Source organism: Oncorhynchus mykiss, chromosome 5, assembly GCF_013265735.2.
Source record: "Oncorhynchus mykiss isolate Arlee chromosome 5, USDA_OmykA_1.1, whole genome shotgun sequence".
In the NCBI taxonomy this organism is placed as follows: domain Eukaryota; kingdom Metazoa; phylum Chordata; class Actinopteri; order Salmoniformes; family Salmonidae; genus Oncorhynchus; species Oncorhynchus mykiss.
Window position 1 is genome coordinate 42,352,257 of NC_048569.1, and position 133,011 is coordinate 42,485,267.

General features: G+C 43.0%; 1 protein-coding gene and 1 long non-coding RNA gene across 3 annotated transcripts; both read right to left on the bottom strand.

Moving 5' to 3' along the window:
• Positions 1–68,029: 68,029 nt before the first annotated feature.
• Positions 68,030–70,370, bottom strand: LOC110523871. The gene is made up of 3 exons (XR_002473503.2): positions 70,248–70,370; positions 70,030–70,120; positions 68,030–68,612 (listed from the first exon to the last, which is right to left on the bottom strand). It is a non-coding gene; the product is annotated as an uncharacterized LOC110523871 (long non-coding RNA).
• A 9,442-nt stretch (positions 70,371–79,812) lies between these two features.
• On the bottom strand, positions 79,813–110,494 carry LOC110523872 (soluble lamin-associated protein of 75 kDa). 2 transcript variants are annotated; one of them, XM_021602973.2, is made up of 14 exons: positions 110,207–110,494; positions 95,332–95,468; positions 95,114–95,213; positions 94,746–94,831; positions 90,413–90,584; positions 89,065–89,244; positions 86,015–86,137; positions 85,539–85,636; positions 85,269–85,311; positions 85,011–85,119; positions 84,550–84,697; positions 84,092–84,265; positions 83,654–83,860; positions 79,813–83,556 (listed from the first exon to the last, which is right to left on the bottom strand). In XM_021602973.2, exons 2-14 carry the CDS (start codon positions 95,464–95,466, stop codon positions 82,822–82,824), a joined length of 2,310 nt encoding a protein of 769 aa, XP_021458648.2. In that variant the 5' UTR covers positions 95,467–95,468; positions 110,207–110,494; the 3' UTR covers positions 79,813–82,821. The 2 variants fall into 2 exon arrangements, with proteins under 2 accessions (XP_021458648.2, XP_036833479.1); XM_036977584.1 differs by having other exon boundaries at positions 84,092–84,244; positions 110,207–110,492.
• Positions 110,495–133,011: the final 22,517 nt, after the last annotated feature.

Genomic DNA, 133,011 nt, shown 5'->3' on the forward strand with positions numbered 1-133,011 from the left:
AAGAATGGAAGAAACTCCCAAATACAGGTGTGCCAAGCTTGTAGCATCATACCCAAGAAGACTTGAGGCTGTAATCGCTGCCAAAGGTGCTTCAACAATGTACGGAGTAAAGGGTCTGAAAACTGTGATATTTCCATGTAAAAAAAATATATATAGTAATTCTAGGGTATTGTGTGTACAGTAGATTGATGAGGATTTTAAAAAAAATCTATTTTAGAATAAGGCTGTAAAGTAAAAAAATTCAGGCATCCTTCCTAACTCAGTTGTTGGAGAGGAAGGAAACCGCTCAGGGATTTCACAATGAGGCCAATGGTGATTTTAAAACAGTTACAACAGTTAAAACAGTTAAACAGTTAAAACAGTTTAAAACAGAGTTTAATGGCTGTGATAGGAGATAACTGAGGATGAATCATCAACATTGTAATAACTCCATAATACTAACTTATATTACAGAGTGAGAAGAAGAAAGCCTGTACAGTTAAAAAATATTCCAAACATGCATCCTGTTTGCAATTAGACAATAAAGTAATACTGCATAAAATGTGGCAAAGAATACGAAGCGTTATGTTTGGGGCAAATCCAACACAACACGTCATTGAGTACCACTCTTTATATTTTCAAGCGTGGTGTCTGCATCATGTTATGGGCATGCTTGTCATCGGCAAGGACTAGGGAGTTTTTTAGGATAAAAAGAAATGGAATAGAGCTAAGCACAGGCAAAATCCTAGAGGAAACCTTGGTTCAGTCTGCTTTCCAACAGACACTAGGTGTCACGCCCGTTGAAAGAACTGGACCAATAATCCTTTATTATTTACGACACCGAAAAAAAAAACAATAAACAATACCAAACAACCGTGAAGCTTAAGGCTAAGTGCCACAAACAAAGTTAACTTCCCACAAAGACAGGTGGGAAAAATGGCTACCTAAATATGGTTCTCAATCAGAGACAACGATAGACAGCTGTCCCTGATTGAGAACCCTACCCGGCCAAAACATAGAAATACAAATAATAGAACATAGAATACCCACCCCAACTCACACCCTGACCAAACCAAAATAGAGACATAAAAAGGATCTCTAAGGTCAGGGCGTGACACTAGGAGACAAATTCAGCTTTCAGCAGGAAAATAACCTAATACACAAGGCCAAATATACACTGGAGTTGCTTATCAAAACGATATTGAATGTTCCTGAGTGGCCTAGTTACAGTTTTGACTTAAATCGGCTTGAACACCTATGGCAAGACTTGAAAATGGCTGTCTAGCTATGATCAACAACCAACTAGAGCTTGAATAATTGTTTTAAGAATAATGGGCAAATATTATCCAGGTGTGCAAAGCTCTTATAGACTTACCCAGAAAGCCTCACAGCTGTAATCACTGACAAACGTTTTGTTTGAATTTTTCTTGCACATTGACAGTGTACATAGTTAAAAAATATATATAATTAAATACATTTTAATCCCACTTTGTAACACAACAAAATGTGAAAAAAGTCAGAGGGTGTGAATACTTTCTGAAGGCACGGTATGTCGATTTTCGTTTTGTATAGACTTCTGACAAAATAACCTGCAGGAAAAACTGCATTCTTTCTTCCATTTTCTGCAATGTTGCAAAACTACCATACAGAACAACTCTCTGAAAAATGTGTCGAACATAACACGTAGCACCAACGGGCATGTGGGGGGGGGGGGGGGGGAGGGTTCTTGAAATGTAACATCCAATCAAAATCTTGCCGCAGGGAGCTAGCAATACAAAATTATCCAGGCCTCCAAGGGAGGTGTGACAGCGACTTGATTTTGGAGGTATGGCAACAACAGCCTGGATTAGAACCAACATTATTTTCCAATTCTTTCGATCTGAACAGAACACATTTTTTGTTGTTCCATCCACTGTTTTGGCCAGCAAAAGAAAGTTGGGAACCAGTTCAAACCAAAACAAAGTACCAGTTTATTTCGTTCCTTTCTGTTCCTTTTTAAATCCCTGAAATATATATATATATATATATATATATATATATATATATATATATATATATATAAAAATAATATAAAAACGCAACACGCAAAAAAGTTACAGTTTATATAAGGAAATCAGTCAATTTAAATAAATACATCTATGGATTTCTCATGACCGGGAATACAGATATGCATCTGTTAATCCCAATTATCTTAAAAAATACCAGTCAGTATCTGGTGTGACCACCATTTGCCTCATGTAGCTTGAGACATCTCCTTTGGATAGAGTTGTTCCGGCTGTTGATCAGGGCCTGTTGATCAGGCTGTTGATTGGGGCCTGTTGATCAGGCTGTTGATTGGGGCCTGTTGATCCGGCTGATCCGGCTGATGTTGTCCTACTCCTCTGTGCAAAGTAACTTATGCCTGCCCATTGTCACGTTCTGACCATAGTTCTTGTGTGTTTTCCTTGTTTTAGTGTTGGTCAGGACGTGAGCTGGGTGGGCATTCTATGTTGTGTGTCTAGTTTGTCTGTTTCTGTGTTTGGCCTGATATGGTTCTCAATCAGAGGCAGGTGTTAGTCATTGTCTCTGATTGGGAACCATATTTAGGTAGCTTGTTTTGTGTTGGGGTTTGTGGGTGATTGTTTCCTGTCTTTGTGTCTATGCACCAGATAGGACTGGTTTCACATTTGTTGTTTTGTAATTTGAAGTGTTCAGTTGGGATTTATTATTAAAGAAGATGAACACTCACCACGCTGCGCTTTGGTCCTCTCTTTCCCAGGAAGAAAGCCGTTACACCCACACCATAACCCCCACGCCACCATGGGGCACTCTGTTCACAACGTTGACATCAGCAAACCGCTCGCCATCTGGCCGGTACAGTTGAAACCCGAGATTCATCTCTGAATAGTACACTTCTCCAGCGTGGCAGTGGCCATCGAAAGGTGAGCATTTTACCACTGAAGTCTGTGACAACGCCGACCTGCAGTCAGGTCAAGACCCTAGTGAGGATGACGAGCACACATATGACCTTCCCTGAGACGGTTTCTGACAGTTTGTACAGAAGTTCTTCCATTGTGCAAAACCCACAGTTTCAGCAGCTGTTCGGGTGGCTGGTCTCAGATGATCCCTCAGGTGAAGAAGCCGGATGTGGAGGTCCTGGGCTGGTGGGGTTACACGTGGTCTGTGGTTGTGAGGCCAGTTGGACGTACTGTCAAATTCTCTAAAACGACATTGAATGCAGTTTATGGTAGAGAAATGAACATTCAATTCTCTGGCAACAGCTCTGGTGGACATTCCTGCAGTCAGCATGCCAATTGCACGCTCCCTCAAAACTTTTGAGATCTGTGGCATTGTGTTCTGTGACAAAACTGCACATTTTAGAGTGGCCTTTTATTGTCCCCAGCACAAGGTATGTAATGATCATGCTGTTTAATCAGCTTCTGCCACACCTGTCAGGTTGATGGATTATCTTGGCAAAGAAGAAATTAACAGGGATGTAAACAAATTTGCGCTTTTTGTGGGAATGGAAAGTGTCTGGGATCATTTATTTCAGCTCATGAAACATGGCACCAATACTTTAAACTTTCTATTTATATTTTTGTTCAGCTGTAAAAAATATATATATATATATATATATATATATATCATTTAAGTACATGAAAATGGCAGAAATTAGAATGCTAAACTTGTGTGGACATGGTTCATGCAAAAGGCCAAGACACTGGTAAAGTAACAAAATATTGACTGCAACATTAAACAAATCTTTATTGAAATGACATGCCATCCTCAGAGTAAAGTGACAACCAGGTGACTACCACCCAATCAGTAATCAGTTTATTTGATTGATTACTTTGAATACGCAGCATTTAGCCCAAAGGATATAAACATTAATTATCCACAGATAACTACATGCATATAAACACACACCCACACTCTCTGCAGATATTTGCATAAGTCTAAATAAATGTATGCATCCAAAATATGAAACCACTGGGACAAATTAATGATGTCTCGCCAGGAGGGAGCATCAGTGTAAACACATACACCTCATCACACATACACCTGGGGGAATCTCATCACACCCACGCCTGGGGGAATCTCATCACACATATACCTGGGGGAATCTCATCACACATATACCTGGGGGAATCTCATCACACACACGCCTGGGGGAATCTCATCACACATATACCTGGGGGAATCTCATCACACACACGCCTGGGGGAATCTCATCACACACACGCCTGGGGGAATCTCATCACACACACGCCTGGAGGAATCTCATCACACACAAGCCTGGGGGAATCTGATCACATACACGCCTGGAGGAATCTGATCTCACACACACACCTGGGGAAATCTCATCACACACACACCTGGGGAAATCTCATCACACACACGCCTGGGGGAATCTGATCTCACACACACACCTGGGGAAATCTCATCACACACACACCTGGGGAAATCTCATCACACACACGCCTGGGGGAATCTCATCACACACACGCCTGGGGGAATCTCATCACACACACGCCTGGGGGAATCTCATCACACACACGCCTGGGGGAATCTCATCACACACACGCCTGGGGGAATCTCATCACACATACGCCTGGAGGAATCTCATCACACACAAGCCTGGGGGAATCTGATCACACACACGCCTGGGGGAATCTCATCACACACACGCCTGGGGGAATCTCATCACACACACGCCTGGGGGAATCTCATCACACATACGCCTGGAGGAATCTCATCACACACAAGCCTGGGGGAATCTGATCACATACACGCCTGGAGGAATCTGATCACACACACGCCTGGGGGAATCTGATCTCACACACACACCTGGGGAAATCTGGTCACACACACACCTGGGGAAATCTCATCACACACACACCTGGGGGAATCTCATCACACACACGCCTGGGGGAATCTCATCACACACACGCCTGGGGGAATCTCATCACACACACGCCTGGGGGAATCTCATCACACACACGCCTGGGGGAATCTCATCACACACACGCAGATACTCAAACATTCGGACACACACACAGACAGTATATACATGTCGATATACACGCACACACATTGACATGCATACAGGAGCACGCACACACACACACACATTGACTTGCATACAGGAGCACGCACAGAACAGGAGTTCAGTTGAGTCAGTTGTACTTGAGCCATGTGAGTCGTGATAGCTTTGCTTTACTGTTACAGGCGAAGGGAACAAGGCCGAACAACCTTGCCTATCACACATTTCGTACGTCATAGTTCACTAACAATCAGTAACCATGTTGTTATTGTGATAGATCACTTGTTCTCAACAACGTACCTGGCGGCCAAATAAAGATTTTGAAAAGAAATACAATCCTCGCCATTCCAACTCAGTAATACCTGGGAGGTGCAGAGGGATGAAATGAGAAGAAAAGAAAAAGAAAAGTGGCTGAGATGGAGATGTGAGGAAGAGTGGATGTCACCCTGCAAGGGCTCAGCGTTTCCGCCCCTGTTATTGACCCCTAATGAGGGATATCACCTCCCGCCACCGGCCCATACTAATGAGCTAATGAGCGGGGGTGCGCGCCGCACCTCTGCCCTCACCTACTCCATTAATCAGGCTGGGGTCACAGACAGCAGCCACCACACAACCTCCCCCGTCTGGTGGTGCTAATGGAATGACCGAGGGATGGAAGGTGCTTTTAGTTAAAGAGCTCTGTCGTGGTTAGTGTGGGGAGGTGAGGAGAAGAGAGGAGAGGGGTGAGTAAATGAAGAGAAGACAGACGAGTGTAGAGAGAGGAAAGCAGAGAAAAATAAAGAAGATGGGAAGAGACAACCATGTTGCTGAAAAACAGATGAGAGAATTAGGAAACGATGAGAAAAGTAAGCCTCCCTCCTTTATGATGGTGTGTGTTCTGAGTGTGTCCGGGTGACCTTTGACCTCACAGTGACCCTGTAGAGAGGGGTCAGGCTTCAGCTGGCTATCTATAGCTGCAGGTTGGGACCATGACAGGCATTTAAATAGGCAGGCAGAATGAAGGACAGTGGCACCACCATCCATCTCCCAGAGAGAGAGAGAGGGAGGGACAGGGAGAGAGCGAGAGAGAGAGGGAGGGACAGGGAGAGAGCGAGAGAGAGAACGGGGAGGGGGTTAAGAGAAAGAGAGGAGGGAGAGAGAGAAAAATGTGTAGGTGTGTGTGGGATTTGAAAGAGATTTTCTTTAGGTGAGAGAGGACGTGTGTGTGTCTGTGGTGTGTGTGTGTGTGTGTGTGTGTGTGTGTGGGAGGGAGGGAGGGTGGGTGGGTGAGGGCGGACAGGTGTGTGGGAGAGAGAAAGAAAGCGACAGAGAGGAGATGGAGAAATGAATAAGGATAGAGGTCGATTGTCTCTCTCACGATGTACATGTTTTCATCAGGTCTGTAACATGAATCTAGTTCATTATCGTCCTGCGGGAGGCTCCTCCAACAGAGCTGAAACTCCTCTAACCAGTGTTCACAAAATCATACTACAAGCCAAAATCTCATCACAACATTTTCTAATTCACCTCAGCAACACCAACCTCAGAGTATCAGACAAGCCTCACACTTCCAGAGAGAGAGAATTGGGGAGGAAAGTAGTCGGTCGGGGGGCAGGGTGTGTGTGTGTATGGGTGTGTGTGTGTGTGCATGGGTGTGTGTGCATGTGGGTGGGTGGTGGGTTGCCGAATCCCAAACCAGAGAGTGAATAATCTTGGTTGCGTATGTACTCCAGCGTCCCCTGCTCCCCTGGCTAACCGGTCCGGCAGCCACTTGAATTAGCAGCCGAGGATTATGGGAGAGAGGCTCATTAATCTGAGGGACAAACAGCAGCCAGTGTGAATATTTGCACCCAGAAATTGAAAAGATTAAGTCCTATTTGACAATGACTGGCAGGCTCGCCATGCAGACAGAGGCTACTGTTCAATATTCATATCCTGGCCGTGAGGCTGTGAGGTTGTTTGTGTGAAGTGTGTGTGTATGTGTGTGTGGAGTTTGTGTGGGGTGTGTGTGAGTGTGTGCTTGTGTGGGGTTTGTGTGTGTGTGTGTGTGTGTGTGTGTGTGTGTGTGTGTGTGTGTGTGTGTGTGTGTGTATCAGTAGGTGTGTGGTGGGTGTGGGAAAGGTGGTGTCTGGGAAATATGGGGGTGGACATTTGACGGATAAGATAACCCCATTTCCCATATAGGGCAGTCACATCTAATATACAGTATCTCTATCTTTCTCTCTCTCTCAAAATGTGGATATCTGTTCATTTTCTGAGAAAGCTACTAGTGATTGTCCAACTGAAAGGACTGAAGCAATTTGGCCTCCTGTTAAGATGAAATCCCACACACACAAACAAACAAACAAACAAACAAACAAACAAACTCACCGACTTCCCCACATACAACACACCCTACAGCAGTCCAAAATCTGTTACTTTGAGCACATATCACAGCCGAGTCGAATAGTGACAGGCTTCTGGGGTGGGCACACAGACACACACACAGACACAGACACAGACACAGACACAGACACAGACACACACACACACACACACACACACACACACACACACTCAGACTCAGACTCAGACTCAGACTCAGACTGGTGTGCTCTGATGTCCTGTCTGTCATGTGTCTGTCATGTCGGCCTTGCAGGAGATTCCCTCTTTCTGAACACTCAGCAAATACAACTGCTATTCCTCTGTTCCTCGGCAGAGGAGGCTCGTCTCGCCTCGCCCGACACACACACACATATACACTCTCTCTCTCTCTCTCTCTACTCTGCAGGAGAGGAAGTTTGCCTCGCCAGACTTGACAAAGCTATTTACCCACCTCAGGGCCGGCCGGCCTCCCCTCTCCCCTCATCCTAGTCGCGTCAGACGCCATTGCAAATGTTTTCCCTCCTGCAGGAGATCAATATGTTTGGAAGCGGACAAACAGCCCTCCTTCGCCAGCCAGACACTTCCCGTTTAGCAGGCGACCGCTGGGAGAGCTGACAGCAGATGTACACAGCAGAATCAACAGCTAGCAGCAGCTCGACATTCACCAGAGTCAACACTAAACACTGTACCAGACTCAACAGCACAGATACAGGGATCTGAGAAAGAACAAAAACAAAACCAGAATCCGCTAGCGCTGCATCCACAGTGAACACTAGAATACTAGAATCATCACAATACCAGAATCAAAGCAATGGCCAAGATCTCCAGGACAACAGGTCAGAATCTAGAGCAAACAATCATCACACAACAAAATCAACAGTACAGCTAGTGGAATATAATATATACAGGGGCAAGGAATCAACACACAACCCGGAATTATTAACATTACAGCTACAGTATGCACAACAGGCCACAATTAACACCAGTATCTAACAATAGACACAACACCAGAAACAAGACTATAATCAAAAGGCACAGGGATAAAGAATTACCATCAAGCCAGATCAAGTCATTATACAAGCCAGGATTGAATCAAAGATCAAACCAAAAACCCGTCACAATTCCCACCAGACCTAACAAGTGTCTGCATCCTCTGCACACAGCACCTCCAGAACCAGACTAAACACACAATCTCGGCTGCCGCAGACTAAACCAATAGAATTCTATATGTTCACACGCACGCATTTTAATGTGGTGGTCCTAAAGGGTCTATCCCTCAGTCTATTTGGTGTGTCTGCTATTCTGCCTGTTTCAATATTTTTGTCTGCTATTCTGCCTGTCTCAATATGTTTGTCTGCTATTCTGCCTGTCTCAATATGTTTGTCTGCTATTCTGCCTGTTTCAATATGTTTGTCTGCTATTCTGCCTGTTTCAATATGTTTGTCTGCTATTCTGCCTGTTTCAATATGTTTGTCTGCTATTCTGCCTGTTTCAATATGTTTGTCTGCTATTCTGCCTGTTTCAATATGTTTGTCTGCTATTCTGCCTGTTTCAATATGTTTGTCTGCTATTCTGCCTGTTTCAATATGTTTGTCTGCTATTCTGCCTGTCTCAATATGTTTGTCTGCTATTCTGCCTGTCTCAATATGTTTGTCTGCATTTCTGGGTGCCTGTTTGTGGGTGCATGTATGTGTCTGTATTTGTGTGTGAGTTTCTATGTGTGTGTGTGTGTGTGTGTGTGTGTGTCTGTGTCTGTGTCTGTGTGTGTGCGCTTCTGTGTGTTTCTGTGTGTGTGTGTGTTGGTGGTGGGTCAGTGTATTAAAGGCCTCTGTTCCATGGAGATAAGAGGGTGGGGGGGTGTTATCTGTGTATCGAAGGCCGGGGTCCTGGAGGGTGAGGGAGCAGAGAGGGAGAGAGGAATTAATTCTCCCGACTGCCCTCTCTGAATATTACAGGATTACACACTGCACCTTCAGACATGCCATAGCTCAGCCTGTCTGTCTCCTGCCTCACGGGTATATGCACCGCCGTAGATTAGTGAAATAGAATTGAGAATTTCACCTGGAATAAACTAAGTGGAAGTGCCGGTGCACGGGAGCCATTGTTAACCATCAGTTGCTTAGGGAAGTAACAAATTAGAAGAGATTTTTATTTTTATGTTTTTTTTTGTGTGTGCGCGTGGGTGTGTGCGCGTGGGTGTGTGCGCGTGTGCGTGCGTGTCTGCACGAGTGCACTCACACCCGCAAGGGGCATTTGGGCAAAATCAAACATGATCAATTTCAAGGAATTACAAATAAACTTGCAATGGAGATACTCTTCTAGATGCATAACGTGATATATTAGGCTGTGTTCAGTTCAGAGCCAGGCCTCTGGATCTGATGGGGGATAGCAATGCAGTGTGGGAGAAGCATCTGTCCTCCCTCCCTCCCTCCCTTGGTCCGTTCCTCCCCAGCATTCAGCAAATTATTCTTTTTTCAGATGCAAAGCAGCCTCAGAAAGTGAGATGATTATTTCTTTACGGCTGCTTAGGGGAGAGGAGGAGAGGAGGAGAGGGGAGAGGAGGAGAGGAGGAGAGGAGGAGAGGGGAGAGGAGGAGAGGAGGAGAGGGGAGAGGGGAGAGGAGGAGAGGAGGAGAGGGGAGAGGAGGAGAGGAGGAGAGGGGAGAGGGGAGAGGAGGAGAGGAGGAGAGAAAAAAAGCCTTGGTAAGAAAAAAGGAGTGAGCAAGAGCAGAGGGAATGAAAGAAAGAGGTGACTTTCTCTTTCGGCAGACGAGGGTCTTTGAAGTTTGGGGCGAGATGGGGTCTTGGAGTTGGGGAGGGGGTGATGAAAAAAAACAGCGAGGGAAGATCGTATTAACGAGATGGCCTCTAAAGACGAATTAAATGGTGGGAGAAAAGAAACACGATCAGAGCTAGCCCTACTTATAGACTCCTCACAGAATACCTCTTTACATCACCCTCCTTCCCTTCACCCGCGAGCGGCTCCAAAGAACAAATTCCTTGGCTAGGCTTTTTAAAGGGGACTTGGAGTGTGTGTGTGTTATTGTGTGTGTCTGATTATGTGTGTGTGTGTGTGTAAATGTGTGTGTGGGAGGTTCACCGGTCCTATAGATGCAAACCTCAGCCCTTCAATGAAGAGGTCAGGGACTTATAGGGTGTTGAGGGGTCAGAAGTGGCGAGGGATTACAACGTGACCCTAAGCCCCCCCGGATCGCCCTCTTTTCACTCCTTTATCCCTGTTTGTTGTTTTGTGGCGGCGCAGACGAGAGGGAAGAAAAGGCAACGGTGGGGGAATTAGTGTAAAGCTCAGGAGATGAATGGACGTCTCATTCGCACCTCTTGTTGGCTGTTTCTCAGCTCCCCCAAAACAGCTCTCCCATTCCTTGTCTCTGTGAAAGCGTGTTAGGCTTGTTCTGTGGGGACAAAAGGAGACTCCCCTCCTGGCTTTTCATGCTCCCACCAGAGCAACAAGAGGATTTGGCCCCGCGGAGCTACAGCCCTGAGCCACCACCACTTTTTTGATCGGGCTTTGAGAGAGAGAGAGAGAGAGAGAGAGAGAGAGAGAGAGAGAGAGAGAGAGAGAGAGAGAGAGAGAGAGAGAGAGAGAGAGAGACAGAGAGACAGAGAGAGGAGAGGAGAGAGAGAGAGAGAGAGAGAGAGAGACAGAGAGAGAGACAGAGAGAGGAGAGGAGAGAGAGAGAGAGAGAGAGAGACAGAGAGACAGAGAGAGGAGAGGAGAGAGAGAGAGAGAGAGACAGACAGAGAGAGGAGAGGAGAGAGAGAGAGAGAGAGACAGACAGAGAGACAGAGAGAGGAGAGGAGAGAGAGAGAGACAGACAGAGAGAGGAGAGAGAGGAGACCTGTTTCTCTTTGTTGATTAATCAAGTGATTCCAGTTCTCTCAATAACACACCGCTCTATCTTCGTGTCTCTGACACACTCTTTCGGTCCTTTGAAATCACAACCAGGTTTCTCCTTACGTTGGCCCGATTTAACAGTTACATTTATGCACCTGCACCTGGTGACAACTATGGTATAAGAGAGCCTATAGGATAAGGCGTTACATAGAAAAACATGAGTTTTAACTGACTACAGTAGTGTCATAAGTGCAATCTGTACACCTCCCACACTGTACATCATAGTCTCTCTAAAAGTCAGAGTAGGTGCATCTGCAGCAGGAAAATATCTTTGTCTTATCAGATGTTGAGTTTCATGTCTGTGAGCGTGGTTTCAGAGAGAAGGAGTGTGGCTGATAGATAGTAAAATACATATAGATGGTAAAACGCGAGAGAGAGAGAGAGAGAGAGAGAGAGAGAGAGAGAGAGAGAAATGAAGATGGAAGGACGAGAGAGACAGAGAGAGAGAATAGAGAGAGAGGCATAAGAGAAAGGGAAAGGGAGATTGAGAGGGGGAGATAAACAAAAGAAAGAAGGGGTGGCTTGCAACAATAAATCAAGTTCCAGACTAATCTATTTAGCATGCTCTCACCATTATCCTGTCAGTGAAACATCTAATTAATTAACTGATTCGACAATGAAGAGGTTTTGAATGAGCCCATTTAGGTAATTACTACAGAGGAGACAGTCATTTACCAGAGAGACGGAGAGGGCCACCATTGGCAGCTGCCCTTCACTATCACCCCAACGCTTTTAGACAGTCAATAGTGACAAATTATACTGACAAAATCATGAAGCCTCGCTAGCTGTCACTTTCTCTGGTCTGTGTTTGCGTAGGTGTGTATGTGTGTAGGCGAGTGTTTGTGAAGGTGTGTATGTTTGTACGTGTGTAGGTGTGGAGCAGTGGACGCTCCTCAGAGGGGGAAGGGAAGAACCATCCATCCACCTCAGTGAATTTCCCCCAAAAAATAAAAAATAGTGAAACATTTTTAAAAAGTTATCATTTTTAGATAAAACTATATTCACATCACACCAAAGAATTTATTAAAACACACTGTTTTGCTACCAAGGTCTACAGTAGCCTCAACAGCCTTCTGTAGCACCATGGTGTAGCCAGAGGACAGCTAGTTTCTGTCCTTCTCTGTGGACATTGACTTCAATACAAATCCTAGGAGGCTCATGGTTCTCACCCCCTTCCATAGACTTACAAAGTAATTATGTAAACTTGCGGAGGACGTTCTCCAACCTATCAGAGCTCTTGCAGCATGAACGGACATGTTGTCTACCCAATCAAGGATCAGATAATTAATATTGTACTGAAAGCATAAACTACAGCTAGCTAGCACTGCGCAGTGCATAAAATGTGGTTAGTAGTTGACACAAAGGCAGAGAAAAACAATAGTTTGAGAGAGAGAGAGCTAGCTATATTTCTTGCTGTAATTTTTTCCCTTTCACTTACTTAGCTATCAAATGCAGCTATCTAGTTTAGCCTACTCAAACAGCCATCTCAAACCGACAGGCATGCTATGTGTAACGGCATTCAGAGGTGGAAGAAGGATCGGACCAAAGCGCAGCGTGGTAAGTGTTCATGATGTAAATTTAATGAAACGAACTGAACACTGAAATACAAAACAATAAAGTGAACGAACGAAAACCGAAACAGTACCGTGTGATACTGTAACACTCACACGGAAAACAAACACCCACAACTCAAAAGTGAAACCCAGGCTACCTAAGTATGATTCTCAATCAGGGACAACGATTGACAGCTGCCTCTGATTGAGAACCATACTAGGCCGAACTCAAAACCCCAACATAGAAAAACACACATAGACTGCCCACCCAACTCACGCCCTGACCATACTCAAACAAAGACAAAACAAAGGAACTAAGAATGTGACACTATGTTAGCTAGCTGGCTATGGCTATCCAACACTAGAACTCTTCCAAGTCAAGGCAAGCTTTTAGTTTTATTAATTTATTGCCATCGGAGCTCGCCTGTGTAACTGCTAAACTGCTTGCTTACTGTACTGCATTATTGAAGCGGGTTTACTAATGCGTTAGTTCTAGTAGCTATGTTGACTAGCTATAACGTTAGCTAATATGGAGACAATAAGGTAGGCTGTATGTAGCGGTTTGCGGTTATGATATGAAGGTTTGGTTTGGAAAGGTTCTCACCTGGTCACAGACAGCTGATGTGTTGTGCACTAAAGTCCACAAGCGAAGGGAAAAGGTGAAAGGAGGAGAGCTCTTAGATGCAAAAATGAATAAAATGAGCAAAGGGATCATGCTTTTTTTATGTGGCTGCTATGAAAGTGAACTGTGTTTGCGAGTGATCAGGGGTGTGTGTATTAATTCCGCCGATTCTGTTGAATTTTTTTTATTAAATGGAAGCAAACTTGATAAACATAGCTGAATGTAGAAACTTTTTTACAACTGTTCAACTAATTATTACACCCTAGATCAGCGAGATGCAGGCAAGAGTGTGCAAGGCGGTATTTAATGTGTCACTGTCTGTCATCTTGACTCATATTTCTCTCTTGGCCTGTTTCAAACATTCATTCATAGGCTAGGGTATAGCAACCTCATGATGGGTACAGGGAAAATTTGATTATCATGTAGTAGCCTAAACCTGCCGATGTTACATTGAGTTGGGGTAATGGAATATGAATGACAGTCATCCAATATCCTGTAATAGAAATAAGACCATGCTCATGAAAAATATTGTCCTCCCTCATCTTAAATGGCACCGACCGCCACTGGTGTGGCTATCCTACTGTTGGCCCACTTGACAGTCCTCTAGCTGCCTGGCATGGTAAACATTTTAATTACGTGGTAATAACCTAATAATCACTCTTTTGTTTCTTGGGGATTAAAACAAACACCATTAAGATGCCAGGTTGGAGTCGATTGTGTTCAGTTCTTTGAAATAAGGACTAAGAACACTCCATTTTAGCTCTATGGTTTGCAGAGCCTGTTCTAGCCTTTTGGGGGTCCTAAGCGAGATTTGAATGTGGGGCACCCCATCTTGTGGGGGGAAAAAATTGTGGCCACCCTCTTGAGAGTATAGAGAATTTAAGTTTTAAAGCTAATTTCCTGAAATTCGACACATTTTTGCCAAGTGCTCCATTTTTGCAATTTTAAAGCTAATTTCCTGAAATTCTACACATTTTGTATTGATTCATGCCATGCTAATATGATGTGAGTGAGAATGACTGACAAAATCAATGGGAGCCCCCTGGAGGTCTGGGCCCCTGGGCACGTGCCCTGCGTGTCCAGTCAGCATTCGGCCATGATTACTGCAAGTTTAGATAGCTGGCTAGACTAATTTACCAATCTAAAAATTGTAACTGACATGGCTAATTGAGTGATTGTCAGTGAGTGACATAACAAGAAAATAATTGCTGATGCACAACCAAATTTAGAAATAGGCACCTGGCGTATTCTACTATTCTTACTCTCAATAGTCGGGGCCCTCTAGCGGCCGGGGGCCCTAAACGACTGCTCATGTCGCCTATGCCTGATAGTTTGTGTTATTTTGTAACCTCAAAACAGGTTCAATATAACATTACAGAATATGTAATGAATATGTACAAAATAGCCAAGTCAAGCCAACGTTAAAGCTACCCACTAGTTCAAGACAGCATTCTTCAACTGGTCAACATTCAATAGTTTGCCTGTTTCAAAGACTGTCAAAGACTATGCTATTACTAAGACATGCTATTACCAACATGTCCATTCCAAAGAGTGTATGTTTCTGAAAACTAATTGCAATGTAAAGAGTAAAGACAGTTTCAGTAGACTGTTTTAGATGTTTTTTAAATAGCAACGTGCGGACTACTGTAGATGTTTGACAGGTTTAGAATGCTATACATCTGAAATATATTGGATGTAACCTACAGTACATACAAAGGCAATTCATTGATAAATCACAGACCAAGTTGTCACATTTGTGGAATACACAAATCTAATCAGAAAGAAGAGTACATCATTCCTTGCGTATCACTTTTTTAAAAATTCAATGCTTCATTCTTGTTACATTCTATATCTCCTTATACATATGTGCAAACAAATAGTTATTTGTTGAGTTAACCCATCAGCACTGTTCACCCTGTGATGTGAGAGTTCTATGTTGTTTGGCTGCAGGTCACCTTGGTGATAGCACCTATTGGTTATTGGCCGGTCCTCCACAGTCCTCAGTGTGGGAAAGTCCAGTCCAAAGTCCAGCCAGAGGTCTGAACACATCAATGTGAGGAACCACTACTCAGACAACAAAAGATCCTGTTGGTAATCTCATGTTCTCTCTGAGACTCACTGATCTGATGGGGGGGGTTTGGTACCTTATTGCTTGAGCAGTGCTGGACAGACAGCACATCGCATCAGATCACACCTCTTCTCTCTGTTCTCGCTCTCGCTCTCACTCCATCTCTTTCTCTCCCTCTCTGTGTTTCTCTCAATAACCAGTCAATCCCACATCAATAAGTAGTAGGGCTCCTTTCACCATGTCCATTCCCAGGGGCATCTTCATTACCCCTGGCAGCTCTGTTGGTTTGTTCCCCTGTGAAAAGGAACTGAATGGGGCAGGAGGCAGGGGTGGGCTGGGGTCGACTGAAAAGGGGTAGACTGGGGGCGGAAGGGATGGGCTGGGGGGTGACTGGGGTGGACTGGGGTAGACTGGGTTAGGCTGGGGTGGGGTGGACTGGGGTGGACTGGGGTGGGGTGGGCTGAGATGGGGTAGACTGGGTGCGGCAGGGATGGGCTGGGGGGTGGGTGGAGGGCTTCAAATCAAACCAAGCTTTATTTGTCACATGTGCCGAATACAACACGTGTAGACTTTACCGTGAAATGCTTACTTACAAGCCCTTAACAAGCAGTGCAGTTCAAGAAGAAGTATTTGGGTGGAGGGCTGGGGTGGGCTGAGCTGGGTGCAGGGTGGGGTGAACTGGGCTGGGGGAGGGCTGGGGAGCATGTGGGTGGGCTTGAGGCAGGGCTGGGCTGGTGTTGTGGATGGGGAAGGCTGGGCTGGGGTGGGCTGGTTTAGGGTGGGCTGGTATAGGTGGGCTGGTTTAGGCTGGGCTGGTTTAGGGCGGGCTGGTTTAGGGTGGGATGCTTTAGGGTGGGCTGGTTTAGGGTGTGCTGGTTTAGGGTGGGCTGGTTTAGGGTGGGATGCTTTAGGCTGGGCTAGTTTAGGCTGGGCTGGTTTAGGGTGGGCTGGTTTAGGGTGGGCTGGTTTAGGCTGGGCTGGTTTAGGCTGGGCTGGTTTAGGCTGGGATGCTTTAGGGTGGGCTGGTTTAGGGTGGGCTGGTTTAGGGCGGGCTGGTTTAGGGTGGGCTGGGGGCAGTTGGAGGAATGAGGGGCAGGGCGTGAAGGAGGGTAAGGGCCCAGGGTTTTTTGGTCCTGAAAAGGTAGTTGAGTGGATGGGGCAGCAATCAAAGGGCAGAGGGTCTCAGAGGGTTGATGAAGAGTGTGGGAGAGTGATTGTGTGTGTGTGTGTTTATGTCTGTGTGTGTGTGGCGACAGAGCGAGCAACCCCGGGTCTATTAGGTTGGTTGATGTCAGCCCTGCCGTTTGCCCATTCACCTCCTGCCTTTGTCTCTGGATTCACAATGAGGCCTGCGCTCAATACCTGCCCAGACCAGTGTCATTGAGAACATCAGAGCTCTGGCTCAATAGGGGCCCGGGCAAGCCCTTTAGCCTGGAGGTTAGTAGGCTGCCAGGGCCGTGGACCATTCACATGGGGGTTTGAGGAGCTCTGATGGTGACAGAGGAACATTGGGGAGATGGACAGAGAGAGAGAGAGAGAGAGAGAGAGAGACAGAGAAAGAGAGACAGAGGAAGAGAAAGAGAGACAGAGGAAGAGAGACAGAGGAAGAGATAGAGAACGAGAGAGAGAAAGAGAAAGAGAGAAAGAGAGAGAACAGAGAGAGAGAGAGAGAGAGAGAGAGAGAATGAGGGAGAGAGAGAGAGAATGAGGGAGAGAGAGAGAGAGAATGAGAGAGAGAGAGAGAGAATGAGAGAGAGAGAGAGAGAGAGAGAGAGAGAGAAAGAAAGAGAGAACGAGAGAAAGAGAAAGAGAGAACGAAAGAGAGAAAGAAAGAGAGAGAGAGAGAAAGAGAAAGATAGAGAGAGAGAACAAGAGAGAGAGAATGAGAGAGAATGAGAGAGAGAGAGAGAGAGTGAGAAATAGGGAGACAGAGGGAGAGAGACTTTTTGAAGGACGTGTCCTATTTATTACAGTTGTGGGCTGTATTGAATAATACTAATAATAATATTCATATTAATAATACTAACTTTACTTATATAACGCTTTCAATCCAGGCAACAAAGTGCTTCACACCATAAAATAAGTACTAACTCAAAAAAACAAAGAGAGGAGGAAGGAGAATGAGAACAGATAGTTAATTAAAATCATACATTGAAATCATACTGTACATTGGAAGCATCTTTGTAAGTGTGTTATCAGCAGGGATTTTAAAAAGTAGTGAGTTTCCAAGCCTGATCGCCTCTGGCAGACCATTCCAGAGTCGAATGGCTCTAATGGCAAATGCCTGGTCTCCTGTCGTTATCATCCTAGACTTTGGAATATTCAACAGTGCCCTTCCAGAGGATCTCAGGCTGCGGCCCAGCTCGTAGGGAGATACAATATCCGACATATAGGAATGGACTAAACCAAGGCTAGCCTTACACGTGATTAAGTGACTGGTGTCTAGTGTAGAGAAGCTAAAATAGGTGTGATGTGGTTACCTGTCCTGGTGCCTGTTAAAAGCCGAGATGCAGCATTTTGAACTAACTATAGACGATGGAGTGATTTCTGACTGAGACGTGGACAAAGAGTTACAGTAATCTAGGCGTGAGGAATAAATAAAATCACGGAGAATTTTCTCCGGATCAGTGACTGAAAGAAGACACTTGAATGTAGCTATATTTCTGTTTTTACTGTTGTTTTACTATTCTTGTGGGGACCAAACAATTGATTCAGCCAGCAGCCTACCACCCTGCATCCCAATGCTGCATTGCCTCTGAAGCTAAGCAGGGTTGGTCCTGGTCAGTTATTGCACGGGAGACCAGATGCTGCTGGAAGTGGTGTTGGAGGGCTATGCCCCAGGACAGTGAATGGCCTGTGTAGGGTGCTGTCTTTCGGAAGGGATGTTAAACGGGTGCCCTGACTCTCTGTGGTCACTAAAGATCCCATGGCACTTATTGTAAGAGTAGGGCTGTTAACCCTGATGTCCTGGCTAAATTCCCCATTTGGCCCTCATGCCATCATGGCCACCTAATCATCCCCAGCTTCTAATTGGCTCATTCATCCCCCTCCTCTCCCCTGTAACTATTCCCCAGGTTGTTGCTGTACATGAGAATGTGTTCTCAGTGAATTTACCTGGTAAAATAAGGGTTCAATTAAAAAGATTCCTGATCAAAATCCTAACTCGTATGCCTAAAATAGCCTTTTTCCTTGTGGGGACCAGCAAAATGTCCCCACTTGTCCGAATTTTCCTTGCTTTACAAACCTTGTGAGGACTTCTGGTCCCCACAAGAATAGCAAAACCAAACACACACACACACAGAAGGGAGAAAATGACAAATGTTGCATTGATGAATTTGAGCACGCTCCTTTCCCCAGACAGTGTGAATTGATTTTATATTACCCCTCTTCAACACTGGGATTTATTGACACACTGCAAAGAGTGTCTACTCCAGTACGCTGTTAAAAAAATATACACCTCCCCCATACCCCCCCCACACTTATTTTCTTCCTGGTCCTCTCCCGCCTCGCTCCCTCCCTCCCTCCCTCGCTCTCTGTCTGACTGGTTTCACCCCTCCGTTCTCTTTTATGCCTCTATCCCTCTCCTTCTCTCGCTGTCTCTGCTATCGCTCCATAAAACACCCAGTTTCCCTGCCGCTATCCCAACGTGCCTCTCCCTCTCTCGCTCCATTTTTTCCCACACATGAGATTTGCCTAACAATAAGTTGTTCTGGCCAAGGTCAGATAAGAGCTGCACAGCCCAGGAAGCCTCCACCACTCTTTATTTCATCCCTCTCTTTTCTCCCCTCTTTCTCCTCACAGCTTTCGAATTATCTCTGCCGCACGTAATAATAATTACTGAGAAAGGCGGTGCTGCGATAAGAAGGCAGGAGCTGAGATGGAGAGTAGGGGGGGGGGGGGGGCAGGGGGAGGAAGGGAAGAGGTAATGGGGGAAGGAGAGGAGGAATGTGGGATAAAAAGGGGAGACGAGTGGGGAGGAAGAAGGTAGGGGGAAAAGGAATGAGAGAGGTGGAAGAGGATAAGACAAGGAGGGAGGGAGAGAGAGAGAGGAGAGAAGGAGGCAGGAGGAGAGGATGGGAGAGTGATGGAGAGATTGGTGAGGGGAGGGACCAGGAGAGTTAAGTGAAAATGAAATAAAGGGTTTCTGTCATGGTAAGAAGGCGCCGGCAGAAAGAGAGTAAAAAACGTGATTCTCGAAGGCGAGTTGGTTTGAGGAAGAGCTCACACACACTCGCTCACACACCGCGTTTCTCTCTAAACACAGTGATACCTTCACACACACACACACGCTCCACATTACCTAACAGCAGGAGTGTAAATTGAGATTGGGTTGAGGATGAAAGTGTCTCCATAATTGGTTGATTTTCTATTATGGTTACTTAAAAACAGAAATCGTATCAATGGCCCAAACCTCAATTTCAATTAGAATTTCACCTCCGCACACAAATCACTTTTCATTTATTGTAATGTCCATCTGCAATTAAAACTACAACCGCCCTCACCGTAACACCCCAAAACACCCCATACCAAGAAAAAAAACACACCCAGACCAAATCAAATCAAATGTTATTGGTCAATACACATGGTTAGCAGATGCTATTGCGAGTGTAGCGAAATGCTTCTTCTCTAGATCTGACAGTGCAGCAGTATCTAACAGCTAATATCTAACAATTCCACAACAAAACCCAATACACACAATCTAGTAAAGGAATGTGATAAGAATATATAAGTATAACATATATGGATGAGCAGTGACAGAGCGGCTACGATGCACTAGATAGTGAAGAATAGATAGTGAAGGATAGAGTATACAGTTTATACATATTAGATGAGTAATGTAAACATTCTTAAAGTGGCATTATTAAAGTGACTAGTGTTCCATTTATTAAAGTGGTCAATGATATCATGTTTGCAGGTAGGCAGGGTCACATCTGCTTCTGCAACACCCTCTACTGCTCATCCTTCTCTCTCTCTCTCTCTCTCTCTCTCTCTCTCTCTCTCTCTCTCTCGCTCTCGCTCTCTCTCATTGTGTGGGCGAGGACAGGTGTGCTGGAGTCAGAGCAGATCCCCACCAGCTACAACCTGTTCCATAATCAAGACCTCTACAAATACTCAGCCCTGCCACTTCCACGCTGCCACATCGTAATCTCTGCTCAGTCAGTCCACGCTTCTAGCCGTTTGTTACTGTTGGAACCTTTTATCCTGTTGTTCCTGTTTTCCTTGTCTGACACGGTTTTTCTATCCGCTGCAGTTCCGCCTGCTCCGACTCTGGTCCCAGGCTGCAGTTCTACGTCTCGGCATCCTGCTACTCTGCCCTGGATTCCCCACTCTACTACTCCCTTGGATTCCCCTCCGGACCTGCTTACCCTGTCCCAACCCCTCTCGCCACAGCCTCAGCCGCCGCACCTGGTTCCCTGCAACCCACCCGAGTTTCCCTGGCCTGCACTCCATCTTCCCCCTGTGTTTCAATAAATACCTTGGTTACTTTATCCCAGTTTCCTCGTCTGAGTCTGCTCTTGGGTTCCCCTGTTCCACTGCCCGTAACAGGCCTCTCTGTGCTAGTGGTGGCTGTTTAACAATCTGATGGCCTTGAGATAGAAGCTGTTTTTCACTCTCTTAGTCCCAGCTTTGATGCACCTGTACTGACCGCGCCTTCTGGATGGAAGTGGGGTGAACGGGCAGTGGCTTGGGTGATTGCTCCCGGGGATGCGTTGTGCAGACCGCACCACCCTCTGGAGAGCCCCGTGGTTGTGGGCGGTGCAGTTGCCATACAGGCAGTGATACAGCCCGACAGGATGCTCTCAATTGTGCTCCTGTAATAGTTAGTGAGGGATTTTGGTGACAAGCCAAATTTGGGAAACAGGGGATTAAAGAGGCACTGTTGCGCCTTCTTCACCACACTGTCTATGTGCGTGGACCATTTCAGTTTGTCAGTGATATGTGCACCGTGGAACTTAAAAATGTCCACCTTCTCCACTGCTGTCCCATTAATGTGGATAGGGGGTGCTCCCTTTGCTGTTTCCTGAAGTACACGGTCATCTCTTTTGTTTTGCTGACATTGAGTAAGAGGTTATTTTCCTGACACCACACTCCGAGAGCCCTCACCTCCTCACGCCCTCACCACGCCCTCACCTCTTGATGATTGAGTTGGAGGCGTGCATGGCCACGCAGTTGTGGGTGAACAGGGAGTACAGGTGGGGGGTGAGAACGCGCCATTGTGGGACCCCAGTGTTGAGGATTAGCGGAGTGGAGATGTTGTTTCCTGCCGTCACTACCTGGGGCGGCCCATCAGGAAGTCCAGGACCCAGTTGCACAGGGTGGGGTCAAGACCAAGGGTCTCAAGCTTAATGATGAGTTTGGAGGGTATTATGGTGTTGAATGCTGAGCTGTAGTCAATGAACAGCATTCTTACATAGGTATTCCTCTTGTCCAGGTGGGTTAGGGCAGTGTGATGGCGATTGCATCGTCTGTGGACCTATTGGGGCGGTAAGCAAATTGAAGTGGGTTTAGGCTGACAGGTAGGGTGGTGGTGATATGATCCTAGTCTCTTAAAGCACTTTATGATGACAGTGAGTGCTACGGGGCGATAGTAATTTAGTTCAGCTACCTTAGCTTTCTTGGGAACATGAACAATGGTGGCCATCTTGAAGCATGTGGGGACAGCAGACTGGGAAGGGGATTGATTGAATATGTCCATAAACAAACCAGCCAGCTGGTCTGCGCATACTCTGAGGATGCGGCTAGGGATGTCGTCTGGCTTGCGAGGGTTAACATGTTTAAATGTTTTACTCACATCAGCCACGGAGAAGGAGAGCCCACAGCCTTTGATAGTGTGCCGCGTTGGTGGCACTGCATTGTCCTCAAAGCATGCAAAGAAGTTGTTTAATTTGTCTGGAAGCAAGACGTCGATGTCCGCGACAGGGCTGGTTTTCTTTTTGTAGTCCATGATTGTCTGTAGACCCTGCCATATACGTGTCGTGTTTGAGCCGTTGAATTGCGACTCCACTTTGTCACTATACTGACGCTTTGCTTGTTTGATTGCCTTACAGAGGGAATAACTGCACTGTTTGTATTCAGCCATGTTTCCAGTCACCTTGCCATTATTAAATGCGGTGCTACATGCTTTCAGTTTTGCACTAATGCTGCCGTCAACCCACAATTTCTGGTTAGGGAAGGTTTTAATAGTCACAGTGGGTACAACATCTCCTACACACTTCCTTATAAACTCTCTCACTGAGTCAGTATATACGTCAATGTTATTCTCTGAGGCTACCCGGAACTTATCCCAGTCCACGTGATCGAAGCATTCTTGAAGCGTGGAATCTGATTGGTCAGACCAGCTTTGGATAGACCTAAGCACGGGCGCTTCCTGTTTAAGTTCCTGCCTATAGGAGGGGAGCAACAAGATGACGTCATGGTCGGATTTGCTTAAAGGAGGGCGGGAGATAATACGGTCAGCATTTGATTGTGAGGAATTCTAGGTCAGGTGAACAAAAGGACTTCAGTTCTTGTATGTTGTTACAATTACAGCATGTCGTTAATCATGAAACATACACCCCCGCCCTTCTTCTTACTGGAGAGATGTTTATTCCTGTCTGTGCGATGCACTGAAAATCCCATTGGCTGTATGGACTCCGACAGCATGTCCCCAACCCCTTCAGTACCCAGCCAGTAACCCTTTTCAAATCTCCCCCAGTCCCCAGTCCCCCTTACCCCCTGCCCAATCCCCCAGCGACCCCCCCCCCCCCCCCCCCCCCGCCCTGTGTAACCCCTGCCCTCTGTATCAGGGTGGACAGGCAGGGTAAGCTTCTCTCCATGTCTGCCTCTCCCAGGGCTCTCCTCACCACCCCTAGCCCCCAGAGGAGCTGCTATCAGCGGGCTGAGCCTCTCTGCACTGGCCTGATATCCACATGGGGGTGGAGGGGAGGAGGAGGCTGTATGTATGTGTGTGTGTGGTGTGTGTGTAGGGGGCAATGTCCTGTGTGGGTGTGTGTGTGAGCGTGTAAAGATGATTATCGATGCTGTATTATGAGTTTCAAACGAAGGCAGATTAGTACCTCCTCCAGCCCCCTTTTCCTCCATCCCTCCAGCCCCCATCCAGCCTCCTGTCTGTCCGTCATCCCAGTGTCAAACCACTGAGGGCTGGGTGTAGTAATGCTATTCTGTCCCCTCTTATCTCCCCGCTCAGGCCCTGTCGCCTGCTGACCCATGAACCAGCCACAGAAAGATAGGGAGGGAAGGAGAGGGGGCAGGGGAGAGGGAGAGAGAGAGAGAGAGAGAGAGGGAGGGAGGGAGGGAGAGAGGGAGAAAGAGAGAGGGGTAGAGGAGGAATAGAAAGGATGAGGAAGAGGTGGTCTGTCTCACCTCTGGTTCATTGGGTCTGTGCTTTGGACTTGACCTTGCCAAATCAGAAATGTTCAGAAATGAGAAGCATCCATCATGGACCTCAGCTTAATGCGAAACAGCATAAAATATGTTCCAAAAAATGTCAAATAAGAAAACGATGAATGAAGTGTTCATACATGGTGTTAGTGTGTGAGGGTGAATCATTATGGAAGTCCAGTCAAACCCATTGAACACTATGTCTGCACTAGGTCTGCACTAATGCTGCAGGTTTTTTTTCTGTCTGGTAGTTAATTGCCACTAATTGGCCATAGAGTCCACTCATCTGCTGTCCCAGATCTGAATCAGTCCCAGGAACGGGGGAATGTGAAAATCAGCTTGAGGTCTAGATTTTAGAGAAGGAGAGCAATAGAATAATGTAATAAGCATTATGCATACTGTTATGCAGTAAATAGGTAAGTAAGGTAGGCCACAGTTAGTCAGAGGTTCTGTGGTTTGCACAGGTGGGAGTGATTACCGAGCTAATCAGCTACAGGAGTATGATCTCCTGAAAAGGGAGCTCATGATTTTGTATCTTTCATTTGTCCTGCCCTTTTGGAGTTTTGCTTTTGTGTTTTTATTTATTGTTTTTCACCAACTAAACAATCAACGACCCGCTTCTACTGACCCGAACATAAAGTCACACCAGAGCTGTCCCCCTAGATCCCTGGTAAGCGAACCCACTGTCCCCAGGCACACACACCCAACACGGACCCCAGGCACACACACCCAACATGGACCCCCCCCACACACACACCCAACATGGACCCCCCCCCCCACACACACACACACACACACACACACACACCCAACATGGACACACACACCCAACATGGACCACACACACACACACACCCAACATGGACCCCACACACACACCCAACACGGACCCCAGGCACACAACATGGACACCAGGCACACGCACCCCCAACATGGACCCCCCACACACACACACCCAACATGGACCCCCCACACACACACCCAACATGGACCCCACATACACACACCCCCAACATGGACCCCCCACACACACACACACCCAACATGGACCCCACACACACACACCCCCAACATGGACACCAGGCACACGCACCCCCAACATGGACCCCCCACACACACACACCCAACATGGACCCCCCACACACACACCCAACATGGACCCCACATACACACACCCCCAACATGGACCCCCCCCACACACACACACCCAACATGGACCCCACACACCCAACATGGACCCCACACACACACACACCCAACATGGACCCCACACACACACACCCCCAACATGGACACCAGGCACACACACCCAACACGGACCCACACACACCCAACATGGACCCCACACATACACACCTAACATGGACTCCAGGTACACATACTTTCAAGTACACATACTTTCAACCATACTTACAGAGTAAGAGTAGGTTGTTTAATCAGTTCCGTAACCATAGTTACAGTGTAACAGTAGGTTGTTTAATCAGTTCCATAACCATAGTTACAGTGTAACAGTAGGTTGTTTAATCAGTCTGCAAACAAGCACACACCAGCCGTGAACGATGTGTTTACAATACCACCTTGGTAATAAGGCATTATTTGCTCGACAGCAACTTCTGGGGCAGCTAGTTAGCTTTAGCTTGATACCTAGCTAGCACCAATACAATCAGCCTGAAAACAATGACCAGTAGAAACTGCAGTCATTTTCATTATTCTTAGCAATGATTTAGGAATCCTTGTGAGTAAGTATTAGCTAGGAATCCAGTTGTTGTTCGCCTATTGGAATTGAACTTCAGTTTATGAAAATAAATAGCTAGCCAGTTACTTAATTAACCCTGTTGCCCAAAGCTAACGTTATAAGCAGCCAGCTAGCTTCAACTGGCTAGTGATGCTCGACAGGACCAGGTTATGTGTTGTGAAGCTAGCCACAATAAGGATTAGGCACAATAGTGGAATTTGCAGTTTGCCTTCAAAATAAAAGTACATATTTGAAAGTGATACAGAAGGTTAGAATTGGTGGAATCATGCCATATTTAGACTAGATAATGTTAAACAAGGTTGGAATGTGAAGCAATGAAATGGGGTATCAGTCTACTCGGTGACACCCACAGAACACAACTGTGAAGAGTTTACGCAAATATTAGCGTTGTAGCTCTTATCGTGGGACTGTGACAGTATGAAATCACCTTCCCAGTCAGCCTATTGTGTGTATTAATATATTGTGCTGTACAGCTTTACCTAATGATTGGGAATCAATGAAATGGGGTATCACTCAATATTCTTTTACAAACGTCCTCCTCAGAGTTATCAGACTCCAAAACATGCACACAGTATTGCCGGGGTGGCAGGTAGCCTAGTGGTTAGATCGTTGGACCAGTAACAGGATCGAATCCCCGAGCTGACAAGGTAAAATCTGTCATTCTGCCTCTGAACAAGGCAGTTAACCGACTGTTCCCCGGTAGGCTGTCATTGTCAATAAGAATTTGTTCTTAACTTGACTTGCCTGTTTAAATAAAATTCCTAAAATGTAAAAGTATTGTTTATCCTCGGGAATAGTGTTCAATACACAGGTTGACAATAAATGTGTCTCAATTCACAGTTGTTTCAGAGTTCCGCAATAAGAGCTACGACGCTAATGTTCTCTGAGTGTCACTGAGTCGACTGATCCCTCATGTCATTGATCCACAATCCATAGGTAATCGATGCGTTTGCTATGATGCTGGTAAAGCTAGCTTTGTTTTATGACCAGCACTGTAGGTGCGCAAGACCATTTTACCAGCATCATAGCATACGTATCGATGAATCGTTGTGACATATGAAATACAAGAGATAGTGTAATCAATGTGTAATAACTAATACATTCTTATGTGACGTGCAGTCATATTCAGGTCCTGATCGGTCAACAAGCTTATTTGACAAGTCAAATAGTGTTATTTGACGTGTATCTTTTTTGACACGATAAGACTCAAACAGCGTTCCATATAAACCTACAATTTTGTGAGAAACACCAGAAAAAAAAAACTACTGTACAAATCTGACAACTACACTGTCTTCAGAAAGTATTCACACCCCTTGACTTTTTCCACATTTTGTCGACCACATTAATTAAAAATGGATTAAATAGAGATTTTGTGTCACTGGCAATACCCCACACACAATACCCCATAATGTCAAAGTGGAAAAGGTTTTTTGACATTTTTACAAATGAATAAAAAATTAAAAGCTGAAATGTCTTGAGTCAATAAATGTTCAAGCCCTTCGTCATGGCAAGCCTAGATACATTCATGATTACAAATCTGAAGAAGTCACATAAGTTGAATGAACTTCTTATGCAACAATAGTGTTTAACATGATTTTGTAATGACTACCTCATCTCTGTACCCCACACATACAATTATCTGTAAGGTCCCTCAGTTGAGAAGTGCATTTCAAACACATATTCAACCACAAAGACCACAGAGGTTTAGATGTGTAAAAATAAAAAAGCAGACATTCAATATTACTTTGAGCATGGTGAAGTTATTAATTACACTTTGGATGGCGTATCAATACACCCAGTCACTAAAAAGATACAGGCGTCCTTCCTAACTAAACTGCCAAAGAGGAAGGGAACCACTCAGGGTTTTCACCATGAAGCCAATGCGTGGTGGCGTGCGCCATGTTAGGGGTATGTTTGTCATCGGCAAGGACTAGGGAGTTTTTTTTTTATAAAAAGAAACGGAACAGAACAAAGCAGAGGCAAAATCCTAGTGGAAAACCGTGGTTGTGCTTTGTGCTGCCATGCCTGTGCCTTTGGGCCGGGGTGTATATTAAAGTTCTCCTGTTATCACCAATCTCTGCTCTCCTGCGCCTGACTTCTCGGCAACCAGTCACTCACTCCGTTACAGGTCAAGGGCATGCAGAGGTCAGTAATCCAGAGCAGAGTCCGAAAGTTACAGAACGGCAGGCAGGCTCAGGGCAGGCAGAGGTCAGTAATCCAGGGCAGTGTCACAAGGTACAGAACGGCAGGGGTCAGTGCAGGCAGAATGGTCAAAACTGGGAAAACTAGAAAACAGGGACTAGAGAAAAAACAGGAATACGGGAAACCGCAGGTAGACTTGACGAGACAAGGTGAACTGGCAACAGACAATCAGAGAAGACAGGTATAAATACACTGGGGATAATGGGGAAGATGGGCGACACCTGGAGGGGGAGACAAGCACAAAGACAGGGCAATTGTCCTTCAGCAGGACAATAACCTAAAACACAAATTTACACTGGAATTGCTTACCAAGACAACACTGAACATTGAGTGGCCTAGTTAGAGTTTAACTTGACAATCTATGGCAAGACTTAAATGGTTGTCTAGCAATGATCGAAAACCAGAGCTTGACAAATGAAAAAAATAACAATGTGTAAATATTGTACTATCCAGGTATGCAAAGCTCTTAGAGACTTACCCAGAAAAACTCACATCTATAATCACTGCCAAAGTGTTTAACGTGTATTGACTCAGGGGGTTTAATACTTATCTAATCAAGATGTATTTGTGTTTTGTTGTACACATTTCTTATTTAACAAATGTTAGAATTTTTATTCCACTTTGACATTACAGTATTTTGTGAGGATCCTTGACAATTTTTTTTTACAAATCCATTTGAATCCCACTTTGCAACACAACAAAATGTGGAACAAGTGAAGGGGTGCGAATACTTTTTGACGGCACTGTACATGTGATTTGCAGACCTGTCTTTTGGAAGAAGAAAATAATCTAAGCATCCACCTTTTGGTAGCAGATGTTCTGTGTGTTGTCAGTTTGAATCCAACCAATGACTGACTGTTAACCCCTCACCAAATTCTTAATTTGTGTGAATTGATGAGAAGATGAGTGACGTTAATATGCATTAGAGCGTGGTGTCAAAGCCCTGGCACACTGAGATAACAGCCTTATCTCTGCTCTGACTGATAACACCCAACATTGTAGAGAGATGGAGGGAGGAGGGATGAGAGGCAGGGAGAGAGGGGAGGTTGAGAGGAAGGAGAGGAGAGATGAGGGGGAGGAGGGAGAGAGGAAGAAAGGGGAAAGAGAGGGAGAAGAGAGGGGGGGGTGAGGGAGAGAGGAAAGAAATGGGGATAGAGGAGCAGGGACGATAGAGGGAGGCTATAGAGGAGACAGGAAGGTAAGAGACAAGGAAAGGAGAGAGACAGGAAGAAAAGAAGAGGAGAGGAGAGTGTATGTGGAGCTTGTCTGGCTCCTTTGTTATCTATCAATCTTTCTCTCCTCTCTTACCTCTCTCTTCCCTTAACCTCTATTTGCATTTTTCTATCTATTCTCCCTCAAACACCTTCGTCTGTCAGACAGTCAGTTTCTCTCTCTTCTTACCTTCTCTCTCCCACTCTCACCCCCCCCCCCCCCCCCCCCCCCCCCCCCCTCAACTTCTATCTCGCTCTCCCTCTCTCTCTTGGTCTTGAAAGCGAGACAAAGCAGAGGCAGTCTTTTCAAAGGAAATGGGAAGAGGACAGGTGTTTTAGATGACAGTGATGGCTGTTAAAACACAATCTGTCTCCTTACCCACCGGCCCATTCAGTCAGTGACACACACGCACGCATATGCACACTCTTTTCAATGAGGCCACAATGTCATGCGGTGGCACTCCCAACTGTCACCAGTAGCATTGAAGCACACACTCATGATCACGTGTCAACACACACATGTAAATGCATACACTCTACATAATGTGTGAAACCTAGCAGAAGGACAAATAAACACATACTGAAACGTTTCATTATCTGTGTGAAAGGCTGCATGTGAGTGGGAATTTGTGTGTTTGTGTCCCACCCTAATGTCCATTAGTCAGCTGTAGTGGTAATCAGCACATTTCACTAAGAGATTGAAGAGGGAGGAAGGGAGAGAGAGTCGGAGGGAGGGAGGGAGGGAGGGAGGGAGGGAGGGAGGGAGGGAGGGAGGGAGGGAGGGAAAGAGAGAATGAGAGAATGAGAAGATGGGGAAGGAAAAACAGTGTTAGGAATACTGAGGCATCTCTGGTACCAGGGACCAGTGTGTGTTTGAGCGGTATCTCAGCCCCTCACACTCCCCCGACAGAGGGAGATAAACACAGGCCTGAGACATTGACCACATGATTTATCAACATGGATTTCACCTCCCCGACATAAATTCACGCACACACATTGAAAGTGAAAAGATTTTTGTCGCTATGATAGAAGTGAGGGAGCAGAGAGAGCGAGAGAAAGAAAGAGAGCGGGTCAGAGAAAGAGCGAGATTATACTTAATAATGTAGCCTCAACAGCACTCTGTAGGGTAGCACCATGGTGTAGCCGGAGGACAGCTAATTTCCATCCTCCTCTGTGTACATTGACTTCAATACAAAACCTCCATAGACCTACACAGTAATTATGATGACTTCCAGAGGGCGTTCTCCAACCTATCAGAGCTGATGCAGCATGAACTGACATGTTGTTCATCCAATCAAAGGATCAGATAATGAATCTACAGCTAGACAGCTAGTATTGCATTGCATAAAATGTGGTGAGTAGTTGACTAAAAGAAAGACAATAGTTGAACAAATTAGTTTCTTCAAAAATTAAGGAGGAGCAGCAGAGAGAGTTATATTTTGCTGTATTTTTCACCCCACTTACTTACCGTAACTAGCTAATGCAACTATTTTTGCCTTCTCAACAACCTGACTCAAACAGAGAGGCCTGCTATTTATGTTAACTAGCATGCTAAAGTTATCCAACACTGCAAAACTTCCAAGTCAAGGTAAACTTTCTGTTTTATTAATTTTAGTATCACTGCTTTGCGTATCGGCTTGAGGCCTTATTAAAGAACAGTGATACTAGCAAGAGCAGTGTGCAGGTTCCTTCTTTTTTTCTCATCGTACCAGTTATCAAAAGAATGTTAACTGCAAATACCTCTCGTATCCAGAAAGCTAGCTAGCCAGCTAACAAGATGCAGTGCCTTAGACCGCAATTGAGCCTGTATTTGGGGAGTTTTCACATTATTCTCTGCAGATCTTCTCAAGCTCAGATCATGACTACAACTAAGTTACCAAGTCTTTGACCACACTGCTGTTACATTGGTGAGAAAAAAACTCATGCTTCCTACCCTTTAGGATATTGTCAATTTGTCATTCATGAATCTGTAATCAAGAGCCTTTTGATTGTACTTACCCGTATCTGTGGTTGTGTTTGCCGTGGGATCCTAGAACTATTCTTTCGACCCAGACACACATGTAACGTGGAGTATTTACACATAAATATCTATTCATGTAGCCAATTCTATTCCCCCTTTTTTATACGCGAGGTGAGGTCCTTGGGGCTAAATGAAAACACAACACAGCTTCTTTAAATCAAGGAGTGGAGCATTGGAATAAGACAACTATGTCAGCGATGCAACAGTACATGTTCAGCTTTTTGTCCTTCACCAATGCACGTACATGGAAGAAGGAGAGCAGGTCTAGACTAAGGGCACTAAGGGCACTAAGGACTAAGGGCACTATGCCTAGAACAATACATTCACAGTTACTACAGTTCCATACTTTGTTAAACCTTTTTGGGATAGGGGGCAGCATTTTCATTTTTGGATGAATAGCGTGCCCAGAGTGAACTGCCCCCTACTCTGTCCCAAATGCTAATATATGCATATTATTATTAGTATTGGATAGAAAACCCTCTGAAGTTTTTAAAACTGTTTGAATGATGTCTGTGAGTATAACAGAACTCATATGGCAGGCGAAAACCTGAGAAAAATCCAACCAGGAAGTGGGATATCTGAGGTTTTTCAAAGCTTGGCCTACCGAATACACAGTGTCTATGGAGTTAAGTTGCACTGCCTACGGCTTCCACTAGATGTCAACCGTCTTTAGAAACTGGTTTGAGGATTCTACTATAAAGGAGGGGCTCATGAGACCTGTTTGAGTCAGTGGTCTGGTAGAGTGTCTCAGGTTCGTGACGCGCGCTCCCGACAGAGTTAGCTCTCATTCCAGTGCTTTTCTTCAGACATAGGAATGTTCCGGTTGGAACATTATTGATGTTTTATGTTAAGAACATCCTAAAGATTGATTCCATACATCGTTTGACTTGTTTCTACGACCTGTAACGGAACTTTTTGAGTTTTTTGTCTTGACGAAGTGCTCGTGCCTCATGAAGATGGATTACTGGGTCGAACACTCTAACAACAAGTGGCTATTTGGACATATATGATGGACCTTATGGAACTTTATGGAACAAATCAGTCATTTATTGTCGAACTATGATTCCTGGGAGTGCCTTCTGATGAAGATCATCAAAGGTAAATTAATATTTATAGTGTTATTTCTAACTTCTGTTGACTCCAACATGGCGGAGATTTCTCTGGCTGGCTCTGAGCTCCGTTCTCAGATTATGCTTTTTCCGTAAAGTTTTTTTGAAATCTGACACAGCGGTTGCATTAAGTCTATCTTTAATTCTGTGAATAACACTTGCATCTTGTATCAATGTTTATTATGAGTATTTCTGCAAAATCACCGGATGTTTTGGAATTAAAACATTACTGCACGTAACGCGTCAATGTAAACTGAGATTTTTGGATATAAATAGCCACATTATCGAACAAAACATACATGTACTGTGTAACATGATGTCCTATAAGTGTCATCTGACGAAGATCATCAAAGGTTAGTAATTCATTTGATCTATATTTCTGCTTTTTGTGACTCCTATCTTTGGCTGAAAAAATGGCTGTGTTGTTTTGACTTGGCGGTGATCTAACATAATCATATGTTGTGCTTTCGCTGTAAAGCATTTTTGAAATTGGACATGATGGGTAGATGAACAAGAAGTTTATCGTTCATTTGTTGTATTGGACTTGTTAATGTGTGAAAGTTACATATTTCCCAAAAATATTTTTTTTTCAGCGGAATGTTGTCGAGGGGTTCCGCTAGCGGAACACCTGCCCTAGAAAGGTTAAAAACCAACATCACCGGTCTCGTCTTCAACCTCAACATGGCAAAGGGTATCCCCTGAATGACAGAAAACACACACACACACTCCCACACACATAACCACCCACACCACCTTCTCTCTAATTAGCGGGTTCCCTGTGTTAGGGCTGATTGAGGGCCTGCATGGTGTTGAGAAGAGTGTCATCACCCTTTACTACTTTTCACCGCACCTTCCTTCATCCCTTCTTCCCTCCCGCTCTACCTCTCATCACCCACTACCACTCTCCACACCCCTCCCTCCATTCTTTCCATCCTCCTTCCATCCCTCCTTCCCCCTCTATGCAAAGGCTTGGACAGAGGTGCCAGACATTGGAATGAGACTTGGGGGGGATGACTAGGTTTACAGAGAGAGAGAGAGAGAGAGAGAGAGAGAGAGAGAGAGTAAATGAATGTGAATGAAAGGCAAATCTATCAGAAACACGTCTCCTTTAAATACCCCCCCCCACACATGCATTTCATGTTGACTGTCCCCCTTTGACTCTGCTTTGGTGACAAGTTTGACTTCTGCAGAGTGCTAACCAAGACACAGATGTCTCTGTTGTCACACACACAGAGACAAACTCATGAGGTACTCACGTATGCACAGGCACACACTTTTTCTCTTTGTCCATCTCATCTCTCTATCCATCCATCTCTATATCCGTCTGTCTCTCTCTGCCTCTCTCTCCAATCGTCTCTCTATCTCCCTCTCTCTATCCTTCTATCATTATTTCTCTCTCCCTCCTGCCCTCTCTCTATTACTCCCACTCTCTTTCTCTGTCTATCCCTCTTTCCCTGTCTCTCTTTCTCTTTCTATCCCTCTTTCCCTGTCTCTCTCTCTCTCCACCCCTTCCCCTTTGTCTGTGTATTGATTAGTATTGTTTTCAAGACTGCAGTAAGGTTCATTTACTTTGTGATGATGACAAAGCGTTAACAGACTGATGATGTTCAGAGGGATTCTGGGATTGAGGAGGAGTGAGAACGACACCATAGAATCACCAGAAGAATGCAGTCGTGTTCTTATTCTACCACAGTACCATAAACAGGTGAATACATCCATAGGTACTGATATAGTTTCCTTTGGCATGGTTTCACAAAGTACAGGAGCTGAATTGCGCCAAATAAAAAAAGGTTTTCTTGAAAAAGCCAAAATACACCCGAGAACTGACATATTCAGAACGCCTATGTACTGTACCTCTACCTGATTTTCTCTATTCATTCTCTCCTCTGTTCCAGTAGGAGTAAAGCTCTGTCGGGCCTCTCTCCTTCCTTCCAGCAGATTCTCGTCCTCCGTAATTACCTCTTATTCATTTTAAATCAGGGCCTTAACGCCTTGAAATTATTTTAATACAGACTGTTAATATGGGAGCTAACGTATGGGTGGGGGATGGAAGGATGGATGGAGGAGGTGATGAAGGGAGGATGGAACGGGTGTCCTCCAACAAAAACATCACTAAGTCCTGGGAACTCACTCTCCTCATCACTCTATCACACGCAGACACACTCAGCGGTAGATGCACAGACAAAACAGTCACATTTAGGAACAGCAACAACAAAAAAGTGTGAATATGAAACCATGCAAAACCAACGTTGTAACGTAAAGGTGTAAATATGAAACCATGCAAAACCAACGTTGTAACGTAAAGGTGTACATATTAAACCATGCAAAACCAACGTTGTAACGTAAAGGTGTAAATATTAAACCATGCCAAACCAACGTTGTAACGTAAAGGTGTAAATATTAAACCATGCAAAACCAACGTTGTAACGTAAAGGTGTAAATATTAAACCATGCCAAACCAACGTTGTAACGTAAAGGTGTAAATATTAAACCATGCAAAACCAACGTTGTAACGTAAAGGTGTAAATATTAAACCATGCAAAACCAACGTTGTAACGTAAAGGTGTAAATATTAAACCATGCAAAACCAACATTGTAACGTAAAGGTGTAAATATTAAACCATGCAAAACCAACGTTGTAACGTAAAGGTGTAAATATGAAACCATGCAAAACCAACGTTGTAACGTAAAGGTGTAAATATTAAACCATGCAAAACCAACGTTGTAACGTAAAGGTGTAAATATTAAACCATGCAAAACCAACGTTGTAACGTAAAGGTGTAAATATTAAACCATGCAAAACCAACGTTGTAAAGTAAAGGTGTAAATATTAAACCATGCAAAACCAACGTTGTAACGTAAAGGTGTAAATATGAAACCATGCCAAACCAACGTTGTAACGTAAAGGTGTAAATATGAAACCATGCAAAACCAACGTTGTAACGTAAAGGTGTAAATATGAAACCATGCAAAACCAACGTTGTAACGTAAAGGTGTAAATATGAAACCATGCCAAACCAACGTTGTAACGTAAAGGTGTAAATATGAAACCATGCCAAACCAACGTTGTAACGTAAAGGTGTAAATATGAAACCATGCAAAACCAACGTTGTAACGTAAAGGTGTAAATATGAAACCATGCAAAACCAACGTAGTAGCGTAAAGGTGTATAGGGGGATGAAAAAAGGGTTCTTTCCTTTCTCCTTTACCTTTTCTCCATCCCTCTCTCCCTCCTCTCTTTGTGTGGTGTGTGCCTTTCAGGGGCTTTCAGGGGCTGAGTGGCGCTTGGAGAGTCTGAAGTGTCTCTGCCAATGTGCCACATCCCGCAATTCACCAACTGTGTGTGTGTGTGTTTGTGTGCACGTGTATGTGCCCGAGCCTGCAATTCACCAATTTCACCGCAAATTAGCTTACAAAGGCGACCAGTGGGGGGAGAAGGGGGGACAGGGGGAGAAGAGAGAGGTGGAGGAGGGAGAGGAGTGTAAGAGAGGAGAGGGGAAGAGGCGTACAGGGCTCTGGGCCTAGGGGTCCGGCAGGGCTGGCACAGCTGAGACACATGGCACAGAACCAGACTGGTGAGAGAGAGAGCGAGCGATAGAGAGAGATAGGTGTGCGTGTGTGCATGCATTTGTGTGTGTGTGTGTGTATGGGGTTGGTTGCAGCTGTATCTCACCCAGTCTTGCCCCAGAGACTGGTCACAGCCCGCCCAGCTGGCAGCTCACTACTGGTCCCATGCCATCGCAGCCCGCCTGTGTGTATGTGTGAGTGTGTGTGTGTTGTGTGGCACACACAGCTCGCCTGGCTTCCTATATGCCACCTATCACCAACAGTGCCTTCCACAGAGACAGGCTGGTTGGCATGCAGCCCAGGAGAGTGCTGGAGTGTGTGTTGCTGTGTGTGTGTGTGTGTGTGTGTGTGTGTGTGTGTGTGTGTGTGTGTGTGTGTGTGTGTGTGTGTGTGTGTGTGTGTGTGTTTCTTCCTTTGTCACTTAACCCCTGTAGGTCTAAGCCCTTAGATGGTGATGTCTACTAAGCTAACATATGGAATTGTTTTAAGATGGTCATACCATGGATCATTTAGCTATTTGATTTAGAATTGTAGGACCCCTGTAGGCATACATCTTTTTATTTGACAATTATTTAATGAAAATGTGCATTTGTTCTTTACTACTATAGCCCATAGAAACTCATTGAATAACACATTCATACATGGTAAAACAGATAGTCAAAAATATTTAGCAAAAGGAAGTATGTTTTGAAGTGTGTCCTCTATCTAAGAAACTCAGGATTGCACTTTTCAATTGACCGGTACTGGGTGACCTTCAGTAGACTCCCGAGAAGCTTGCGAACCAAACACCCACGTGGAGTCTTACCGTTTGATGCTGGTGTCATGTTAGTTTCTAGCTCAAACGGTTCAGACTTGACAGGACGTTTTGTGAGAAGACCTGTTGGGAATTGGGACGTCCGCGTCGGCGACATCAGACGATTGCCGTAAAGCTTATGGTTGTCGTAGAGCAAAACAACAGACACCCACGTCTTTGTGAGAGTCCCAGTTTTCGAGGCCGGTGTTTCGATGGTGATGTCATATTCGTTTCTAGCTCAAAGTTAGGAACTAATAGTCACATTTCAACGCCAAACCCACTACTGGTGTGCCTGGCCAAAGAGCTCAGTTTTCATGTCATTCAACAAAATGTAAATGTCTGGAGTTTGCTAAACAACATTGGCACTTGGATTGGAACCAGTGCTTTGATCAGAAAATAGAGCTCTTTGCTCACCACAACAGTGACGGGATTATCGCCAAATTTTCTGCATAAGCAGAAAAGAACCCCATACCTACTGTAAAATATGGTGGTAGATCTTTGATGTTACGGGGCTATTTTGCTTCCACTGGTCCTGGGGCCCTTGTTAAGGCCAACGTGATCATGAACTTTACCCAGTACCAGGAAATTTTAGCCAAAAACCTGGTTGTCTCTGAAAGGAGGCTGAAACTTGCAAGTGGCGAAAATCACCAGGAGCGAGGCTTGCAACACTAGGCGGGTTTCCATTGATCCAGGTTTGGCAAATCAAAGTCATTGTAATGGAAAACGCAGATATGTGATAACTTTTCTAAAGATCGCCAACAGTTTTATCCGCTCGAAAGGGGTGAATTTTTCTTTTGTCTAACTTTATCGTGACAAATGATGATGGAAACAGTGTTTTTATTTTTCAAATAATCGATAATTGCCCGATTTTTTTTATTTTGTCATGTAACTATAAAGTTCCACTCCACATTTAATGTTAAATGTCTACTGCTTGCAAAGTAATTTTTGGTCAACTATAAAAATAGTGTTTCTTTGCAGGACAAGTATTCTCTTGACTTGAATGCCGCGCCTTGCTTTTCTGGTTGACTGGCAATTTTCCCATTCAATTATTTAAGATCTACAGGAGTGTGAGTTTTACCATGGCACAGACCGTGGCGATACGTTGGCACATGAGAATGATTAGAATATGCCAAATATTAGTCAATGACTGAATTCTATCCATGCGGGCTACCTGAGACACGAAACAGATAGGCTGTCGCTAATGTATTACGCCTAATCCACAATTAGCCTAAATGGGTAATGAAAACACTTCAATCTCAACCACTTCTTTCTTATTCGACATTGTAGGTTTTTTTTTGCGGACAAGTACATTTTTTTTGGCGTGACATCATTACGCCCATCTGTTTTTAATCAACACAAGGTAGTTAAATGGAAACTTACCGTCACTTCTATTTTCTAGGCAAACTTTAGAATTGTCCAAAAATCACCAGACACGTTAATGGAAACATGGCTACTGTGAGTAAAACGTCTAGTAAAAAAAAAAGACTGTGTTTTATTAACTTTGATTAGCAGAGGGTGCCATTTGACTGCTGTAAAGGATGCACTCATGAAAAAGTGTTCTATCAAGCCAAACTTTCCTCAACGATTTTAATTGGCTAACATGTCATTTGAACCGGATATAATCACAGCCATCTGGTGAGGTTAGAACAGAACTAAATTTGCCAGAATATGTGAAGCTGACAGCTAACATGTAGCCTTTGATCACTGGGTCCATACTTGCGAATATTAGAAGAAGTCTAAGATTAAACTTTTTCCTCTGTCTCAAGATGCGCGTCAACCAATTAAAATTGTTGACATAGTTGCATGTGAAACACTGCTACATGTACAGCGAATCCCATAAGATAAGATTACACATTTATCCCTATGCAAACGTGACCAGCTGGCCGGTGATTATTTCCAGTAACAAATTCTCCATCAGCCAATCAATAGATTCTCCAACCAATGGCATTTCTTAAAATAGGTCAACTTGGCCACCAGAGGGATATTTTAAACCTCCAAAATCAAGGTTTACTTTTGTTCTACTTGGTCTGTCACAATTGTTGTGTTCCAATATTGCATGATGCATCCTTGACTAGGCTACTAGCTACTACTGTTAGAAAAAATTCAAGAGCACATTTTCACATACAGTTGAAATTTACATACACTTAGGTTAGAGTCATTAAAACTTGTTTTTCAACAACTCCACAAATTTCTTGTTAACAAACTATAGTTTTGGCAAGTCGGTTAGGACATCTAATTTGTGCATGGCACAAGTAATTTTTCCAACAATTGTTTACAGACAAATTATTTCACTTATAATTCACTGTATCACAATTCCAGTGGGTCAGAAGTTTACATACACTAAGCTGACTGTGCCTTTAAACAGCTTAGAAAATTCCAGAAAATGATGTCATGGCTTTAGAAGCTTCTGATAAGCTAATTGACATAATTTGAGTCAATTGGAGGTGTACCTGTGGATGTATTTCAAGGCCTACCTTCAAACTCAGTGCCTCTTTGCTTAACATCAATGGAAAATCAAAAGAAATCAGCCAAGACCTCAGAAAAACAATGGTAGACCTCCACAAGTCTGGTTCATCCTTGGGAGCAATTTCCAAACGCCTGAAGGTACCACGTTCATCTGTACAAACAATAGTACACAAGTATAAACGCCATGGGATCAGGCAGTCGTCATACCGCTCAGGAAGGAGACACGTTCTGTCTCCTAGAGATGAACGTACTTTGGTGCGAAAAGTGCAAATCAATTCCAGAACAACAGCAAAGGACCTTGAGAAGATGCTGGAGGAAACAGGTACAAAATAATCTATATCCACAGTAAAGCAAGTCCTATATGGACATAACCTGAAAGGCCGCTCAGCAAGGAAGAAGCCACTGCTCCAAAACTGCCATTAAAAAAGCCAGACTACGGTTTGCAACTGCACATGGGGACAAAGATCGTACTGTCCTCTGGTCTGATGAAACAAAAATAGAACTGTTTGGCCATCATGAACATCATTATGTTTGGAGGAAAAAGGGGGAGGTGTAATGGCCGTTAGTGGAAGAAGGGGAGGACCACCAAAGCGCAGCGTGGTACGTGTTCGTCATTTATTAAATAGAACTGAACAAAAATAACAACCGAAACAGCTCCGTGAGGCACAAAACCCATGTGGGCAAGAGCTACCTAAGTATGGTTCTCAATCAGAGACAATGATAGACAGCTGTCCCTGATTGAGAACCATACCCGACCAAAAACAAAGAAATACAAAAACATAGAAAAGGGAACATAGAATCTCCAACCCTAGTCACACCCTGGCCTAACCAACATAGAGAATAAAACCCTCTCTATGGCCAGGGCGTGACAGGAGGCTTGCAAGCCGAAGAACACCATCCCAACCGTGAAGCACCGGGGTGGCAGCATCATGTTGTGGGGGTGCTTTGCTGCTGGAGGGACTGGTGCACTTCACAAAATAGATGGCTTCATGAGGAAGGAAAATTATGGGGATACATTGAAGCAACATCTCAAGACATCAGTCAGGAGGTTAAAGCTTGGCCGCAAATGGGTCTTCCAAATGGACAATGACCCCAAGCATACTTCCAAAGTTGTGGCAAAATGGCTTAAGGACAAGGTATTGAAGTGGCCATCACAAAACCCTGACCTCAATCCTATAGAAAATTTGTGGGCAGAACTGAAAAAGCGTGTGCGAGCAAGGAGGCCTACAAACCTGACTCAGTTACACCAGGAGGAATGGGCCAAAATTCACCCAACTTATTGTGGGAAGCTTGTGGAAGGCTACCCGAAACATTTGACCCAAGTTAAACAATTTAAAGGCAATGCTACCAAATACTAATTGAGCTTATGTAAACTTCTGACCCACTGGGAATGTGATGAAAGAAATAAAAGCTGAAATAAATCCTTCTCTCTACTATTATTCTGACATTTCACATTCTTAAAATAAAGTGGTGATCCTAACTGACCCAAGACAGGGAATTTTTGCTAGGACTAAATGTCAGGAATTGTGAAAAACTGAGTTTAAATGTATTTGGCTACGGTGTATGTAAACTTCCGACTTCAACTTTATGACAAAATCCCAAGTTTTTGCTTATCTGTTTCACACACATCCATGTGCTTCTATGAGAAAAAGATAAAGGAGATCTATTGTACAACATTTAAGTTAGGCCTTATGATCTTGTCAAATAGCTGTCATGTACATCCATCACAATGGATGCCAGGTTGCATACCGCTAAACTTGTTAACTGGGACTTTGCGGGGTACAGAAAAAGTTGGTTTGAAGCCCCCTCGTGTCAAGCCATTTTGTTAAGTAAGACACTTTTTACTGCACCATTTTGAGAGGTGGAGGAACATCGCTACGGTTCCCGCAGCACTCACGGTACGCCTCTGTAGCAGTAGCCTATGTGTCGGTCTGCAAGAGGGGCTTCAAGAAGCTCCTGATTAAATATATTTGTAATCTTCATTTTCAAAATTTTGGCTGCACTTCCCTTTTTCAACACACTAATCACAAGACGTGTAATTATACATTTCGAAGAAGAAAAAAACTACAGTTTATCTCGCCTGGGATTTGAACTTGCCACAAACTGCAACAACTAACAGGCTCACAACACTAAGAGCTTTTCGTCAAGTTAAAATGTCTATTTTGACTTCTGTTAATTAAGAAAGTTTTAATGAACAAGTGTTAGGACATGTCCAACTATGTCAACATCTGTTAAGGAATTTGTTACCGGGAATAATCATGTCCAGCTGGTCAGGTTAGCATAGGGCTAAATCTGCCAGGTTATTAGCTGAGGAACACTCAACTCTGTCCTCTTACAGTGCCTTCAGAAAGTACTTATACCCCTTGACTTATTTCACATTTTGTTGTGTTACAGCCTGAATTCAAAATTGATTCAATCTTTTTTTCTTCTCTCACCCATCTACACACAATACCCCATAATGACAAAGTGAAAACATGTTTTTAGAAATGACTGCTAATGTATTGAAAATTAAATACAGAAATATGTGAAACACATGAGTATTCACACCCCTGAGTCCATACATGTTAGAATCACCTTTGGCAGCAATTAGTCTTTCTGGGTAAGTCTCTGAGAGCTTTGCACACCTGGATTGTACAATATTTGCCCATTATTCTTTTCAAAATTCTTCAAGCTCTGTTAAATTGGTTGTTGAGCATTGCTAGACAACCATTTTCAAGTCTTGCCATAGATTTTCAAGCAGTCAAAACTGTAACTTGGCCACTCAGGAACATTCACTGTCTTCTTGGTAAGCAACTACAGTGTAGATTTGGCCTTGTGTTTGAGGTTATTGTCCTGCTGAAAGGTGAATTCATCTCCCAGTGTCTAACTGAACCAGGTTTTCCTCTAGCATTTTGCCTGTGCTTAGCTCCACACCGTTTCTTTTTTATCCTGAAAAACTCCCCAGTCCTTAACGATTACGAGCATACCCATAACGTGATGCAGTCACCACTATGCTTGAAAGTATTCGGGAGTGGTACTCAGGAATGTGTTCTACTGGATTTACCCAAAATAGGACAAAAAGTTAACTGCTTTATCATATTTTTTGCAGTATTACTTCAGTGCCTTGTAGCAAACAGGATGCATGTTGTGGAATATTTGCATTATGTACAGGATTCCTTCTTTTCACTCTGCCAATTAGGTTAGTATTTCTGTGTTGCTCAGCTCGGTGGTTTTCAACAAATGTTTTTATTGAAAGTATGACCGCGGTTGTAAAGGACAAACATATGCACAGGTAAGTGTTTTCGGAATTGACATTTTTACAAGTATCAACGCGTCCAGTTATCAAAACTCAACTTTGCCTCGATATGACAACTGATGGGAACAGTTAACATGTAGCGTTATATTACGTGCAATTACGATTTTAAGTATGGACCTACACGGTATAGCCACCAAACATGGTTAAAACTCAAATGTTGATATCAAATATGTTCAGCCCTTGCATCCATAGCTCCGTCTATGAGTATGAGTGGTTACATTTCTCCAGGCCCATCCCTCAAACCTTTGACCAAAACAGAGGCGGGGTAGGCGCTTTGTTAATGTTTCAGTTTTAATGAATCAGAGATGCTCTCTTGCAGCACAAGAAGAATGTTGTTTGAGACTTTTTACTGGAAGGCTGGTTATTAGCTTTGATTGAATAGCGGCCTGGGGCTGTGTCTGAATAATGGTTTCCTCTACTACATTAGCGCTGATAGATGGATGCTCCGGACAGGTCTCAGCCCTATAGATCTCAGCTGACATAGTTTGACACATCAGCCACATGAGAGTTACAAATTATATATAGGTACACAGATTACAACTTGATATGGACCTTAACGTTTACAACTCCAGTGTTCTAATCAGTACATTTTTCACTTTTACAATTAAATACGTGGTGCATCATGATATTGTTTCCCTGCTGAAAATGTAACATAGCTAAATTAGATGGAGGTATAGCTGAGAGAGAGAGAGAGAGAGAGAGAGAATATGAATGAAAGGCAAATCTATCAGAAACACGCCTCCTTTAAATACCCCCCCCCCATTCGTTCCCTTTCTCCCCTCTGCTCTCACCCCTCCATCCTTCCCTCCCCCTCTGTTATATTTTATTCTCCAATGCGAATTTAATAAATATATGCAAATGTGTGCTGTGGAACATGACGACTCTAAATCAGCCGCGGATGTTCTTTGAGCGCCGCCGAGATTGAGGCTGAGAGCTGACCCTAGGTTAATCATTTTTCACTTCCCTATCGCATTCAATTCTGCTGCTGCTCCCTGTGTGTGTGTGTGTGTGTGTGTGTGTGTGTAACTGTGTAACTGTGTTTGTGACTATGTGTCTGCGAGGGGGGAGGGGGTATTTGTGTATGGGTGTGTGTGTGTGGGTGTGTATGAGTGAGGGAGAGTGTCTGTGTGTGGGAGTGCACATGAACTTGTGTGCATGAAAGTGTTTGCTTGTTTGTTTACCAAAATCAAATTATATTTGTGTGTTTGTGTGTCAGCATGTGCATGTATATTTGTGCATGTGTGTGTGTGTCTGTGAAAATGTGTGTGAGCTATATGTGAATGTTTGTGTGCGTGTGCGCGTGTGTGAATGCGTGTGTTTGTGTGTGTGTCTGTGTGCAAGCGCATGGTTTTGTGTGTGTGTGTGTGTGTGTGTTGGTAATCATGCAAAGGGCCAATGCATTTAAAAAGTATAATATATAATAAAGCAAAGCTATTCTTAAAGCCATGGTCATAATGTTATTGTCTACCTAGCTAACAACAAACGTTTCCACAACTTTAGAGAACGTTCCCTTGAGAGTCTCATTAGGTCATTATCTAAAGTTTTTACAGGAATGTTCCAGTGATGTGCATGGACTTTCTCCAAGAGTCCATTCCCTTAATGTCAAACAGAACTTACCCATAACGTGATTACGAGTGGAGACTCCTCATGGGAGGAAGGGGAGGACCATCCTCCTCAGTGAATTTCACAAAAAGTAACATTTTAAAACATTTAAAAAGTGATCCTTTTTAGATAAAACAATACCAAATATAATCACGTCACCAAATAATTGAGCCTCAACAGCACTCTGTAGGATAGCACCATTTTGTAGCCGGAGGATAGCTAGCTTCCGTCCTCCTCTGAGTACAGTGACTTCAATCGAAAATCTAGGAGGCACATGGTTCTCACCCCCTTCCATAAACTTGCACAGTAATTATGAGAACCTCCGGAGGACGTCCTCCAAGCTATCAGAGCTCTTGCAGCATGAACTGACGTTTTTTTCCACCCAATCAAAGGATCAGAGAATTAATATAGCTACAGCTAGCTAGCACTGCAGTGCATAAAATGTGGTGAGTAGTTGACTCAAAGAGAGAGAAAGAAAATAGTTGAACAGTTTTGAACAAATTCATTTCTTTCTAAATGAAGGAGAAGCAAGAGAGAGAGAGAGAGTCCTTTTTTTCAGTTTCACTTACTTAGCTAGCAAATGCAGCTAAATAAAGTTCTGAACCGGTTCGAACCCAAACATAGTATCAGTTTATATTGTTCATTTTATAACCAGTGAAATCGTTAAATTCCTTCACCAATCAGTGCGGATAGAGCAGGCAAGCTAGTTGTTTATAATATATATACAGGATAGGGGGCAGCATTTTAATGTTCGGATGAAAAGCGTGCCCAGAGTAAACTGCCTGCTACTCAGGCCCAGAAGCTAATACAGTGCCTTGCGAAAGTATTCGGCCCCCTTGAACTTTGCGACCTTTTGCCACATTTCAGGCTTCAAACATAAATATATAAAACTGTAGTTTTTTGTGAAGAATCAACAACAAGTGGGACACAATCATGAAGTGGAACGACATTTATTGGATATTTAAAACTTTTTTAACAAATCAAAAACTGAAAAATTGGGCGTGCAAAATTATTCAGCCCCCTTAAGTTAATACTTTGTAGCGCCACCTTTTGCTGCGATTACAGCTGTAAGTCGCTTGGGGTATGTCTCTATCAGTTTTGCACATCGAGAGACTGAAATTTTTTCCCATTCCTCCTTGCAAAACAGCTCGAGCTCAGTGAAGTTGGATGGAGAGCATTTGTGAACAGCAGTTTCCAGTTCTTTCCACAGATTCTCGATTGGATTCAGGTCTGGACTTTGACTTGGCCATTCTAACACCTGGATGTGTTTATTTTTGAACCATTCCATTGTAGATTTTGCTTTATGTTTTGGATCATTGTCTTGTTGGAAGACAAATCTCCATCAGGTTTTCTTCCAGAATGGTCCTGTATTTGGCTCCATCCATCTTCCCATCAATTTTAACCATCTTCCCTGTCCCTGCTGAAGAAAAGCAGGCCCAAACCATGATGCTGCCACCACCATGTTTGACAGTGGGGATGGTGTGTTCAGCTGTGTTGCTTTTACGCCAAACATAACGTTTTGCATTGTTGCCAAAAAGTTCCATTTTGGTTTCATCTGACCAGAGCACCTTCTTCCACATGTTTGGTGTGTCTCCCAGGTGGCTTGTGGCAAACTTTAAACGACACTTTTTATGGATATCTTTAAGAAATGGCTTTCTTCTTGCCACTCTTCCATAAAGGCCAGATTTGTGCAATATACGACTGATTGTTGTCCTATGGACAGAGTCTCCCACCTCAGCTGTAGATCTCTGCAGTTCATCCAGAGTGATCATGGGCCTCTTGGCTGCATCTCTGATCAGTCTTCTCCTTGTATGAGCTGAAAGTTTAGAGGGACGGCCAGGTCTTGGTAGATTTGCAGTGGTCTGATACTCCTTCCATTTCAATATTATCGCTTGCACAGTGCTCCTTGGGATGTTTAAAGCTTGGGAAATCTTTTTGTATCCAAATCCGGCTTTAAACTTCTTCACAACAGTATCTCGGACCTGCCTGGTGTGTTCCTTGTTCTTCATGATGCTCTCTGCGCTTTTAACGGACCTCTGAGACTATCACAGTGCAGGTGCATTTATACGGAGACTTGATTACACACAGGTGGATTGTATTTATCATCATTAGTCATTTAGGTCAACATTGGATCATTCAGAGATCCTCACTGAACTTCTGGAGAGAGTTTGCTGCACTGAAAGTAAAGGGGCTGAATAATTTTGCACGCCCAATTTTTCAGTTTTTGATTTGTTAAAAAAGTTTGAAATATCCAATAAATGTCGTTCCACTTCATGATTGTGTCCCACTTGTTGTTGATTCTTCACAAAAAAATACAGTTTTATATCTTTATGTTTGAAGCCTGAAATGTGGCAAAAGGTCACAAAGTTCAAGGGGGCCGAATACTTTCGCAAGGCACTGTATATGCATATTATTAGTAGATCTGGATAGAAAACACTCTGAAGTTTCTAAAACTGTTTGAATGATGTCTGTGAGTATAACAGAACTCATATGGCAGGCAAAAACCTGAGAAAAATCCAACCAGGAAGTGTGAAATCTAAGGTTTGTAGCTTTTCAACTCATTGCCTATCGAATATACAATATCTATGGGGTCATATTGCACTTCCTAAGGCTTCCACTAGATGTCAACAGTCTTTAGAACCTTGTTTGAGGCTTCTACTGTGAAGGAGGAGAAAATGAGAGCTGTTTGAGCCAGAGGTCTGGCAGAGTGCCATGAACTGATCACGCATTCGCCTGTGAGAGCGACCTGTGTTCCATTGCATTTCTAAAGACAAAATAATTCTCTGGTTGGAACATTATTGAAGATTTATGTTAAAAAACATCCTAAAGATTGATTCGATACATTGTTTGACATGTTTCTACAAACTGTAATATAACTTTTTGAACTTTCCGTCTGATCTTTCGGCTGGACTTGCACCGCCTCGTGAGTTTGGATTTGTGAACTAAACACGCTAACAAAAGGAGGTATTTGGACATAAATTATGGACTTTTTCGAACAAAACAAACATTTATTGTGGAACTGGGATTCCTGGGAGTGCATTCTGATGAAGATCATCAAAGGAAAGTAGCATTTATAATGCTATTTCTGACTTTTACTGACTCCACAACATGGCGGGTATCTGTATGGCTTGTTTTTGTGTATGGGCGCTGTACTTAGATTATTGCATGGTTTGCGTTTTCCGTAAAGCTTTTTGGAAATCTGACACAGCGGTTGCATTAAGGAGAAGTATATCTATAATTCTGTGCATAACACTTGTATCTTTTATCAAATTTTATGATGAGTATTTCTGTAAATTGATGTGGCTCTCTGCAAATTCGCCGGATGTTTTCGAGGCGCAACATTACTGAACATAACATGCCAATGTAAACTGAGAATTTTGGATATAAATATGAACTTTATCGAACAAAACATACATGTATTGTGTAACATGAAGTCCTATGAGTGCCATCTGATGAAGATCATCAAAGGTTAGTATTTATCGATTTCTGCTTTTTGTGACTCCTCTCTTTGGCTGGAAAATGGCTGTATGTGTTTTTGTGACCTAACATAATCATATGGTGTGCTTTCGCTGTAAAGCCTTTTTGAAATCAGACATGGTGGGTAGATTATCAAGAAGTTAAGCTTTAATTTGGTGTATTGCACTTGTGAATGTATGAAAGTTAAATATTTATAAAAAATATATTTACATTTCGGGCTTTGCCTTTTCAGCGGATGTTGTCGAGGGGTTCCGCTAGTGGAAAATCCAATGTCAAACATGATACAAAAAAATATGCCCAGTGCTTGACATTGGATGAAAGAAGTGCAGGAGCTGTCTTTTTAGACATTAGACTATGTTTACCGAAATTCACAAATGACATTAAGCTACAGACACCTCTGATTATTCCCTATTCACTATTATTACAGCCTATATGAAAAAGTAAGCATTATTAACACTGGAAGGCTGCTGTGCCTGATCCCATGTAGGCCGACCATCTTAACATCCCACAAATCCGAACTGTACTGTTAGTCACATGTTGTCAACATGTGGTCAAACCTCCATCTGGAGAGCTCCTGGGTGTTCAGACTCCTGGGTGTTCAACCCTGAAATACCCAAGTCTGCTTATCAAGATCCTGTCGAGCAGCTGATGTTTAGGCTACAATGTAGTTAGACTTGGGCTGGAACAAAAGCTGGAAGATGGTTGCCACACTTGATATAAAATATTGCAACATTACAACCAAATACTTTTTGTTTACCCTCACTTCTTGGACAGACCAGAGTCTTAGATACGCAATTTTATAAACGCTTCTTCATCCACAGAAATGCAGGAATTTCGACAGCGCTGTGAAAGCGCAGAAGGTTGTAGGTTCGCAGACCACCGTGGATAAGAGTAGTGGTGGAAAGATCTTCGTCATAGTAAAGGCATTGCATGAATGTATCATCGTACATGAAGGTCCGATATCAAATATTAGCAGAGTCTTTTTTAATACCACACAAATGACCGAAATTACAAGCTAAGAATGGATAGAGAGATAGGCCTATGTGTTCATCTTATCATATTGGTCCAACTCCAAATCAGTGTCTTGTTTGCAACGAAACTGTTTGCAAATAATTACATCTGAGACATCATTGGGAATTTGAGCATGGTACTTTCAAAAGTTAGGCCTGCCTATCCACCTCAGACAGAGTAGGCCTACTGACACAGAAAAATGTAGCTTTAACAGCTGCAGGCTTACTCTTCTTCCATGGCTTAACCCCAGGTCACAAGTGTTTTCCTTAAAAGCTGTCTGGGTTTAAACATCTTCTATTGTACAGAAAGTTAATACCTTAATCAATTGATAATGACAGAATTTGATTACTTTCCAAGCAAAGGCCTTTTTTTTGTCTCCTCGGCTATGGAAGGTTGTAGCTCAGCCTCTGAATGTCAAAGACATGAAACAATGATATTCCCATATGCTTCAGAGTCACGTCTTTCCCGGGTAATTTACAGCTTTTTTCTATTAAAATCTAATGCTAATAAGGGGGTAGGCCTGTTCTTTTTGCCATTTTCTTTAATAAAAAGGTCATTACCAGGTTATGCTGGTATGACAAGTAGGCTACATAATATAGTGGTCAGAATCATGGCAGTAAGAAAAATACGTTAAATTCTGTTCGGTGAAAAGAAAAAATACGTCCTTTTTCAACCAGTTTGCGACCAGAATAAGACAGAACTTTCAAGTTTTACCCACTGGTCATGTATTGGACAGAAATATATGTCATATTGTAGTCAGTAAAAATACAGTTTGCGACCAAAATAAGATGTCATAAAAAGATGTCATACTGACATCTTTTCGACCAGGTTTTGCCCACTGGGTACCCCTTCAATTTGAGTCTTGGTTTTAACTTAACAGCCCTTCACTGGCACAGAGGTAGGCTATTTAAAGAGTGCACGTTGGGTAGAGGAATTTACTGACAAATCTATGGATATAGTAGCCTATAGCTGTCAAACAGGTAGGACTACCTTTTATTTTTTAAATAGGAAGAAATAGTCTCCAACACAAAGCCCTCTTGTTGTTTAGTAAAGTCTAATTAACATAGAGGGTTAAAATTATGCCTACTTGATTTTGGCTACTTTCAGCACCACGAGCTGTCCATTTCTGATTGATTGTGCCTCGACAGCTGCATCAAGTTTTAGCACCACAATGTCAGTTACTCGAATCTGGCTTTTTGTGAGGTCAATGACTGATAAATATATCATGGTCAAGAAACATATTGTTTTTAATAAAATCAATTGTAGTAGTAGCAAGCTATCAAAGTTGACCTCCAATCCTCCTCATCTTCTTGCTCTCCTTCTCGACCAGAGCATAGTGCAAGAGAGTCCAAAAAAATGCATTAGGCCTAATCAAAAAAGATTTTCGGGGAAGTCTTTGCCTCTGCTCCTTAACTGCCACCATAGCCCTACACAGCACAGTCATTGGTTGCATCTATGCAGTCAGATCCACTTTAGCCGGCATCCGCAGAGCGGTTGTTTTGGGAGTGTGGGAAGTGGAACTGCGTTAGATCTGTCAAATCAAGGCATAATACCTAAAGTGGACATTGCCATTGGCTGCATGGAGTCGCATTAGGAGAAATCCCATGCAGCCTTGTTTGCAAGTTCGAACACTGGAATGTGAAATATAATTTACAGCTCGATTAGGTTGATTGTAAGGACCAACGCTGGAGTAGAGAAGCAGGTACAGGGAGTCAACATTTAATTGGAACAGACATGGAACAGAACAGGAACAGTGTCATAACCGAGTAATATACAGACAGAAGAAAATTAATGCAGAAGCAGGGAACGGAGCTGGGGAACAGACAGATATAGGGGAGGTAATAAAACAGGTGATTGAGTCCAGGTGAGTCCAATAATTCGCTGATGCGAGTGACGAGGGAAGGCAGGTGTGCGTAATGATGGTGGCAGGAGTGCGTAATGCAGGGCATCCTGGCGCCCTCGAGTGCCCTCGAGTGCCAAATTGGGAGAGCGGGAGCAGGCATGACAATGATAGGAATCCTTATGATTTTGTTTAATGATTGTCAATTTGAGCGTAAATTATTTCTATTTACAGTGCCTTCAGAAAGTATTGACTTATTCCACATTTTGTGTTACAGCCTGAATGTGTTACAGCCTGAATTCAAAATGGATTAAATATATGTTTGTTCTCACCCATCTAGACACAATACCCCATAATGACAGTGAAAACATGTTTAGATTTTGTATGTATTTATTGTAAATGAAATACAGAAATAGCTAATTGACATGTGAATTAACACCCCTGAATCAAAACATGTTAGAATCCCCTTTGGCAGTGAACACAGCTGTGAGTCTTTCTGAGTAAGTCTCTTAGAGCTCTGCACACCTGGATTGTACAATATTTGCACATTATTATTTTTTTTAAATTCTTCAAGCTCTGTCAAGTTGGTTGTTAATCATTGCTAGACAAGCGATTTTCAAGACTTACCATAGAATTTCAAAGTCAAAACCGAAGACAGAACTGCAACTAGGCCACTCAAGAATATTCAATGTCGCCTAGGATTTTGCTTGTGCTTTGCTTCTTTTTTATCCTTAAAGCACTCCCTAGCCCTTACCAATGACAAGCAAACCCATAACATGAAAATAGCCACCACCGTGCTTGAAAAAATGGTACTCAGTGGTACTCAGTGATGTGTCGTGCTGGATTTGCCCCAAACATGATGCATTGTATTCAGGACATAAAGTTAAGTTCATGACCACATTTTTTTGCAGTTTTACATTAGTTTCTTGTTGCAAACAGGATGCATCTTTTGGAATATTTGTATTATGTACAGGCTTTCTTCTTTTCACTCTGTCATCACAGTCATTAAAAACTCGAACTGTTTTAAAGTCACCATTCGCCTCATGGCCTGAGCAGTTTCCTTCCTCTCCGGCAACTGAGTTACGAAGGATGCTTGTATCTTTGTAGTGATTGGGTGTATTGATACACCATGCAAAGTGTAAATAGTAACCTCACCATGCTCAAACGGATATTCAATGCCTGCTTCTTTTTTTTTTTTTTACCCATCTACCAATAGATGCCCATCTTTGCGAGGCATTGGAAAACATCCCTGGTCTTTGTGGTTAAATCTGTGTTTGGAATTCACTGCTCTACTGATGAGGTAATCATTTAAAAAATTATGTTAAACACTATTATTGCACACAGAGTGAGTCCATGCATCTTCTATGACTTGTTAAAGCACATTTTACTCCTGAACTTATTTAGGCTAGCCATAACAAAGGGGTTGAATACTTAGTGACTTAAGACATTTCAGCTTTACATTTTTTATTCATTTGTAAACATTTCTAAAAACATAATTACACTTTGATACGATGGGATATTGTGTGTAGGCCAGTGACACAAAATCTCAATTGAATCCATTTTAAATTCAGGCTGTAAAACAACAATTGTGGGGAAAGTCAAGGGGTGTGAATACTTTCTGAAGGCATCCTTATCAATTTACACACAATAACCGATAATGACAAAGCATAAACAGGTTTTTGATGTTTTTTGCAAATGTATTAAAAACAAAAAACAGAAATTCAATATTTGCATAAGTTTTCAGACCCTTTTCTATGAGGCTCGAAATTGAGATCAGGTGAATCATGTTTCCATTGATCATCCTTGAGATGTTTCTACAACTTGATTGGAGTCCACCTGTGGTAAATTCAATTGACTGGACATGATTTGGAAAGGCACACACCTGTCTATATAATGTCCCAGAGTTGACAGTGCATGACAGAGCAAAAACCAAGCAAAAGGAATTGTCCGTAGAGCTCAGAGACAGGATTGTGTCGAGGCACAGATCTGGGGAAGGGTACCAAGAAATGTCTGCAGCATTGAAGGTCCACAAGAACACAGTGGCCTCCATCATTCCTAAATGGAAGAAGTTTGGAACCACCAAGACTCTTCCTAGAGCTGGCCAAACTGAGCAATCAGGGGAGAAGGGCCTTGGTCAGGGAGGTGACCAATAACCCAATGGTCACTCTGACAGAGCTCTAGAGTTCCTCTGTCGAGATGGGAGAACCTTCCAGAAGGACAACCATCTCTGCAGCACTCTATCAATCAGACCTTTTATGGTAGAATGGCCAGACGGAAGCTACTCCTCAGTAAAAGGCATACGGCAACTCGCTTGGTGTTTGCCAAAAGGCACCTAAAGGAATCTCAGACCATGACAAACAATATTCTCAGGTCTGATGAAACCAAGATTGAACTTTTTGGCCTGAACGCCAAGCATTACGTCAGAAGGAAACCTGGCGCCATCCCTACGGTGAAGCATGGTGGTGGCAGCATCATGCTGTGGGGATGTTTTTCAGTGGCAGGGACTGGAACACTAGTCAGGATCGAGGCAAAGAGGAATGGAGCAAAGTACAGAGAGATCCTTGATGAAAACCTGCTCCAGAGCGCTCAGTATCTCAGACTAGGGTGAAGGTTCACCTTCCAACAGGACAACGACCCTAAGCACACAGCCAAGACAGCGGAGGAGTGGCTTCAGGACAAGTCTCTGAATGTCCTTGAGTGGCCCAGCCAGAGCCCAGACTTGAACCCGATCGAACATCTCTGGAGAGACCTGAAAAAATCTGTGCAGCAGCTCTCCCCATCCAAACTGACATAGCTTGAGATGATCTCCAGAGAAGAATGGGAGAAACACCCCAAATACAGCTGTGCCAAGCTTGTAGCATCATACTCAAGAAGACTCGAGGCTGTAATGGCTGCCAAAGGTGCTTCAACAAAGTACTGAGTTAAGGGTCTGAATACTTATGTAAATGTGATATTTTTATTTTTTATAAATTAGCAAACATTTCTAAAAACCTGTTTTTGCTTTGTCATTGTGTGGTGTTGTGTGTAGATTGATGAGGGGGGAAAATCAATGTAATCAATTTTAGAAAAAGGCTGTAACCTAACCAAATGTGGAAAAGGTCAAGGGTCTGAATACTTTCTGTAGAACTTACGAAAGATGACGTTACCGTGTTCTCAGAACTTAACATATTTGTGTTCTAGACACGTTTAATGGGAACATTGCAAAAAATATTCTAGTGTCCAGTTTTCTGTTGGTTAGGAGAATATTCCATCAATGTCCCACCAAACATATACAGAGCATTCTTGCCATGTTCCCAGAACATAAGATATTAATGTTCAAGACATGTTTTATGGGAACATTGCAAAAACATTTGTGTAAAAATAAATAAATCAAGCCACTGATTTGACACAGTTACATTGTGCATGTTCATTTATACAGCAATTATTATTCAACATCTCCTCGTCTGGGATTTGAACTTACAACCTGTTGGTTCACAACACTCACATCTTTGTCCATGTCCTTTGTCTGGTGTTAGTTAAGCTGACTCTTCTCTCATCATTGATTTGATTTACTCATTTCAGCAATTGATGGTCTTTCTGCATAGTTGTTGGCGTGGTATAATAACCGGTTGTAAGGATACTGCTGAATCCCTTTGATCAATAAATCATTTTCATGAGTGTACTTTTAACAGAGTTGACATTTTACGTCCAAGTCCATTCACCCTATTCCTTACACCTATCAAGTTGTTTCAGATCTGTGCCTAGGGAGGAGGGGTTAGGGTGTCTTCAGCATAGGGCCCAAGAAGCACATGCTCCAGAGATACCCCTTATTGGGACATTGGTTAGTGGGTTTGACATTGTTGCTGGTGGCCTGGGTTTGAATATTCTCCGAACCCTCAGAACACGAGACACATGAATGTTTTTGCAACATCCCATGAAACGTGTATAGAACTTTAATATCGTATAGTTTGAGGACATGGCAACCATGTTTTAGCTAATTAATTAATTAAGCAACCTTATGGGTAACATTACAACAATGTTCTCTCTCCTTAGCATTGTTAGCTGGGTAGTTTTCTCTTTAATGGCAAACAGAATTTCCCTGCAGAAAGGATAGTGATATTGCTAAGGCCAGCCCAGCTAGTGTTTACTAGTACATTCAACCGCACCAGTATACAGTATATAATGTAATCCTACTATGTTCTGTAGAACTCTGAAATACACAGATTTAATTTCTAATCAAACATAATTTAGTCTGTATCTCGCTCCCCTCCTCACCCCCCCCTCACCCTTCTCCCATGGGATCTCCCTCCCCCTTCCAACCCAGGATTGTCGCCAAGGCAACAAGCAGTGCGTTTCTAAAGTGTCAGTTTACATTATTGTCTTCACGCTCTCTATTGATAACCTCCACGCCTCTCTCTCTGACTCTCTTTCCTTCTCTCTGTTCTATCTATCACTCCCTCTCGCCTCCTCTCTTTCTCGTGTTCTCTCGGTCACCGTCTCTCACATTCAAACACTGTTGTCTCTCGCTCTATCTCACTTCATTTCTCACTCTGCATCTCACTTCATTTCTCTCTCCGATTCTCTCTCTAACACACAGGACAAACTTGCGTGAAAATACACACACACAGGGTGTGTGTGCGCGCTTGCAATCGCATGTGTGTGTGTGTGTGTGTCTGAATGTTTTTAGAAAAAGAGGGAAAGTGAGTGATTGAGTGAGGACAAAATGTACATTCCCTAAAAGGCGCTGACAGGATCTCACAGTAAAAGAGAAAAGGTTTGCACAGATAGAAGTGTGAAAGACAGTCGTTCCCATGTTCTACCATGTGGCCTATCTACACATGTTTAATGCTCACTGTATGTATAATGTACACAACATGGCCAAAAGTATGTCGTCGAACATCTCCTTCCAAAATCATGGGCATTGTTATGGAGTTGGTCCCCCCCTTTTCTGCTATAACAGCCTCCACTCTTCTGGGAAGGCTTTAATATGGAGCTGGTCCCCCCCTTTTCTGCTATAACAGCCTCCACTCTTCTGGGAAGGCTTTACTATGGAGCTGGTCCCCCCCTTTTCTGCTATAGCAGCCTCCACTCTTCTGGAAAGGCTTTAATATGGAGCTGGTCCCCCCCTTTTCTGCTATAGCAGCCTCCACTCTTCTGGGAAGGCTTTAAAATGGAGCTGGTCCCCCCCTTTTCTGCTATAACAGCCTCCACTCTTCTGGGAAGGCTTTCCACTGGATATGGAACATTGCTGCGGAGACTTGCTTCCATTCAGCCACAAGAGCATTAGTGAGGTCAGGCGATTAGGCCTGGCTCGCAGTTGGAACTCTAATTCATCCCAAAGGTGTTCGATGAGGTTGAGGTCAGGGCTCTATGCAGTCCAGTCAAATTCTTCCACACCGATCTCAACAAACCATTTCTGTACGGACCTCACTTTGCCATGCTGAAACAGGAAGGGCCTTCCCCAAACTGTTGCCACAAAGTTGGAAGCATAGAATCGTCCAGGATGTCATTGTATGCTGGAGCGTTAACATTTCCTTTCACTGGAACTAAGGGGCCTAGCCTGAACCACGAACAACATCCCCAGACCATTATTTCTCCTCCAACATTTTTCCTCCTTTACAACACTCCAGCCAACGCTTAGCATTACGCATGGTGATCTTAGGCTTGTGTGCAACTGTTCGGCAATGGAAACCCATTTCATGACGCTACCGACGAACAGTTCTTGTGCCGACGTTGCTTCCAGAGGCAGTTTGGAACTTGGTAGTGAGTGGTGCAACCGAGGACAGACAATTTACATTTTTTATATTTTTGTATATTTTAAAATAATTTTTATTTTTCGTTATGCACTTCAGCGGTCCCGTTTTGTGTGCTTGTTTGTACTACCACTTTGCAGATGAGCCGTTGTTGCTCCTAAATGTTTCCACTTCATAATAACAGCACTTACAGTTGACCGGGGCAGCTCTAGCAGGGCAGAAATTTAATGAACTGACTTGTCGGAAAGGTGGTATTCTATGACGGTGCCACGTTGAAAGTCACTGAGCTCATCAGTAATGCCATTCTACTGCCAATGTTTGTCTATGGAGATTGCATGGCTGTGTGCTCGATTTTATACACCTGTCAGGTGTGTGGCTGAAATAGCCGAATCCATTAATTTGAAGGGGTTTTCCACATACGTTTGTGTATACAGTGGGGCAAAAAAGTATTTAGTCAGCCACCAATTGTGCAAGTTCTCCCACTTAAAAAGATGAGGCCTGTAATTTTCATCATAGGTACACTTCAACTATGACAGACAAAATGAGAAGAAAAAAAATCCAGAAAATCACATTGTAGGATTTTTTATGAATTTATTTGCAAATTATGGTGGAAAATAAGTATTTGGTCAATAACAAAAGTTTCTCAATACTTTGTTATATACCCTTTGTTGGCAATGACAGAGGTCAAACGTTTTCTGTAAGTCTTCACAAGGTTTTCGCACACTGTTACTGGTATTTTGGCCCATTCCTCCATGCAGATCTCCTCTAGAGCAGTGATGTTTTGGGGCTGTTGCTGGGCAGCACGGACTTTCAACTCCCTCCAAAGATTTTCTATGAGGTTGAGATCTGGAGACTGGCTAGGCCACTCCAGGACCTTGAAATGCTTCTTACGACGCCACTCCTTCGTTGCCCGGGCGGTGTGTTTGGGATCATTGTCATGCTGAAAGACCCAGCCACGTTTCATCTTCAATGCCCTTGTTGATGGAAGGAGGTTTTCACTCAAAATCTCACGATACACGGCACCATTCATTCTTTAATTTACACGGATCAGTCATCCTGGTCCCTTTGCAGAAAAACAGCCCCAAAGCATGATGTTTCCACCCCCATGCTTCACAGTAGGTATGGTGTTCTTTGGATGCAACTCAGCATTCTTTGTCCTCCAAACACGACGAGTTGAGTTTTTACCAAAAAGTTCTATTTTGGTTTCACCTGACATTCTCCCATTCTTCTTCTGGATCATCCAAATGCTCTCTAGCAAACTTCAGACGGGCCTGGACATGTACTGGCGTAAGCAGGTGGACACGTCTGGCACTGCAGGATTTCAGTCCCTGGCGGCGTAGTGTGTTACTGATGGTAGGCTTTGTTTCTTTGGTCCCAGCTCTCTGCAGGTCATTCACTAGGTCCCCCCGTGTGGTTCTGGGATTTTTGCTCATCGTTCTTGTGATAATTTTGACCCCACGGGGTGAGATCTTGCGTGGAGCCCCAGATCGAGGGAGATTATCAGTGGTCTTGTATGTCTTCCATTTCCTAATAATTGCTCCCACAGTTGATTTCTTCAAACCAAGCTGCTTACCTATTGCAGATTCAGTCTTCCCAGCCTGGTGCAGGTCTACAATTTTGTATCTGGTGTCCTTTGACAGCTCTTTGGTCTTGGCCATAGTGGAGTTTGGAGTGTGACTGTTTGAGGTTGTGGACAGGTGTCTTTTATACTGATAACAAGTTCAAACAGGTGCCATTAATACAGGTAACGAGTGGAGGACAGAGGAGCCTCTTAAAAAAGAAGTTACAGGTCTGTGAGAGCAAGAAATCTTGCTTGTTTGTAGGTGACCAAATACTTATTTTCCACCATAATTTGCAAATTCATTCATTAAAAATCCTACAATGTGATTTTCTGGATTGTTTTTTCTCATTTTGTCAGTCATAGTTGAAGTGTACCTACGATGAAAATTACAGGCCTCATCTTTTTAAGTGGGAGAAGTTAATGTATACTAGTTCATATACAGCACTAACTACATAAATATCTGATTAGGTTTGGAGACTACGGGAAAATTAATAGACTAAAGTTGAGGACGCAACAGTTCACCTGACACAAGACTGAATCCAAACATTATACTGTTGATTGTATGTGCATTTTACATTTCCTGTACTTTTTATCACATTTGTTGATAACAAAATCGGCAAATACTCTGTAAACATTCAGTAACATGATTAGTATATTGTTTTTATTTTTGGGCTAGGTACAACATACTTGTAAGACAAAAAAAATGACGAGGTGAGAGGTCAAACTGGTGTCTACAAGTGGCCACACACTTCTCCAAAGTGTACACAGTTCCTAAGTAAATGCAATGCACTTTCATAACTCAAAGAGTCTTCAACTATAAGGTGTTTTTTGAGCTCTCCTGGCTGTGCCGTTGAGGAACTACAGCAAGCACACTTGTGGTTATTTTGTTTGGAACACAGCCCTGCATCCCCATCATCACACAAGCACACAATACAATCTAGTGTTAGGCTTTCAGAAGGCAATTCAGAGAAGCAGATTGTACACGCACCAAAATTACAATGTCATGAGTGCATTCAGGTCCGCGGCAAACTGTCTTCACATTTAAACAAACAGGCTCATTCTGATGTCACAGGAAGGCCAAAAAGATCATCAAGAACATCAACCACCCAAGCCACGGTCTGTTCACCCCGCCACCATCGAGAAGGCGAGGTCAGCGTCACTTGAGTGGGTTGAGTCACCGACGTGGTCTTCCCGTCTGGGTTGTTTTTTTTCTCTCTCTCGGAGGACCTGAGCCCTAGGACCATGCCTCAGGACTACCTGGCATGATGACTCCTTGTTGTCTCCAGTCCACCTGGCCGTCCTGCTGTCCCAGTATCAACTGTTCTGCCTGCGGCTATGGAACCCTGACCTGTTCACTGTGATTAGTATTATTTCACCATGCCGGTCATTTATGAACATTTCAACATCTTGGCCATGTTCTGTTATAATCTCCACCCAGCACAACCAGATGAGGACTGGCCACCCCTCATAACCTGGTTCCTCTCTAGGTTTCTTCCTAGGTTTTGGCCTTTCTAGGGAGTTTTTCCTATCCACCGTGCTACTACACCTGCATTGCTTGCTGTTTGGGGTTTTAGGCTGGGTTTCTGTACAGCACTTTGATATATCAGCTGATGTAAGAAGGGCTATATAAATACATTTGATTTGATTTGAGTACAAGTGCAACCAAACTGGGAGCGAGAGACTGGAAAACAGCTTCTATCTCAAGGCCATCAGACTGTTAAATAGCCATCACTAGCCGTCTACCACCCGTTTACTCAACCCTGCACCTTAGAGTCTGCTATCCTACAGTTGAAGTCGGAAGTTTACATACACTTAGGTTGGAGTCATTAAAATTTGTTTTTCAACCACTCCACAAATTTCTTGTTCACAAACTATAGTTTTGACAAGTCGGTTAGGACATCTACAAGTAATTTTTCCAACAATTGTTTACAGACAGATTATTTCACTTATAATTCACTGTATCACAATTCCAGTGGCTCAGAAGTTTACATCACTAAGTTGACTGTGCCTTTAAACAGATTGGAAAATTCCAGAAAATTATGTCATGGCTTTATCTTCTGACAGGCTAATTGACATCATTTGAGTCAATTGGAGGTGTACCTGTGGATGTATTTCAAGGCCTACCTTCAAACTCAGTGCCTCTTTGCTTGACATCATAGGAAAATCAAAATAAATCCTCCAAGACCTCAGAAAAAAAATTGTAGACCTCAAGTCATCCTGGTTCATACAGTGAAATAATCTGTAAACAATTGTTGGAAAAATTACTTGTCATGCACAATGTAGATGTCCTAACCGCACTTGCCATAACTATGGCTTGTTAACAAGAAATTTGTAGAGAGGTTGAAAAACAAGTTTTAATGACTCCAACCTAAGTGTATGTCAACTTCTGACTTCAACTGCATATATATTCAAAGTAGCCACCCTTTGCCTTGATGACAGCTTTGCACACTCTTGGCATCCTCTCAACCAGCTTCACCTGGAATGCTTTTCCAACAGTCTTGAAGGAGTTCCCACATATGCTGAGCACTTGTTGGCTGCTTTTCCTTCACTCTGCGGTCCAACTCATCCCAAACCATTTTAATTGGGGTGAGGTCGGGTAATCATGGATCATCTGATGCAGGACTCCATCACTCTCCTTCTTGGTCAAATAGCCCTTACACAGCCTGGAGGTGTGTTGGGTCATTGTCCTGTTGAAAAACAAATGATAGTCCCACTAAGTGCATGGGATGGCGTGTCGCTGCAGAACGCTGGGGTAGCCATGCTGGTTAAGTGTGCCTTGAATTCCAAATAAATCACTGACCACACATGCAGAGATCATCCCTTCACCTACAGTACCATGCGTCTCACAAAGACATAGCGTTTGGAACCAGAAATCTCAGACCAAAAGACAGATTTCCACCGGTCTAATGTCCATTGCTTGTGTTTCTTGGCCCAAGCAAGTCTCTTCTTATTATTGGTGTCCTTTAGTAGTGGTTTCTTTGCAGCAATTCGACCACGAAGGCCTGATTCACTCAGCCTCCTCTGAACAGTGTATGTTGAGATGTGCCTGTTACTTGAACTCTGTGAAGCATTTATTTGGGCTGTAATTTCTGAGGCTGAACTTATCCTCTGTAGCAGAGGTAACCCTGGGTCTTCCTGTCCTGTGGCAGTCCTCATGAGAGCCAGTTTCTTCATAGCGCTTGATGGTTTTTTCAACTGCACTTGAAGACACGTTTATAGTTCTTGAAATATTGACCTTCATCTCTTAAAATAATAATGGACTGTCGTTTCTCTTTGCTTATTTGTGCTGTTCTTGACATAATATGGACTTGGTCTTTTACCAAATAGGGCTATCTTCTGTATACCACCCCTACCTTGTCACAACACAACTGATTGGCTCAAACGCAGACAGAAGGAAGGAAATTCCACAAAATGAACTACGCACACCTGTTCTTTGAAATGCATTCCAGGTGACTACCTCATGAAGCTGGTTGAGAGGCTACTTCTAAAATGTAGAAAATAGTACAAATAAAGAAAAACCTTGGAATGAGTAGGTGATCAAAATTCGACTTGTACTGTATACTGAACAAAAATATAAATGCAACATTTAAAGTCCCATATTTCGTGAACTGAAATAAAAGACCCCAGAAATGTTTCATAGGCAAAAAAAAAAGCTTATTTCTCTCAAATTCTCTGTAGACATTTACATCCCTGTTAGTGAGCATTTCTCCTTTGCCACAATTAACAACCTGATAAACTCTATGCAAAGTAGATGTTTCGCGCTGCATGAGGCAGATGGTGGTCACACCAGATACTGACACGTTTTCTGATCCACGCACCTACGTTTTTTTTTTTAAAGATATATTTGACCAATAGATGCATATCTGTATTCCCATTCATGTGCAATCCATACATTGGCACCTAATGAATTTATTTCAATTAACTGATTTCCTTACATGAACTGTAACTCTGTAAAATATTTAAAATTGCTGCATGTAGGGTATTATATTTTTGTTCAGTGTATAAAACAAAATTGTACTGGAGTGCACAGAGAGCATGATTATACTCTTACCCAAGAAATACAAGAGAAACACATTCTCTGTGCAGTATCAATGATACAAAATTACAGTTGGATCGTTTTGACTATACACAGGAAGTGAGCAGAGATGTCTACTGTAGATCTATAGACCGTTCTACAGCTGTTCCACAGAGCTGTCTACAGTAGATCTACAGACCGTTCTGCAGTAGTTCCACAGAGCTGTCTACAGTAGATCTACAGACCGTTCTGCAGTAGTTCCACAGAGCTGTCTACAGTAGCTCTACAGACCGTTCTGCAGTAGTTCCACAGAGCTGTCTACAGTAGATTTACAGAGCTGTCTACAGTAGATTTACAGAGCTGTCTACAGTAGATTTACAGAGCTGTCTACAGTAGATTTACAGAGCTGTCTACAGTAGATTTACAGAGCTGTCTACAGTAGATTTACAGAGCTGTCTACAGTAGATCTACAGAGCTGTCTACAGTAGATCTACAGAGCTGTCTACAGTAGATCTACAGAGCTGTCTACTGTAGCTCTACAGACCATTCTGCAGTAGTTCCACAGAGCTGTCTACTGTAGCTCTATAGACCATTCTGCAGTAGTTTCACAGAGCTGTCTACTGTAGATCTACAGACCATTCTGCAGTAGTTCCACAGAGCGGTCTACTGTAGCTCTAGACCGTTCTGCAGTAGTTCCACAGAGCTGTCTACTGTAGCTCCACAGACCGTTCTGCAGTAGTTCCACAGAGCTGTCTACAGTAGCTCTACAGACCGTTCTGCAGTAGTTCCAGAGCTGTCTACTGTGGATCTACAGACTGTTCTGCAGTAGTTCCACAGAGCGGTCTACTGTGGATCTACAGACTGTTCTGCAGTAGTTCCACAGAGCGGTCTACTGTGGATCTACAGACCGTTCTGCAGTAGTTCCACAGAGCTGTCTACAAAGGTTTTACAGACCTCTCAACATTAGTTCTACAGACCTGTCTACAGTAGCGCCATAGAGCTGTCTACCGTAGTTCTATATACATGTCTATGGTGGTTCTACAGACATGCCTTCAGTAATTGTTTAAAGTGAATCTCTGTGAAGGTATTAGGTGAGCATTAGGGATCACATTCTCATTAGATACTAAGAGGATTCTTAAGTGGCAACGCTTCCCACAGCCTGTTGTGTGTTTGTGTGTGTGTGTGTGTGTGTGTGTGTGTGTTTGTGAACGTGTGAGTGTGTGTCAGCATCTGTGACTACCCAGCTAACAATTCTAGGGAGAGAGAACATTTTTGTAATGTTCCCAATAATGTGCCTCTAATGTTTGCGTGTCCAGTTGTCTGTTAGTTAGAGAAACATTCTATCTATGTCAGCAAAAACCTTCAGAGAACCTTTTGTAGCATGTTTTGGCATTGAAGGTAGAAGAACATTTCATGGGACGTGGCAAGAACGTTCATATGTCCACTTCTCTGTAGCGTTAGGAGAATATTCCATCAACGTCCCACCGACCACACACAGAACATGGTTGCCATGTTCTCAGAATATAAGACATGAATGTTCTAGACATGTTTCGCGAGAACTTATGCACGAACACTTATGTGTATCAGTTGGAACCAATTGACCGTTCGCCCTTCCGAAAAAACAGTTCCATTGCACATCACGCCTTGTTACTGTCGCCCAGCCAATGAAAGCCCTAGCTCTTTGCCCGTCGACAAGGTTGGAGATACTTTAACACACAGCATTTTCTATTTACATGCCTGACACACATGATTACATTGTGCATGTTCACTTACACAGTAATTGTTATTCAACAGTCCTCACCTGAGATTTGAACTCACAACCTCTTGGTTCACTGTACATTCATCTTCCTGCTACACCACCAAGTCGACGCCACATGTACTGGTTCATCTGACTATTGTCATCATTGATTTGATCGACTTATTTCAGCAATTTAAAGGCTTTCGGTATAGGTGTCTGCTGTTGAGGCATGTCAAACCTGTTTTAATGATACTCCTGAATCACTAATCCATTTTCTTTCTTGAATGTACTTTTAGCTGAGATTGACTTCAAAGTGCATTCAACCTATTGCTTACAGCCTTCCACTTATCCAATTGTGTCAGATTTACACTAGTGCCTAAGGAGGAGGGTTTCCTCTGGACAGGACAGGGCCTTACTATACTGACCCAATAAGCATGTCTAAATGATGGCCCTTATTGGGACAGTGGCTAGGGGGTTTGTCATTGGTGCTAGTGGCCTGGGTTCAAGACCCGCTAGAGGGAATCACAAACGCCCTAACCACTGTCCCAATAATGGATACCTCTGTGGCATGTGCTTATTGGGTCAGCATAGTTAGGCCTTGTCCAGAATAAACCCTAACCCCTCCTCCCTTGGCATGAGTGTAGATGTGAAACAACTTGGTAGGTGGAAGGCTGTAAGAAATAGGGTGAATGCACTTTGAAGTAAATCCCTGCTCTGTTAAAAGTACACTCGTGAAAAGTCAGGAGTGTCATTTAAACACATTAACGTGATCCACCAACAGACAACGGTACAGAAATATCTTAAATAGCTGAAATAAGTAAACCAAGTCAATGATGAGAAGAGTCAGATTTCAAATCCCAAGTAAAGACATGTTTGCATAATAATGTCTGTACATATTAACATGCACAAAGTAATCGCCTATATCAAATATGTAAGTTTAAAGCCTTGTGTGTGAGTACCCCTTTGCAAATAAGTGAGTGACTAAGTAGAAGGGGAAAAAACGATTTCAACCTATATTTTAGAGGACGTTCACAAAATGTTACAACCCGGCTAGAACGTCTAGGCGTTCGAGATTGTATGTACGCCTTCAGTGACGGAATGCAACGTCCGCCTTTTAAAAGCAAACGCAATGAATTCGAGTTCACATGAATGTCTTATATTGTGAGAACATGGCAACTACATTCTGGGTCAATTCTAATTGACATGAAGGGTAATGGTCTCTTGGAAACATTCCGTGCACTCTTAAGGTACGAGTTGAACACGCCCTGCAGTAGAGTATGTGCTAGCCATACTTCTGAGTGTGTGTGAGGTGAGAACACACCATAGATGTTTGCCAATTAACCACAGAACAGTGGCGTGCTGGAGCTGGTTGCTGTGATGGAACACCAGATGTGACTGCAGCCCAGCCTGTGGGAATGTGTTAGATTTACCACCTATGGAGCCGTGTTGTTGCTTTCCATATCTCAGACATGTTTAGCATATTTTGTTAATTTCGTTATTATGTGCCCTTAAACGAGACACTGAAATGAGCAAATAAGGGTAGTGACTAAGTAGGAAAAAAATCTGATTTCAACATATATTTTAGAGGACGTTCACAAATGTTACAACCCGGCTAGAACGTCTAGGCGTTCCAGATTGTATGTACGCCTTCAGTGGCGGAATGCAACGTCCGCATTTTAAAAGCAAACGCAATGAATTCGGATTCACAAGTTGGGGCTATCAAAAGCCAACCCTCCTTCATATAACAATAATATTAATAATAATAATAATAATAAGTGGTAATTATGTAGCGCTTTTCAAGGGCCCGAAAAGCCCAGCCCTGAACCTCCCCTCTCCCCCACCCCCAGTGGACTGGCTGGAAGGTGAATATTTGAAGGAGGGATAGCCCATAAATATGAGCAAAGGGACATTTAATTAAATAAGCACTTCTTAAGAGTCCTCCTGGGCCCAATGCTTTTGTTTAAGCATGATTGATTGACTGCTATCTCTCCTGACCAGAACCATTAGTTTCGCCACTCCCCCTCCCTCCCCTCTTTTCTCTCTCCATCCCTCTGCAGTCCCCTCCCCTCTTTTTCTCTCTCTCTCCATCCATTATTTTGTTACCTCTCCTCATGCTGTTTTTCCCTGTCTCCCTGTACCTCTCCCTCAGTCTCCCTGTACCTCTCCCTCAGTCTCTCTGTACCTCTCTCTATCTCACCCTCTCCCTGGGGACTAATATTTATCCTAACTGCTGACATGATAATGAGCCCATAGTAAGTCCAGCCATGCCCTGGGGCTAGCAAAGGGCTGAGGAGCAGGGCACTCCTTTCTTCTGTGTGTCTGTGTGTGTGTATATATAAAGGTGCTGCTGTGACATATGTCACCCACTCTCAACTAACCGTAATCATGGTGTGCTGTCATTGATCACTGAGAAGCATGCTTTAACAGGCAATATGTTCACAATCGTACCTTGGGCCAAAGCTCTAGTCTGTCATGCTCTGTTCTCTCCTTCCCAGTTCCCAACCCCTCTCTCCCACCTATGTATGTTTATGTATTTATTTCTCCCTCCCCCCATCATGGTCTGCTATGCTCTGCTGAGTTCTAGCTGTGAGATGTTGAGCTGCAGGGGAGCTCAGTCTGACTGGGGGCAGCTGAGCCGTGGAGTCTGCACACAGACAGACAGATTAAGAGTAAGGGGAGAAAGAGAGTAAACATTTGAGGGGTTTGTGGTGTTACCGTTTCCCTCTGATCATGTTCAGTTCCTACAGTACGTGTGCAGCCTGTCCCATCCTAGTCGTCCATCCTCCCTCCACTGGGAGCTCTGGACACACAGTACAGCATGGGGTTCACAAGGGCAGCACATAGGCATGGACCGTGTGTGAGTCTGCGTCTGTGTGTGTGTGTGTGTGTGCGCGCGGATGCGTGCTGGGGGAGCCAGGCAGGCTGGCAGACCCATTATAAATGCAGCGCTGGGGAGCAGGCCAGGGATTCACAGTAATTAGATGACAAAACGGTGTCGGCTGGAGATGAGAGAGAGGGGGTCATACACACACACACACACACACACACACACACACAGCTTCCACCGCAGGGCAATCTGTAAGTGTCAATCACCAGACTACCGCGGGAAAAGAGAGGGAGAGGGAGGGCAAGAGAGGGGAAGAGGGAGCCAGAGAAAGAGAACGCGAGTGGGACAGAAAGGGGAGAGAAAGTGAGGGGGAGGGAAGAGAGCAGGGGTGAAAGACAGAGGCAAAGAGGGGGGAGGCGGGGGGGTAGTAGGGAGTAAAAAAAAAGGGTGAGAGGAGAGATGGAGAGAGAAAGAGGAGCATGGATGTAGAGTAAAGTTTAAGGCAGAGACAAAACGAGAAGACAGAACATAGATGTGGTGAAATCAGATAAGGAAACAGAGCTGAAGCCTGTACTAGTCAAGAATCAGGCCTTGTAATGTATTCTGCTTGTTTACTGTAGGATCACAATACAACACATAAAGCCATGCAGCATTACATCATCGTAATATTCATCATTGTCGTAATCACCATTGTTCCAAAGTTAGAAGTCGCTTTCAAGATACCCAAGGACACCCAAAATATAAGAAAATAACAAATTATAAACATGACTACTACTACTACTACTACATAGAGCAACAACATGGAACTCTTTTCCACATGAAGTAACTGATGCAAGCAGTAAAATCTGATTAAAAAAAAACAGATAACACACCACCACCACACCTATTACTACTACTACCACTACCACCACCACTACATACAGTACTACTACTACCACTACTATTATCTACTTTCTAGGTCTAAATACATGTGGATACATTATGGTCACGTATGTGTTGGTGATGAAAGGTGAAGTGTGCTCCATTCCATCAGGTGATGGGAGAGGATCCTCAAAGTCTACCCACACAAACACAGTGAGGATATAATAATAATAATAATAATAATAATAATAATATGAAGGATATATTTAAGTGATAATACCCTCGAAGCCGGTGTTCGGCGGATATATTGGCACAGGTGTCGTTAGGCCTGAGATGAAGTCGTGGGGCGGCAAACCGTGCCAATATATCCTCCAAACAGCAGCTTCGAGGGCATTATCATTTTTATACAACGGGTTACCAACATATTCAAATAATGATTGACATATTTTCATTCAATGTTCCATTGCCATACTGGCTGGCAACGTTCTTATCCCTTGCTTGCTAGCTACGCAACTACGGCTACCTTACAGCCACGTCAAAAAGTGCAGCAAGATTAACAGCAAAGTAGCTGCATTTGCCTTTAAGCGGTTTTCTAGTGACATTAATTTGGATACATCCATAACAATGGGATAATGAGGCGAGATTCCGCCTGGCATAGAATATGTGCTCATTCGTCAGGACACTGTAGTTCAGAGGAGCTAGCCAACAACACAGCTAACACAATTACTTCAAACTGAAGCTGGAAAGGCTGCAAACTAGCTGCACTTTGTTTCGTGGTACGTTTTTTTTCAATTGGCATGTGTGTGTATATATATATATATATATATATATATATCCATAAAAATGCTAGCTGATTCATAATTTCGATTGGCTGAGAAATGCTGCCTGTCTGTCTCCTCCCCCGATACGTTCACTACTATGGGACAGCTGGAGACGAATTTGAATATTGAAACAATGTTGCAAAAGTCTGCGAGACAGACCGTAAGGTTTATACAAATCTCTGCTGTTGAAAACTAAATGTTAGTCTAAAAGAAATGTGCGATAACGTCGAGATGCTTTTTATAGTGGAGATCACGTTTATAAACTACCTGGCTGGGCTGATGAGACAGTGGATTGCGCAGTCAGATGGAACAGAGTAAATAGGCATTTTAACGTCATCGATTTAGCCGGTGGTAACTTGTGGAAGACACACCAATCAGCATTAGACCCACCCGGTGTATAAATGAAGGACATATTTCAGCCCATGTTTAGATTGTTGCTCGTTTTGTGAGTTGTAAGACTGAGTCTTGTTTTTCCTTTCCCCCAATTGTTTTCTCATTATCTGGGTTTACTGTTGGCCTTGTATATTTATTATGTTTTTTTACATTGTTGGCCTTGTAAATGTATTAGTCCATGATTGTTTTGTACACACCACGCAAGCACTCATGCACAGCTCAAACCAGAAGTAAAATAGGACTTGCAATAGCTCCTCCCTTATGATAAGAAACCTTCCTTTACATGATGTGTTTTCTTTTCACAATAGCAATGGCCGTTTCTTGTTACTTTTTGATAATGAGGCAAACAACTCCAGCCACAAAACATTCTATACATCATTTGAAGAGGCTGGTCCTTGGTCCTCTCTTCAGCCTCCTTGTTGTTTAGCATCTGGCAACACATATAAAAGAGATATATTTAACAGACAGATAAGATGCAGTGCATCCTCATCAATCTACACACAATACAAATGACAAATAATAAAGAGTAATACCTTATTTACATAAATATTCAGACCCTTTGCTTTGAGACTCGAAATTGAGCTCAAGTGCATCCTGTTTCCATTGATCATCCTTAAGATGTTTCTACAACTTTAATAGAGTCCACCGGTGGTAAATTCAATTGATTGGACATGATTTGGAAAGGCTCACACCTGTCTATATATGGTCCCACAGTTGACAGTGCATGTCAGAGCAAAAACCAAGCCATGAGGTCAGAATTGTCCATAGAGCTCCAAGTCAGATGTGTCAAGACACAGATCTGGGAGTAAGGGTACCAAAAATTTGTGCAGCATTGAAGGTCCCCAAGAACACAGTTTGGAACCAAAAGTTTGGAACCACCAAGACTCTTCCTAGAGCTGGACGTCAAACCAAACTGAGCAATCAGGGAAGGGCTTTGGTGAGGGAGGTGACCAAGAACCTGTTGGTCACTCTGACAGAGCGCCAGAGTTCCCAGGTGGCGCAGCAGTCTAAGGAACTGCATCTCAGTGCTAGAGGCGTCACTACAGACCCTTGTTCAATTCCAGGCTGTATCACAACCGGCTATGATTGGGAAGGTCGTCTGGTTTAGGGTTTGGCCGGGGTAGGCCGTCATTGTAAATAAGAATGTTTTTAATTAACTTGCCTAGTAAAACAAAGGTTAAAAAAAACAATTTAAAAATAAATGGGAGAACCTTCCTGAATGCTAAGTGTCACGTCTGGATCAAACCTGGCATCATCCCAACGGTGAAGCATGGTGATGGCAGTATCATGCTGTGAGGATGTTTTTCAGCGGCAGGAACTGGGAGACTAGTGAGGATCGAGGAAGACAAACGGAGCAAAGTACAGAGGATCTTTGATGAAAGCGCTCTGGAACAGGTTTAGGACGTCAGACTGGGGTGAAAGTTCACCTAACAGGACAACAACCCTAAGCACACAGCCAAGACGACGCAGGAATGGTTTCGGGACAAATCTCTGATTGTCCTCAAGTGGCCCAGCCAGAGCCCGGACTTGAAACCGATCAAACATCTCAGGAGAGACCTGAAAATAGCTACGCAGCGACGCTCCCCATCCAACCTGACAGAGCTTGAGAGGATCTGCAGAGAACTGGAGAAACTCCCCAAATACAGGTGTGCCAAACTTGTTGCTTAAAACCCAAGAAGACTTGAGGCTGAAAGATTTATGAGGAGATTTGAAGGAAAACAACTATTTAATCAATTTTAGAATAAGGCTGTCATGTACCAAAATGTGGAAAATGACAAAGGGTCTGAATACTTTCCGAAAGCACTGTAGATAGATAGAAGTAGCAGAAACACACACACTAGACGTACTTTGCTGCAGGCGGTCAATGAACGGACTTGCTAACAGGACACCCAGCAGGGCGAACAAGGTCGTCAACACACTCAAGGTCGTCATTCTTTACTACAGCACATAGAAAACACAATTTTCATTCATTATCAATAAGACAGTGAATATTCAGATTTCAGATTCAGGCACCTGCCACATATCAGGTGGAGTAGACTATAGTTCAATTAAAAGGCAAACTTACCTCAAGAGTTTGAGGATGGAGGTTTCGGTTGATAGCTGACTAGGATGGAGTTTCTGAACCTTTACGGAGACCAAGTTGGATGTCTTCTACTTTATATAGTGGGGTTTCATCCTCCCTATCTGCAGCCAACTGCCACACCCCTTACACACACACACACACACACCTCACACTCGCTGTGTGTACTTACCTATACAAATATGTACTCAGGCTCATCATGTTGCATGCATCTTGTTATTTTTATTACAGTTGAAGGGAAAAACCGAACACTAGCATATATTTGTCATGTCTCCCATTGACATTTATGAATGATTAACATGAAAGTCAAGAGTTGTGCACGCTAATGTCAACTCTGAAGCGGCCCTTTAGGACCACATATCTGACCCAAACTAAATAACATGACTTGTTATTCTTGCCATAAAGGCCCAGTGCCATCAAACATATGATTTGCCCGTGTTTTATATATTTCCATACTATGAGGTTGGAATAAGACTGAAATTGTGAAAATTATGATAATGACATTTTAATGTACGAGCTGTTTGAAAAGACAGCCTGAAATTTCAGCGGGATGGAGTTTTGGCCTGCCTGGTGACATCCCCAGTTAGTTAATAGTTCCAAAACCTCGGCCAATAACAGCTAGTTTTCTGTTTTCCCCTCCCGGAACACCCCAGACAGTCCTAGCAAATTTCTTGCTTGAGAAATTGCTATTTTCTAAGAAGCTATTTTTGTTTATTATTGACAATTTTAATTGAAACCAAACCACAGTAAGGTACTTGATTGTTACCCAGAAATAATTTGATATTGAGATAAGACCTTCCTCTAACATGAACCCTAAATGAAACCATATGACAACCAAAGATTGACAGTCATGTCAATTATGTTATGACATTTTTTCAAATGTAGGCCAAAGTATCTTATGAAAAGAGCAAAATGTCAATAATGTGAAAGAAATCACAAGATCAGGTTTTGGTTCAACTTGCTCAACCAGTGGAGACTGCTCAAACAAAGGGGAGGACCATCCTCAGAGAATTTCATAAAAATATTGCGAAACATTAAAAAAGATAAAACAAAACAGCACTCTGTAGGGTAGCACCATGTTGTAGCCAGAGGACAGCTAGCTTCCGTCCTCCTCTTGGTACATTGACGTCAATACAAAACCTAGGAGGCTCATGGTTATCACCCCTTACATAGACTTACACAGTAATTCTAACAACTTCCGGAGGACGAGTCTCTATAATGCTCTTGCATTATAAACTGACATGTTGACCACCCATTCAAAGTAAATAAATCTGGTACTGAAAGCATAAGCTACAGTTAGCTAGCACTGCAGTGCAGTGCATAAAAATGTGGTGAGTAGACTCAAAGATAGACAATAGTTGAACAGTTTAAGAAATTAAGGAGAAGCGAGAGAGAGAGAGATAGATCTAACTTTCACTTAGCTAGTGAATGCAGCTAGCTAGTTTAGCCTACTCAAACAACCGGCTCAAACACAGGGATGCCATGTTAGCTAGCTGCCTATGGCTATCCAGCACTGGAACTTTTCTAAGTCAAGGTAAGCTTTGGTTTTATTCATTTATTGCCATCAGGGCCCGCCGGTGTAACTGCTAAACTGCTTGCTGTACACTGTACTGTATGATTGTAGAGGGTTTAGTAACGCATTAGTTCTAGTAGCTATGTTAACCATGACATCAGCTAATATGGTGACAATGATGTAGGCTGTGTGTAGCGGTTAGGGGTTATGATACGAAGGTTTGGCTTGGAAAGGTTCTCGCCTGGTCAGACAGCTGATGTGTTGTGCACTGAAGTCCACAAGCGAAAGGAAAAATGGTGAGAGGAGAGCGCATAGATGCTAGAAGGAATTAATGAGCAAAGTGATCACAATGCTTATATGTGGCTGCTATGAAAGTGAACTGTGTTTGCGTGTGATCATGGGTGTGTTCATTCTGCCGATTCTGTTGAAAAACGTGTCTTAAAAAGGAGGCAAACGGAACAGTGAAAAACTTACCCGAGTTTGTCCTATAGCAACTTTTGTTTGCAATTGTTGGACTAATGATTACAGCCTAGATCAGCTAGTTGCCTTGTGCACCGACGTTGTAAACATCCATTCATAGGCTAGGTTGTAGCAACGTTATGATGGGTTTAGGGAAAATGTTAGTATCATGTAGTAGCCTAAACCTATCGATGTTACATTGAGCTGGATGAACAGAATATGAATGACTGTAATAGAAATAAGGCCAAGACCACAACAACAACAAAAAACAATCGTCCTCCCTCATCTTCAAATGGCACAGACCGCCACTGTGCTCAACATTTCTAAATATAAGAAAAGATTTAAAGATAAAACAGTCGATCAGGTGAGTCTTCTCCTCTAACACAGGAGAAAATAAACAGAAACAGTTCCTGGTAGAGATCCCATCCCGTCAGGCTGTTTACCTATCAACCTCCTCCCAGATCCCCCTTGGCATGGAATAAGCCTACCAAATGGAAACGCGGAAGGAGTAATGGGTCCACAGTTTTCAATAACAATTAGATGTGACAATAAGTCAGTCAGCAGGAATGTGCAGTATTTTAGTCTGTTGGCTGTTCAGTATCCACACAGTGTAGAACCTGTATCGGATGCTTGAGGCCTGGGGCTGCATCTGAAATGGCACCCCTGCAGTATATAGTACACTACCTTTGTCCAGAACCCCATAGGCTCTGATCCAAAGTAGTGCACTATACTCCCTATGCATTGTATATGGACAGTGAAACATTTGTTAATTTGGCTCTATACTCCAGCATTTTGGATTTAAGATTTTTTTAAATTCATACGAGGCAACAGTACAGAATGACACTTTACAGATATTTTTTTATACCCATCTGTTTTACTGCCTAGAAACGAAAGCACTTGATGTATCATGACATACGTAGGAAGACGTGTGCTGAAAGATTGGGGGGGAGGGGGGGGGGGGAAATAGGATACTAAATGTCAATTTTATTCCAAACCCCAATTTACAGCACTTCTGTAGAATGGCCCATAATAGGGAATAGTGTGCCATTTGTGAAGGACCTCGGCGTTACTCTGGACCCTGATCTCTCTTTTGAAGAACATATCAAGACCATTTCAAGGACAGCTTTTTTTCATCTACGTAACATTGCAAAAATCAGGAACTTTCTGTCCAAAAATGATGCAGAAAAATTAATCCATGCTTTTGTCACTTCCAGGTTAGACTACTGCAATGCTCTACTTTCCGGCTACCCGGATAAAGCACTAAATAAACTTCAGTTAGTGCTAAATACGGCTGCTAGAATCCTGACTAGAACCAAAAAATTTGATCATATTACTCCAGTGCTAGCCTCTCTACACTGGCTTCCTGTCAAAGCAAGGGCTGATTTCAAGGTTTTACTGCTAACCTACAAAGCATTACATGGGCTTGCTCCTATCTATCTCTCTGATTTGGTCCTGCCGTACATACCTACACGTACGCTACGGTCACAAGACGCAGGCCTCCTAATTGTCCCTAGAATTTTTAAGCAAACAGCTGGAGGCAGGGCTTTCTCCTATAGAGCTCCATTTTTATGGAACGGTCTGCCTACCCATGTCAGAGACGCAAACTCGGTCTCAACCTTTAAGTCTTTACTGAAGACTCATCTCTTCAGTGGGTCATATGATTGAGTGTAGTCTGGCCCAGGAGTGGGAGGGTGAACGGAAAGGCTCTGGAGCAACGAACCACCCTTGCTGTCTCTGCCTGGCCGGTTCCCCTCTTTCCACTGGGATTCTCTGCCTCTAACCCTATTACAGGGGCTGAGTCACTGGCTTTACTGGGGCTCTCTCATGCCGTCCCTGGAGGAGGTGCGTCACCTGAGTGGGTTGAGTCACTGATGTGGTCATCCTGTCTGGGTTGGCGCCCCCCCCCCCCCCCTTAAGTTGTGCCGTGGCGGAGGTCTTTGTGGGCTATACTCAGCCTTGTCTCAGGATGGTAAGTTGGTGGTTGAAGATATCCCTCTAGTGGTGTGGGGGCTGTGCTTTGGCAAAGTGGGTGGGGTTATATCCTTCCTGTTTGGCCCTGTCCGGGGGTGTCCTCGGAGTGGGCCACAGTGTCTCCTGACCCCTCCTGTCTCAGCCTCCAGTATTTATGCTGCAGTAGTTTATGTGTCGGGGGGCTAGGGTCAGTTTGTTATATCTGGAGTACTTCTCCTGTCCTATTCGGTGTCCTGTGTGAATCTAAGTGTGCGTTCTCTAATTCTCTCCTTCTCTCTTTCTCTCTCTCGGAGGACCTGAGCCCTAGGACCATGCCCCAGGACTACCTGACATGATGACTCCTTGCTGTCCCCAGTCCACCTGGCTGTGCTGCTGCTCCAGTTTCAACTGTTCTGCCTTATTATTATTCGACCATGCTGATCATTTATGAACATTTGAACATCTTGGCCATGTTCTGTTATAATCTCCACCCGGCACAGCCAGAAGAGGACTGGCTATCCCACATATGCTCTCTCTAATTCTTTCTTTCTTTCTCTCTCTCTCTCGGAGGACCTGAGCCCTAGGACCATGCCCCAGGAATACCTGACATGATGACTCCTTGCTGTCCCCAGTCCACCTGACTGTGCTGCTGCTCCAGTTTCAACTATTCTGCCTTATTATTATTCGACCATGCTGGTCATTTATGAACATTTGAACATCTTGACCATGTTTTGTTATAATCTCCACCCGGCACAGCCAGAAGAGGACTGGCCACCCCACATAGCCTGGTTCCTCTCTAGGTTTCTTCCTAGGTTTTGGCCTTTCTAGGGAGTTTTTCCTAGCCACCGTGCTTCTTCACCTGCATTGCTTGCTGTTTGGGGTTTTAGGCTGGGTTTCTGTACAGCACTTTGAGATATCAGCTGATGTACGAAGGGCTATATAAAATAAATTTGATTGATTGATTGATTGATTTAGGACGCAGACGTAGGTATTCAAATACTACAGTGCCACCTGTTGATAAACGCATGACTAAGCAAAACTGGAAGTTAGGATTTTGCCCCAGAGTGATGTACCATGGGAGGAGGCCTGATACTGTAGGGGGCCCCGAGGGTTGGATCTCTACCAGGATCTCTAACAGTTGATTTTTTTCTTTGTTTGTGAGGAAACCTGATCTACCGTTTGTCTTCAAGTATTTAATTGTTAGGTGAAAAGCTAAAAAAAAAAAAAAAAAAAAAACTCTTGTTCTTACCCACAGTGTCTTCAAGAAGTAATCGTCCACCTTGATTTTTCCCACATTCTGTGTTACAAAGTGAGATTCACATTGTAGTATTCAATCCCCTGAGTCAACACATGTTAGAACCACCTTTGGCAGCAATTACAGCTGTGAGTATTTCAGAACTTTGCAAACCTGGATTGTACAATATTTGCCCATTATTTTTGAAATTCTTCAAGTTGGTTGTTGACCATTGCTAGAAAGCCATTTTCTAGTCTTGCCAGATATTTTCAAACTGATTCAAGTCAAAACTGTAACTAGGCCACTTAGGAACATACATGTCATCTTGGTAAGTAACTCCAGTGTATATTTGGCCTTGTGTTTTAGGTTATTGTCCTGCTAAAAGGTGGATTTGTCTCCCAGTGTGTTTGGAAACCAGACTGAAACAGGGTTTCCTCTGGGAAACCTTGCTGATGACAAGCATACCCATATTGCAGCCACCACCAAACTTGAACATTTTATTAAGAGTGGTACTCAGTGATGTTGTGTTGGATTTTCCTCAAACACAAAGTTTTGTATTCAGGACATAGTGTTAATTTCTTTGCCACATTTTTTGCAGTATTACTTTAGTGCCTTATTGCAAACAGGAGGCATGTTCTGGAATATTTGCATTCTGTACATGCTTCCTTCATTTAGGTTAGTATCGTGGAGTAACTTATGTTGTTGATCCATCCTCAACTTTCTTTCACAGTCATTTAACTCTAACTGGTTTAAAATCACTATTAGCCTCATGGTGAAATCTCTGAGAAGTTTCCTTCCTCTCCGGCAACTGAGTTACGAAGGACGCCTATATCTTTCTGAATACTTTCCGAAGGCCCTGTACCTTTTATAAAATAATCAAATGACCCATGTACTGTATATTGATTTCCAAAGTAGCGATTCTAACTAGTGGGTTTCTGCATGCATCTATCTGGTAGATCAGCGTGGTTAGGTAGGCAGGCCTGTGTGTGTCTGTTCTATTGAGTGGGCACAATGTGGAGCTCTGTTGGCATATCTCCAGCAAGCAGTGTGTGTGTGTGTGTGTGTGTGTGTGTGTAGGGACATGAGTCCAGACAATGAGTGAGCAGAGCTTCCCCGTGTTTGTGCACAGAGCCAACACACATTGAGCATGCTGACCTAACATAACCCTCTGTATGTACTGTAACACACAGACACAGGAGGTCAGGACAGGGACATACACTGCATTTCTCAAGAGGATACGATCCTGACAGACCGCTGTCTTGCATCATCTACGCACACACAGCATTCGTATCTAAATAGTACACGTCGTCTTTAAAAAAAATCTGTATTTTCCTTTAGTGCTGGTTAATTTGTTCTCCATAAAGAAGTGGATTATTGAAATGAACTATGAAACAAAGGAATTTAAAGGCTTCACAAGCTCATAAGTTTACCCTCTACTGCACCACAACTGAAAGTGTTACACACACACAATGTAATTAAATCCCACAAAAGGCGAATTTATAAAATATCACTCAGGTAATTGAACATGCACACTCGTATGCACTCACACCCTTTGAAATGTATTTTAATTGGAAAGTCAAATTCTACTCGCTATCCTACCTTCCACAAACAGTAATCCACGGAACACAGTATATAAAGGTGGATAAAGTCAGACGGTGACAAACAGACACCTTCTTTACGTGACATTCAAGCAAATTCTAAATCCAAACGAGGCAGGCAGCTAGGTGCCACATTACTGGAAAAACACATGCTTGTGTGTATGTGTGCAACCTGACAGCCCGCCACACGGCAGGGGTCTCAGTGAGTGTGAACTCTGTGTACACCACAGCTGCAGACAGCAGACGGAACCAACAGCTTCCTGCTAATAAAGAGAATAAATAAATACTGCTTAAGACGGCGTGTTTACCCCGCCAGTCCACGTTTATCGATGCTCTCCGATCGAAAGCTGCAAATGAGCTCCAATGTCACTGATGAGGAGACAGAGTTTGAGTATGGGTAGAGATGTGTAACCCCAAAACCACACAAGGGTCATTCGAGACTCAATAGTACCTTAGCCCACTGAACTGATTCCCAGGCATTAGCTCTGGTAGAGCTAACACAAATCTAAGGTGAAGTTACTCAACACCAAAACGTTGTTCACCAAACCCTCTTGCTTATACATTGGCTATACTGGTCACTCCCTAGCAGTGAACAGAACACATTAGCAACAAGATTGTCAGATTAGCATTTGTTTATTCTTCCCTGTCATATTAACCATATTGCTGTGAGTGAAGTCAAATCAATCACTGATAGTTATCAATAAGTCTAAATACCTAAGAGTTTCTCTATAGAGCATTATTTCAAGATAATGTATGCCTCACGGTTTAGATAAAACAAGAAGTTCTAGAGAGAGAGAAACAACTGTGGCAATAACACTGTCTGTGTGTGTGTGTGTGTGTTAGTCTCGAACAGGTTCCGAAGGTCGAGACAAACGACAGAGAGAGGAGGATGAGGGATGGGTGGTGGGTTTGGATGAGAGTGGGGCCAGAGAGGGGAGGAGAGAGAGTGAAAATAAAGATAGAAGGGGAGGGGGGGGTAAAGAGATGGAGAGAGACTGCCTGCATACACTGTCAAGACAGTTAATATAAGGTTTGGAGATAAGGTCCTGCAGACAAACATTGACCAAATCAGCCATTTCAGTGTGCGAGCCTGAACTGCCAGTCACAATGACAGACAACGCAACAATCAGCACTCACTCTCCGATAAGAGCTCCACTGGGCGCGTGCAGCAAACAGCCAATCTACTGCGTGCCTGGCAAGGAGGGCGATAGAGAGAGGGAGGAGGGAGGGAGAGCAGACAGCAAGAGAGAGAGATGGGCAATAAATCTACAGAGAAGATGTGGACAAAGAATGAACAGCACAGTGAAGGAGGGAAGAATAGCAGAGAAAGAGAGAGAATGAAAAGGCAAAGAAGATCTTTCCAACAACCCCCCCCCCCCCCACACACACAGAGAGAGCGAAAGAGAGAGGGAAAATAAAATAGGTGATAGGTAAAACAGGAACGGTGTGAGATCGGATCTTAAAATAGGGCCTCTCCTTGGTCTCTCGTTACCTGGGCATAGCAGACATTTATGATCATATAGTTGACTTGTTCATTCTTTAATAATCAAGTCTGCTTTGCCGTACACAATGGCATCATTTTATTGCCTCAACTGATTAATGGTGCGTGCACGTGTGTGTGTGTGTGCGGAAGGGTGGGATAACACTCCCTATCTATTGATAGTCTCATACAGTATGCCAAAGAAATCCACACATAAAATAAACACATATTGAATGCCAGGGTGGATGCCTGAGTGGAAGCCAAGCTAACTACCCACTGGGTTGTGTTGTGTTCTGGGACCTTGGAACCACACTGGCCCCTTCTGGTTGGAGCAGGAACTACAGCTGAGACCACCACAGAGGGTTGGGAAACACTCCTAGTCATTTACCTCCGTCAGACACACTTAGACTCAGTCGAGCAAAACAGTGGACAATAGCTACCGCTGCCTGGAAGAACTGTCGGTGTTCCCTTCGAGTCAGAGAGCGAGCGAGAGGGGCCTCGGTGTCTCAATCACACACACCTAATATGCTATTTTTCTGTCTACTGATAACAGTACAAGAAAACAACATATTGATGTTACTACCATCGTGTGTGCGTGGTGAGAGAAAGACAAAAAATAAAGGAGAATGAAAGAAGTGCGTGAATTTGTATACTGCATGCGTGTGTGTGTGTGTGTGTGTGTGTGTGTGTGTGTGTGTGTGTGTGTGTGTGTGTGTGTGTGTATAGAGTGGTAGGTTAAAGGGTTAAGTCCTGTCCCAGGCTGCATGCAGCTTTCCCTTGCTGTGTCAAGCCCCATTAAACCAGCTACACCACAGCAATATGGTGCTATCAATTACACACACCAGACCAGCAATGAAGAGAGAGCGGCTGGGAGAGGGGGAAGAAGAGTCGGTGAGAGAGGCAGGAACACACAAACAGGAGAAAACAGCCACATAGAAGACCTGCAGCTTGGCTCACACACATCCCGTACACACCAGTGGAGGCTGCTGAGGGGAGGATGGGCTCATAATGTCTGGAACGAAGCGAATGGAATGGCATCAAAAACACACGTGTTTGATACCATTCCACCTATTCCACTCCAGCCAGTACCAATGAGCCAGTCCTCCCCAATTAAGGTGCCACCAACCTCCTGTGGCACACACGGACATCCCTCTCGCTGCTGCACTCCAGACAGCTGACGATAAGGCTCTGCTGGGCTTATCTGATGGCAAACACACACAGGGCTGTGCTCCAGTGGGGAATAGGACAGGCTGCGGGGAGAGGAAGCTGAGATCACTCAGAGAGATGTGGGTCCAACACTACAGGGACAAGGCAGATCTGGAGCCATCACTCTGGCACACACATTTTTTATTTTACACAGGCCTCTCTACAAGGTTTACTTGATATACAGATACAATCAAGTGATGCATGCATTCGATAAAAAAACAAAGGGGGAAAAGGTAAGTGTTTGCCACTAGATACACACCGAGCAAATCCAAAGTGTAATTTCAGAAAAACTTAAAAAAAAAAAAAAAAAAAATGTATTAAGAAGGAGGAAATCAAAAATTGAAATATGTTCTGCAAGATATAAGATGAAGAGTAGCCTGTGGTAATACAGCTGAGAAACCAACAGGTCCAGTAACATCACAAGAGGCAGATTATGTGGAAGTGACAAGATGCTGTAATCTATTATAACTCAGCGAATTCAGGTGATTTGAAATCCTACTTATTAGTTGAAAAATATCACATGTAAAACTGATTGGGGGGAGGGGGGGGGGGGGGGCACACATTTCTTTGTTTTGAAATAGACATCTTTCCCATTCATTTAAATGTGGATTCATCTCCTGAATTGGGACCCTGATAGTACCCGTGACTAAACATAGGTGTGGGCGGTGAAACGGTTAATCTCGCCAACCACAAACGGTACACGTTACAGTGCAAACTAAATCAACAGAACACGACCCTAAAGGGTACCCCTTTTCTCCCTTTGACCAGTGCCAATAGGGCTTTGGTCAAAAGCGTGCACTATATAGGGCATCATTTACCATTCAGGACAGTCTAAAGTCTATTGGTTGCGAATGAGGCCAATAAGGATGACTGATTTAGAGAAGTACGAGGTACATTCAGGAAGGTGCAATGTTCTGAACGTTGCAAATAAGGAGCGTCTTGTACCCGGCTAACAAACCATTTCTGACGTTGCACCCTACTGAACACGGCCCCTTGGGGCAAGCCAGCCTTCATTTTTGGAGAGCACCAGCACAAACCCAGTCAGACATATCTACGAAGCATGCATGTATAAAACCACCAGACAGAGGGAACCACAGCAGCTGAATGTGGCAGAATGTGAGTGCCACCAAGTGGTGGACTTCCATTTTCAACTCAAATCTGAAAACGCTACAACAGGGTCAAGACAGGCTATATACACACTATACTCGACGCTGCAGCTCAACGACACCTACTCTGGCTCCCTCTGCTGTTGCAGCATATCCAGAACACATTCCAACAGAAAACGAACAGAACTAACATGGCTGTGTAATATTCTGTACATCAGTTTCATGGCATCACAATAAGCCTTTAAAACACTTTGGGGGAACCAGAATAGAGTAGCAACAAGACGTAATGGAACCCATCCAGTATAGCAGTGGTTGAAAGAACGGGTATTTCAGCAACCAGCACATGGTGAGCATCTCAAGAGTACAGAGTGGCATCCTCTCCTCGCCTCCTTTCCTTCCCCTGCACTGATCTGGAAGTGGAGAGGTGAAAGCAAAATCCCCTGGTAGGTTTCTGCCACATTGCCTTCACTTACCCCTAGTTCTCAGACCAGTGCAGATTAAGGAGAGGAAGCCGCTCCACCAGGTGTCGTACGCTGTAGCTCCTTGTATGTGACATATCCTGGACACAGCGAACACACATCAGTCATACAAAAATGGATATATTTCTGCCTTTTACAATAGATGTTATGAAGGCAATAAGATTAACAATAGAGGCAGCGTTGGTGTTTTTTTTTTTGTTTGTAGTAGGGAGAAACCAAAAACTCATGTCACCCAAAACACCATCTGTGAGACTGACATTCTGACATCAAGGTTTACATTATAGAAACATAATTACTAGAATGGGGAGACCCTATTTCAAGTCAATGACTAATTATATACACGCCTACGGTTTCCATCAAAACAGTTGCATTGACACGATCTGCCAAGGCTAGAACAGGTTTCCTTCCATACAGAGGGAAAACACCCTTACAGTCAATGCAACTGCCTAGAACCATCTCGTAAACGCTGGGGAGCACCATCCAATCCTTTAGCACGGGTCATATTCATTAGTGCACAGTGGAGTGTTTTTATTTTATTGAACAAGTTCAGGTTGTCCGTTTGGTGCCTAGTGAATACGGCCCTAGTTAAGGTTCTATATATTGACCTATAACCATGGTACATCAATAGCCCATTTGATGCATTCTGCTTCACGTCTTTGGCTCAATGTGCCCTCTACTAGTGAATCAACACTCAATGACGGCATACAATTCACATTGTATTAACGGAATTTGGGTTGCAACATTTTTTTTCTCCCAATAGTGAAAGTTGTCATTTTACAAAATGTTTATATCAAAAATATCGATGGTACATAAACTCAGTTACTTCAAAATGCTGGTATGATCTAGTTATTGTAATATACATATCTTATCCAATTTCAATTAAACACGCTATGAATTATATTACAAAGTATCAATCGCCATCTTAAATTATGAATGGGAAAGACTATTAGGATATCAGAAACATTTATTTTATTGCTAAATTAAGATCAATAATGTCCAAATCGATTGTTCCTATTCAAAACACATTCTATGGATACATTCACTATAGTATCTGTGTGTATACATATCAATATGCATGTGTGTGAGTACGTGCCGTGCAACCTAAAGATCATGATTTGACGTTCATTCACAGCTTTTCGAAAGGCGCATCGGAAAATATCATTTCATCACTCCAACAACATGGAACTGGGTTTGATCGTGAAAATCTTTGAGTGACAATCACATTCAAACCACAACAGGCCTGTTAAACTCAATATCAGTCAGTTCCTATAGAACAAGGCAGTAAAAACAAGATTACCATGACATATGAACAACATTAAAAGACTTCACATTGACGAATTACAACAGCGAGTGCTGCGTTTTCCTGTTCAAACACTTTTTTGGTCGTTTTCTGTAAAGATAAATGAACTACCTAAAGTAAATGCATCTAAACATCATACTGAGATAATACAAGTAAACTTTAGACCCCTTACAAACCCTAAAACCAGACAGAAAACATCACTGTGTGTGTGTGTGTTGTGCATGCCTGGTGTGTTTAGATCTTGCCGTGTCGTTTCCCTCTGGCTTTATTTGGAGTCTGGACCGGTCGGCTCTTCCTTCTCAATGCCCTCTGGTCAATCACTTGTGGCTCCTCCTCTTCCTTCACCTCTTCCTCAGCCCAACTCTTCTCTACAGCCTCTTCTTCCTCCTCCTCTGTAGTTGTAGCTTTCTCCTCCTCTTCCACTGTGACCTCTGGCTGCTCCCTGTCCTGCTCGATGACCACTCTGTTCAGTCTCTTAGATTTACGTTCAGGCGCCGCCGGGCCACTGCCCCCAACTCTCCTCCAAAGGGCCTGACTCTTGCCTCCCTCGTCTGAGCTCTCACTTCTCTCCTCGAACTCCTCTGTAGTCGTAGCATTCTCCATCTCCTCTACCCCTTTATTTTCCTCATTCGCGACCAGGACCTCTTCCTTCGCCGCCTCCTCCTCCTCCTCCTCCTCCTCTCCTTCCTCCAGAGGCTGGTAGGACAGGTCTCCTTCCAGCACCTGGACCACCGTTTCCTGGCTACTGCTGTCCACCGCAATGACCTCCACCAATTTCTTCTTCACCTCTGGTTCCTCCATTGCGCGCTCCTCCACCTCTTCTCTCTTTACCTCCTCTCCTTCCATGGGCGAGGGGGCCTCCTCTGGAGCGGAGGCCGGCTCTTTTACAAACGGGAGAGGAGCCTCCTTCTCCACATCCTCCACCACAGCCAACCCCTCCGACGCCACGGGAGTTGCTACTACAGTGTCCTGCGCCGTAGAGGACAAAAAGAGAACAATTAGCATTTGTTAAAAACGTATTCCCAAATTCCCTTTGTACACAGTACAAATCCACTGCTTTCCCCACCTTTCCTCCCTCTACCTCCCCTCCTTCCATGGGTGTAGCCTCCTCACGCACATCCCCAGAGAGTGAGGGCTCTGCTGGGGGTGGTTCTGCAGGCGAGGGGGCCTCCTCTGAAACAGACGCTGGACCGTCTACTAACGGGAGAGGATCCTGCTCCTCCACAGCTTCAGCCAACCCCTCTGGCGCCACAGGAGCTGCTTCTAATATGTCCTGCAGGGGACAAAAAAAGACAGAAAAAAGGTGCATTTGTTAAAACCTACCCAATTCCCTTTCTAACACATACCATAGAAAGAAACAAGTCCACGGTGCAAAAATTAAACTGTCCAACAATGAAAGGCTACCATTGTCTCATCTGTGAACCCCTTGCTCCAATAATGGCCTCATCCCACACATTCCAACTGTCATACAAGGTTAATCCTCTTGAGGAATTGAACCACATACTTCAGCCTCGATGGACTCTTCCTCCTCTGCTGCCGCCTCCTCCACGTCTTCCTCTGTCGTTCTATTCTCCAGTACAGCCTCTCCCTCCACCTCCACTCCATCCTTTACCTCCTCCCTCTGGCCATCAGTCAGTTCTCCGTTCATCTTGACTATCTGTGTTTCCCATGTCTGAATCTGTTATTCAATGTGTTTTTATGGGATAATTGAATTAAAGCCAAATCAATGCGGTCTGAAACGAGACCCTATTCACTATATAGTGCACTACTTTTGGCCAGGGGCCATAGGGAATAGGGGGTGCCATTTGACACAACAAGTGTGACAATCTATGAGTGACTGGTTATTCTCTAACAGTAACCATAGTAACACAACGATGACAATCAAAACAGAACAGCCAAATGAACCGTTGTTTTCTAATGCTGTATTCATATATTGACCCCCCCTCCCCCATATCTTCTCACCTGAGCTTTGGTCGTCGTCATCTCCATCTCCTCCTGGGCCACAGCAGCCTCTGCCTCTCCAGACTCCTCCCCCGCTCTTCCTTCCGCCTCCTCCTGTCCTCCGTCCTCTACAGCCGTGTTGGTGGGCTCGGACTTTGCATCCTCCATTCTAAAACGCACAATAGACCAGTGGTATTATTATAATTTAGAGCCAAAAGGAAGCTTTCATACTTGAAAACCATATATAGGTTGGGTTACAACCTGAAACAAAAGGTCACATTACAGTGTTGAAAATACTATGGGTATGAGTCTTGATTGACTGACTTGACTGATTGACTGCCTGATGAGTAAAATAGTCACTGAATTTATGAGAATTAAGGAGCACTTCTGCCCTGGAAAAAAAATACTGTATACATTGAATTCTACACGTGTCATTAATACTTTAATGTAGGTTTCTATTTCACTGAGACTCCGTGTCTAACCTGTTCATCTTCAGAGGCTGGCTCTCCTCCGTGGAGTCTGTCTCTTCTCTGCCACGCTTTTTATGTCCGCTACTCCTGCTACGCGTTGACACGGGTGAGCCATCCAGCGCTAGAGAAAGAGTAGCCATTTTCATTCCAATGTGTAGTCACACAAAACTTTTTTCTTCTTCTCTGTATTCAGAAAATCTCTAATTGTTCTTATTGGTTATTTATTTCAGGACTCCATGGAGATCCTAAAGACTTCTCTGAGCTACTTACCTTCTATTAACTTCAGGGGAGTATTTACCACCAAAACATCCTCCTATAAAACAAGAAATTAAGACCAAAATCAACTCCTCTTTACTTATAATGTCCCTACACTACAGAACTGAGGTTGGAAGATATTCTTAAATTATAAACAAATACATTCAAAAAGCTGTGGGAGGAGACCCAAAGAGAAAGCATAGCAAAGGAGGAGATTTTTTTTAAAAAGAGAAAGAAACAAGAGACCAAGTTGGATAGATAAGAGAGAGAGAGCCGGAGACGTACGGTGATGTCCAGAAAGTTGTCCTCCTCCATGCTGACGTCTGTGTGGTCCAGGGAGGCTGATCGTCGGTCTCCGTTAGAAGTCGCAGCGTGGAGCACCGCTTTATGGGAATCGGCACGACAATCATAAGTCAATTAGCTGCCCGTCATGTGAGTCTGACCACTGTCTGTCTGATGTCACCAAGTCCCCAGCCCACATCACAGCGGAGCTAATCTGGTTCTCCTGCCATCATCCTGCTATGGTCCCGATAGATCAACTGGGTTGTATTCAGTGAGGTCGCAGATAGAAATGTAGCTGGATAGAAATGCGACTGAATAGAGCTGACGTCGCGATTCGCTACTCTATATGACGATCATATCGGTTCTACATTGCAAATATCTATCTGAAGGTACTGTAACTTCACATCTTCCTGAACAGGCCGTTGGTGTTAGAGCATGGTGTGTGCATCCCTGTATACCTCCTGCCACTGTACCAGTACCTTTCAGTGCTAGGGCTTTCATCTTGCTGGCCACATTCTCTCTCTGGTAAGGTCCTCCCACTCCCTCTACCACCCACAGCAGATCCTGGTCAGCTGGGTACCGACACAGGTACCGGCCACACACTGCAGGTCAGGGAGAGATGACACACTGATTGACCGGTTTATTTTGGGGACGGAAAGTTGTACAGCTCTAGAGTGTAGTGGAGAAATACTACCACCCTGTATACCTGTTTAGAGAGAAACTACTACCACCACTCTGTATACCTGTTTAGAGAGAGAGACGACTACCACCCCCTTGTGTACCGGATTAGAGAGAGACTACTACTACCCTGTATACCTGGTTAGAGAGAGAGTAATACTACTATCCTTTATACCTGTTTAGAGAGAGAGAGAGTAATACTACTATCCTTTATACCTGTTTAGAGAGAGAGTAATACTACTATCCTTTATACCTGTTTAGAGAGAGAGAGAGTAATACTACTATCCTTTATACCTGTTTAGAGAGAGAGAGTAATACTACTATCCTTTATACCTGGTTAGAGAGAGAGTAATAGTACTATACCTGTTTAGAGAGAGAGAGAGTAATACTACTATCCTTTATACCTGTTTAGAGAGAGAGAGAGAGTAATACTACTATCCTTTATACCTGTTTAGAGAGAGAGAGTAATACTACTATCCTTTATACCTGTTGAGAGAGAGAGAGAGAGAGAGTAATACTACTATCCTTTATACCTGTTTAGAGAGAGAGAGTAATACTACTATCCTTTATACCTGTTGAGAGAGAGAGAGTAATACTACTATCCTTTATACCTGTTTAGAGAGAGTAATACTACTATCCTTTATACCTGTTGAGAGAGAGAGAGTAATACTACTATCCTTTATACCTGTTTAGAGAGAGAGAGAGTAATACTACTATCCTTTATACCTGTTTAGAGAGAGAGAGTAATACTACTATCCTTTATACCTGTTTAGAGAGAGAGAGAGTAATACTACTATCCTTTATACCTGTTTAGAGAGAGAGAGAGTAATACTACTATCCTTTATACCTGGTTAGAGAGAGAGAGTAATAGTACTATACCTGTTTAGAGAGAGAGAGTAATACTACTATCCTTTATACCTGTTTAGAGAGAGAGAGAGTAATACTACCACCCTTTATACCTGTTTAGAGAGAGAGAGTAATACTACTATCCTTTATACCTGTTTAGAGAGAGAAATACTACTATCCTTTATACCTGTTTAGAGAGAGAGAGTAATACTACTATCCTTTATACCTGTTTAGAGAGAGAGAGAGAGAGAGTAATACTACTATCCTTTATACCTGTTGAGAGAGAGAGAGTAATACTACTATCCTTTATACCTGTTTAGAGAGAGTAATACTACTATCCTTTATACCTGTTGAGAGAGAGAGAGTAATACTACTATCCTTTATACCTGTTGAGAGAGAGTAATACTACTATCCTTTATACCTGTTTAGAGAGAGAGAGTAATACTACTATCCTTTATACCTGTTTAGAGAGAGAGAGTAATACTACTATCCTTTATACCTGTTTAGAGAGAGAGAGTAATACTACTATCATTTATACCTGTTGAGAGAGAGAGAGAGAGAGAGTAATACTACTATCCTTTATACCTGTTGAGAGAGAGAGAGTAATACTACTATCCTTTATACCTGTTTAGAGAGAGAGAGTAATACTACTATCCTTTATACCTGTTTAGAGAGAGAGAGTAATACTACTATCCTTTATACCTGTTGAGAGAGAGAGAGTAATACTACTATCCTTTATACCTGTTTAGAGAGAGAGAGAGTAATACTACTATCCTTTATACCTGTTGAGAGAGAGAGAGTAATACTACTATCCTTTATACCTGTTTAGAGAGAGAGAGTAATACTACTATCATTTATACCTGTTGAGAGAGAGAGAGAGAGAGAGAGAGAGTAATACTACTATCCTTTATACCTGTTTAGAGAGAGAGAGTAATACTACTATCCTTTATACCTGTTGAGAGAGAGAGTAATACTACTATCCTTTATACCTGTTTAGAGAGAGAGAGTAATACTACTATCCTTTATACCTGTTGAGAGAGAGAGTAATACTACTATCCTTTATACCTGGTTAGAGAGAGAGAGTAATAGTATTATCCTTTATACCTGTTGAGAGAGAGAGAAATACTACTATCCTTTATACCTGGTTAGAGAGAGAGAGTAATACTACTATCCTTTATACCTGTTTAGAGAGAGAGAGTAATACTACTATCCTTTATACCTGTTGAGAGAGAGAGAGAAAGTAATACTACTATCCTTTATACCTGGTTAGAGAGAAACTACTACCACCACTCTGTATACCTGTTTAGAGAGAGACGACTACCACCCCCCTGTGTACCTGATTAGAGAGAGACTACTACCACCCTTTATACCTGGTTAGAGAGACTACTACTACCACCCTGTGTACCTGTTTAGAGAGAAACTACTACCACCACCCTTTATACCTGTTAAGAGAGAGACTACTACCACCACCCTTTATACCTGTTTAGAGAGAGACTACTAATACCACCCTTATTACCTGGTTAGAGAGACTACTACCACCCTTTATACCTGTTTAGAGAGAGAGTAATACTACTATCCTTTATACCTGTTTAGAGAGAGAGAGAGAAATACTATCCTTTATACCTGTTTAGAGAGAGAAATACTACTATCCATTATACCTGTTTAGAGAGAGTAATACTACCATCCTTTATACCTGTTTAGAGAGAGAGAAATACTACCACCCTTTATACCTGTTTAGAGAGAGCCTACTACTACCACCCTTTATACCTGTTTAGAGAGAGCCTACTACTACCACCCTTTATACCTGTTTAGAAAGATACTACTACTACCACCCTGTATACCTGGTTAGAGACTACTACCACCACCCTTTATACCTGTTTAGAGAGAGAGTAATACATGGTTAGAGAGTACAACTACTACCACCAACCTTTATACATGGTTATAGAAAGAGACTACTACGACCCTTTATAGACGGTTAAAGAAAGAGAGTACTACTACTACCAACCTTTATACATGGTTAGAGAGAGAGGGTACTTCAGGCCAAGCTGGTTGTCTTTGAAAGAGTCCACAAAGTCCTCCAGCATCTGCAGGCCATGGCCGTTTCCACGGTGACACTTCCTGACAAACATGGAGTCCATGACAGGAAGCTGGTAGCGCTGGGTCACAAAGTTATTACACAAGCTGTCTGGAGAGTGAGAGGTAGAGAGATTTACTGTTAGTTCATGTCTGTAAGGTATGCTATAATTGATTGATACATTATTGATTGTCATATAAAACACAGGATAATCAAACGAGACATTGCAAGAGATCAAAACTGAAGTCTGTACTTGCTCAAAAAGCTGGGCTCTTAATGTTGACTAATATACTGACACGGTTTTACAAATCTTTTATTGAGAGTATTTTAACTTTTTGTATTGTTTGTTGGTTTGGCAATGTCACTGTCAGCCAGATAAATATGTTGAGAAGGATTGTCACCACAGCAAGCAAGGTACTTGGAGTCAAACAGACAGGCCTGGATGAGATTTTTAAGGTCAGGGCCCTCCGCAAGGCTCACAAAATAATTTTAGACCCAAGCCACCCCATGTACCCGAACTTTGAACTCCTCCCCTTGGCAGGAAAAACAGAACTAAATCATTTGTGCCAGGTGTGATATCCCTCCGAAATAGCTTGGGCTAAATGTTCCTATCGACCCAGGAAGGACAGCAGGCTAGTCTCTTTTTATTGGTATGTAACCGTTATGGAAGTTGTGTTAACAAATTTGTTTTTGTATTTAAAACGTGTACATGACACTGCAACAAAATGTCCCCATGGGGACAATAAAGTCAGTAAAGTGAAGTCTGGATTCTTAATACACTGCTGGAACACTTCTCCGTTTTAGAGAACATTAAAGTCAAACAAAAGTGGAAAAACATCTTCTGGCGATCTGCCCGTCTCAATGTGGATCTAATGAAAACGTTGGACAAACTCATTCCAGCTCATCGGTTGTACTACGATGTCCTGCTCTGCAGTGGTCCTGTGTCTTCACTGAGCAACACTAAAAACAGTTTAAAAACACAGGGAACGATACTTTGTACCAATAATACTGAACGTTGTGATGGGTTCTGACTTATATAAAAAATAAAAAAAAAACAGAACAATTTAAAAACTATGTGCAACTATATTTCTGGTATAGTATAAAGTCTATATCTTGGCCATTACAGAAATCATCTTCAGGAGATTGAAGCTAACGAATAGCCTTGTGTAAGTTGGGGATACTGTCCAGTCTCCACTAACTAGCTAACGTCACTGATCAAATAAGAGCGGTTTTGGTTTAAACAAAAACTGGACAGTTTGACCAGACAGAGATCGCTCACCTTTGGGTTTGACTGAGTAGAACCCAACAGCGTTTCCGTCCTTCCAGAGGAGCTTGGCGAAGTCGTGCTGGCCGTGGCACAGGAAGGGCACCTCAGGTTTGTCCATCTCACCCACGCGGTACACGATACGGTTCAGAATGTACAGGACGATCCGCTCACCAAGACTCCTCACCTGGGGTGGGGACAGAGAGACAGAATGACACTTAACAAAAAAGGTAGCACACACACACCCAGGAGTTTTCAACAGCAACAATGCACAATCCTCACTACTCAATCTACATACACTGTAGGACAAGATTCAGAAGGGACTTGGTTCAGTACACGGCATTATCGTCTTTCACCTCCCACTAAAATGGTTGTGACAGAATTTACTGCTCCGCAGCTCTGCTAACCCCTTGTAAACATAGAAGTAACTTAACTGTAGGGTTTAAATTGTGGCCCTGAACAGTGTACTGCTCCTAGTTTCAAATGTGTGTGTGTGTGTGTCTCTCTTAGAGGTTAAGACAGCATCGTCTATCGAGGATGATTGACAGGCATTGTCGACGGTGACGACATCGTGACATAGATAGTTGCCAGTCATGTTCAAATAGGCTAGGCTAAGTAAATAGCGGAGTTGGGCAGTGCACAGCAGGGCCATGTTGAGAGGCCTATTCCTTTGCAATAGCCTGCATAACATTTAAATATATATATATATATTATAAACCATTTACAGAATGCACACGAACAATGTAGACGGAGAGAGATTCACCAATGCGGAGCAAAATGTCAAGTCAGGATTTTTTTTGTTTTTCTCCCTTGACTATCGGAGTTTCTGGGCCTAAAAGCCAAATACAAGTTATTTTTTATAGCAGACACACACGGTCTAATTGTTATTGAAGCCTACCTTCCTCTTTTCTCTCCATTTGATAGGAGAATGACTTGACTTATCAAGCTTCTATTTTAGGTTATGCACCCTGGATTTCTCCAATCTATTTCCTGATTAAACAATTACGTTAATCTAACAGAATTTAAAATAGTCTAAAAGTTCAGTTGTTTTTGAATGACCTTTAACTTGGTAGGCCCGAGGTAATAACGAGCAAGATAAGAAAAAAAAAAACTAGTAGTTTGAACAAACCTTACAGTTGAGCAAAGCTTAGGCTTTTATGAGACAAGAAAATCCTCTGTGCCGTTACAACACAAAAACGGCCAAAAGCATAGACTAATCCTACTGAAATATCATAAAAGAGACGAGAGAGTTATGAGTATTTCCCATATATTACAAGAATTTGTCAAATGTTTTTAAGTTTAAAAAAATAAATAATAATTGGTCTGGCCACATTGTCTAATGTGCGATTTTATAAGTATAGAATCACACTAGAAGAGTTGATTTTGCCCAACCCTAGTGTGTGTGTGTGTGTGTGTGTGTGTGCGCGCACGCACACTGTGTGTTTCTCCATTGTTCCATGCTAATCATAACAAGTTGCAGGGTAAAGCCAGGCAGCGAGCCATGAGTTTATTCTGACTGGTGTCTTTGTGCTCGGTCCTCTACACAAACACACCAGAAATGCAGTGCTTGGCATTCTGTCCAAAACAACGTTATTATGCATCTGATGGGGTAGATAAACATGCCAAGGGTAATGTGTGTGTGTCATCCATCATGTTGTTGTAGTATCCCGTGTAGGGCTGAACCCAAGTACAGTCGTGGCCAAAAAAGTTGAGAATGACACAAATATTAATTTTCACAGAGTCTGCTGCCTGAGTTTGTATGATGGCAATTTGCATATAGTCCAGAATGTTATGAAGAGTGATGCAATTAATTGCAAAGTCCCTCTTTGCCATGCAAATGAACTGAATCCCAAAAAAAAACATTTCCACTGCATTTCTGCCCTGCCACAAAAGGACCAGCTGACATCATGTTGTTAACACAGGTGTGAGTGTTGACGAGGACAAGGCTGGAGATCACTGTCATGCTGATTAAGTTCAAATAACAGACTGGAAGCTTTAAAAGGAGAGCGGTGCTTGGAATCATTCTCCTTCCTCTGTCAACCATGGTTACCTGCAAGGAAACACATGCAGTCATCATAGCTTTGCAGAAAAAGGGCTTCACAGGCAAGGATATTGATGCCAGTAAGATTGCACCTAAGTCAACCATTTATCAGATCATCAAGAACTTCAAGGAGAGTGGTTAAATTGTTGTGAAGAAGGCGTCGGGGCGACCACAAAAGTCCAGCAAGCGCCAGGACCGTCTCCTAAAGTTGATTCCGGATTGGGGCACCACCAGTACAGGGCTTGCTCAGGAATGGCAGCAGGCAGGTGTGAGTGCATCTGCACGCACAGTGAGTCAAAGACTTTTGGAGGATGGCCTGGTGTCAAGAAGGGCAGCAAAAAAGCCACTTCTCTCCAGGAAAAACATCAGGGACAGACTGATATTCTGCAAAAGGTACAGGGGTAAAGTCATTCTCTGATGAATCCCCTTTCCGATTGTTTGCGGCATCCGGAAAATAGCTTGTCCAGAGAAGACAAGGTGAATGCTACCATCAGTCCTGTGTCATGCCAACAGTAAAGCATCCTGGGACCATTCATGTGTGGGGTTGCTTCTCAGCCAAGGGAGTGGGCTCACTCACAATTTTGCTTAAGAACACAGCCATGAACAAAGAATTGTACCAACACATCCTCCGAGAGCAACTTCTCACAACCATCCAGGAACAGTTTGGTGACGAACAATGCCTTTTCCAGCATGATGGAGCACCTTGTCTTAAGGCAAAAGTGATAACTAAGTGGCTTGGGGAACAAAACATCAATATTTTGGGTCCATGGCCAGGAAACTCCCCAGACCTTAATCTCATTGAGAACTTGGTCAATCCTCAAGAGGTGGGTGGACAAATAAAAACCCACAAATTCTGACAAACTCCAAGCATTGATAATGCAAGAATGGGCTGCCATCAGTCAGGATGTGGCCCAGAAGTTAATTGACAGCAGGCCAGGGCGGATTGCAGAGGTATGGGGGGGAAAAAAGGGTCAACACTGCAAATATTGACTCTTTGCATCAACTTCATGAAATTGTCAATAAAAGCATTTGTCACTTATGAAATGCTTATTATAATTATACTTCAGTATTCCATAGTAACATCTGACAAAAATATCTAAAGACACCGAAGCAGCAAACTTTGTGGAAATTAATATGTGTGTAATTCTCAAAACTTTTGGCCACGACTGTATTTGACTGGTTGATTGTTTGATTGATAGGCTGTAGGTCAACTGATTATTTTTGAGCAGTAGCATGCATATATATATATATACCAGGAATTGTGAAACTTAGTTGAAATGTATTTGGCTAAGGTGTATGTAAACTTCTGACTTCAACTGTGTGTGTAATAATATATATATCAAAATGTCCTTGAGTGGCCCAGCCAGAGCCCAGACCTGAACCCAATCAAACCTCTCTGAAGAGACCTGAAAATAGCTGTGCAGCAACACTCCCCATCCAACCTGACAGAGCTTGAGAGGATCTGCAGAGAAGAATGGGAGAAACTCCCCAAATACAGGTGTTCCTAGCTTGTAGTGTCATACCCAAGAAGACTCAAGGCTGTAATCGCTACAAAAAGGTACATCTACAAATTACTGAGTAAAGGGTCTGAATACTTAATTCAATTTGATATTTTTTGGGGCAAACATTTCTAAAAACCTGTTTTTGGCTTGTCATTATGGGATATCGTGTGTACATGGATGAGGAAAAAAACAATGTTATCCATTTTAGAATAAGACTAACGTAAGAAAATGTGGAAGAGGTCAAGGGGCCTGAATACCTTCCGAAAGCACTGTACGACCTGTCAATTTAGCGCTCCTGTCAATTAATTAACAACACGCGCATAATTATGGATAGAATTAGGCCTATAGGCTACCTGGCCTGCATATAAAATGTGCTTATTGGGGATCTGATAGTATTTTGAATTGGTTTAACGCACCACCACTAATGAGCTGTGGGGCTTCAAAGTAATGTTTTCTTCCCATCAAACAAACTAAGTCCGTTTTACATCCATTGAGAATAACAATAGTTCCTCAATGCGTTTGAAAATAACCGTTTCCATAACCCCCCAGCGTGAAAGGGAAAAATGTCATGCTCCGATTCAGTGGAAACATCATAAAAAAAGACCTACCTGATGATTTCTTATCCCTTCCGCAAATAGCCTACAGCTGTGTGGCACAGGGAACGGAGTTTTGTTATTTAGACCAATTGATTGGACAGACGACTTTCGGTCGACCAAGGTTTTTTTTGGGGGGGGGGTTTCAATGTGCTAGCTTTACATTAATCTTGTGTTGTAGTGTGTGTGTGTGTGTGTGTGTGTGTGTGTACCTTGACCAGGCCAGTTCTGGAGGGGTCGGAGGTTCTGAGGATGTCCTCTACTGACCACCACTGTCCTGCCAGGTACAGAGCTACCGCTGGAGACATTGAGAATAGAGCTCGATGAGTATGACATATGGTTAGAATCAAAACTTACGCTGTAGGAAATATAAACCCCCAGGCCATAACCTAAACTCCAGTAGATCTGAATGGATCGGCTGTGTGTATGCTGGTCGTTTCAAACAAAATAGCTTACACCTACAGTATCTATGTGGTGGAAACTATCAGCTTACACTGACTGTGTCAAAGGATAGGGAAAGGGGGGCTCGGGATGGGTTTTCAGACTGTGTTGAGGTTGTGTGTAAAAGTGTTGTGTGTACCTGTGAGCTGATCATCTGGGGAGAACAGGGCCATAACCTTGTGCTTCAGGTCTCCTCCATAGATGGGAACAAAACCAACGTTACACAGACCGATACTGATCTGAGAGGGGGAGAGAGAGAGAGAGAGAGAGAGAGAGAGAGAGAGAGAGAAAGTGTGACATGGTGTTAGAGTTGACTAAACTAACAGTGCGTGCGTGTGTGCGTGCGTGCGTGTACACCTTTCTGTGGTTGGGCAGGGTAAAGCTCTCGGTCTTGTCGGGGCTGACATATCGTAGCTGGGTCATGTAGCCCTCTGCTGCCTGCTCCACCTCCTCTTGCCTCACTGAATCCAACACGTCCACAGGGAACTCCATCCCTACAGGTCAGGAGTCACAGGTTAGAGGGTCACTCATGCCAAATAAAATATGTAATGTCTGGTCCCGTTGATGAACACACTGGGAACGGATTATTTTAAAACAAGCCTAACTTTACACCTGTATTCTGTCTTCCCCTAGCCCAAAGTAAAACCACCTTCTCTTCATATCCAAAATAAACCCAAATCAATGAAAATGGAGTCGCACAATGTATAAAGTGCTGAAATACTAACTCTGTGGCTCAGTCATCAGACAAGGCCTGCACAATAAAAGCCATGCTATTCTGATGTTACCATGACATCAACAATTGTTATTTTATTCGTCACATGCATCGTAAAACGGGTGTAACCTAACAGTGAAATGCTTACTTCAGTGACACACTTCCAATGCTGCCCCCCCTTGAAGGACGAAACATCCCCACCTATAAAACACCTATGTATAGAGCCCTCAACATGGACAACAATAGAGAACAGGCTACTTCCATCTGGCCACTACACAACCAACCACATGCACACTGAAGAGGATGGGAGGAAAAACGCTGACATTTTGTCAGCAAATTAATCGTACTGTTTATAGTATTTAGAAATTACAGTCACCACAGTCTCATTGCAGAAAGGTCCCTCACATGATAATTATTAATATGATGTTATGTTATAGATGAAGTCAGCTATTGAATTAAGGGACAAACAAAATAACATTCAAATAATCAGATATGGAAATTGAAAACAAAAGGGTCCATTGTGCTAAATGTTATGAGGCAATACTTTCCCTTCAGGATAAGTTAGATAATACTGCAAAGTATGTTTTACGAGCAAAAGAGAGAGGGTGTGTGTGTGTATGCTTTCTACCGATGCTGGTTCACTGGTTTCTTATTAGACACTGGAAGGACCACGTCCCCGGAGGAGACTTTACAGTGGGACTCAGGGCCTGTTCCGTGAGCCGAAGCAGACACAGATCAACACTAATGAAAACCAGTTCATGTCTGTGACGCTGGCCTGTTGCCAGTTTACAGACTGACCTCTCTCACACACACACCGTCACAACTCAGACACACACGCGCGCACACACACCAGAGACACACGCGCAGACAACCACACAAATTAGTGAACAGGAAAACACTCTCGGATGCACGTACACAAGTCTACACACAGGTTCCGCCCGTCCCAGAGAGTTGGCATTAGTCCCAGCCATCCTGAGATGTTCTGTGACTGTCTGTCACCCCCGATCTGCGTCAGCCTCACACCACCAGGACGACACAGAGAAACAACAGAAAAAGAGGACAGAAGACTGAGAACTAAAAGGAGGGGGGGTCACACAACCAACAGGCTACTATAACCCCCATTCAGACACACTTTGTTGCCTGAGTCAGGTTCCCCCCCACCCCACAAATTTCATTTAGTTTTTCCATGTTTTTGTTTCCCCCAGTTCTTTTCAGGTTCAGTCAACAAATATCACTGCTGCTAGACACCTAATTGACCTGAGTGCTTTCATACCTTAAGGGAACATTGACATTCGCCATATGGTTAGTGAGAAAGTCCATATTGCAAATGTACGGTCCCTTACTAAACGTCCGAAAACGAAGGCGTCGGGCCGTGCGGCAGGGCCGGATCTACCGGGAAGACAAACGAACTCTCGGACATTCGGTTTCCGTTTGATAAAATAATCAAATTTTGGTCATTTTTCCGCTGTCCCGATAAATCCCACAAGAGGGCGAATGGAATCATATTGCAAATGTACAAAACATCACGAATCACGACGTGGCCTTATCTCCAAAACGGAAAAGACTTCGAAGATCTTTTCAAAACTTCATGTGTGTGATTAGGCAACCCCCATGAACTGTAAGTCAGTCATTTCTCCCAACAGATGTCAAAGAAAAGCTCTCACACACCACACACACACACACAGCAAGGATGGAGTGACAAAGTGCGGTGCTTAAAACTTCTTAGGGATAAGTGAGACATCTGCGTCAAACCTAGCCAACAGGAAATGGAAATGCGCAACGCCAAATGCTAATAGTACTCGCTAAAACTCAAACTTTCATTAAAACACACATGCAAGGTACTGAATTAAAGCTACACTTGTTGTGAATCTAGCCAACAAGTCAGATTTTTAAAATGATTTTCGGCGAAAGCATGAGAAGCTATTATCTGATAGGATGCAACACCCCGAAATACCTGAAGGGGACGTAAACAAAATAATTAGCATAGCCGGCGCTACACAAAACGCAGAAATAAAATATAAAAAACATTCATTACCTTTGACGAGCTTCATTGTTGGCACTCCTATATGTCCCATAATCACAAATTTTTCTGATTAAATCCGTCCATGTATACCCAAAATGTCCATTTATGAAGCCCGTCTGATCCAGGAAAAAAACTTATTTACAAAACGCAACATCATTTTTTAAAATTAACAAAGTTGCCTATAAAGTTGCCTTTGACAAAACACTTCAAACTACTTTTGTAATCCAACTTTAGGTATTAGTAAACGTTAATAAATCGATCAAATTGATTGCGGGGCGATGTGTATTCAATAGCTCCACGTCTTGAAATGGTCGATAATTCTCTCTTCCAAAACATCCTGTCGTGTACCGGATGAAAGCAAGCGTCTCTTCTTCGTTTGACCAAGGAATAACTTCAAGGAAATTGCCAAGACTGGTGACATCGTGTGGAAGCTGTAGGACTTGTAAACTGGGAGGTATATATTTTCGCAGGCCATAGACAATACAGCCAACTGGCGGATTGATCTTTTTTTCTTTCTTTTTTTTTTTTGGGGTGAACAGTTTTCCTTGGGGTTTCGCATGTTAAACACGTAATCATATGCATATACTATATTCCTGGCATGAGTAGCAGGACATTGAAATTTTGCGCGATTTTTAACAAAATGTTGAAAAAAATAGTCCCGAGCTCTAAGAGGTTAAAGAAACACAGAGCCTGCAATGGCATTTCCATATTCTCTAGGCCGTGCCGAGTTCAACGAGATGCCCCGCATGACCGTAGCTCGCTCTGAGTGCAGCGACCGTGAAAAAAAAGCAGGCCCAAAATGAAGCCTGGCCCTAAATGGTCATTTGCTTTTGGGTGACAGTGAGAGAACCGTTAGGGTGAGAAGCACAATTCGACCTCAGATACGATCCTGAGGTCCTCCCGATCTGTGCAAGCCTAACCTTGACCGTGTGGCATTAACCCTTAAGAGGAAATCAGGGTTTTTTGTTCTCACAGATTACAATGACTTCTCTCCCCATAGGAATACATTGCCTACACCCCTAAATTCAACCTGAAGCCTGTGTGGGTTATGAATGCCGTATGAACCGGTCTTCGGTGACAGTCCATCAGGCCACTATGAGGTCTACCTGTGTTGATTCTAAGCTTCCTGGAGCAAACGGAAGTGGTTAAAATCACCCTAAAAGTGTATATCCATACCCTACCTGCAGTTTGATAGAAATAGTGCATTCAACCCTGTGTAAATCAGTCAGTTCTTAACGTAAAGACTTAAAACTCAGGATTTCGTAAAAACATACCCCAATGAGGATATGTGTTTACTTAAAGCTTCCTGAGCCAACCGGAAGTGCCATAATTGGTGTCACATGGGCTGTTTCAAAGGGTTCTTTCCAAAACTTACTGTGTGAGATTAGGCAACCCCCATGAACTGTAAATCAGTCATTTCTCCCATAAAATTTCAAAGAAAACTAAATCACACACACACAGCTTGGAAGGAGGGACACATTGGGGTGCGTAGAGACATACACTGCCTGCATTAGTTAACCTTGTTTGAACTATTAAAAGAACCATCAGACCTAGAGTTCTGAAACTTTAGAAACCTGTTCTAGACCTCAGGTCGATGGTGCGTGGTGAGTTACGTGGCTCTATAGAAGGTTCTCGGACCGAGAAACAGCCTCGTACATTTGCAATAACTTCAATTCATTTTTGCATCATGAAAATGACAACATTTAGAAATGTCCCAGAGTCGCAAGACTAGGTGCATTGCGACCGTCTCGGCCCATATAGACGGACCCCAACGTTCCTGTCCGATAGCTCATTCAAGGACCCCGTAGCAAGGCATGGAAAATAGTGGATTTTCAGCACCAATTAGGGTCTTGCTCGGGCACCAAATGACCTATCGAGCCGAAACTTGGGATTCGGGGTCGCCTCAGCTAGGCCTACACATAACATCAGAACTGGACCCGCAACTAGAACGTAACTACGTGTTTTACATTTTTATTATGGTTTGAACAGAAGGCATTGTGAATTTTGGGCCAGCTCTGAAGTATGAGATAGTTGGCTACTAAAGGGATATCCTTGTCTCATCGCGCGCTAGCGACTCCTGTGGCGGGCCGGGCGCAGTGCACACTGACCAGGTCGCCAAGTGTACAGTGTTTCCTCCGACACATTGGTGCGGCTGGCTTCCGGGTTGGATGTGCATTGTGTCAAGAAGCAGTGCAGCTTTGTTGGGTTGTGTTTCGGAGGACACATGGGTCTCGACCGTCGCCTCTCCCGAGTCCGTACAGGAGTTGCAGCGATGAGACAAGACTAACTACTACCAATTGGATACCATGAAATTGTGGAGAAAAAAGGGGTAACATTTTAAAAAATGGGTAAAAAATAAATAAAAGCAGACATTGAATATCCCTTTGAGCATGGTGAAGTTATTAATTACACTTTGGATGGTGTATCAATACAACCAGTCACTACAAAGATACAGGTGTCCTCCCTAACTCAGTTGATGTAGAAGGAAGACGCACAGGGATTTCACTGAAAGAGGCAAACAGTGATTTGAAACCAGTTAGAGTTAAATGGCTGTGATAGTTTTCTGAGGATGGATCAACATTGTAGTTACTCCACAAATACTAACCTAAACGGACAGGGTGAAAAGAAGGAAGCCTGAACAGAACACAAATATTCCAAAATATGCACTAACAGCACTAAAGTGATAATTTCTTTGCAGTAACTTTTTGTCATGAATACAAAGCATTATGTTTGGGGCAAATCCAACACGTCACCGAGTACCACGCCCCATATTTTTAAGCATGATGGTGACTACATCATGTTATGGGTATGCTTGTCATCAGCAAGGACTAGAGTCAAAAATAAAAAGAAAAGCGCTAAGCACAGGCAAAGTCCTAAAGGAAAACCTGGTTCAGTCTGGTTTCCAACAGACACTGGGAGACAAATTCACCTTCCAGCAGGACAATAACCTAAAACACAAGGTCAAATATACACTGGGGTTACTTACCAAGACAACATTGAACGTTCCTGAGTGGTCTAGTTCGTGTTTACTTAAATCTACTTGAAAATCTATGGCAAGTCTTAAATGGTTGTCTAGCAATGATCGACAACTTGACAGAGCTTGAAGTTTGCAAAATTTTTAAAAACCTCACAGCTGTAATTTCTGCCAAAAGGTGGTACTAACATGTATTGACACAGGGGGTTTAAAACGTATCAAATAAAGTGTTAAAAAAAAATTTAGTCTGTTGACAAAAGTGAATATTAAATCGCTTTTAATTCCACTTTGTAACAACAAATTGTGGAAAAAGTCAAGGGGTGTGAACACTGAAGGCCCTGTATGAGCGACTATTTACCAGCGGTTCACTCATTCTCAGAGACTTTTTGTTTGGGGGATGTCTGTAGACCGGCGGCGACTCGTCAAATTTGTATGTTGTGTGTGTGGGGGGGGGGGGGGGGGGGGGGGGCTTGCCTGTTTTACATGTTATTTTGGAAATTATAGGTGTTACAGATCAGTTTGCAAACAATGTAGAAAAATATATCATTAAGTTAATAAAGCCATACTCAAGAAAAAGAGAACACGTTTGTAAGGCAGCTCTAAAATGCAGGTGTTTCAGCCTGGCTCAGTGCTTTTTTTTGTGGTGGTTTGGGCCAGCCAGCAGAAAATAGAGCGCTGTGCCATGATTGGCTCAGTGTTCTGTCACTCATGGGGACACTACGTCACTGCCAAGTCCAAGGGAAGAGCTAGAACATTCAAGCCCCTTGGGTGCTGCCTTAGAGTTACATCATTTTATGTCTACAGTAGCTTTGATTGGACTGATCATGTTCAAGAGAGCACAGCAAGGTGAGCCCAAAAATGTATTGTATGCTGCTTTATAAATGATATAATCTGCCAGGGAGATATGTATACTGAAGCTAAGAAAGTAATACTCAGTCTGTTGTGCAGTAAGATGTTAGTAGCCCATGTGCCTATAACATGTAGCCTATATCGTTTTAGGGAAATGTAATCCATGAGCTTTCATTGTATGCTTATTCGCCACCCTTTATTCATCCTTGGGGTACAGGGAGAACAGTAAGAACGGCCCATTATTTTGGTGTATATTTCAAAAGGTCTAAAATAGTTGACTACGTCCATCCTAGCTCACTCATTCATGTCTTAAATCGAAATTACGGATTGCCTCTTATTCGCTTGCTGTCCCCTTATGCAATAGTTTGTACATCTCAATTGCCATTAGAAAGCACATTTGTTTAAGCAAGTCAGCCATATCAGCTGTTTACTATAAATAAAAAAAAAAGGTAGTAAATGAGGCTGAATGAACTGTTTCGCTGCCAGACAAGGCTCTGCTGATAGCCAGGTGTAGCAGTGTTAAGATGTTGGGACAGCTTTATGTAGGCAGTTTGTGGGCACCGCTCGTCACCGTTATAGTGCAATTAATGTATTGTTTAGTGTTGTGGCTTTGCTGGCATGCATCCCACAACTCTACAGCAGTGCTGAAATCGCCACTGCTGTAGACACTGCAGGAGTCGTGGGACAGTTTTAAAATTGCCTTTTGTCTGGCATCTCGCCAACAGACTGTCAGCAGCGTCTCTAGTTGCCCAATTGAGCCATCCCGAGCTGGGTTAGTTTGTTTCATGTCTCAGGCACTCGGCCTGTGCCACGAGAGAGCAGAGTTAGCGGTTTGGGAGAATGGTGAATGTGCTGCTAAGGCAAATCCGGGGGATGCAGGTGAGCAAACCACTGTTCATGATTCTACTCATTAAGCAAAGAGGCAGACACGATTAAAACTCAGTCCGATCAAGAATATAAGCTTTCTGAGTTTTGATCCACTCTGGGTGTAATATTTTTAGATGTTGATCTGTAATTGATTGTGTGTCCACATTAATCCTTTTCTTCTCAAATTTGAAAAAAAAAAAAAAATGACAGAGGTCCGGACCTTGTGGTCCTCATGTAATTACAGCCCTTATGACATGTTCGTTACTTTGGGTGAGTGTGTTTCCCTACAGGCATCTCTCAACTTGAGGCAGCCCCCTACTGCCTTTCTTGCAGCTAGCACTACAACTGTGCTCCCCCTCACATGCTGACCACAACGCTCGCATTGCAAAATACATTTACACATACATGTTATTCAATCATTGCACGGGGCAGCCAACAACGGCGTGGACAGGCGCTAAAATAGAACTTGGTTCCATTTGTGACGCTCCACGCGCTGCAAGTCCAGCCTCTCCAATCTCCTCATTGGTTTTTAGGAGCATATACCCACGTGTGTGATTGAAAGAAACTGAGGTCCACACTCCAGTCGGTTGTGGTAATGCACCTAAAGTTGGTTGCCAACCGCCATATAAAGTCCAAAATAAGAAGATGAGGCCTGAAGGACAGAGGAGAGACCTTGTGCATTTCAGGTAAAATAACAACCCAATGTTTATATCCCAGGACAAGTGAGCTAGCAACAGCAAGCTAGCTAAATAGGACAAGTGAGCTAGCAACAGCAAGCTAGCTAAATAGGACAAATGAGCTAGCAACAGCAAGCTAGCTGGCTAAATTGCCATATTGGTTTAATGCTTTTCAACCTGTCACCAAATTAATACAATTGGTTCAGAGTTTGTTTTGATACTTCAACCTGCGTGTCCTGATGTGGGTGGACAAAATCAACTTGCGTGCAGTCTGGTCAGCATGTTAGCCCTTTTCTTGACCAGAATGATTTGGTTCCAACTGGTTTCAGCCGAACATGTTGGGCTGACACGGGTCACTACACCTATAACCTTAGGGGCTCAGCGCCCCGCCAACATGGGGCAGCAGGTAGCCTAGTGGTTAGAGCACTGGGCCAGGAACCGAAAGTTTGCTGGATCGAATCCCCGAGCTGACATGGTAAAAATCTGTCGTTCTGCCCCTAAACAAGCCTGTTAACCCACTGTTCCCCGGTAGGCCATCAATGTAACTAAGAATTTGTTCTTAACTGACTTGCCTAGTTAAATAAAAATATGATCCAGGTTTGGGGTAGGTCTTTCGCACAGACACACACATCAACCCTCTCCCCAACATCAGAAACCCACACTCTGAATAGCCCCCCCACCCGCATAACTTTACCATGGCATTCCAGAGCTTTGCTGTGTGCTCCATTAGGCCAGGGTGGGGGTGTGGTGTTAAAAAAATCTGCCCTGTTCCCTGCTGACATTTTGTGCTGCTCCTGTGAACCATGCTCACGTTACACACTACTGTCACACTGGGGAAATGGGAGTTAATAAGCAGGGGGATATAATATCAGCGTAACTATAGTAGGTTATTAATTTCTGAATATTTTGAGGAAAACCTACTGCTGTTCTTGCTTGGAAATGGAGAAGTCTGTGTGTAAGTGATCTTATGTAGTGTCTGTGCAGTGGAGATGTGAATTCACGTTAAACTGTCATCTCCACTAAACACCTCTCTGCAACTGGATCCTGGACTTCCTGACGGGCCACCCCCATGTGGTAAGGGTAGGTAACAACTGATTGAATTTTCCCGGAAATTTTCCATGGGAAGTTAAGACCGGGAATTTTGCTTAAATTCATAAAAAAAAAAAAGGTTAGCTTATAACAGTGAACCTTTTTTTGAGAGACAAATCAATTCTAGGTCTTGTGGGGTATTTTGGTTAAACTATCCCCAATTCAATGGAATTGCAACCCTCTGCATGCACAGTGCATTCTTTCATCACATGTACAGCTGAATCTCAAGATCTTGCACACTAATGAGATGCTATGGAGTCCACACTGTCTGAGCCAAGGATACATGCTTTCTGGTAAGTTGATTACAATACTGGGTGGGGTGAATATATTTTATATGACATGATTTCTTGTTAACTAGTAAATAGTAGCCTACAGCAAAGTCTGTTTAAAATCATTTCTAACAATTTCTGCTAGTTAGTTTTTGCTACCATGTGGGTTTTTAGCTTGCTTGAGCCTGCTAACTGAGCAGTGTTAATTCACCTGTTTCCATACACGTTTCATTTAAAAACATTTCTTACAAAAGTTGTTTAATCTAACTGCTTAACTATTTCTGTACATGGAACTGTATTTGTTTTTACTCTTCTAATCTTTACAGGAAAATGCCACAGGCACTATCTGATGTGTGGAGACATTTCACTGCAGCTAATGTAGAAGGAAGAGCTGTGTAGATTTGCAAATACTATGCCAAATCATGTGTGAAGAATGCAACAAAGATGCAGCATCATCTGGCCAAGTGCATAAAGTTCCCTAAGCACACAAGCAACCTCTGACAAAAGTCCCTATACTTCTATTCGAGGTGAAAATTATGAATCAGACACCTTATCGATAGTAACAGCTCATGGTCCTCCTGGAATCATACGGTTCTTTTTGACTCAATGGAGGAACGTAGTCAGAGAAATGCTGATGAATGTCTTGCTCAAGCTGTGTATGCAACTGGTTCACCTCTGATGCTCACAGGCAATGAGTATTGGAAAATATTTCTTAACGTTCTTTGCCCAGCATACACCCCTTCAACCAGACATGTTTTATCTACTAATTTGCTGGATGCAGAGTTCAACAGAGTTCATGTAAAAGTCAAGCAAATCAATCATAGAGAAAGCAGACTGTATTGCAATCATCTCCGATGGGTGGTCGAATGTTCGTGGGCAAGGAATAATTAACTACATCTCCACCCCTCAACCAGTATTCTACAAGAGCACAGACAAGGGAAAACAGACACACCGGTCTCTACAATGCAGATGAGCTGAAGGCAGTCAATGACCATGGACCACAGAAGCTACAGTTGAAGTCAAAAGTACACCTTAGCCAAATACATTTAAACTCAGTTTAACAATTCTTGACATTTAATCCTAGTAAAAATTCCCAGTCTTAGGTCAGGTAGGATCACCACTTTATTTTAAGAATTTGGATGTCAGAATAATTGTAGAGAGAATGATATTTCACCTTTATTTTCTTTCATCACATTCCCAGTTGGTCAGAAGTTTACATGCTACCAAATACTAATTGAGTGTATTGCCTTTAAATTGTTTAACTTGACCCATTCCTCTTGACAGAGCTGGTGTAACTGAGTCAGGGTTGTAGCCCTCCTTGCTCGCACACGCTTTTTCAGTTCTGCCCACAAATGTTCTATAGGCTTGAGGTCAGGGCGTTGTGATGGCCACTCCAATACCTTGACTTTGTCCTTAAGCCATTTTGCCACAACTTTGGAAGTATGCATGGGGTCATTGTCCATTTGGAAAAACCCATTTGCAACCAAGCTTGAACTTCCTGACTGATGTCTTGAGATGTTACTTCAATATGTCCACATAATTTCCCCCCCTCATGATGCCATCCATTTTGTGAAGTGCACCAGTCCCTCCTGCAGCAAAGCACCCCCACAACATGATGCTGCCACCCCCTTGCTTCACGGATGGGATGGTGTTCTTCGGCTTGCAAGCCACCCCCTTTTTCCTCCAAATGTAACGATGGTTATTATGGCCAAACAGTTCTATTTTTGTGTCATCAGACCAGAGGACATTTCTCCAAAAAGTACAATCATTGTCCCCATGTGCAGTTGCAAACCGTAGTCTGATTTTTGTAATGGCGGTTTTGGAGCAGTGGCTTCTTCCTTGCAGACGGGCCTTTCAGGTTATGTCCATATAGGACTCGTTTTACTGTGGATATAGATACTCTGTACCCGTTTCCTGCAGCATCTTCACAAGGTCCTTTGCTGTTGTTCTGGGATTGATTTGCACTTTTCTTACCAAAGTATGTTCATCTCTAGGAGACAAAACACATCTCCTTCCTGAGCGGTTTCACGGCTGCGTGGTCCCATGGTGTTTATACTTGCATACTATTGTTTGTACAGATGAACGTGGTACCTTCAGGCATTTGGAAATTGCTCCCAAGGATGAACCAGACTTGTGGAGGTCTACATTGTTTTCCATGAGGTCTTGGCTGATTTATTTTGATTTTCCCATGATGTCAAGCAAAGAGGCACTGAGTTTGAAGGTAGGCCTTGAAATACATCCACAGGTACATCTCCAATTGACTCAAATTATGTCAATTAGCCTATCAGAAGCTTCTAAAGCCATTACATAATTTTCTGGAATTTTCCAAGCTGTTTAAAGGCACAGTCATCTTAGTTTATGTAAACTTCTGACCCACTGGAATTGTGATACAGTGAATTATAAGTGAAATAATCTGTCTGTAAACAATTGTTGTAAAAATTACTTGTGCTTTGCACAAAGTAGATGTCCTAATCGACTTGCCAAAACTAACAAGAAATTTGTGGAGTGGTTGAAAAACAAATTTTAAATGATTCCAACCTAAGTGTATGTAAACTTCCGACTTCAACTGTACATGTTGGGCCCCAAGTATGCTGGCAAAAGCATCCTGTCTGGTGCAGAGATCAACAAGGCCTATGGTGTCATCACTACCGTGTCTCGCCACGTTGGCCTGGATGAGGGCAAGGTTCTTGGCAGTCTGGTGAAGTCCACTTCCAAGCAAGGGCTTTGGGATGGAGATGCAATATGGCAGTCGTGCTAACATATCTCATCAGTCACCTGGTGGAAGGGACTTTGTGGCTCCGAGGCTCTTTCCCCTGTGGCCTCCATCATCCTCCAAATCCCACCAACATCAGCCACCTCAGAGTGCAACTGGTCCTTGTTTTGGAACACACACACACACACACACACACGCAACAGGCTGACCAATACAAGGGTTGAAAAATTGCCATCCGGGCAAATTTGAGGCTTTTTGAGCCTGACAAAAAGCGATCCTCAACAAGATTGGAAAGTGACAGTAAAGATGAGGCCTCAGAGTCTGATGTTCAAGAGGTGGACATTGAGGTCCAGGGAGAAGACATGGAAGCCTGAGGAAGACAACCAAAGCTTTAGTTTCTAGATTATCATTTTACAGATGCATGTTGAAAACATTTTGGGAGATGTGATGGATCATTGGGGGATCATTCAATTTTCCCTTTTGTCCCTTCAGTGAAATCATCCCATGTGAAGAGTGAACTCATTTAATTAAAGTTCAATCTGTAACTAAATAGTTTTTTTATTACCTATTTGGGAAGGATTTCATCATTTGCAATTATGTCTAATTATGATAAGGTAAAAGGTTCGTTTCTGTCTCCATATGATATGGTGAATATATTCAATGCAAAAAACATTACATTTAAATGGTGTTAATATTAATTCCCATATATTCCCACAGAGTTTCCACCTCTGAATATAAGAAAAGGGCAACCCAAGTAACACATCCGCCATGCTGATCCTCAACACAGGTGCCCCTCAGGGGTGCGTGCTCAGTCCCTTCCTGTACTCCCTGATCACTCATGACTGCATGGCCAGGCACAACTCCAATCCCATCATTAAGTTCACTGATGACAACAGTGGTAGGCCTGATCACCGAAATCAATGAGGCAGCCTATAGGGAGGAGGTCAGAGACCTGGCAGTGTGGTGCCAGGACAACAACCTCTCCCTCAATGTGAGCAAGACAAAGGAGACAATTGTGGTCTGCAGGAAAAGGAGGACCGAGCACTCCCCCATTCTCATCGATGGGGCTGTAGTGGAGGAGGTTGAGAGCTTCTAGTTCATTGGTGTCCACATCACCATCAAACTATCATGGTCCAAGCACACCAAGACAGTCGTGAAGAGGGCACAACAAAACCTTTTCCCCCTCAGGAGACTGAACAGATTTGGCATGGGTCCCCAGATCCTCAAAAGGTTCAACAGCTGCACCATAAAAAGAAACATATGACTGGTTGCATCACTGCCTGGTATGACAACTGCTCGGCCTCCGACCGCAAGGCACTACAGAGGTTAGTGCGTACGACCCAGGACATCTATGGGGCCAAGCTTCCTGCCATCCTGGACCTCTATACCAGGTGGTGTCAGAGAAAGGCCCAAAACAATTGTCCAAGACTCCAGCCACCCTAGTCAGACTGTTCTCTACTGCACGACAAACGGTACTGGAGCACCAAGTCTAGGTCCAAAAGGCAGTTCTCAACAGCTTCTACCTCCAAGCCATAAGACTCCTGAACATCTAATCAAATGACTACCCAGACTATTTACATTGCCTGCCTACCCCTCCCTCTTTTATGCTGCTGCTATTCTGTTTATTTATGCACAGTCACTTTAACTCTACCTACATGAATATTTTACCTCGACTAATCTGTGACCCTGTACCCCCCTGTATATAGCCTCACTATTGTTATTTTACTGCTGCTCTTTAATTGTTACTTTTATTTCTTATCACGCATTTGTCTTACAAGCCCTTAATGAAATAATGCAGTTAAGTAAGCATTTCACTGTAAGGTCTACACCTATTGTATTCGGAGCATGTTACAAATACTATTTTATTTGACAAAGGCCAAAAGAGCTCCACACTAATTGCACTAAAAACATCTACTCCAAACTGAACATCAAACAACCAAATAGAAACAAAAGCACAACCTACACCTATCCACTGCACACAGTAAATACCTGATGTAGTTAACTCTCGACTGCACGTTTGAGTGCATGCCCGGCTGTGCACTTGTGTGTAGCATATGTTACATAACACTGGTCTATAGGGGCAGAGGAAACAGACACCCAGTCGGGGCCTCAGAGCTTGCTCATAGGTACATATGGGATGTCACACAGCAGATGTAGCCCTATAGCCACCACACAAAGTTAATAGTGTGTGCACTCATACAAATAACAATGTCGAAGTGGAACATCTTGAGCAGTTTTGCTTGTTTTAACACACACGTTATAGAAACATTGTTTTGCTCGCTGTAACATAATGGATTGCTTTCCTTACATACCCTCACACATCCCCTCTCTCTGGGAGATTGTTATATAAAAACACACCTCTGAAGTTACATAACATTCCTTAACCAGACCTTCACTCTGTGTTCACGTTTCTAAGTAGCCTAGCCCTAGCTGGTGGCAATAATGTGAAACGTCAGAAGACGGACCTATCTCCTATACTATAATTTAGCCTTGGTGAACGAGAAGAGTACAATACACACACGCACATCAACTTTACGATCTCTTGTAAGTTATAGGAGAGGCGTGGCAGTGTTAGGGCCGATTCAGCAAAAACGAGCCACTATGTAGGCATATCGAAGTTCATCAAACACTATGCGAAATGCAATTAGAGCTAGTAACCCAGGTGAACGAACAATAACTTCGGACCTAATCTTCTGCGAATCCTGATTTCCCACAGCACGTCACCTGATACTTAAGATTCCATTTCCAAATTCCTTACAGTACTCTTGGATGCCGCCCCTTGAGAAAACACCAGCCCTATCCAAACGTATCCAGCACAGTTCTAAATTCAAAATCACCCCATACGTACATTTAAAATTCGAAAACGGTAGCTGTTCTCAGTGAGCCATTCTGTAATCATGTCTAAAGTGATGCTTCCCCTCATCAGCAGGGCCGAAACAGCGGCCACACCAACCATCTCATCCCAGCGCGTTTCAGGACTCCAAACACTCCCGCAACAATCTACAAATGTCTCCAATTTAAAATACATTGTGTTGTTCGTGAAATAATCGGAAACCCACCTTAATCCTGCCGATGACACGTTGGCAGTTTCTTCTACTTCTATTGCACCAACTACACGGTTTATTTCTTGAATGTTTTTTAAACCCACGAACGCCTCGGGTGCTAATAGCTTGTAGCCTGCGCCACAGTGCGTACGCTCCCCATGATGCGCGCGTTCCGTTCTTTGGCTGCTGGGACTGATGTCTCAAATATTTATTTAAAACATTATAAGAGCAAAGTGCAAGATTGTTTTTTATAGTGGCCTATATCCTCTAAATTCTTTCCAAGTTAGAACTTGATTTTCACTGTTTCTCTATCATAAAAGCATTTATTTGAAGTAATCCTAGACTAGGCGACATATTAATATATTCACAACATGTGTGTGTGATACTGGTGCTTTACAATTACACAGAGATGATGTGAAAAGATCGGATGTGATTGGTCGAAATACCAATTAGTGGATTAAAAAAGATCAGAATTGGGCTGCCTGTGTAGACGCAGCCTTTGAACAGTAGATGGAGTCAAATCATTGAGAGATGCTTCTCTTTTCAGCCCAGCAACAAGCATGGGCATAGTAGGCTGCATTTACACAGCCAGACAGATCATATCAGATCTTTTCACGTCAAAGCTCTTTTTCAGAGCTGATCTGATTGGTCGAAAGACCAATTAGTGACAAAATATCCGAATTGGCTGCCTGTGTAAACCAGGGTCCTCTTTTATAACCAATGCCTAGCCTACATTTCACACTAAATATCTGTGTGTGCCATTTCTGAATAAAACTGCGCAAATTCAAAAATATTGAGATTTATCTACTTGGGGCACACCACACATAAGCATGTTTTCTGTTATAAATCTAAAAAAACGGCCATTATTCACCTTTTATACTGAACAAAAATATAAACGCAACATTTAAAGTGTTGGTCCCATTTTTCATGAGCTGAAATAAAAGATCACAGAAATGCTTTTTTTCTCTCATATTCTGTGCACAAATTTGTTTACAACCCTGTTAGTGAGCATTTCTCAATCCATCCACCTGACAAGTGTGGCATATCAAGAAGCTGATTAAACAGCATTACACAGGTGCACCTTGTGCTGGTGAAAATAAAAGGACACTAATATGTGCCATTTTGTCACACAACGCAATGCCACTGATGTCTCAAGTTCTGAGGGAATGTGCAATTGGCATGCTGACAGCAGGGATGTCCAACAGAGAATCCACCCCAGTGGGTGGGCCTAGCCCTCCCATGGCTGCGCCCCTGCCCTGTGAAATCTATAGATTAGGGCCCAATGAATTTATTTCAATTGACTGATTTCCTTCTATGAAATGTAATTCAGTACAATCTTTACAATTGTTGCATGTTGCGTTTGCATTTTTGTTCAGCATGTTGACAATAAAGCCCCTATTTGTTGTATACTTTGGAAGTATTGGAATTAGGGCAAGACGGTTTCTAAAGGAAATAGCAATTGCGAACTTGATCAAATGTCTCTGGAGGTGTTGGCAGAATGTTTTTAACTTTTAAAGTGACATTTGCTGTAGCTTATCTGACCATTTCTGGAGAAACAAAATATTGCAAATTGTTGTGGAACTGTAAACAGATAGTTTGAATTCAATAGCGTTTTTTATTAACTTTTTCCCGAACCTAAATATGCTGCATTGCCCACGAATTTTGAAAACGTATCTAGTATGTCTATAAAAAAAATTGTAAACTACAGTGGTTGCTAGCCTAAAAACTTCAAAGCAAAAGATAAACTGCCTCTTCATCTGTTCAATTCTACTGTATGTTATAAACCTTACTCGCTTTCTGATGCATAGAGCTCAATATTTGAAATAATAGCCATTCTAATAAGCCCAATTTAATGAGAAATAGTAATTTGTTGAAGGCTAAAGATTCTTCGGGAATATGAGCCCATCATGACCAGAAAAGGTGGCAAGGAATTTATTCAGCAATGGTTATAAAAATATGTATTATGTTTATATTAAATATTGTTTACGTGCGACAATTACAATTACAGGAAGCTATTCAGGCGCATATATATTCAATAGCAAAAAAAAAAAAAACGTAAATGGATCTGACCACAGAGCAAAATACTTTAAATAGTTTATCTATTTACTATTGTAAAGTGGGTCCAATTAAATGAGAGATGGGATGTTGTAGGCCTATAGGCTACTTTGTGAGCATGAAACCATCACAGTCAGACAAGGTGAGGAATTTATTCTGAAATGATAATGGAAATGAATTAGGAAATAGCCCAGCTAGCGGATAACATTCTAAGGACCATGAGTTTTGTGAGAGCATGATTGTCCCATGGTTATTTTGTATACAACCTTCCCACAACATTCTGGGAATGGTGCAGGATAGATGCTTGGCTTTGGAACATTCTCAGCACAAGGAACTTTAAAAAAAATATATATATTAGTATTAAAAAATATGTAATTACTTTAGCAGAATGTTTCGTAAGAGTTCAAACATGGTTACATTTCATTTCAATTTTGGTCATTTTCTAGGAACATTCTTCAACTGATTTGACATTGGGAATGTTCTCAAATAGTTCAGAGAACGCTAAGAAACAACATTATTCTGTGGGAATTTGTCACGACTTCTGCCGAAGTTGGTCCCTCTCCTTGTTCAGGCGGCGTTCGGCGGTCGAAGTCACCAACTTTCTAGCCATCGCTGATCCTCTTTTCATTTTCCTTTGGTTTTGTCTCGTCTTCCATCACACCTGGTTCCAATCCCATCATTACATGTTGTGTATTTAACCCTCTGTTTCCTCTCTTGTCCTTGTCGGTGATTGTTTATTGTAAATGCTTGTGCACGGCTGTCCTGGTGTGCGGTGGGTTATGTACCCATTTGTTTTATTATTCTGTTTTCCGGTGGGTTTTGTTAAATAAACTGCGCCGTTGGAAACACAGTTATTTCTCTCCTGCGTCTGACTTCTCTGCCGCCAGTTCGCACCCCTTACAGAATTTCAGTACTTCAGTGTAACAGTTCTTACAGGTTTCCTCATGGTTCTATTTATATTCATGTTCTCAAATTAATCCCAGAACATGGTGGCACGGTGGACTAATTCCGTGGATAGAGAACAGACGATTATAGGGTTGAATGTTACTGATGCTGTCGCAATAAATAAATCAATATGTTTGCATGATTAATGCCCAAGGAAATGCATTTCCATGTGTACTATCTGTGCTTGGAGTTAAAAAAAAAGTGAATCAAAATAAGATAGTAGTGTTAGTAAAAGTCTTATTGAAAGTCTTAAGGAAATGATTAAAGGGATGGGCAACTGGCGGCCTGCAGATTAATTTCACATTTTGTTTTAAATAATAATTCAGTCTCAATTTACTGTTGATTGTTAGAATAATAGAATGAATGCACAAGGTGCAATTTCGAAATTCGGTTGTGCATCAGCAGTCATTCAATTAGCCCATGACAGCTAAATATTTTTAGATTGGTAAATTAGTCTCGTGGCTTGCTGTCTAAACTTAGTGAGCATGGTTGAATTACTGACCGGGGTGGGGCCCATTGATCATCAGTTATCATATTACAAACTGCAAACATTTGCCTCCACGCTATGGCAGAATGAGTATAATTGCAGAACATTTGTGGTAAAACTGCACCATTTTTCTCTACGCCCCACGGCAAAATGAGTAGAATTGCATGAAATGTGTTATGAAATGGCAAAATGTTAAGAATGTTAAGAATTGCAGCAAACTTACTTAAAAACTGCAACATTTTCTCTCCACCCCATGGCAAAATGTTAAGAATTGCAGCAAACTTACTTAAAAACTGCAACATTTTCTCTATGCCCAATGACAAAATGTGCAGAATTGCAGGAAACTTTAAAACTTCGCTGTCACAAGGGGTGCCGCTAAAATATGTTGCTCATGAGCCACTACAGGCACCACTTGAGATTCAGTTTTTATGTTGCCCCCACCCCCATCAAAGTTGCCCATCCCTGTTCTAACTATTTCGAATGCAAAGATGCAAAACTTCTTTAACTTCATTCTTCTCACCAATAGCAAATTATCTTTTCAACTGTCTTTGTGCTCGTCTCCACCCCCCTCCAGATGTCACCCATCTTCCCCATTATCCCCTGTGTATTTATACCTGTCTTCTCTGTTTGTCTGTTGCTAGTTCGTTTTGTTTCGTGAAACCTACCAGCATTTGTTACCCTGCTCCTGTCTGAATTTGCTCCTGTTTTCTAGTCCTAGACAGTTTTGACCATTCTGCCTGCCCTGATCCTGAGCCTGCCTGCCGTTTTGGACCCTTTGCACCCTCTTTGTATTCCTGACCTTTGCCTGCCTTTGACCTGTTGTTTGTCTGCCCTTGTATTAGAAATAAACTTTTGTTTCTTCGACACTGTCTGCATCTGGTTGATACCTGAAACCAAATAAAATGATTATATCTGGTTATTATATTTATGTTTAGTCTTTTTTATGAATAAGTGTGTCATCATGTCACCCATTTGCACAAACACAATACTAGGCTACTTCCCTAATTGAAATGCAGAACTTTAACCACTCGAAACTAGAAATCACAAGGTCTAAAGTTTGTGAAAAGCTAAGCACATTCTCATGTCAAGTTCAGTTTTTATAAATGCCAAATTTGTGAAAACTGGTGCGCGCATGTTTTAGCAGATATTTTGTACTTACACAACGTTTATAAATGAGGCCACTGGTACATGCAACTGTAAAAGCCAAATAAAAGTGGTTCTGAAAGACACACACACACAACCCCCCTTCCCCCCCCCCCAAATACACACACCCCAACCTATACCTTCTCCCAACCACAAAATAAAGAATGAACTGCTACCCTAACCCCACACTCCACCACATCGTCACATTACCCAGCCAGCCAGACAATCAAGAGTGTTGTGTTCGGTCTTCCTTAATTACTTAAATCTCTTCCAGGAGTGAGGAGCGGCGACAGAGGCCAGGACTTAATAATATCAGCGCTAATATGATACGGAGGTGCTCACAAACACCCTAGTGTGTAGGCCAAAGACAGGACAGAGAGGTGGACTGACAGGGTTGTGTTGCAAGGTGGCCGGCATGTCTAGTGTACAATGGTATTATCGTAGTGTTTTTCGGGCCGGGGCCTCCTAACTCTCAGCCAGGGTAAATCTATCTGAATTACTCTGCAGATTCCAGAGGAGACTCTCCACCTTCACTGCATTTACTGGAAGAAATTTAATTAAGTGATAAGAGCAAGGAGATACCTAAGGGAGTCCAATATCAACATGCACAGGGCTTTCGAAAAGTATTCAGATCACATGACTTTTTCCCCCAAAAAATTACGTTACAGCCTTATTCTAAAATATATTAAATATTTTTTACTCTCATCAATCTTAACACACTAACCCATAATTACAAAGCAACAAATATTTTTTTTTATTATTTCGTATAAAATTATGTATAAAAAATAACAATATCACATTTACATAAGTATTCAGACCCTTTACTCACTTGAAGCACCTTTGGCAATGATTACAGTCTCGAGTCTTCTTGGGTATGACGCTAAAAGTTTGGTACACCTGTATTTGGGGAGATTCTTCAATTCTTCTCTGCAGATCCTCTCAAACTCTGTCAGGTTGGATGGGGAGCATCACTGCACAGCTATTTTCAGGTCTCTCCAGAGATGTTTGATCGGGTTCAAGTCCGGGCTCTGGTTGGGCCACTCAAGGACATTGTCCCAATGCCAGTCCTGCATTGTCTTGGCTGTGTGCTTAGGGTCGTTGTCCTGTTGGAAGGTGAACCTTTGCCCCAGTCTGATGTCCTGAGCGCTCTGGAGCAGGTTTCCATCAATGATCTCTCTTCATCTTTCCCTCGATCCTAACTAGTCTCCCAGTCCTTGCAGCTGAAAAACATCCCTGCAGCAAAATGCATCCTCCAGATGTGACGCTTGGTATTCAGGCCAAAGAGTTCAACCTTGGTTTCGTCAGACCAGAGACTCTTGTTTCTCATGGTCTGAGAGTCCTTTAGGTGCCTTTTGGCAAACTCAGGAAGGTGACCAACACCCATTGGGTTCTTGGTCACCTCCCTGACCAAGGCCCTTCTCCCCCGATTTCTCAGTTTGGCTGGGCAGCCAGCTCTAGTAAGAATGTTGGTGGTTCCAAACTTCTTCCATTTAAGAATGATGGAGGCCACTGTGTTCTTTGAGAATTAAACAATTTTGAAAACGCAATTAAGGGAATTAACTGGAATGATATCTTGTCCTATACAGGCGTGGAAGCTGATAGTCAGGGTTTTCTATCCACAATCCAGACTACAATAAATGGTTTCCGAAAGAAAATCAAATCCAAACCTGGCCAAAAGAGCCCTCTTCCTTGGCTAAATGGAGAAATCTGGAAATTGATGAAATAACTAGATGATGCTCTAAAAATAGCCCTAAGATCCAAATTGGAGCATGACAGACGTAGGTTTAACATGTTGAGAAATAAGGTGATGAAAGAAATCAGACAGGCCAAGGCAAACTTTTTATTAACATAATTGGTGAAGCAAAGGGAAATTCTAAATTGATTTGGGAGAATCTAAAAAAGTTAACAGGGAAAGACCATAGTAACACTGCAAAAAGACAAGAAATCATGGTGAATAACAATCTAACATAGGATGCAGTCGAAATAGCAATAGCCTTCAATTCCTACTTTATTGACTCTGTCAGGGTACTGACACAGAACCCCTCCACTGGATTCTTGGGCTCAGTGCTAGTGAATGACGCTCAACCTGTCTTCATCATAAGGGAGGTTTCTGAGTCAATTAACCATTTAACCATTACATTTAACCATTTATTTTTTACATTGTACATTCTACATCATAAGCATTTCGCTACACCCGCAATAACATCTGCTAAGCACGTACGTGTATGTGTCCCCTGTTAATTTAATATGTGGAATTTCTTACCTTCTTAATGCGTTTGAGCCTATGCGTTGTGTTTTGACAAGGTAGAGTAGTATACAGAATATAGCCCTATTTGATAAAAGACCAAGTCCATATTATGACAAGAACAGCTCAAATATGCAAAGAGAAATGACAGTCCATCATTACTTTGAGACACGAAGTTCAGTCAATTCGGAATAGTTCATGAACTTTCAAAGTTTCTTCAAGTGCAGTCGCAAAAACCATGATGAAACTGGCTCTCATGAGGATCGCAACAGGAAAGGAAGACCCAGAGTTACCTCTGCCGCAGAGGATAAGTTCATTAGAGTTGCCAGCCTCAGAAATTGCAGCCCAAATAAATGCTTCACAGAGTTCAAGTAACAGACACATCTCAACATCAACTGTTCAGAGGAGACGGCGTGAATCAGGCCTTCGTGGTAAAATTGCTGCAAAGAAACCGTTTTCTAAAGAACACCAATAATAAAAAGAGACTTGCTTGGGCCAAGAAACACGAGCAATGGACATTAGACTGGTGGAAATCTGTCTTTTGGTCTGATGAGTCCAAATTTGAGATTTTTGTTTCCAACCGCGGTGTTTTTGTGAGACGCAGAGTAGGTGAGTAGATTATCTCTGCATTTGTGGTTCCCACCGTGAAGCATGGAGGAGGAGGTGTGATGGTGTGGGGGTGCATGGTTGGTGACACTGTCTTTGATTTATTTAGAATTCAAGGCACATTTAACCAGCATGGCTACCACAGCATTCTGCAAAAAATACCTTCTGTTTTGTGCTTACTGGGACTTTCATTTGTTTTTAAAAAGGACAATGACCCAACACACCTCCAGGCTGTGTAAGGGCTATTTGACCAAGAAGGAGAGTGATGGAGTGCTGCATCAGATGACCTGGCCTCCACAATCATCAGACCTCAACTCGGTGAAACATAAGATGTTACAGCCGTTGGTAGGATAGTCTTGAACGGAGCTCATCCAATTTATTTTCCAATGATTGCACATTGGTCAATAGAACGGATGGTAGATGCGGGATTCTCACAAGGCTGACAAATTCCCACAAGGCACCCTGATCTCCGCCCATTATATTTCCTTATTTTCATCATGCGAAAGACAGGGATTTGGGCCTTGTCTGGGAGCAACATTATGTCTTTCGGGTCAGACTCATTAAAGAAAAAATCTTCATCCAGTTCGAGGTGAGTAAACGCTGTTCTGATATCCAGAAGCTATTTTCGGTCATAAGAGACGGCAGCATCAACATTATATACAAAATACGTTTTTTTTACCACTTTTTCATGATATCCAATTGGTTGTTACAGTCTTGTCCCATCGCTGCAACTCCTGTGTGGACTCGGTAGAGGCGGAGAGCCATACGTCCTCCGAAACACAACCCCACCAAGCTACACTGCTTCTTGAAACACTGCTCATTTAACCAGCCGAGAAAACACCATACAACTGGTGACTGAAGTCAGGGTGCATGCGCCCGGCTGCCACAAGGAGTCGCTAGAGCACAATGGGACAAGGACATCCCAACCAGCCAAACCTTCCCCAAACCCGGACAACGCTGCGCCATCTCATGGGTCTCCCGGTCGCGGAGGCCAAGTAAAAAAGAAGTTACAAACAATGTAAAAAAAAATCACAACATAACACAATTGGTTAAGAGTAATGGCTGATTTAAGATCATCTTAACCATGTTACTTTTTTTAACCTTTATCTAACTAGGCAAGCCAGTTAAGAACAAATTCTTATTTTCAATGACAGCCTAGGAACAATGGGTTAACTGCCTGTTCAGGGGCAGAACAACAGACTTGTATCTTGTGTGCTTGAACTTGCAACCTTCCACTTACTAGTCCAACACTCTAACCACTAGGCTACCCTGCCGCCCCACTTTAATTGCCACTTAAATTGCCAATATATTCCTTTTTTTGTCATTTAACCTCTTGAGATGGGAAAACATGTTTTTTTTAATGGAGTTGAAAAGAATGTGCCCTTAATGACAGAATGAAAATATTTTGTCAAATAAAATAAAAGACAGGCGTGGACTAACAGTGAAATGCTTGCTAACAGACCCTTCCCAACAATACAGGTAGAAAGAAAATAGATAAATAACAGAAAAGTAATAATAGATACACAAATGAGTAATGATAACTTGGCTATATACACGGGGTACCAGTACCGAGTGGATGTGCAGGGTCAATGCAAGGGTCAATGCAGAAAGTCCAGGTAGCTATTTGGATAACTATTTAATAACTATTTAGCAGTCTTATGGCTTTGGGGTAGAAGGTGTTCAGGGTCTTGTTGGTTCCAGAATTGGTAATGCTTGCCATGCAGTAGCATAGAGAACAGTCTATGACTTGGGTGGATGGAGTAGTTGACCATTTTGGGGGCCTTCCTCTGACACTGTCTAGTATAGAGGTCCTGGATGGCAGGGATCTCGGCCCCAGTGATGTCATGGGCCGTAAGCACTACCCTCCACAGCGCCTTTCGGTCGGATGACACACAGTTGCCATACCAAGCGGTGATACTGCCAGTCAAGATGCCTTCAATGGTGCTACTATAGAACGGTTTGAGGATCTGAGGGCCTATGCCAAATCTTTTCAGCCTCCTGGCGGGGAAGAGGAATTGTCGTGCCCTCTTCACGACTGTGTTGGTGTGTTTGGAACATGATAGATCCTTAGTGATGTTGACACAGAGGAACTTGAAGCCCTTGACCTGCTCCACTACAGCCCCATCGATGTGAATGGGGCGTGTCTCGGCCCTCCGTTTCCAGTAATCTACGATCAATTCCTTTGTCTTGCTGACGTGGAGGTAGAGTGGCTGCAGATGTGAGTGCGTATGTGGCGATAGTCATTTTGACAGGTTACCTTGGTGTTCTTGGGCACAGGGACTATGGGAAGTTAGCCAAATTCTAAGTTTCTTTTAACCAAATTACACTACCCAGAAGGCACTCAATTGGTGGAATGACCCACCTGTGGTTTATAGTGTCAAATACCTAATTTGTGTATTTCAGAGTTTGTTCATTTATTTATCTAATATGTGTCGTCGTCCACTGTTGACAAAAATGTAACAATCCACAAAGTAGTCAAAGATGTAAAGCATCATGTTGCCTGTACCATGACCGTGAATTCTGGAGAAGATGTAAAAAGCCAAGTTAAGTAAAACAGATGCAGTGTGACCCATCCTAAATACACTGGGTCAGAGGCTTGTTGTGGGTTTAGTTCTCAGTAATTATTAGTGCACAGATAACCAGTACGAGAAAGCCATTTGTGACGTGTGGAAAAAGTATGTCCTTGCATGTTGACAACACTTAATGGTGACACTTTACTTGACACCCAGTGTCATAACACGTAATGACATGGTCATAACCATGGCATAATATGGTGATAACACTGCCATGACCCATAAATGTACACCTGTTGTGACATGTATTGCGTTATTTTATGGCTGGTTATGACACCTAAAGAGTGTCAAAGCCCACATTTATTCAAATGTGTTTTTTCTTTCTTTTCTTTCTTTTGAAAGTTTGTTTCTTACGTCCTTTCAAATCTATTTTTATTTGTCACATGCGCCGAATACAACAGGTTGTATTGAAATGCTTGCTTACAAGCCCTTAACCAGCAATGCAGTTTTAAGAAAATAGACTTAAGAAAGTATTTACTAAAAAAAAGAAAGTAAAAAAAGAAAGAAAAAAGTGACAATAAATTAACAATAATTTATAAGGGCACAAGGCGAGACCCAAACGCAGACACAGGAGGCAGATGGTTGAGCTCCGATATTTATTGTACCAAAAGGGTGTAGGCAAAAGGCAGGTCGGGGACAGGCGAGAGTTCATAAACCAGGTCAGAGTCCAAACAGTACCAGGGGATAGGTAGGCTCGAAGTCAGGATAGGCAGGGATTCAGTAATCAGGTCAGAGTCCAAACAGTACCAGGGGATAGGCAGGCTCGAAGTCAGGATAGGCAGGGATTCAGTAATCAGGTCAGAGTCCAAACAGTACCAGGCGATAGGCAGGCTCGAAGTCAGGATAGGCAGGGATTCAGTAATCAGGTCAGAGTCCAAACAGTACCTGGCGATAGGCAGGCTCGAAGTCAGGATAGGCAGGGATTCAGTAATCAGGTCAGAGTCCAAACAGTACCAGGCGATAGGCAGGCTCGAAGTCAGGATAGGCAGGGATTCAGTAATCAGGTCAGAGTCCAAACAGTACCAGGCGATAGGCTGGCGAGAGGTCAGGATAGGCAGGGATTCAGTAATCAGGTCAGAGTCCAAACAGCACAAGGGGAGAGGCAGGCTCGAGGTCAGAACAGGCAGAGTGGTCAGCCAGGCGGGTTCGGTGTCAGGACAGGCAAGAGTCAAAACCAGGAGGGCTAGGAAAAAACAGAGACTGGAAAAAGGAGCTGGGAAAAAATGCTGGTTGACTTGGAAAAACAAGACAAACTGGCACAGAGAGACAGAAAACACAGGGATAAATACACCGGGGATGATAAGCGACACCTGGAGGGGGGTGGAGGCAAGCACAATGTCAGATGAAACAGATACAGGCTTGACATAATTAGACTATATACAGGGGGTACTGGTACCGAGTCAATGTGCGGGTGTACAGGTTAGTTGAGGTAATTTGTTCATGTAGTTAGGGGTGAAGTGAATATGCATAGATAAACAGCGAGTAGCATCAGTGTAAAAACAATATACAGTGGGGCAAAAAAGTATTTAGTCAGCCACCAATTGTGCAAGTTCTCCCACTTAAAAAGATGAGAGAGGCCTGTGCATGGCCTGGACATTTTCATCATAGGTACACTTCAACTATGACAGACAAAATGAGAAAATAAAATCCAGAAAATCACATTGTAGGATTTTTTATGAATTTATTTGCAAATTATGGTGGAAAATAAGTATTTGGTCAATAACAAAAGTTTATCTCAATACTTTGTTATATACCCTTTGTTGGCAATGACAGAGGTCAAACATTTTCTGTAAATCTTCACAAGGTTTTCACACACTGTTGCTGGTATTTTGTCCCATTCCTCCATGCAGATCTCCTCTAGAGCAGTGATGTTTTGGGGCTGTTGCTGGGCAACACGGACTTTCAACTCCCTCCAAAGATTTTCTATGGGGTTGAGATCTGGAGACTGGCTAGGCCACTCCAGGACCTTGAAATGCTTCTTACGAAGCCACTCCTTCGTTGCCCGGGCAGTGTGTTTGGGATCATTGTCATGCTGAAAAACCCAGCCACGTTTCATCTTCAATGCCCTTGCTGATGGAAGGAGGTTTTCACTCAAAATCTCACGATACATGGCCCCATTCATTCTTTCCTTTACACGGATCAGTCGTCCTGGTCCCTTTGCAGAAAAACAGCCCCAAAGCATGATGTTTCCACCCCCATGCTTCACAGTTGGTATGGTGTGTCTTTGGATGCAACTCAGCATTCGTTGTCCTCCAAACACGACGAGTTCAGTTTTTACCAAAAAGTTATATTTTGGTTTCATCTGACAATATGACATTCTCCCAATCTTCTTCTGGATCATCCAAATTCTCTCTAGCAAACTTCAAACGGGCCTGGACATGTACTGGCTTAAGCAGGGGGACACGTCTGGCACTGCAGGATTTGAGTCCCTGGCGGAGTAGTGTGTTACTGATGGTAGGCTTTGTTACTTTGGTCCCAGCTCTCTGCAGGTCATTCACTAGGTCCCCCCGTGTGGTTCTGGGATTTTTGCTCACCGTTCTTGTGATCATTTTGAGATCTTGCGTGGAGCCCCAGATCAAGGGAGATTATCAGTGGTCTTGTATGTCTTCCATTTCCTAATAATTGCTCCCACAGTTGATTTCTTCAAACCAAGCTGCTTGCCTATTGCAGATTTAGTCTTCCCAGCCTGGTGCAGGTCTACAATTTTGTTTCTGGTGTCCTTTGACAGCTCTTTGGTCTTGGCCATAGTGGAGTTTGGAGTGTGACTGTTTGAGGTTGTAGACAGGTGTCTTTTATACTGAAAACAAGTTCAAACAGGTGCCATTAACACAGGTAACAAGTGGAGGACAGAGGAGCCTCTTAAAGAAGAAGTTACAGGTCTGTGAGAGCCAGAAATCTTGCTTGTTTGTAGGTGACCAAATACTTATTTTCCACCATAATTTGCAAATAAATAAATTAAAAATCCTTCAATGTGATTTTCTGGATTTTTTTTTCTCATTTTGTCTGTCATAGTTGAAGTGTACATATGATGAAAATTGCAGGCCTCTCTCATCCTTTTAAGTGGGAGAACTTGCACAATTGATGGCTGACTAAATACTTTTTTGCCCCACTATAAATAGTCTCGTTGGCCATTTTATTAATTGTTCGGCAGTCTTATGGCTTGGGGGTAGAAACTGTTAAGGAGCCTTTTGGACCTAGACTTGGCGCTCCGGTACAGCTTGCCATGCAGTAGCAGAGACAACAGTCTATCTGTTGACAATTTTTTGGGCCTTCCTCTGACACCGCCTAGTATATACAGTAGGTCCTGGATGTCAGGAAGATTGGCTGCAGTGATGTACTGGGCAGTACACACTACCCTCTATAGCGCCTTACGGTCGGATACCTAGCAGTTGCCAAACCAGGGGGTGATGCAACCGGTCAGGATGCTCTCGATGATGCAGCTGTTGAACTTTTTGAGGATCTGGAGACACATGCCAAATCTTTTCAGTTTCCTGCGGGGGTGTGTTTGGACCATGATAGTTTGTTTGTGATGTGGACACCAAGGAACTTGAAACGCTCGCCCCGCTCCACTTCAGCCCTGTCGATGTGAATGGGGGCGTTTTTGGACGTCCTTGGGTCTTCCAAATGAACAATGACCCTAAGCATACTACCAAAGTTGTTGCAAAATGGCTTAAGGACCACAAAGTCAAGGTATTGGAGTGGCCATCACAAAAGCCCTGAAAAAGCGTGCGTGAGCAAGGAGGCCTACAAACCTGACTCAGTTACACCAGCTCTGTCAGCGGAATGGGCCAAAATTCACCCAACTTTTGGGAAGCTTGTGGAAGGCTACCCGAAACGTTTGACCCAAGTTAAACAATTTAAAGGCAATGCTACCAAATACTAATTGAGTGTATGTAAACTTCTGACCTACTGGGAAAGTGATGAAAGAAATTAAAGCTGAAAAAAATTATTCTCTCTACTATTATTCTAACATTTCACATTCTTAAAATAAAGTGGTGATCCTAACTGACCTAAGACAGGGAATTTTTACTAGGATTAAATGACAGGAGTTGTGAAAAACAGAGATTAAATGTATTTGGCTAAGGTGTATGTAAAACTTCCGACTTAAACTGTAGATAATACTCTCTGACAGTTAGTTACTTTCTGTCTTTTCTGATTGTAGCCTATACAAATGCCCAAAACAAGAAAGGTAGCACAAAGTACCACAAACAAAGTACAAAGCATTGGTTGCCACAAAACACGGGTACACATAAACCCCGGCGTGAACCAGCCTGAAGGGTGCCAACCTCAACAATAAACAATATCCCACACAGACATGGAGGAAACAGAGGGCTAAATACATATAGTAATTATGAGGAGACATAAACCAGGTGTGCAGGAAAACAAGACAAAACAAATGGAAAATTAAAGGTGGAGCGGCGATGGCTAGAAGACCGGTGACGTCGACCGCCGAACGCCGCCCGAACAAGGAGAGGGACGGATTTTGGCAGAAGTCGTGACAATGTTCTGCAACTGCTTTGACATTGGGAATGTTCTCTAATAGTTCAGAGAAAGTTAAGAAACAATATTATTCTGTGGGAATGACAGTATTACAGCATAACATTTCCTACAGATTTCATCATGGTTCTACTTCAAGTCATGTTCTCAAATTAAGAAAACTATCCATAAAAAACACAAAATAGAACGTTCCAAGAATGTTATTTAGAAACATATATTCTGTTCTCTATCAAGTGTGTTCATGTATGTTGGCCTACTAATTGGCCATACCTGATCTTAGTGAGTGCTTGTTTCCTAGCTGTGGTGTCTAAGTGGGTTTCTATCTGAGAGATGCATATTATAACCACACTGACTCTCTATCTCTCTCTCTCTCTCTCTCTCTCTCTCTCTCTCTCTCTCTCTCTCTCTCTCTCTCTCTCTCTCTCTCTCTCTCTCTCTCTCTCTCTCTCTCTCTCTCTCTCTCTCTCTCTCTCTCTCTCTCTCTCACACACACACACACACACACACCAGTTGATCCAACATTGCTAGGCATGCTATTTGTCATATTTTCCCTTGTGGCATGAAACTCATGTCTGTGTGTGTGTGTGTGTGTGAAAGAGAGCATGTGCGTATGTCTGTGCCTGTGTGTATAATTACTGTCTATGAAGATACGAATGCAACATGTGTCATAAGATAAAGGCCCAGATTGAAGTTTAATGCAGGAGAACCCTGGTCAGATAGAATCTGTTTCCCTCTGCTGGAACAGGTGTCATCTATAGCGTATCAGATGAGAATGGAACATGGACACAGGAACAAAACAATCATTTACATATTTGTCTAGCCTGCCAGACCAAATGGTACTCAAGGACCAGGTTATGGATTTATACACCTCTTTATTTACCAAAGCCATATTGGTTGAACTTGCTCTAGGTTACATATATTGAGCAATAGCATGTCTTTGTCTCTCACATTAACAGTTAGCTGTCTCGCATTGTTATGGTCTAGTTATATCATGTAGACCTGTTTGTTATGGCCTAATTATATCCTGTAGACCTGTTTGTTATGGCCTAGTTATATCCTGTAGACCTGTTTGTTATGGCCTAGTTATATCCTGTAGACCTGTTTGTTATGGCCTAGTTATATCCTGTAGACCTGTTTGTTATGGTCTAGTTATATCCTGTAGACCTGTTTGTTATGGCCTAATTATATCCTGTAGACCTGTTTGTTATGGTCTAGTTATATCCTGTAGACCTGTTTGTTATGGTCTAGTTATATCCTGTAGACCTGTGTGTTATGGCCTAGTTATAGCCTGTAGACCTGTTTGTTATGGCCTAGTTATATCCTGTAGACCTGTTTGTTATGGCCTAGTTATATCCTGTAGACCTGTTTGTTATGGCCTAGTTATATCCTGTAGACCTGTTTGTTATGGCCTAGTTATATCCTGTAGACCTGTTTGTTATGGCCTAGTTATATCCTGTAGACCTGTTTGTTATGGCCTAGTTATATCCTGTAGACCTGTTTGTTATGGCCTAGTTATATCCTGTAGACCTGTTTGTTATGGTCTAGTTATATCCTGTAGACCTGTGTGTTATGGCCTAGTTATAGCCTGTAGACCTGTTTGTTATGGCCTAGTTATATCCTGTAGACCTGTTTGTTATGGCCTAGTTATATCCTGTAGACCTGTTTGTTATGGCCTAGTTATATCCTGTAGACCTGTTTGTTATGGCCTAGTTATATCCTGTAGACCTGTTTGTTATGGCCTAGTTATATCCTGTAGACCTGTTTGTTATGGTCTAGTTATATCCTGTAGACCTGTGTGTTATGGCCTAGTTATAGCCTGTAGACCTGTTTGTTATGGCCTAGTTATATCCTGTAGACCTGTTTGTTATGGCCTAGTTATATCCTGTAGACCTGTTTGTTATGGCCTAGTTATATCCTGTAGACCTGTTTGTTATGGCCTAGTTATATCCTGTAGACCTGTTTGTTATGGCCTAGTTATATCCTGTAGACCTGTTTGTTATGGCCTAGTTATATCCTGTAGACCTGTTTGTTATGGCCTAGTTATATCCTGTGACCTGTTTGTTATGGCCTAGTTATATCCTGTAGTCCTGTTTGTTATGGCCTAATTATATATAGCCTGTGACCTGTTTGTTATGTCCTAGTTATATATAGCCTGTGACCTATTTGTTATGGCCTAGTTATATATATCCTGTGACCTGTTTGTTATGGCCTAGTTATATTCTGTGACCTGTTTGTTATGGCCTTGATATATATAGCCTGTGACCTGTTTGTTATGGCCTAGATATATATAGCCTGTGGCCTGTTTGTTAAGGCCTAGATATGTATAGCCTGTGACCTGTTTGTTATGGCCTAGATATATATAGCCTGTGTCCTGTTTGTAATGGCCGAGATATATATAGCCTGTGTCCTGTTTGTTATGGCCTAGATATATATAGCCTGTGTCCTGTTTGTTATGGCCGAGATATGTATGTACTGTAGACCTGTTTGTTTCTACCCCAGAGTATGTACTGTAGACCTGTTTGTTTCTACCTCAGAGTATGTACTGTAGACCTGTTTGTTTCTACCTCAGAGTATGTACTGTAGCTTGTCCAGGTAAGAGTATGGACAAGTAGGTTCATCCATGTAGAGTCGAGGCAGTGGATATTATAATAGTAATTTGGTGGGTGCCTATATTTGTACTGTTTCACACATATACACGTGTGTGTGTATGGGTATGTTTTTTTGCATATCCCAACTCCCCCTGAGACACCCTCAGAGAGTGGGGTCATGCCCAGGGTCAGACATTATCAACAGCAACCCTGAAGCCATTACCGGTTACTGGCCCAACACTCTAACTGCTAGGCTACCTACCACCTAATGATATAGATAATACTCTCTGACAGTTAGTTACTTTCTGTCTTTTCTGATTGTAGCCTATACATGACATATGAACAGTTTAATTCCAAAACGTTATATGGTATATCCATTTTCAGAAAAGTTGGCAAATGAGCTTTTTTGGTTTATTAAAAAACTTGTAAAAAAAGATGAGTTTTTTTCCCAATTTAATGGCCATGTACTCTCCACCCGGCACAGCCAGAAGAGGACTGGCCACCCCTCAGAGTCTGGTTCCTCTCCACCCGGCACAGCCAGAAGAGGACTGGCCACCCCTCAGAGTCTGGTTCCTCTCCACCCGGCACAGCCAGAAGAGGACTGGCCACCCCTCAGAGTTTGGTTCCTCTCCACCCGGCACAGCCAGAAGAGTACTGGCCACCCCTCAGAGTCTGGTTCCTCTCCACCCGGCACAGCCAGAAGAGTACTGGCCACCCCTCAGAGTCTGGTTCCTCTCCACCCGGCACAGCCAGAAGTGGACTGGCCACCCCTCAGAGCCTGGTTCCTCTCCACCCGGCGCAGCCAGAAGAGGACTGGCCACCCCTCAGAGTCTGGTTCCTCTCCACCCGGCACAGCCAGAAGAGTACTGGCCACCCCTCAGAGTCTGGTTCCTCTCCACCCGGCACAGCCAGAAGAGGACTGGCCACCCCTCAGAGTCTGGTTCCTCTCCACCCGGCACAGCCAGAAGAGGACTGGCCACCCTTCAGAGTCTGGTTCCTCTCCACCCGGCACAGCCAGAAGAGTACTGGCCACCCCTCAGAGCCTGGTTCCTCTCCACCCGGCACAGCCAGAAGAGGACTGGCCACCCCTCAGAGTCTGGTTCCTCTCCACCCGGCACAGCCAGAAGAGGACTGGCCACCCCTCAGAGCCTGGTTCCTCTCTAGGTTTCTTCATAGGTTCCTGCCTTTCTAGGGAGTTTTTCCTAGCCACCGTGCTTCTACATCTGCCTTGCTTGCTGTTTGGGGTTTTAGGCTGGGTTTCTGTATAAACACTTTGTGACATCTGCTGATGTAAAAGGGCTTTATGAATACATTTGATTGATTGATATATGTGACCGCATACAAAGCAAGGTTTGAAATGATTGTTTTAGTCAAATATTATATACAGTGTATGTCGACAATCCTTCTTCCAAAGGACCATTCTATGGATTAGATTTTGTGAAAATCCCCCAAAATCATGTTTTTTGTTTGTTGATCAAACACTCTCTTGCTGAACCATCACAGTGTCTGTAAACAACCACCTTCTTAAAAACTGTGTTGAAGAACCACATGTCCCAGCTACAGTAGCACATAACATTCTGAGAACCATATGTTTCTTAGAGGTTGGTGAGAGTGTGGTTGTCCTATGGTTATTTTGCATACAACCTTTCTTTGTCAACTTTCTGGGAATGATGCAGGGAGTTAATTGGCTTTGGAACATTCTCAGCACATTTAAGGAACTTAACAAAAAAAAACATTATTTCATTACTTTAACAGAAGGTTTCCTAAACGTTCAAACATGGTGACATTTCATTTCAATTTTGGTAATGTTTTAGGAAAGTTCTGCAATTGCTTTGACATTGGGAATGTTCTCTAATAGTTCAGAGAAAGTTAAGAAACAACATTCTTCTGTGGGAATGTCAGTATTTCAGAATAACATTTCCTACAGATTTCATCATGGTTCTACTTCAAGTCATGTTCTCGAATTGTTCCGAGAACATTAAGAAAACTATCCATAAAAAAACACACAAAATAGAAGGTTCCAAGAAAATGATTTAGAAACATATATTCTGTTCTCTATCAAGTGTGTTCATGTATGTTGGCCTACTAATTGGCCATACCTGATCTTAGTGAGTGCTTGTTTCCTAGCTGTGGCATCTAAGTGGGCTTCTATCTGAGAGATGCATATTATAACCACACTGACTCTCTATATATTTATCTCTCTCTCTCTCTCACACACACACACACACACACACACACACACACACACACACACACACACACACACACACACACACACACACACACACACACACACACACACACACACACACACACACACACACCAGTTGATCCAATGATTGCTGGACATGCTATTTGTCATATTTTCCCTTGTGGAATGGAACTCATGCCTGTGTGTGTGTGTGTGTGTGTGTGTGTGTGTGTGTGTGTGTGTGTGTGTGTGTGTGTGTGTGTGTGTGTGTGTGTGTGTGTGTGTGTGTGTGTGTGTGTGTGTGTGTGTGTGTGTGCGTGCGTGCGTGCGTGTGTGAAAGAGAGCATGTACGTATGTCTGTGCCTGCCTGCTTGCCTGCCTGGGTGTATAATTACTGTCTATAAAGATACGAATGCAACATGTGTCATAAGATAAAGTCCCCGGTTGAAGTTTAATGCAGGAGAACCCTGGTCAGATAGAATCTGTTTCCCTCTGCTGGAACAGGTGTCATCTATAGCGTATCAGATGAGAATGGAACATGGACACAGGAACAAAACAATCATTTACATATTTGTCTAGCCTGCCAGACCAAATGGTACTCAAGGACCAGGTTATGGATTTATACACCTCTTTATTTACCAAAGCCATATTGGTTGAACTTGCTCTAGGTTACATATATTGAGCAATAGCATGGCTTTGTCTCTCACATTAACAGTTAGCTGTCTCGCATTGTTATGGTCTAGTTATATCCTGTAGACCTGTTTGTTATGGCCTAGTTATATCCTGTAGACCTGTTTGTTATGGCCTAGTTATATCCTGTAGACCTGTTTGTTATGGCCTAGTTATATCCTGTAGACCTGTTTGTTATGGCCTAGTTATATCCTGTAGACCTGTTTGTTATGGCCTAGTTATAGCCTGTAGACCTGTTTGTTATGGTCTAGTTATATCCTGTAGACCTGTTTGTTATGGCCTAGTTATAGCCTGTAGACCTGTTTGTTATGGCCTAGTTATATCCTGTAGACCTGTTTGTTATGGCCTAGTTATATCCTGTAGACCTGTTTGTTATGGCCTAGTTATATCCTGTAGACCTGTTTGTTATGGCCTAGTTATATCCTGTAGACCTGTTTGTTATGGCCTAGTTATATCCTGTAGACCTGTTTGTTATGGCCTAGTTATATCCTGTAGACCTGTTTGTTATGGCCTAGTTATATCCTGTGAAATGTTTGTTTCTACCCCAGAGTATGTACTGTAGACCTGTTTGTTTCTACCCCAGAGTATGTACTGTAGACCTGTTTGTTTCTACCCCAGAGTATGTACTGTAGACCTGTTTGTTTCTACCCCAGAGTATGTACTGTAGACCTGTTTGTTTCTACCCCAGAGTATGTACTGTAGACCTGTTTGTTTCTACCCCAGAGTATGTACTGTAGACCTGTTTGTTTCTACCCCAGAATATGTACTGTAGCTTGTCCAGGTAAGAGTATGGACAAGTAGGTTCATCCATGTAGAGTCGAGGCAGTGGATATTATAATAGTAATTTGGTGGGTGCTTATATTTGTACTGTTTCACACATATACATGTGTGTGTATGGGTATGTTTTTTTGCATATCCCAACTCCCCCTGAGACACCCTCAGAGAGTGGGGTCATGCCCAGGGTCAGACATTATCAACAGCAACCCTGAAGCCATTACCGGTTACTGGCCCAACACTCTAACTGCTAGGCTACCTACCACCTAATGATATAGATAATACTCTCTGACAGTTACTTTTTGTCTTTTCTGATTGTAGCCTATACATGACATATGAACAGTTAAATTCCAAAACTCTATATAGTATATCCATTTTCAGAAATGTTGGCAAATTAGCTTTTTTGGTTTAATGAACTTATAAAAAAAGATGAGTTTTTTTCCCCCATTTAAACTAAACGCAATCGAACAAGTGATCCCCATAAGTAATTATTTATGACGAGGGCTATACACAGTAACAAAGAATGCTGCATACTCCAAGGTTCAAATCTCACCTTTCATGTCAAAACTGTCATAAATCGCGACAGTGTCGTCACCTTTGAGGACACAAGCTCAAGTACACAGTACAAATACGATGAAGGTAATTCACATTGTGTATTTACCATTCAACAAAACCGTATGAATGAGGCTTGAAATGACTTATATGCCTTATAAATATAGTATCATCAAATTATAAAATACATATTTGTATGTTTAGTGTTCGAGAAAATGTTCATATTTTCGAAAGGTCTCTCTTGATCAAAACATCTGCTGCAATCGCTGCGAACATCTCAGAGCTCTCGCTTGCTTCCTGATCCTGTTCGGAACTCACCTTTCATCTCATATTAATCTTGTCAATCTATGACAAACAGAGACTTTTTGTTGTTGTTTTTAAATCTGTTTGTTATTTTAGATGAATGGATGTAAATCGATCTCGGAATGTGCTACAGTGATCAAACCACTCTCTGCTGCTGTGCTGCTATTATCAGGATTGTAGGCACATACTGTTTCAGTGGCTGTGACGTGGGGTTCAGCCAGGAGTTGATGGACAATCGGAAGAGCGAATGAAAGGGTAGGAGGGACTTCCCAACTTCAAGTGGTTTCAGATTTTCACATTCTACATCACACTCAGAAAATATACTACTGTGTCTGTGGGAACCAGAGCTATCACTCAATGCAAGCCAGTTCTACGGTGGCCACAGATTTAAAAGCGAAACTATGCAGGTCCCCTAAACAGGGGTATAAGGGCTCAGGGCCAGACCCAGTTGCAGACACGGGAGGCAGATGGTTTGAGTGTTTGATATTTATTAGTACCAAAAGGAGTAGGCAAGAGAATGGTCGTGGACAGGCAAAAGGTCAAAACCAGATCAGAGTCCAGGAGGTACAGAGTGGCAGACAGGCTCAAGGCCAAGGCAGGCAGAATGGCCAGGCAGGCGGGTAACAGAGTCCCAAAAACAGGCAAGGGTCAAAACCGGGAGGACTAGAAAAAGAGAGAATAGCAAAAGCAGGAGCACGGGAAAAACACACTGGTTGACTTGAAACAGACAAGACGAACTGGCACAGAGAGACAGGAAACACAGGGATAAAGACACTGGTACAGAGAGACAGGAAACACAGGGATCAATACACTGGCACAGAGAGACAGGAAACACGGGGATAAATACACTGGGGAAAACAAGCGACACCTGGGGGGGTGGAGACAATAACAAGGACAGGTGAAACAGATCAGGGCGTGACAACGGGACTTTACATCGAAAAGGTTTTTAATCCTGGGGTTGTTCAATGACAGATATGTATTTGTTTGAAATCTATCACTACATGGTTTCATTTCAGAGAGATAAACAATCATATTGCGTTGCCATTCGCTAGCGTTGCCATTCGCTAGCCCTTGCTATCTCCTTGCTTGCAAATTCGGCCTGCTAACTGCTAGCTTGTTTAGCCCGGTCCGCTAACTGCTACCGTGTTTAGCACCGTCTACTAACTGTTAG

Coding starts and splice junctions, on each gene's coding strand:
- LOC110523872 (XM_021602973.2), bottom strand. CDS start 95,466: ATGGAGTTCCCTGTGGACGTGTTGGATTCAGTGAGGCAAGAGGAGGTG. Junction 95,214..95,331: donor CCCTGCCCAACCACAGAAAG/GTGTACACGCAC, acceptor TCCCCCTCTCAG/ATCAGTATCGGTCTGTGTAA. Junction 89,245..90,412: donor CTACTCAGTCAAACCCAAAG/GTGAGCGATCTC, acceptor CTCACTCTCCAG/ACAGCTTGTGTAATAACTTT.